A 144,179-nucleotide genomic window follows, 5' to 3' on the forward strand; every position below is an offset into this window, starting at 1 on the left:
ATCCATCTGGACGAACGTTTCTTTAAATAGATTTTAAATAGATTTTAACTATGACGGCTAAAAAAGTATATGGAATTTAATACCCCCTTTGGATAAATTGGGTGATAACACCATTACCTATACAGTGTAATGCGAAATGGCCGGGCAATTATCAATGATCACATTACCCTTTAAAGATGGCGGCCGTACTAGAACAGATATATACTACCCACGCAGCGTAGCCAGACAAATGTTCGTTCCCATTCTATGATTGGGAGACCGAAGACGAGAGACCAGGATTGGCGGGTTTACGAGGGAGTACACAATTGTGAATTGTGATTGGCTGACGAAAAGGAACAGCCTTGATTGACAGGCCTTCTTAAATAGGAGGGGGCCGAGCGATGCTTACAGCCGGACCCTCTACATTGGGAGACGCCGCAGATGGATGTGACGTAAGTTGTCCATGTCCGTGGACTCGTTTTCTTTTAATAAGTTAGTCCTATGCTTAGGTGTTGCTTTATAATTGCAGCACCTTAACAAACGTCCCTACGGGGCACGGCCCCTTCCTCTAATTGTTTTCTCTTTCACTGTTCGTCACAGGCATTCTGCTTAACTTTAAGCTAGAAATGTGGGCTGTGGGCATACTATAAAAATGTGTTGCGTAAACATCCTACACGGCTCATATGATGCCGCCGATACTCCATACCCTTGGATATATACATAACTAACTGGGTAAAGTTTTATCATGCCTTATGCTTCGATACTTGTTAAACATATTTACTCTGACCATGTGGTTCCCGGCGTGGGTGTTGATTCTTTGACAAGCTTGCTCAGACTATTGTGTCCCTGATGTATTGCGGTATGTTTCCACATACATGCTACGTCTTGCATAACCAATGGACTTTAATTAACACTTACTTGCCGTTTACCTGGTTTTGGTCAAGATGGGTGGGGACCCAGGTTTCTGGGTAATGTAGTCCATGTCGCCACCAATCATAACTAGTATGCGAGGCCATAATTTCTTAAAAAATGTTTTTGTTACAATTGGGTGAGGGATATGTAAACTTATCCCGCCTTTTTATATCTATGAATAGATCCTGATACAGGGACACCATCAAGCCACTGAACCGTCAACTACATATAAAAAGCTGACTTTGCTACACCGGGAAGAGACGAAGTGACGCACTGAAAATTGGGCCAAGCCTGGTAGTACATTATTCTTGAGGTATGTGGCCTCGTATACGATTTATTGAGAAACTTTTAGTTAATGGCCTTTGGGTAAAGAAGTCCCCTCTTTAACTATCAAAACTGCCCCATGAGACTGAGAATATGACCAAGGATTATACTAAGCAGGATTTTGTGTGTTTTTTTGTACTTTGATTAGGTTCTGATCCAGGGACCTCTCCCAATTACAAATACTCCCAAAAAAATAGACGGCTTTGTAATATCAAGTGGGCCCGCCTCTACGATACACCTTATAAAAGGTATGTGAACTTATACATGGTAAATGCTCATTGCCTTCATATATAAGGGTTGGCCCTTGTTGACTCTGGGTCTTGCATCCCCATACAGGATGTTCTTCTCACTACCTGAATAAAACGTTTGGGGCCGACTCTTCCTGATTACATTTATATAGCGATACACCCTATAAAAGGTATGTGGACTTATATATGGTAGACGCGTATTGCCTTCACATAGGGGTTGGCCCTCGTTGATTTTGGTTCTTGCATCCCCATACAGGATGTACTTTTTACTACCTGCATAAATTGGTTGGGGCGGACTCTTTGTGATTGCATCCACATGGCGAATCCTTGAACCTTTAATATACAACTGTGAGGCCCAAAAATCGAACATAAGGTTAGTGGGTTTCACTAAAAACGGAATTTGAACTCGGGGCGACATTTAAAATCTCGTCTTTAATAGCAGTTCAATTGCTAAACTGGTACAATATCAAATTGAGACTAATTCCCCATTAGGAAATAGGTGACCTATCCCTTTACCTGGCAACTACTAAAAACGGAATAAAAAGCAATTTCTGTTATTGTCCATTCCCCTTCTTTCCTATGTTTGATTCAATCTTATTTTATTATATGTCCTACTATATCTCCTTCCTTCCTTTCTGCCTCCCCCTCCTCTCAATCTCTTTTTTGCACTTCCCCTGTGTCTTTCTCTCTCTCTTTTTTACTCCCCTATTGGTTAGATTGAGAATACAGGGAGAAAGTAACTATAATGAGGAGAAAAAATCTGGTATAGATGTATAATGATATGTTGATGGAATTAACCATTAAGGATGACAAGATCGATCAAGTTGTGCTCTGCTCTTCATTGTAACTATGGTCTTGTATGTTTTTATCCTGATAGTACACATCTGATACATGTGTCTTTTTATATGTGTGTGACTTATACTATGTATATTTATGTTTGACTTTCAGCCCTGAGGAAGCTCCCTGTACGGGAGAGAAACGCGTTGGCTGATCAACTTTTTCTTATATATGATGAAATCAATGGACTATTGCACTCAATAAACTTTTGTATAAATAAAGAAAAGGACTTTCAAAAAAATACCCTGCTAGTTTTGGACTTCATATTTGTGCGCCCCCACCCAAGCTTAATACATCCTTTATAATGTACTTTATTGCAGATTGGCAACCACTGTTTGTTACATATTGCTGATGGTCACATCAAACCGGCATAATGCAGGTATGTGACCACTAACTTGTTCAGATAGAGAAAGAATTAGGGTTTTGGGAAGCACCTTTTTTTAATAAAAACTCAAACCCTTCTCCCCCTTTTTTGTCACAAACAGTCTGTTCATAAGAAAGACTAACCCAACCCTGATGAGAGTGCGGCAATTGATTTAACCGGCACTCGAAACGTGTCGGCAGACAAAGGAACTCAACTCCTTAGTTAAATATTGCAAATACACCCCCTTATGTCCCTGATATATCAGAGGAATTGATGTATCCTAAATATAAGGTTGCTAGTTGTTTAATTTATCATTTTGTATGACAACTTTGTATTTCATATTGTGTATATATTGATTGTTCTTTGTGACATTTCATTTGTTTGTATTGATGTTTGATTATTATGAGTTTATTTGTAATTGTATGTCAAAACACATTTTCACGTTGTTCATTTTCACTGTGTAAGTACTAATGTGATATTTCGTTCAGTTGACTATGTGTTCTTTTTGTGATCAAAGATATTAATTAAAAAAATAATGAAATAAAAGGCAGAAATTACTGCTGAGATAAACGTATTAGTTTGCGTTCATCTTACTTCATATGAATAAGTGTTGTGAAGTCATTAGAACAACACAACTGCCAATACTGGACTTCGCTTTCTGCTATTTATACTGACCTTTACGAGTAAAACATACCGGTCTGTTTTTTGTTTACCGTCACTAGTTTATTGAATCATTTTTTTCATTTTTTCTAGTGGAACCATATTACTTCAAAAGCGTATCAAACATTTTAAGTGCATGTACAAACAGATATAAAACAATATATTTCAATGCAGCATCATTTCAATATACATTACATACACAGATTTAAAGCACACCCATCACACATTCGTACCCATCCATTCATACCTCACTGCATGAGTGAGGTATGAATGGATGGGTACGAATGTGACGGTAAACAAAAAACAGACCAGTATGTTTTACTCGTAAAGGTCAGTATAAATAGCAGAAAGTGAAGTCCAGTATTGGCAATTGTGTTGTTCTTTTGTTACATTGGGCTTAGCCTTACTGGGTCAGAGCCACGACCCTGTGTTGTTTTTGCTAGTGAAGTCATTAGAGGCATAGGTAATTTTTTTCTTATGTAGTATAACTGGCCCTACCTACCCTCTAATCCTTTGGGCCAAACCCCTCCTTTTTTGACACTATCTTGAACCTGGCATTTCGAATGAATACATTCGGGAGCCACCGATTTTGAATGGATTTCAAACTTCTGCTATTCTTTGACATAAAAAAGTAAAGAGTAGCACCCGTACTCATTTCCTCCAAAGGCACTACCTGTAAAGGCGTGGACCGCTGCCACCAAAATCTCATTGGGTCCTGGAAAGCACCTGCGAGAAGGATGGCGATCTGGAATGAGGGACAGGAAAGTAGGGTGTACCAATTGCAGATTAACTGATGACTCGGCAATCCATAGCGATCATCTCCCAAATCAGAAAGGGATTGTTTAATGGCTAAAATAAATGGCTTAAGAGGGTAGTAGGAGGTTTATAGGCAGCAGAGCAAGCTACTGGAAGTGAAGTTTTTTCTGCCCATAGAGTCAAGTTTCCTTAATTCTCTACCAGGTGACTCCATGAGAAAGGCATTCATTATTTGCTTATAGGAGGAATCTTGCACGGCCAGTCTGTCCAGGAAAGGGTGATAATACATTCTGGCTCACCCAAAGCACATCTATGGAACTTGGCTATCTGCCTGTGGGCCTCTGGACAAGAAAATGGGGTTTACCCATTAGCCCATCACAGTAGTCACAACAGCCTCATTAAATGTAAGTAATGGCTCCATCAGCGAAGAGGATTGTAAAATGTTAAACTTCACCTAAGCAAAGGGCAAAGTCAATTCCAAGGCTTCTGCAGTATTTCATACTACAGAGGCAAATTAAGATATTGCTCTGACAGAGGGCCAGAAGTTTACAAATATTCCTGTGTAGTGAGATGCCTAGGCCCATCGCATTTTATTAGTCCAGATGCGAGCCAGAAGTGGTACCGGGAAGGAGATTATCAGTATTCAAATCAATTTTTTGGGCTGCCATAGTCTTTTTCTATCATGGCGAGAGTATCAAAATCTAAGGAAAACTACTCTTCCATCCTAGAAAATCTGAGCACTAGAAAGGTGCTCTGCCAAATGCACATTGTACAAATTTCCATTAACCATCTCTTACCACACAACATCTGGCTTCGATGGCCGCATCTTTGTCAACACCCAAGGAGGCTCCAAAGAACAGGCATAGCACCTTAATAGGCAGAGTTCATTTTTGGCTTAATCCTGGCGGGAGGCAAAGAGGGCACAGGCACCATTCTAAATAAGCACAGCATAGCCAGCAGAAAGGATTTAAGGTGCGAAGGTAAAAAAACAACTTACAGTTCTTAGCAGTGCTTATTTTGTGAATAAGGGCCTCAGCGCCAAGTTTTGGTCAGACGGCCATAGCGGTATGTACAAATATCCAGGGTGTTGACTAGCAAGACTGTGTAATCTTGGTTCCAACTTATACTTCTAGACACCCTCTGTCCCTTTACCTCACTCCTGCAGTTTCTTTTTTAGGTTTCGCCCTGGCCGTAGCAACTGCGTAGCAGTTGCTCCGCCCAGGGCGAAATCTTAAGTCCTACATATGGGGCTTTGGTCCCGCCTCTGTCTTCCATTGGCTAGCTCCATAAATGAAGGCTAGCCATTGGAAGAGATTGGCTGTCAATCACGCTTTCCCCGTGAAAACGCGATTCGGGGGCGTTTCTGGGTCTTTTTTAAGCCCCGCCCCTTGTTGCCGTGTGTCCCGGGCCGCGCTGTGATTGGCTGCAGGCCCGGGACACCCCCGTGATGTCATTTCCCGGGCCGCGCTGTGATTGGCTGCCGGCCCAGGACACCCCCGTGATGTCATTTCCCGGGCCGCGCTGTGATTGGCTGCCGGCCCGGGACCTGACTTGTTTAAGATTAATTTTCTTGCTGGTAAAACGTGAACATTGAAAATGCAAGTACAAAAAACCTCCGATTTTATCTTTCTTCCTTCCGTTTAGGTGTTCACAGATGTTGCCATATATGCACCTGACTGCACCACCCCTGAAAGTGCCTCACAAGCTTGTCGTGAAATGGAGACAAGCCCCCATGCGCCCCTCTAGTGCTGCCTCTATACAGGTATCCCAAAGTCCACCTCTCGTTACCCCCAGCGGCCCCTCCCACCCGGAAACGATGGCCTTCAGCGAAGAGGTAACGCGGTCTCTATTTTCGCACAGCAGTTTATTCCGGGATTAGCTCTCACGAAACGGAAAGAAATGTCGCTGGCCGGTTACCTGGGGGAGCACGGCTGAGACATACGCGGGAGTCAGTCCTGCTCCGTCGGGTTCTCTGCGTCCGCTGCTCCGGCGGTGCCGCCAGACCCCAGACTGCCAGTGTTTGTTTTAGTGCAGGCGGCTTCCCTCCCACGCGCACCTGCACTACCGGTTTAGTGTCCGTGCCACGCCTAGAACACACACACACGGCACACCTGCTCCGGGACTGCCACGCTTTACGCGCACAGGAAATTAAGCAGGGGCATAGCGGGTGCAGCAGCGCCGGGGTCCAGAGATGGAAGGGACCCCCCTCCGCGCTGTAATCATGGCTGTCTCTTACTACCAGACATGCAGCCGCCGAGCTTCTCAGTTCTGCTCTCAAGCTCGGGATCTGGCGCTTGGTCACCCGAAGGAATCGATGAAAGGCCACCTACCACCGCCGAGCTTGCCTTATAAGGCGGGTGTGGTCCTGTGAAAGGGCAGCAGAGCCGGGCCAGGCAGGACGATATCTAATTTGCAATGCAATAGGTCTCGCATTTACGCGAGTTGGACCTATTGGCATTGTAAAATGACAATGGCTTTTATTTATGTTTCAAAAACTAAAACATAAATAAAAGGCAATGTCATTTTCAATAAAAATAGCTCAAACTCTCGCAAATGCGAGACCTATTGCATTGCAAATGCTGGTCTTTTCTATCTTTCTTTCTTTTGTTACGTGCTTTTTCTTCCTTTGTTTCGCCCTTATCAAATTTTCCTCGCACACTAACTTGCTTTGCAAATGTTAGCATTTATCGGTCTCTAATCAGGTTTGTTTACTTTGCCACCCCACTTACCCCCACCCGGAAGCACTGCCATTGTTTCTTCTTTCTTGCTGTATTATTCATCAGCTCTTGTGTGGTGTGTGTGTGGGCTTCATGTGTGTGTGGGGGGCTCTTGTGTGTGTGTGGGGCTCTTGTGTGGGTGTGTGTGTGCAAATGCAATACGTCTTGCATTTGCGACAGAGTAAGCTATTGGCATTGTAAATGACAATGCCATTTATCTGTTTTCAAAACCAACACATAAATAAAAAGTTTGTCATTTACAATGCCAATAGCTCTAACTTTTCCGAAGGCGAAACCGTTGCATTGTAAATGCTTGTTAACCTTTAGGTCTCCCTTTGTTACTGTTCTTTCAGCTTTCTCTTTCTCCCATTGGTGTTAGTTTTACTCATCAAAACTTCACAGAGCAAGATGGAATAAGTACCGGTCCCCAAAAACGAGAGCCAGTGGGACCCACCTGTAACCAGTGGCTCAGATTAACCCTGGTTCTTATATGACAAGGAAAATTATGACCTTCAGGAACAACAGATTCTGAATGGTCCCAGAAGTAAAGCAGTTTCCTTGAGGAGGAAGAAGAACCCTTCCTGTGGCGCTTTATGAGACCTAGCTGGAGAAGGGGGGCGCTTTGGCATATCTAGAAAGGGTTTACTAAAACCAGCTTGGCCTTCCACCTTAGAATAGCCTTTGGGTACAGGAATCACAGGCCATTGTAGTGTTCCCAGCCCAGATAATACATACAGGTGGCATGTGGGTCTGAAAAGAACATCTTGAACCATCAACAGCATGGTTGAACTCCCGATAGTTTGAGAAGGCACTGACTCAGTTCCTGTTGAAATGCAGAGAATCTTTGGTTTTGTCCGTGATGCATCGTGAGAGAGAGACCTGGCTACGAGTCTGTTAGCACCTAAAATACTCTGGGAGAGCCACATCCAGCAGCCAGCTCATGGCGGAGGTCTCATGGCCCCACCTTGTTTCTCCGGATCAGTCTGAAGCTTTTAAATAATCAATCAATCAATACATTTGTAGAGCCCACTACTCACCCATGAGGGTCTCAAGGCACGGGGGGCGGGGGTGCTGCTACTGCTCGAACAGCCAGGTCTTGAGGAGTCTCCTGAAAGCCAGCAGGTCCTGGATCTGACATAGGCAGATGGGGAGGGTGTTCCAGGTTTTTGCAGTGAGGTGGGAGAATGACCTGCTGCCAGTGGTAGCTCGACGGATGCAGGGGACGGTGGCGAGGGTGAGATCAGCAGGGCGAAGCTGGCGGTTCGGGGTGTAGAAGGTGAGTCGTTCGTTGAGGTACGCTGGGCCGGTGTTGTGGAGAGCTTTGTGAGCGTGGGTGAGGAACTTGAAGGTGATCCTCTTGTTGACGGGGAGCCAGTGTAGGTCTTTCAGGTGGGTTGTGATGTGGCTGTGGCAGGGGATGTCGAGGATGAGACAGTGATAAGCGTGTCGTCGGTGCTGGTTGAGAATTTCAGGGTGTTTCTGTGGACGATGGCGATTCCTCCTCCTGTTCCGTTGGTGGGTTCCCTGCGGGTGGATCTTGTAGCCATCAGGGATGGCTATGGCAATGTCGGGTGCCGAGGAGGGGGTTCATCCAGATCTCCGTCAGGAAGGCGACGTCTGGAGAGGTGGAGTCAAGTAGGTCCCATGGCATGTTTGCGGGAGGAGCGGGTGTTGAGTAGAAGGCATCGGAGGCTGTTGTGACCTACCCCGGTGGGCGTAGTGGTGGTTTGGGGGCTGGTGTAGCGTCAATTACAGCAGGAGAAGGGTCCATGGGTTCGCTTCGGGCGAGGCTTGGAAGCAGGTGTGTGATCCTGCCGGCGTTGAGTGGGTGGAGGCTGCTGGCGCCGTAGCGGCGTTGGGTGTCGTGGCATTCGCGGGGGGCCAGGGGGCCGGTGCTGGGTGTGGTCCGGGCGCGGACGGGCTTGCCTTAGGCGTGCCAGCGGCGCGGCCGCCATTATAAGAAAAGGTGGGAGGGAGGTGCAGCTGGGAGGCGGGAGAACGAATGGGCACGCAGGGGGGAGGGGCTGCGGCGGCAGGAAAAAACTGGCGAGAGTAACAGGAGCAAATGGGCACCAGCGGGGGCTAGGTGAGGGCACAGAAGGCAAAAGGAACACAGAGACCAAAAGGGGGCAACAGGAGACAACAACAATCAACGAATAACAAATAAAAAAAAAAATAATAACTCAGGCAGAGCTGCCTAGAGCCTACGGCGGTGGCAGAGAGCAGGGGCACACAAATGATCATTCAAAAGGTAAAGTATCTGCAGGAAGTTGCAATTGGAACCAAGTGCGTAGATACCTTTGTGGACAAGAAACACCAACACTGGCAGATGTGCTCACAGGACAAGAAAGTGCCTCTGAAGCCTTGGCACTACAAGATTACAGATGTATTTAACTGTTAACTTCACCCCTGACTTGACCAGTGCTGCAAACTGGGGTGCCTTGGTTTGCTTGGTCAGCTTGTGTTAGGGTGCTGAGGAAGTTCTGCAAAGGTTCTACCTAACCCTCTACTGGAGCAAGCAGGGCACTCTCTCCTCTTCAGATTTGGAGGTGTGTACCTGCATAAAGTATTGGGCAGTCAGCACAGCTTCTTGCTGTGGACTGTGCAGATGCATAGCATTGGGTCCGCTACAGATCCCATCCCATTCCCCCACTTTGCGTTAAGCACAAAACATGTTTGACCTGTATAGCCAATGGGGAGTGTATCTTACTTTCCTACTGGAGGAAGATGTGGGTAGTGCAGTACCCATTTTCAAAGCCCAAAGTTAAAAATGAAGTCTTAAAATCATTTACGGTGGGTAATTACTCTATATGCAAGTCAGAGAATTCCTCCAGGATAACCCAGCACAGAGCACATTGTTAAATTAGGTGGCCGTTTCAACAAGACTGCATGTCAGCTGGTGCAACCAGCTAGTGGCATTTAGCACTTAGGCTGAATACAAATTATTTGCCAAACCAACAGTTGATGGACAGAATGCAGAACAATGTCATACATTCACCCCAGTACAGAGATCTGGGCTTAAATCCATCGTTTTTTTGTACTCCACACCACCCCAGTTCAGACATGGCCATATGCAAATCAGCCTTGACCCTGTGCCTCATGGGAACAGTTTAGCCCAAACTGCCAAGCCATGTCTTTCCTGGACCGGAATCAAGCATCCTAGGACCGGTTTATGGCTATCAGCCGTCTTCAGCCAGGATAATTTGACTCTAGTTGTGTGGACAGCATGGGACTCACGTCTGAGCATACCCATCCCACTCGGGTTGACAAATGCAAAGTCAAGCTATCCTTGTTGAAGACGGCTGATAACCAGAAACCGGTCCTAGGATGCTGGATTCCGGTCCAGGAAAGACATGGCTTGGCAGTTCGGGATGGACTGTTCCCATGAGGCACAGGGTCAAAGCTGATTTGCATATGGCCATGTCTGAACTGGGGTGGTGTGTAGTGCAAACAAATTATGGATTTAGGCCCAGATCTCTGTACTGGGGTGAATGTATGACATTGTTCTGCATTCTGTCCATCAACTGTTGTTTTGAATACAAATTATTGGCACACAGGGGACGAAGTCTAGAAAGAAGTAAATAGCTTGAAGGATGAAAGGACTCCATGAGAGAAGCAAGTTTAATGCAGCCCTAACAGCAGAAAGGATAAGGTTGCACTCTCGTGCAAGCGAAGCAAGCTGGTTTGCTAAAATCCCTGAATACATGCGCGATATCAGTCACACAAAACTTAGATTATATGTAGCTTTTAAGAAGCTGTTCGAGGTCATGCCATTATGTAGAAGGGTACCCACAAAACTTAGAATGAGCGCACTAAGTCATAGGTGTGGCACCATGTGCTACAGGTATATATCCTGTATTATAAAACAAGGTATAGAATGTCCATATTGACGCGCCTGACCAGGATCATACTCGCCTCCTCCAAGATCACGGAGTGAGTTTCTTCATCTCATTCGGGCAATCCCATTTTTGACTATGCCCAGCTGACCTAAGTTGACTCACACTCGATAACTCGTGATCACCTTGGTGCTATGACCTCCATTCTTTAGGCACTTCACCTTCAGGCATTCAATTCCCCCGGTGTCTCTTTCTCATTAGATTCATTCACTCTAAATAAATTAATATTTAATTATATCTAAATAATTCGCATTGTTTCTATTCTGCCACTCTGGCAATTTTTACATAACTTTGATTCTTTGACTGATGGTGCTCTACATTGTCAGTTTAAAATTAACTGTTTGGGACCATTTAATGAATTTTAAACCTTGCATTGTCTTTATATTATAGATATTACATGCTCACAAGCTGTCCTGGTGAAGTTCTCAAATTTTTGAGATCGAAACGCCGTCGTACTCTTGTTACAACTAAACTCCTTTATTCTTAAAAATTGTACCAATGAGTTCTGTTTATGTTGTCAATGTAAGTCTTTAATAATTTCTTCACTCACCACATCACGTTCCTTTTCACTTTTTTTGTGAGCACTGGATCTATAATCCTCGTTATGAAAATATTAATATTGTTAATTAAATGAACCGCCTTTCAAATGTTAATTTGTGTACCTTCTTACATTTATGTAGTAAAGTACCTTATGCCAGAGGTTAATTGATGAATAGCTTCCTTAGATAACAGTTCCTTTTTTTAGGACCTACTGGCGGTACATGAACCATTGTCCTTTGCAAATTACAGGTATATATCCTGGCACAACGGTGATCTGGGTCTTAGTAGTACAGGATCAAGGGGCTCTGCAGGGGAGTAAAAAATGTGAATCAGTCAAGCCATATGGGTGTGCCAGTTCATGAGAGCAGTGGTTGTCCAATCTCATCCTAGAGTTGCATTGATTCAAGGTTAGGACCATCTGGATAAAGAATGCTACTCCAAACTGGGTGGGTAAACGTTGTATAGTGAAGGGTGTGTCAAGGCAAAATCATCTCCTACTATGGCTAACACCAGCATAAAATGCTATCCCTGGACATAAGATCTGATAGTAGGTGCCATTTGGACAACACCCTGTATGGAAATTAACTTCAGAGACCCATCTTATAAAATTCTGAACTCTGCTAATTTAGCCAAAAACATGGCTCAATCATTTCCATCACCCCCTCCCAAACACCTTTAATTAGCTCTCAGAATTTCATGGGTATCCAGCGGGGCAGAATACGCCATCACCTGCACCACTGGAGGTCAGTAACAGACCGTTTGGTTTTGCAGCTTGTCCACAGGAGCTACTCCCCATCCACTTACAACAAGCTGAAGAAGGGCCACCACTCCTTGCTCTGTCAGGAAATGTTAGCTCTCTTGGTCAAGGCAACTATAGAGGGTGCTGGCATCAGAAATATGTCATGGTTGCATTTACCACTGCTTTCTTGTGCCCAAGAAGGACAGAGGCCTTCGTCCCACTCTAGACCTGCACCTGGTTAACTTCTTGCTGAACAAAAAGAAATTAAAGATACTCACTCTCGCACAAGTTCAGTCTGCCCTGGACCTAGGAGACTGGATGGTAGTGTTGGGACTTGCAGGACGCATATTTCCACATCCAAGACCTGCCTGCCCACAGACGTTACTGCTGGTTCACAGTAGCGAAGAGCACTTTCTTCGCCATGTTCCCCTTCCACCTTACCAGTGCCCCTTGTGTGTTCACTAAGGTGATGGCAGTGGTCGCAGCTCATCTTCCGAGGTATGGGGTTCCAGTCTTTCGCTACCTCGACAATTGGCTGTAAAAAGCGGGCTCCTCACATGCAGTTGTATCCCACCTCCAGACTATGGCAAGACTTCTGCACTCGCTGGGGTTCACTATAAACATGCCAAAGTCACATCTGACTCCCTCTCAGACACTTCCTTTCTTCAGAAATGTTCTGGGTCTAGTGCAGTTTTTAGGTCGAGCTAGACCGCACAAGCTGTCTCTTCAAGACCTGCTGTAATCAATCTGTGTGCATCAAGTCCATCCCCTTTTTTATATTGTTTATCATTAGTCTATGTCAGTTTCCTTTAAAGATCCTTGCTTGCTCGTAGTCAGTCCTACCGCTTTGTCCCCCCTTTCTCTCTTCTGTTCCTCCCACAGAGCAGGGGCTTTTTACGGTTTCATTCCACTCTGGTCCTTTATATGTTGTCTGGGGGGACTATTTATCTTGGTTTCCATCCTTAACTGTTTGTCTGTGTTCAGCTTCAGTGCCCTAATTGGTTACATTTAAATATAGCATTCTTCCTCCTACTGCCTCTTAATGCCAGTTGTGTTAATGCCGCCTCCTGTTCCCATGCTTGTACTATTATTTGCCTTTTTTTTAGCAATTTTGGATGTCGATTGCAGTTGGGCTTCATTTGGTAAGCTGTTCGGTTGGTGCTGGGCTTCGTTTTAAGGGGATTGGGCTTGTCTTACAAGTTAACTCAGATGGAGTATGCTGGGGGAAGAGCAGCGCGCACTGCTTGCGTACCTGTATGTTCTTTTTTCTTAATGGGGGCATGGTTTAAAGGTGGCACCAAAGTGTGGTGTGTATTTTAGCCTTTTTTTTATTTTATCTTTTTAATTTGGGATGTCGATCAGCCGTTGGGCTTCATTTGGCAAGCTGTTCAGTTGGTGTTGGGCTTCATTTTAAGGGAGATTGGGCTTGTCTTACAAGTTAACTCAGATGGAGTATGCGGGGGGGGGGGAAGAGCAGCTCTGTGCATGCTGCTTGCGTGCCTGTATGTTATTGTTTCTTAATGGGGGTATTGTTTAAAGGTGGCACCAAACTGTGGTGTGCGTGTTACGTCACTACAGATGGAAGTAGTGTCCCTTAAAACGACCGATGGCCAGAGAAACCACAAAGCCTGGGGAAAACTGGAACTTGGACACTTTTGTAAGTTGTTTTGATTTTTGTTTTCCCCCTGCTGACGTGGAGATCATTTTCAATGCTAGTCTTTTCTTCTGAACAGATCTCACACAAAGCGTTTGGAAAAATACATTAAAAGCTACTTGACTACAATATGTCAAAGCCTATCAGGTTTTAAAAGGACAAAGATCATAGCAGAGTAAGAGATTCAAGTGAAAGGTAAATTGCATGAAAGTGTCTGATGTTTCCAAGCCTGTCCCTTTAATCCATAGATGCTTGCTCTGGGATCTGCTGAAATAACCTCGCTCATTGCCTGTTTTACATATGCTGATCAAAGCCAGGATTCTGAGAATGCAGCCAGGAGGGCAGGGTGAGGTTAACATGCACAAACTGCATATCACACGCTCTCAGCTGCTGAGGTTTTAGGTCTGTTAGGCAAAACCGAGGTGGTTTTGTGGATTATATAATTTACTTCAGAAAAAAAACTATAGATTTAATCTGCTGGAGCAGGAGTGCTCTTATGCTATATGGTTGTTGAATTCTGTATCCGGTTTCTATGCCTAATTCTGCAGAGCAGTTTAACTCGCATTAATTAGGGTACAAATGTGTTTTCATGGTGATGGAAGCTACCACTTAAAGGTTTCTCATTTCTCTGCCCTGCTCTTTATATAATAATAAAAACTCTATAATGTCAATACTAAAGGGAGTGCTAACAGACCTTAATGTTAAGCAAATGCAACATCCTACAAGAAGGTTTGGTCAGCCACCCTGAAAGTGCTTTGTTTGGACGTAGCTTGCTTATTGTTTTTTTTAGGTCGCGCATGCGCTGCTTAGGGGGGGGAAAAAAGATCTTTTGGAATGGATTCACTTTTTGCCCTAAAAACTGCATGCGTTGCATTGCTTTCAATGGCAAATCGTGCACATTTGGAGATTCCCTTGCGGGAGCGAGCTTTGACACCATATGTTTGTAATTAACTTGCAAACATATGGTGTCCCTGCTCGCTCCCGCAAGGGAAACGCTCGGCGAGTTTTTTTTTTTTAACTTTGAAATGGAGCGCAGCAACGCTTCACGGACACCGCGCTCGTTTTATGGATATATTTCTTAACTTTAGCACGGAGCACAGCGCCCACTTCAAAAACACCACGCTCAGTGTTGAAGTTAAGAAATACATGGAGAAACGGGGCGCGGAGTCCATGAAGCAGAGCCACACTCAGTTTTAAACTTAAGCATTTGCAATGCAATCGGACCGATTACATTGCAAATGCTCGTTTTACATGCAGACGAGTTTGCCCGTTGTCTTCAACTAGTCCAGGTTAGCAAGCATGCTTTGATGCTGCAGAACTGAAGTCTCACCTAACCCATTCGTGATGCGTCCATCTGTCAGTCGGATTTATTTGAATGGGGCCCAAGGACTTGAAAGCAATCCGTCACAATTCATTAGAAAGACTTCAAGCTTTGATGACATGAACCATGATGAAATATTCTGCTTTGGTGCAGGGCGGTTAAATCGGGCTTTCTTGGGAATTTCTTCCTATTTGAGCTTTAATTAACGAGCACTCATCATAAAGTGTTACAGAATTGATGGCGCAGAGGGTTAAAGGAGCTTCAATCAGCAGAACATAAAAAGAGTATGTTTCCATGCAACTCCATGGCATAGGAGGAGAAATGTAAGTTGTAACCACGGCATGTTCCATAACTTGTAAACCATGTTTCGAATTGCCCACCTCAACTAGTTAGGGAGGGATTGTAAACATCGCCAGACATCAGTGCTCGGAGCCATGGGAAATAAATACTCAGCTGTGATTAAGAACAGAGATACGAGTGCAAGCCTATGCCTCTTCTCCACAAGTGTACTTGAATATCTCGTTTCTGGAATGGCACCTTGGCGTGATTGAAGCGCTTTATAAAAACTCTATGCGAACTTCTCACTAGCCGAATCTATGCACCATACCTAGTAGGGCGAGAGTAAACAACATGCGAAACTTTGGATGTATTCCGAATTCATGGCATGGAATAGGGGGGAAAGATTATACCTGAACATTCATTAGAGGAAGCTCGCAAGAGGGACTTCTAAATCTCTTCAAAAACAGAAGCGGCGTGGCAGCAGAGGGGCTAATAAAGGCCCCACCTAATGTATTGTGTGATCCATAGGCTCTGGCAAGGAAAGCGTGGTCTTTTCTTCCTAAGAAACATGCAGCTCAAAGGCAGTTTATTCTTACTCGTGCCTGCTCATTACTTTTTTTGTGCAAAAATAAAGATTGCGGTTGTACCTGAAGAACAGTTTATACCCACTCACTGGGTCTCAGTGGCAGGGGAACCGCCAAGTCTCCCATTCCCTCCTTATTTAGTAAAAGGAGACACAGGAGCCTTCGTCTGCAGGAGGAACCAAGTTTTATTCGAATAGCCGGGCTATGGAACAGAGTCCCAAGCTTGTTAGAAACAAGACAGAGGCAGCTGCCGCTTCACTCTGCAGCTTACAGGCCTTATATACACATTTCCCACATTAAGAAACCAGTTGGGTGGGGGCGGGGTTTGGCACCCCTGAGTCAAAAATGCAGTTACACCATTCTTTGTTCAGGCAGGACGGGGGCTGCAACAGATGTTCAAGATCTGTTCCCTCACGTACATATCCTGTTTTGCAAGGCCTGTCCGTAATCTTTGTACCAACAGGATATGTGAAAGAAACAAGTTCTGGGACAGTGGCGTGACCAAGTCTTGTGAAACAGTATGGATGTGTACAGGAGTTCAGTCTGAGGGTGGTGAGGCCAAGTCTTGGTTCCCCTTTTTCAAAATTGGCTCAACCACAAGGAGCAGGAAGGACAGGGTGGTCGTGACAGCTAGAATTTAAACAGACATCAGCAGAAATGACCAGGTGGGTCGTGAAGAGGTGTTTGACACGAAATGGCAATGCAAAAACAATGGAGTCTTGACACAAAATGGATGCCGACAAGGAGGACTCTTTTCCTCATACCCCAGTCGAAACATACAACAGCACCACCAAGCATTGCCGTGTTTGAATCACCTACTTGGTTTACCACAAATAGAGACCCCATTATTCCTCTTCACGGGCTGTTCGCTCCTCTCATCCATGTTGTCCACCAAAGACAGAGCACGCAGGTGATTTTTACAAATTGTTTGTGTACTGTACCTTACTATGCTCTTGTATCTGATGTAACTTGTAACTCAACGATTCAAAATGTAAAGCACTCTGATACCCTCTTGGGTCAAGTTCACGCTATATGGGGGTGGGGGGGTGGCAACCCGGGGAGCAACAGTGTCCAGTTGGGCAGGTGACGGTCAGGGGATAAACCAAGGCCAATCTCTTCAATTAGCTGAACAGAGCAGCTCCACCGGACGTCAGACAAAATGCTCGAACTCTGATGTCCGGGTAGGGGTCAAGTGAACTCAGGGGAATGTCAAAAGGACGTCTGGAATTCTCGGACCATGTCTCTTCCCCTGCATTATTCCGAGGTCAGGCACAGTCCTGGCAGGGTTTTGTAAGATTAGCAGGGGCATCACAAATGTCGGCCATGTCTAAAATTGCTGTTACCAGGAAATCTTAAGTGTCTGGGGTAAGTACTGTATGAATTTCATAGTAAAGGCCAAGGCTGTGTTTCTGAAACTTAGTCGCTGGAAAAGGCTGATATTATTCACTCCAGGCTTCCCCTGGGCCAATGAACCTTTCCACTGCAGATGAGCAATGAGCTCTGCCAACTGCTAGTCTGGGAGCAAATCCCACATATAACATGGCCTGGCTGCAATTAATACAGCAGGCACCAGTAACCAGGGTCTAGTTGTGCTCCCAAATATTTTATTGTGCAGCCCAGTGATCCGCCACAGTTACTTTAGAGTGTGGTTGTCAGCTGTACATCACCAAATCATGTGTGTGCCTCTTTAGCACCTTTTAAATTCAACTCGGTTTTGTATTTTTAGTTTGTGTTTTGTCGCTTAGTTCGGTTACGCTTTACTCGTGTATCTGTAAACTCATAGTAGGTGGTGGATGATAGACTATACACCCACTGTACAGCTCTGATAATATCCACAGCATGTATACATCCCTGCCCAGCCATTGTTCTTTCCAGATTCTACTAAAAAGCCTTCAACAGCTATCCTTAAAGGTCTAGTATTCAGTGTTTTATTTTGTAAGTGCCTTATGTATTCATATATTTGAACTTGTATTTAAAGTGGTGAATGGCAAAAACTACACAACTCAAAAGGAAGAGTAAACACCCAGGCCTAGATCTAATGACAACTAGTAATGGGTAGATGCACCTCTTTTTGACTACCAGTCTTGGTTATTCTCGTAAACTAGGACTGAAAGTACAAAGTGCATGCTCATGCACCACTTTCAGGTTTTCAAAACAAATAAAAAGCATGGTCATTTACATTGCCAATCTCAGACTCTCAAATGCAAGACCTAGTGCATTGCAAATGCTTGTTTTCATTCCTCCCAAGTGGCAAGTCCAGGATACTCTGGTTAGGATACCAATGTTTAAACTTCTATGCTGGATTTGTGTGAGAATTCTCTTAAGTTTGTTGGGCCTCATGCTCTCCTGCATCCAGCATGGTCCATGCTCATTAGCATACATGGGCTCTGCAGTGGGACTTGCAGTTCCAGGGGAAGCACCATCAGGAGAACCGCGGACATGGTCCAGATCTCGGAGGGAACTTCAAAATATGTGCAGTGGGGGCTAAGAGATTAGATCAGTAGCAGACCCTTCTCCCTTGGTCTACCAGAGCTAACTGTAGTGCCAAAAGCGTCACTCTTTGGCTGGGGTGGCCATCTGAGAGAGGTGGACCTCAGAGGACTGATTAGTCGGTGTCAAAATACAGGTTCCTAATCTATTGGCGCTTTGGGCAACCCTGCTGGAATGAATAGCCTTTCTTCCTTGAATCATGGTGACGGCTGGTACATGTGTTCACATACAACACCTTCACTAAGTGGTATTGCAACAATCAGGGAGAGTGGGGTCGTGGACCCTCCATCAAGCTCTGGACAGGGCTGGAACACCAGGTTTATCCCTAGTGGATAAACACATGGTGGGCTCCCTGAACCCCAGCGCAAACACACGTAGCCATCAATGCCTAGAAATCACAAACTGTCTACATCCCGAGGTGGCGCAAGGTCTCTTCCAAGAGCGGGGAGCTACTTGGTTAGATATGTCCACCTCTGCCAAGAACATGCAGTGTCAGCAGTTTTGCGAGCGGACGTTTCCAAGGCATCCCTCACTCAGGGACACTTAGTCTAGAGTGGAGCTTCAATCTCTTGTACAGTGCACTTTGCCACCAATACCCCTCCTGCCCAGGGATCAAGTTAAACGAACGCCTGGGTCCAAAGTTATTGTGGCTCTGGATTGAGAGTCTGGCACCAAGCAGTTGAGCATGGGCCCTCCAATCAGGCTGCCTCTTAGGGAGGATCTTCAGTTGCTGCAGCCAAACATGCTTCGCCTTCATGAGTGCTGATTGAGCAGCGAACACTTTTGACCTCCTGCCAAAAGTCTGCAATGTTACCTTGGCAGTCAGGCATCCCTCTACCAAGACTGTATATGCCTCCCCTGCCGTTGGAGCAAGTTCATGGCATAGTGTACAGATAAACCTGCACCCCTTTGCCAGCTTTTCATGTTTATCCTTGGCTTAGCTCAGAAGGGTTCTGCTTTGAGCACGTTAAAAGGTTCTTTCTGCAGCTGCCAGATCAACCATCTCTTCAAATCCCGTATTGTATATAGATTTGTAAAAGATCTTCAGCACATACTCCCAGCATCGCCTTTTATTATGGCCTAGTTATACCTCAACCTGGTCCTCCCCTTTCAGATGTGCGCTCCCTTTGGCCCACTTCAAAACAGTCAACTCAGGCTTTTGACCATCAAAAATGCCTTAGTGGCAATAACCTCTGCTAGGGAGTCCGTGAGCTGCAGAGACTATCTGCACATACTTCACATTTTAACTTCTCCTTAAATTGGTTCTTCGAACTAGAGCATCCATCTTACTGAAGGGAGTCACTCCTCAGCATGTAGCCCAGCCCATCATTCTGCCCATCTTGAACGCTCCACCTCACCCCTCTAAAGGAGACTCCACCAGTTGACCCCAAAGAGTGTTCCACTTTGATCGTACTCCAAGATCCAGGTGGACGATTAACTCTTTGTGGGGTGTGTCGAAGCAAGGAAAGGCAGTGTAGAAGCAGACCATCTAGTGATGGATAGTTCTCTGCATCAAGATCTGCTATGCATTGGACAAAAAGCAACCTAACAAAGGTTTGCACACTCACTACCAGAGACAAAGCTGCAACCACTGTATTAGTTCATGGGGTTCCTTTCTTGGATATCGGTCAGGCAGCAACGTGGGCTTCCTTGCAAACATTTACAAAACACTGACTAGACATTCAGGTCCCACAGGACTATCATTTTGCCTGTTCAGTCCTTCCAAGACTTTAGTCTAATCAGTTTTTAAGCCCCACCTCAAGGGAGGTATTGCTTGTCTATCTATTCTAAGGAAAAGAATCTGCAGCTAGACGTCTATTGGATGCCAAGTTACTTACCTTTGGTAATGCCTCATCTGGTAGAGCATCTATCCAGTGCAGATTTTACAGACCTTCCCAGCCTGCCTGCTCAGTAACTGGATGCATAGTGTTAAGGATTAACCCCTCCAAGGGCCCTAGCTTCATACACCAGTAGTCAGTGTTCCTCGTGGCCCTGCACTTAGTGTGGATAGTCGAAGAAACTGACGTCAGCATGTTGGGGTGGTGCCTATATAGGCACAGAACATCACTTCTGAGGTGGACGACATCACTCAGAGCCAAACTTTGTCACCTACTCGCCCACAGGGGTACTGCTCACCAAGAGTTTCTGGATCCTGTCTGAAGCTTGGGGAGTATTCTAAGGTAAGGAATCTGTGGCTATCTAGAGTCTCTACCAGTTAAGGGGATACCAAAACGTAACGAAGTAGCTCATTAAGGGGAAAACAAAAAAAATCCATGTAGGATATAAATTTTTTTTATTGAGGTATATTTTATTCATAGATTTTAGGACACATTTACGTTGTGGCTATCCCACCAGCACCCTCTTGACAAATAAAAAAAATAATGACATGATGCACATCTGAACAGGAAACAATTTTAATGCTACAGCCGACCATCATATTGCTCAAAGTTCCAGTTCAGTTCTTGTGGCAAGCTAGGCAACCAATGCCACATTTTTAGATTGTCAGAGCATAGTTTTTCCTGGTTATAGAACAACCTGCACATTTCTAAAAGCTTCAAGAATACCCAATGGGCTACGCCTAATTCACTGGATCGGAGCAGGGAGAGCTAAAAGTGGTGCATCTTGTATGCAAGTGTTTAGAAAGAATGGGGTAGAAATGCTGTGAAAAGTCAGTCCAAAAATCTAGCCACTTCCTTTTGGAGTTTATTTTTCATAGTGTTAAGTGCTTTACCACCAATCAAAAGCAGCTGTAGAACTTGCAAGATGGCACCCTGTCCCCAAACACTCCTCACACCCACAAAATCACTCCTTCAAAGGCATATGCTCCCTGGTGACTTACTCCAGTCAGCCCAATTCAATGTTCCTCTTCAAGACAGTCCATGTCACATTAACCAAAATTACATAAACCACCCCCTTCAAGAGAAAAAAAAATATGATGGTGGGCTGCAGAATGTTCATGTGGTTCAGATGAACACTCAATCCATGGTTAGTGAATCCAGGCCTTGCAACTGTTGCCACCAGGTTCTTCCAATTCTGGTCTTTTACTTTGGATGAGCAGTGTAACGCAGGTATTTCTTGCAAGAAGGAAGTTCTTTGGTAAAGACTCCGCAGGGGAATTTCTTGCTAGCATCTTCTTCAGACATGGTTGGAGGTACCATCACTCGATCACCAGACTGAAAGACAGAAAGTAAGACCACATTCAACTTCATTGCAAAATGCCAACTATAAAGACTAGTAACATGCATGTGCGATAATAAGTTGCTAATTCAGTTGCAGTACACTGATGTGTGTTGGTGTACACAGATTACTAAGGTGTTGAGACTAGAACAGGCACTGCCCCAGCCTTGCATCTTAAAAACTAGATTTATTGAAGAGTTAGCACAGACATCCAAGACCAGGGTTGGCATGAAGGAGCACTTTGACGTACTGAAGGACTAGGCTCCTCCACTTCAGTGTTAAAACAGTGGTATAGTGGGAGAGTACTACCTACTTCCAGGACTGAAACCATTTAACTCTGCAGCAGCAAAGGCAGACCGACAAGACCAATTCACTTCCTCACAAGAACTGCACCTTTAAATACTCTCTAGAGCCACCAAAAACGAGTCACTACATTACTTTTAGCAATGTCACAATTCCATGAATCAGTCAGGGGAATCTTGGGTTGAGAAGAACTTAAATCCCACAGCAGTGATTCTTGCACTTTTAGTTTAAGCCTCAATCGTTGCAATCTACAGCATGGGGACCCTCCTCTGGGCACTACACACCTCACTCATTCCTTTGCCGGGGGAGCGGGGCGGGTGTAGCCCAGTGAATCAGTTGGTGACCGTGCTGTTGAATGAGGATTAAATATTAACACCTTAGCAGTAGGGGCTAGGTCTTTGCACCTATATAAAATGTGCCCGCAAGACACTTCAATAGGAGAAGGCGTATCAGTCTTAAGAAAGGGAGAGTGAGACCATCAGTACAACAGTGACTTAACTGCATATATCGTTCCATCCACACGTAGGTTGAATGACAACCATTTACTTTAGAAAGGAGAGGTATTTCTACTAACAGACAAACATCCATGGATAGGTATTTAGAGAGAATGTGTTCCTAGGAGTTTGAAATCTATTGTATTTCCACAAAAATGCATTCTGCTGAACTTTACCTTCTCAAATCTGTGGCTAGAGGCGTGTTTGAGACAGGGGGGCACGAGACAGGAAGGGGGGTGCGCCCACGAGACAGGAAGGGGGTGCGCCCACACGAGACAGGAAAGGGGGGGGGAGGGGTGGACCACACGAGACAGGAAAGGGGGGGGGGGGAGGGGTGGACCCCACGATTTACATCGCAGGAGCTCTGCATTGGAGGTACCCTACTAGCAATAGAAGCTGTAGTGAGGAGAGGCAGCTGTGAAGCATCGCGCTGAATTTTAATATAATCAGTGATGTCTCAGTGCAAATGGGTCGCAAAGTCCAAAAGCTTGAATTCAGCTCCAATGAGCCATGCCAAGGGTCCAGGACCGGACGGGCCCCACTTGGAGGGGGGTAGGGGACAGACCTCACTGCTGGGTCCAGGGTTGGGATGCCTTTATATCACGGAGAATGAGATCAGGAATCCAGCAGACTAGCCTTTTGGGTGACCCTGGAGTTTTGGATTCAAGTGTAAACTTACAGGTACATGTTCTCACCTAGGAAAGAAGCAGCAGGTCAGCACAGCAGGGAAGCAATTACTTTACTGCAGCAGTGAATCTGTCAGGAAGGACTGCTGTCCTGCTACAAGGACAGAGTATTCAGGGGTCCAGAAGTGTACTGAAGTTGTGGTGCCTTCGGTCCATTACTTATAGGCAGTTCTGCCTTTGAAGTGGGGGGAGCTTCTAGAGGTTTCCCTTTGAAGTGCACAGGTGCCCTGCATTCCTGGCCCTGGCTCAAGGCTAACTACAGGTGGTATGCAGCCCTTTGTGTGGAGGCAGGACACAGGCTATTCATGTGTTAATGGGCTGACACTGCTCCTCCCTCCCATCTAAGATCGCTATTGTGGCTGTCTAGGAGGAATACACAAAGCCCAACTGTCACACACACAGTTATGTGACCAAAAGACAGGATGCAGGCACCAAATGGATAAGGTAAGAAAATGCAAACTTTCTAAAACTGTCATTTTTGAACTTGGAAATTAAAATCCTAACTCAGGGTGAACTCTGGTGTGCCATTGTAATTTAAAATCAAACACGAAATGGTAGCCTGGTCCCATTTGGAAGTTACACCTGTAAAATATAGTAAGTTAACTCAAGTGTTACCCTGTGGGAGAGGTAGGTCTTGCAGTAGTGAAAAACAAAATGTAAGCGTTTTCCCTTACAGGATATGCAAAACTTAAAAGGACATGTCCCACTTTCTAAATACATCACATCCTACCCCCTGGGCTGTCCAGGGCCTACCCTAGGGGTGACTTAACATTTATTAAAAGGAAGGTTTGGGCCTGGCAAATCGTTTAACTAGCCAGGTCGAAATGGCAGTTTAAACTACACAGGCTGCATGGCATGTTAAAAGGGCTACTTAAGAGGGAGGCATAATTAGTGCTGCAGGCCCACTAGTAGCATTTAATTTACAGACACTGGGCACAGGTAGTACCACTTTACTAGGGACTTGCAGGTAAATTAAATATGCTAATTGGATGCAAGCCGATCTAACCCGTTTAAAGGAGAGAGCAAGCATGTTAGTAGTGATAAAAGCACAGAGTGCCAAGGTCAACAAAAATGAATCCAGCAAAAATAGGAGGAGTCAAGGCCAAGAGAGATGGGAATGACCCTGCAAAAAGGGCCAAGTCCAACATCCAGTTTTACGGATACAACTATATAGCACACAAATTAGTGTGGAAATCTGGTTTCAGTACATAGTTCTTATTAGTGCATCATAAGTAAAAGTCCTTTATTTGATCCTATTAAAATCCTTGTTTCCATCAGTTAAGAAAGCAAAAATAGAGCACATTATTTTTGTAACTCACTCCTGAATGTGCAGTTTGTCTTCAGGTATTTACATTGTGTTAAAAAAAAAATCTTACAGGCCTTCATTTCACCATTCCTGTACCTCTGCAAGATCGTCATAACTCACTTTACTTTCTGATTGCAAAGTGAGAGGAGTTTATAAACACCAATCCCCATGTTAAAAGACATAAGCAGCTATTTGGCAGAAGACCTAGCCTGACATTTGAATTCTTTGAAGTGCAGCAAATTTAGCAATATAGAATACAACATTTACGGCATCTTTATTGCTTGGACTTCGCAACAAACATTAGCTCCCGAATCACCAATGGGTCGTGACCCACAGTTTGGGAAACACTGCACTAGGGTTTGAAAAGGCTTGCACATGAAAAGCACTAGGACTGAAGTCTCCACACTATGCAGACTATGGGATCAGTAGGCCTAGTAGCAGTGTCTGCCATTAATCTGTTTTTTCCAATCAGAAAATGTTACCCAACCACAACAGCAGTATTGGGTCTACTTTCAAAAGTTGGTAACTAGGTGCTCCTGCACTGATTCTAGTGGAGGGTTGAAGGACAATTAAATCCTTTTTACAAGTAAATGCGACTAACTGGGAGAACGACATACCACTCAAATCAGTCTCAAATATTCAAAGGAATAATGAGTGCAAACGCCAGAGATTACCCACACTTCTAAATCTTACAGGACAGTCCTAAAGGCCTCTCTATCCAGACATAGCACAGAACTCTGTTCTTGTTTTTTTAATATGGTCTAGAGTTTAACATCTCAATGTACCAGATCTATAAAACAGACTATCAAAACCAGTCAAACCAAAAACATATCGCCACCTGTCCACAAGTAATCAACTTTCAACACAGCTTTCTACTCTTTATACTTACCTAGATTGCAGCCCATCCCATTTTTTTACCAATCCAATATGCCAAAATACCCAGGATGAAAATGGACCTTTATAGCTAGGTATGATTTGCTCTTGTACCTTTCTATTTGAATGAATAGCTCATTACACTCCATCCTCATCCTTAGCCTTAGGGCCTCCAACTGAATCACTCAGTCACAAGCCGGACTACCTTCTCTCTACTATACTTCAAGAAAGCAAACATACCTCTTCCTACAGGTCATTAACTCTCCTGAGTAACCATTCCTGCAGTCTGGTCTTTTCCAGGCTATCTACTCATCTAGCTCCCATAAATCACATTCTGAGTAACCTCTCCTTCCACTGTCACAATATCTAATTTACCTTATTTACTCATCTCATTTTTCCACTTCAACTCACTTCAATAGTCCCACCAAACTCCTATTAACTTCATCCACCACTAGAAACTGGAAGACAAATGTCAGTTTCCTCAGGGTGTAAGACTATCTCAGTAACCAAAAATATACATCAGTAACTAATAACCATTGAGTGGACTCCACCCCCCCCCCCCCTCACTTTGAGAGTCACACACTTCTCCGTAACCCAAAGTGCTTTAATGTCCTGTTCGGGATAGTAAGTTTACTATAAATAAATTACAATACCAGCATCAAAAACAAAGCCTCAGTTTTCCACTGTAGAAGAGCCTGAAACCTTTGTGAAGATATCAGGGATTGGTGTTAGAAATTAAATTTTTTGTTTGGCTGAGGTACCCACCTAAGCCAGGCAGGACTCCTCACTCTAGTCAGGAGAAGCTAGTTCATACTAAAGGATAATCTGTGCTCACCCGTTGATATCTTGGTAGAGAGCAGTCAGGCTTACCCCAAAGAGGCAATGTGTAAAGTATTTGTGCAATACACACACACTAACAATGAATACACCACAAAGTCTCCAGAAAGGTTTCTAAAAATAGCTTTCTGTATGATCAGTAAAACAAGACCAAAATGATAAAAATGAAAGTTATACCTTTCAGGATATGTGCATTCAGTCATAAGAGCAAAATACAATGCTCTGGGATCTCCACATATTTCACGGTTCATATGCATTCACGATAGATGGAAGCTAACAATAGAATTCTGAATTGGGGGCCCTCCATGGAGCCAACTGCCCCATATCACGCACAATGCCCCCCAGAGCCAAATGGGCTGGAAGGGGGTCAGTGGACTACTCTGGCCATGCTCCAGTGCAGGGGAGCCGCAAGGGAGGCTAGTTGGCAGAACAGTACCTGTCGGGGGTGTCAAGATACAGGAGCCCGAAATGCCTGGGTCAATCCAGGAGTTTGGAGCGGGGGTAGTTGGCAGGCTGTGTGAGTGAGGCATGCATAGTCTGAAACGTGAAGCACTGAGGCTCCGGTGTTCAACCACCACTGCTATTATCCCAATCAGCAGAGATAGTCTGAACCTTGCACTGTAGTACACAACCCTCTCCACTAGGGCAATGAGGTGGAGCCATAATGAAAGGCGCGGCAGCTGCGGTGAAGAATTAGACTAGCAAGATTTCCGCTGCTGGCTGGCAAAACTGAGCACGGATTCTTCATAGTCAGTAGTTGAAGGTCAGAGCGAAATGATCAAACGTTGTAGGGTCCCTGTCGGCCCGTCAGGGGAATTTAAAGTCTTTTATGGCCCTGGGACTAAACAAGGGCACGCCTGCAAGCCCTTGGAAAACATGAGTAATTCGCACAGCAAAGAGGTAGCAGGCCAGTACACAAGGCAGATCGCAGAGTGGCAGTCCCTCCTGCAGCACACAGCAGCCCAAAACAGCAAAGTGGTTAGCAAAATGGCAGTCCCTCTTTGCAGCACTGCAGTTCTGACAAAGTGCAGATGTAGAGCTAGCAGTGTCTGGTTACAAGTCCCACAAGGGTCTGATTTTAGGGGGTTAGAGCCCCAGTACTTGTACCCAAAAATACCTTTGACGTAGGGGGTGACTTCAAAGGACCCTCTGAAGAACACAAGGATCCCTTTCAAGTCAGTCCTGTTTTGAAGGCTCTGTGGGAGGTTATCAGCACTTTGTGTGTGGGGGCAGGACACTACCTATTCAAGTGGAATGGGCGCTACTCCTACCCCAGGAAGGCCCATCAGAATGCAGATGCAGGAGTGTCCTGTGTTGTGGCTGTATAGAGGGAATACACAAATGTAGCGGTTACCCAACCTAAGCCAGAAATGTATTGAGACAGGCTGTCAGGCACACAGCAGTAAGTGCAGAGAAACATCAATTTTCTGAAAGTGGCATTTCTAAAATATTAAGGTTAAATCCAACTGCACCAACAGGAAGGATTCATCATTACCAACTCAAAGATCTAAAACATGAAAAAGCTACATCTACAATTACCACTTAATAATGTATAAGGGAATTGCCAATGTTAACTTGAGGGGGTAGGTCTTACAGTAGTGAAAAATGAAATACCAGGAAATGCAAAACACAAAAGTACATGTCCTACCTTTTACTTACATAGCACCCTGCCCTCGGGGCTACCTAGGGCCTTCCTTACGGGTGATCTATGTAACAAAAAGGGAAGGTTTAAGGCTTGGCAAGTAGTTTACATTTAAGTACCAGGTCAAAGTGGCAGTACACTACACAGGCATTGCAGTGGCAGGCCGGAGACAGGTTTGAAAGGCTACTTCTGTGGGTGGCACAATCAGTGCTGTGGCCCACTAGTAGCATTTACTTTACAGGGCCTAGGTTTATGGTATACCATATTACAAGGGACTTACAAGTAAATTAAATTGGTCAATCAGGTGTACACCAATTACACATTTAGGGAAGAAGCACATGTAATTCAGAGCACTTTACCACTGCTAATCAGCTCTAGTCATCTAGGCCAACAAAAAGACAGCAAAATGGAGAGGTGAAAAACAAAATGTTTGGGGAAGACCACCAAGGATGCCAGGACTAACCGTGCACAATAGAAAATTAGCTCTCCCTTTGGTACCAAGAGGATAACCTACGCTGGGGACACCCTGAAGGAATTTTATACAAATGTGTAAGGCTATAACCCCCCCCCCACTTAACTATTCTTAAAGATGTTAAACAGTTGGACCAGAAGATATCAAAAAGAACTGGCAGAGTGTAGCTCTGTGCAGCTCTACATGAGAGTTCAAGTTCCTGATGAAGTAAGGGCCCGATAACAAAATTGTAGACCTCTTGTGAACAAAGGAACAATTGATTTTTTTGGCCTGGCTGTGCATATCTTATTCAACCCAACACGGTGATCCATAGTGCTAAAAGCTGCAGACATAACCAAGAAACATCCTACAATCTGGACTCCGTACGGTCTCTAAATTAAATTACAGCACTTTGTGCCTTGACTTGGATAAATGCAACAAGGTGATGGATGAAATGCTTGAATATCCCAGACACTGGAAATCTCTTGGGGCCACATCCCAACCAATCGTTTTCACCCCCACCTTGCCACTTAAATTTGGACTCTGACATATGCTAATCAGCCTTCACCCAGCTCCAATCTGAACAGTCCAGCTCAAACTGCCAGGCCTTCCCCGAGCCAGAAAACAAGCAACCCAGAATCAGTTTCGCCCCAATGATTGGCTCAGCCAGGTAATGGCTGGATTGTAGCTGGATTGTAGCTGCAGTGTGTGCACAGGGCCCAGTCTGGGAATACCCATTGTACTTAGGGTGGCAACTGAATCAACAAGTTGATGGATCTAATGCTTGGAGGGAGGCCTTTAATGGATGAATACTTGAGCCTTGGGAGCTGCTCCAGGAGAGTCCCTGATACCAGCCTCTGCTCGCTTGGAGAGCCCTGGAAAAGTGGAAATTGAATGCCGGTTTGGTAGGAAACAAAAGTAGGAGGCTGGCTTTGTAGTCTTTACAACCACCCTTGTGGCCCTTTGAGACAAAGGATTCTCTGAGCCGAGCTAGAGGTAAGCTCCGCTGGAGCAGTCTTTAACAAGTCTTCTGCAGCAAGTTTTACCACATGAGATGCCTCGAGATGGAGCACCACCATGCCCAGAGGTGCCACAGAAGTGCAGCCTGCTTTTCCTGCTAGTCTTAACAGAAGTTATAATGTACAGGGGAACCAAATACTGAAGGGACTCTGACCAACTTTAAAGGACGGTGGTCCACATGCCCTATATTTGGAAAAATCATGCCAACTAAACCATGTAAAATAAAGTAAATATTGGACCCCTTTAACTGCAGTTGGGTGGGGGCCTTTTTCAAGGCCCCATACATAACTGCACCGTTGAGGAGCTGATGGGAGAAGGAGCCAAAGTGCTAATTAACCCCACCACGATCCTCGTTGTACAGGACGCCTTGGACTGCAAATGGAACTCCAGGCCGGACAATTCACTGTGCCTGTGAGTCGCCAACGTGAGGGCAGGAGCCAGACCCCCAAAGCGCTACTTGGTGTCACCATGATCCCGTTGTGCAGGTCACGCCAGAGCCAGTCTTCACCCAGAGGTCGACCACACCTCTGTTTAGGTTTTGAGGCTCCCCTTTCTCTTAACTTGACATCAAGTAGGTTTTGTCTTTGTTTTTTGCCAGGAACACTTTCCTAGAAATCCAAGGACAGCATATCGGCTGATTTACAGTTGGAAAAATCTCGGTTTTAAATTATTTTTCATGTTATCGTTTAATATCATTTTAAAGTACTTTTGTTTAGTTTATAGTGGATATTTACCCTTAAGCTCTTGTTTACAGTACTTATGGGGTTGAGAAAGGCAGATAAGGTCCTTCTTGGATCTCACTTAAAAAAACATTGAGACATGCAGCTGAAAACTGTACCATCAAGATAATCGGTACTCAAAGGTTGAATTACTCCATCGTAAGACCCAGAAGGGCATTACAGCTGCATCCAAGATAACCCACTTTTTTACAAAATCTAAAAATATACTCCCATGCCCACTCAACTTACTTCCACACCCTAACCATTTAGTCGAATCTCGATTAACCTCGTCCTCCAAAGACTAATGCCCACATAGAAAACAAAACACTTATACAGCTTTCCTTGTAGCAATAGGTTCCGGTGCTAGAGGATCATGTGGACACAGAAAGTGAACTCACAAAGTCCTATACTGTCTCCCTACGATATAGATATAGATACATCCACACAAGTTGCCCGGCAATGAGGACGCACTCCTCCAACAGGTGGGTTCACAAAACCTTTATTCCCGAAAAACCAGCACATCGGCCTGCATTTTCTTAGTCCTTGCCGACGCGTTCCTGAGCCTCTGCGCTCCTTCATGGGAGTTCACTCGCACCCTGTATGTGGCTCCCAGCGTGTTCTCACCATATATCCTTTATAAAACACTTTGTTGTGGGACATCCAGATATGAAAAAATTTCTTTCCACACTTCATCTAACTTTTCACATGACTGCCCACAATCTTCTACATCATTCTTTGACGAAGGACATTTAGTTGTGTGAACAAGCTCATTAGGTCCCAAGTGTGTCTAGTAACCCACTAAAATAAATGGACTGTCTGCATTTATCTGGGACTGCCAGCATCACGAACACAGATTGATCGAGCCATCTCCTCATAAATAAATACTTTGTTTTTAATCTACTGCCCAATACAGACGGTTTTTATTGAGGACTTTGCATGTGTTCCTAATATCTGCACTCTTTCATGGAATACTGCTGGTGCACGTCAAAGTCACTGACACAGCATGGAATAATTTCATGGGCACATTCCATATGACTAATTCAGGAACCTTGGGCCACGTCCTCTGTTCGTAGAGTAGGGTGCCATCTCCTATTGCACGGACACTACATCTTCCACTAATAGCCAGCACTCTGGTGGTTTATTTGGGTAAATATTTCTCTTCACTGCATTGCTAAAAATATTTAAAGTTCACCCCCTGATATTTTGGGGATACATTTTAGGTCCCGTTAGAAATGAGGGTCTCTAGTTGGCAATGGTTTGCACCTTTGTCCAAGTAGGGACCCTTCTTACGAGTCAGGGTTAAGGTGATAAAATTCTAAAATAACCATGCTCACCACTTGGTGGCTTGGCACGAGCAGACCGGTTTATCTCTGAGGCAGTGTGTAATGCATTTGTGAACACCTACAGTCATACAGTGAAAATACTACAATTGGGCACCACCAGTTTAGAAATAAGTAATCTTTATCTAAACCAAACAAGACCAAAACGAAAACCCACAATACCGTAACCAAAATATGACTTAATAGGTAAAAATAGTTCTATTCAAAGCAAAATTGCAGATGTGAGACTTCACACAAAGTACCTTGGATGAGTCACACACACAAACAAAAATTGTCGCAGGGAAGGTGATGCGTTGGTTTCTTATGTCCAGATAAGGTGAGGAGTCGATGCCTTACTGCCCGGCAGGGGCGGTGATGGGTCGGTTCCTTATTGAAGGGGAGATGGGTCGGTTTCTTACTGCGAACCCGGTGATCCTTCCGGAGTGGCACCCAGATGAGATGTGCAAGGATCAGCAATGCGTTGGTTCTCAATGCGGCGGCACTGCATTCTCTCCTGCCGCGGTCCCACAATGTGTTGCCTCTTACAGCTGCACAGCAGGGCCTGCGTCGGAATTAGTGCAGTGATCTCAGACTTCGTAGATCGGTGCACTTGATGCAACAATTTCGAAGCGCAGGCAGGCGTTTCATCAATTTCTTTGGCGATGTGTCAGAATAGAGTGCGGAATGAGTTTACTTTTCCAGCTCTCAGCAGCAAAACAGCCTCTGGAGGTCCAAAGCAGCTGCAGGCACTTCTTAGCAGGTCAGAACTCCCAGCAAGGAAGTTCAGAGGACCTGGTGGTGAAGTCTTTGTGTTCCTGAGACTTCAACACAGGAGGAAAGTTCTATTTCAAGCCCTTGGATATAGTCTTCAAGCAGGGGACACACAGTCCTTGTCCAGAAACAGTCACTGCAGGCCAAACCCAGACAGCAAAGGGATAGTACTCCTCCTCAGTTTCTAATCCTTTGTTCTCTGTGGCAGAGAAGCTCTTTGCCCAGCCAAAACCAGTTCTGTCCTCTCTGGTGCAGCTTCCTGGCAGGATGTGGAGAAAGTCCTTGGCAGATGAGTCCCATTCAGGTTTGAAAGAAATCTCCTCCACCTACTCTGAATGCAGCCCAGGTCTATTCAGCCCAGCCCTGACCCCACCCTGGAAAGGCAGGACACACCCAACTCCTCCCCCATCAATACACAAGCTAGCAGAGGCACACTGGATGGTTAGGCAAGAAAAGACCCACTTTCTAAAAGTGGCATTTTCAAACCCAGAATGTAAAAATCACCCTCACTGAAAGATGGATCTTAACTTGAATTCAGGTATATCAAACTATTTTCCTATCTTGTTCCCATGGGCAGTAATGCTCATAAGATGTTAGGAGCAAACTCCCATTCAAACCTATGGGACAGATAGCCTTACAATAGTGAAAAACAAAATTGGCAGTATTTGGCTATCAGGACATGCCACACACACCTCAAGGCAAGTCCTACCTTTCACACACACTGCACCCTGCCCACAGGGGTACCTTGGGCCTACCTTAGGGGTGACTCACATGTAAGAAAAGGAAAGGTTAAGGCATGGCAAGTGGGTGCACATGCCAGGTCGACATGGCAGTACTAGACTCCACACAGGCACCACAATGGCAGACCTGAGACCTTGTTGCAAGGCTGCTTGTGTAGGTGGCACAATCAGAGCTGCAAGCCTATTTGCAGCATTTGATTTACCGGCCATGGTACTAGGGGCTGAGAAGTAAATCAAATATGACAATCATGGAATCGCCAATCCATAACAGTTTACAAAGGGAGCACTTGCACTTTGCCAAAGCACCTAGACCAGCCAAACAAAATCCATCACACTGTAAAAATACAGGAGGCAAAGGCAAAAATATACAGCGGAAACTCACGCCAATGATGACAGGTCTAACATTCCCCAAAGGGCTTTAAATTAACATTTACAGTTGCTCAGTAGCTAAAAACAGAACAGTCCCCGACCTGAACTTTACTAGTAAGAGCTCTTCCCCTTGATTCTAGCGGGAGATTTTACCACTTATGAACCGCTTGACTGCATAACCAGCAGAACTAAATGGGAAGGCGAGACCTCAGGAAATCCTACTAGCAGCTTTAACTTTGACATTTGGGATTAGAGCCTGTAATGGGAGGTCTACATCCGATAGGGCTTTTACATTTGAAATCCTCAATAAGAAAAGCCAAAAAGATTATTGCATTCTGGATACTTCAAGGCGAGATCTAGATGGGCTAGCAACCATAATGCCTTGGAATGATCATTCTCTGCCAACATTTATGAAGATCAATCTACGCTAAGGAGGGGTCCCCAAACTCTACCCATTCTTACAGAGTTATATCATGTCCAAGTATAGCAAGTAATCTGGTCCTATTGAATAAAATCAATGCTGCTTTACCCTGTTAGAACCATCTAACAGGAACTTCGTGTTGGACATATATAAGAAACTTTTCATCCCTAAAAGATCTGCATACTAGGCCTACAAAGTAAACTTCTAGTAAGAAACAAAATTACTCCATGGTTTGACAGTGTTGTCATTCTGGCCATTAAATCTCATTCAGTCGCTATAGGAAAATCTTGGCCAACTTGTAAGCATATTATAAATATAAGAAAAGGAGCTGGCACAGAACCAATTGGCAGAATCTTAAACCCAGATGGAGCCCGATTGTAAGATCGGTGGTCTGACCGCTGCTGCGAGGCGGTCTAGAGAATGCAGCCAAGCCGGCAGCATCCCAACTGCTGTATTATGACACTACTGCCAGGCTGGCAGGGTGTCGGTTAACAGCAGCATGCTTGGCATCATAAAGCCTGAAGCACATGCTGCTGCAGTGGAGAGTCGCATGCACATTGGGTGCACGGTGTACCATGCATCATGTCATGGCTGGCACAACAGTGCAAGGGGGGGGGGCACACTCCGCAATGGGCAAAGTCACCCTGGAGCTCTGTTTGGGGCCCTTTCCTGCCGACCTTTACATGGCAGGGTCCCCGCCATGAAAAGGTCATCAGAAAGGCAGGTGGTAACCCTGGTGGTCCGGGCATCAAATAATTAGCCTACCACTTTCCCCACTGCAGAGGGATACAAGTTACTGGTGGTTGTGGAGATCTTGTGGCAGTCCCAACGTGGAGGCGGCAGGCAGACCGCCACAGATCGGGGCCTTATATCTCACATATCCAGATAATATTAACTTAAACGCTATGGTGCAAGTAATTCCCACAGTTGATCTAGCTTTCTCCTTTGCTGACCAGGAAGGCACTGGAGTCTCTCCACTAAGGTAAAGCCAGAGGACTAGATGCGATCCCAGAAGAACTTTACAGATCTGAAGTTGATATCTGGGCCCCCTACATTAGTCGCTTACGAGACTAAGTGGAGATGATTTTCCTTCTACCTGGGCTGTGGCCTACGTCATTCCAATCAACAAGAAAGGTGATAAGTCCAGACTAATAGGAAGGATACAAGGAAGTATACTTGACAATTTTCGAAAAATCTTGTTCCAAGCTACTTGATACATTGCAGGAATGGATGACAGACAAAAATCCTCTCTCCATTTCAAGCAGGCTTTTGTCGGATGATCAGTACAGTTGATCAAGTCTTTAGATTTGATCTCATTACTTGGAAATACATCACCCTGCCAAAACGTAATTTGTACGTTTTCTTCAGATTTGAGAGCACCCTATGATTTGGTACCCACAAATATTCTATGGGAAATTTATAACAATGGGAGTCCTCTGCCGTAGACTTTATTGGGCTCCATCAATCTACATATGCCCATGTAAAATGGGGCAGATCATAACTGACCAAATATTAATCCGCAGGGGATTTCGCCAAGATGAAGTCTTGGACCCTACTTTATTTTCTGTACATCAGGCATTTTAATTAACACCTATTGGGATGAACCAATGTCAGTGTTCTAGCATTGGGTCAGGCATTTTTGCCAAGTTGCTATGATGTTCTATTTTATTTGTATTGCCGTTTCACTGTGACAGTGCCACTTTATTCTTCTACTATGTGGACTTTATGAATTGCTTCTTCACGTGGTTATAAATGAATGTTAGTTGGCCATTTCTCTTTTGTGATAAACAAATTCCAAGCCTCAAATTACAGAGATCCGAAAAGTGGACCATTGCCATAACTGGTGTTTAATCGCTCCAACTCACGAGTAGGCTCAGACAATTTATGAGCCCACTATTGTCCAATTTGTGGATAAGATTTTTTTTAACTTTAGTTTCAGCAATTTTCCAAATACATTACATTAAACAGTGTCACAATGATACTATACCCAGCCACTACATAGCCGTTCCACCAATAATTGCCCATACTTAGCAAGTCAACCCCTGAGCAGATGGAGATGCACAGTTCGCTATAGCACACATCACGGCACACAACACTACAAAGTAAATGGCATGTAATTCAGTTGGCTAAAGGGTTCAGGGCCCATATTCTACCCATTCATAGATATGAAACTCACTAATCTGCACAAAGTTCAGCATTTGCGTCCTCAGTGGCCGGCAGTCAGAGATAATCGTGCAGCGGCCCCCCGATATCTTTGGGCTTAGAGGCTAGCGGCAGTAGTTCAGCATACGTGGTGCTTTGCTCTCCACAATAAGTCAAGTCTGCTATCCACTCCTTAAATTCCAGGGCACGGCCCCTACCCCATCTGCAGGCCACCCTATGTTTGGCTAGTAATAGGGAGAGAGCAACAAATTTCCTATAATTTGTAGGCATCTGTGCCGTACACCCTAGCAATGCTAATAACGGATCCCATTCCAAGACTTGACCAATCATTGTGCCCAGTGCTGCTAGGACTTGCTCCCAGTATTCCCGTATAGACGGACACTCCCACGCTAAGTGAAGAAATCCTGCCCCCATTTGCTTACACTGTAGGCACCTCTCATCTGTCATTTTAAATCGCAGTTTCCTTGCCGGCGAGTAATACAATCTATGCAGATATTAATAGTGTATAACTCGCAATCTACAGCTAGATGAAATCTGCGCTGTCTGCACACAACAGCATCTCCCATCCCAACTCTTCACCCCAGTGCAGCCGAGACTTACTCACCATACCTGCCCCATGTGTACGGATGCTGTTGTATAGTCGTGACACAAGAGGTTTCCCATCCGGGGAGCTCAACATTTGGTGTAAGGTGAGAAGGCATGCCGGTTCTTGTGGGAAATCAGGGAGGATAGACTGCATCTCGGGTCTAAGGGCGTAGGCTGTATACCCACCAAGAGTTGGTCCAAAGAACGAAACTCCATCATGAAAGAGATCCTCCCAGGTGGTTACATGGGCGCGCACGCACAGGTTCTGGAATCCTCTCGTGTAAGAGCGATAATTCGGGGTGATAGGACAGTGGGAGAGTAAAGGAGAGGCACATCCAGCAGAGCAGCAATACGATGCCAGACATCCACTGTGCCCGTGACTGTCGTAGGTGGTGTTGCCCGTGTGCTGGCAGGCCCATATGTCATGCCAGTTAATGGTATTGGTACAAAAGGGGGTGGTGGTTAATGGTATTGGAGCAGAAGCCAGTCTTCTACTGCCACCTGTGGCATGTAACGAGGAGGGTGGACCCAGTAATAAGCCTAGTGCGCCCGCGCACTTAAAAAATGGATTTCAAAATCCGGAACATCAAACCCTCCTTGCTCATATGGCCTCGTTAGCGCGACCATCCAAGTCGCGCCTGCTTCCTCTCTCTCCCCCCCTTCCCCCATAAAAGCCTAAGCAATTCAGTGCACAATATTTTAAAGAATAAACACCCCAGATCGTAAGGGACATTAAGAAATAGAGAAACTGAGGTAATACGATCATCTTTATAAAAAGCTCTCCCGGGAAGCGCTAGAGGTAATGCCAATGTCACTCGCTGGATATCATTAAGCCGCGTGATGGCCGTACCGTAATTGGTACGTATGGTTTCGTCTTTATCTTGGGATACCTGTATTCCAAGATACCATAGTTCCGAGCCACACCACTCTATCGGATAGTCCAGTGGGAATTGCTGAACTGCCGGGGTGAGACGGAAGACCGGTGACTTGCCCCAGTTAATGTGAATGCCCGAGAGCCGACCAACTTATAAACTCGCACAAAATGGGGTTAATATTCTGTTACGGCTCTCTAACAGAGGGTAATGTCATCCGCATACAGCAAGACTAGTATTTGCCACAGGCAGCATCAAAATGCCTGGGCCTGATGCAGCTGCCGCAGCCTACAAGTCAAGGGATCTACCGCTAGGGCAAAAAGGAGCGGCGATAACAGACACCCCTGACGAGTGCCCCTAGAGATAGTGAGGGGTTGTGATAGATGACCATTAATCAGCACTTGAGCCGTGGGGCGATGATATAATAACTCAATCCAAGAAAGGTACACCTCGGGGAAGCCCATTCTTCGCATCACTCCAAATAGATAATTCCACACAGAGTCGAATGCTTTAGTTGCATCCAAAAAAACTGCGGCAAGTGGGAAATCCCGCGCTACATTCTGTAGCAGCCTGAACAAAGTCCTTAGGGTATGGGAGGTTACCCTACCAGGCACGAACCCAGATTGGTCAGGTAGTACCAGCTTCGAGTAGAAGGGATAATCTATTAGCCAACACTCCCGCCATTATTTTAGAGTCACAGTTAATCAGTGACAATGGCCTATAGGAGTCGCAAGTGTCTGGTGGTTTGCTCGGTTTCAATAAGGAGGTAACTATCGCCTCTCTCATTGAAGTGGGGAGTATTCCTACCTCAAGGGACTCTTCATAAACTTCCTTCAATACTGGCGACATGTCAATATCGGCCTTGTAGAATTCAGCCGGAGGGCCGTCTGAGCCTGGTGCCTTCCCATTCTGAAGCTGCATAATAGCTTCCTTGATTTAGTCTAATTCGAAGGGAATGCTAAGAAACTTCTGCTGTGTATCCCAAGCCAACCCAGTGCAACATCTTTCGTGCAGTCCTCCAGATCCATGGTGTCCCTTCTCGGAGGTGTATAGCGATGTGTAATGTTGACAAATGTCTCCAGTATTTGTGGCAAATCCCTATGTGTCGCCCCTCCTGGTTCCTGTATTTCAAGCACGTGGATGTTGAACCGAGGACCCCTCGCTAGTGCAGCCAGCACCTTCCCTGGCCCATCACCCTCCCCATATTTGCGCGCTGTCCAATACATCCCCCTGAACTTTACCTCTGTGCGCAGCATCTTCGTATTCAGTTAGGAGTGTACGAAAATCAGTGTACCTGACCCATCCCCCTGCCCATGCTTCTCTCAAATCCCTTCAAATCTTGCTCCAGTTTAAGTATTGTACTCTCAATATCCCTCACCACCCCAAAACTTAGACATGCAGTGTCCTCGTATCGTTACTTTAAACTCCTCCCATATCATCTCTACGCTATCTACAAAGCCTTTGTTTCGGATAAAAAAAAAAAAAAAAAAAAAAAAATCTTCAATCTCCTCACCCAGTTCTGCCCTAAAAACTGTATCCAGCAGTGCCGTGGACTGGAGCCGCCAACTCGGCCTGGGCCTATCATACCCCAGAAGAGACATCAAGACCTTAATGGGACAATGATCAGAGAAGGTGCGGGCCAAATGTGTCACATTCACAATGTTCGGCCCAAGCCCCCTTGTAACCAGACAGTAGTCTATGCGTGCCCAAGTTCCCGTATAGGACGTAAAGTGTGTACCCTCACCTTGTGTGGCATGTAAAGGTCTCCAACTGTCGATCAACCCTCCCTCCAGTATTATGCCCTGCAGAAACTCCTGCGCCCTAGTGTAGTGCTGCAACTCCGCATTGGACCTATCTAGGTGTGGGTTGAGCGCCACATTAAAGTCACCCCCCCACCCCCAAATAATTTGAGTGGACCCAACTGCTAGGATCTTACCCCATAAGTCAGTAAAAAATTCTGGGCAGTCTGAGTTGGGGCCAGAACAGTTAGCAATTGTCACAGTATCTCTACCCAAGCGCCCCCAAAGGATAACATACCTGCCCTGTGAATCCACAACCTCCCCCATCCTTTCAAAGCGTGTGAGTTTATTGCAAAGCATTGCTGTGCCACGGGCATATTAGGAGTAGGAGGCAAACGCCCGACAACTCGCCCAGCGACTAGCAAATGAGTCACCACTCGTGGCACAATGTGGGTTTCCTGTAGGAGTGCTATATGAATCTGTTGCCTATCAAGATAGGCCAGCACCGGTCTCGTCTTTCTCGGATCTCCAAGGCCATGCACATTATATGAGATTGCTCTAAGAAAGTCTTCCCCCACCTGAGCCATCAGTCATGAAAATCAACCCCCTGAGCGACCTTCAGCACATGCAGACACCTCCCGCTATGTACACATAACAAAGCAGAGTTCCCTTCAGTGACTAGTATATTAGTACCATCGTAACAGACTATCTATCCATCCATCCATCCATCCATCCATCCATCCATCCATCCCACTGAAGCATCCCAATCATGCCAGCAAAGCACAACCCGCCCCCCTCCCGTGGCCCCAACTTCTTCTCAGTTAGACCAACTGGGCCCAGATAATCACCCCCAAAACTGAAGGGAAGACTACTGAGAAGTATCAAAGGTAGCAACCGAAGTATCAAAGGTAGCAACCGAAGTATCAAAGGTAGCAACCGAAGTATCAAAGGTAGCAACCGAAGTATCAAAGGTAGCAACCGAAGTATCAAAGGTAGCAACCGAAGTATCAAAGGTAGCAACCGAAGTATCAAAGGTAGCAACCGAAGTATCAAAGGTAGCAACCGAAGTATCAAAGGTAGCAACCGAAGTATCAAAGGTAGCAACCGAAGTATCAAAGGTAGCAACCGAAGTATCAAAGGTAGCAACCGAAGTATCAAAGGTAGCAACCGAAGTATCAAAGGTAGCAACCGAAGTATCAAAGGTAGCAACCGAAGTATCAAAGGTAGCAACCGAAGTGGGGGTATTCCCTGGTGGGAACTGCACCTAGATAGCCCACTGACACCTGGTTAGCCCAAAGTCACGGCGATGAATCGCGGTTTGCAGGGTCTAACCCGAGGGTGACGGCAGTTCATTTAACTCACCCCTTTTACAATTTCTACAACCCAATGTCTACACATCAGCTGTGTAACTTATTTCGATCCCCCATTCCATCAACATTAGGGCTACTAGCCATTGTAGCAGGGCATAAATTGTTTCTATACAGTGCAACAGAACTAAGCCCCAAAAGCCTCATTCCTCTTCCGGAGATTGCAATCCAGGGGAGCCCTCCAGCTCCCGCTGCCGTCATTTCTTCTTTTTGAGGTTTTTCAAGTAATCCTCAACTTGTTGTGGATTAGTGAAAAATGTTTGTGTTCCCTGATGGGTAATGCGAAGGGAAGCAGGGTATAATAAAGCATAGTCTGAGCTTGTCTGAGCTTTTGTTTTACCCCCAAAAATTTACGACATTCCTCTTGGACATATATTGTAAAATCCGGGTACATTGTAAAAGATATCATACGTTAACTGTTTCTCTAGCAATTCTTAAGGCGACATCTGTCGCCTTAATTTAATAGACGGGCAATGATAGGCCGGGGGGGGGGTCTCGACCCCAGCAATCGAAGCGCCATCTCCACAACAAATTAAGACAACAGGTCGGCACCCACCACAGCCTTAAGCAATTTCTCAATATATATACTCCTCCATGCCTGTACTTTCTGGAATTCCCAGGACGCGAATGTTGTTTCTACAACTGCAGGCTATGTCCTTATTCTTTGCCGCTATTATTTTAAGCAGCCTATCCATCTGCGTCGTTGCCTTTTTGAGCTGGGCAGTGGTGTCCTCTACATCGGAGACTCGCTGTTCCACCTCCTTAATACAAGTATCATGCCCCTCTATCGTGCGCACTATGGCATCCATCCGGGTAGAGACCGTGTCAATTTTGTCCGCCGTGGTTGTAAACCCCTGCCTGACTTCTGTGAGAAGTGATTTAAGATCTTCGCTAGATGTTTGTAAGGAATCCTGCTGAGGGTCTTCCGCTCCAGCACCCTCCACTGCAGACTGATGTTGATTAGCTTTTTTTAGTCTCAAACGTAAGTTTCGGCTGGCGAGCATCCAGACGCCCCATCCTAAGTCCGGGCCCACCCGCACACCGGATGGATCCGGAGCCCCTCTCTAGCTGCCGCAAGGTGCACGTCACTTTCGCTACACCAAGCCCCCTGCGGGTGAGGAGGACCGGGTAGTCACTCCCGGCTATCCAGCACTTCCTGCAACCAAGATGGCCATGGCACTGGGCGCCACTCTGCTAATAGGCCCTCACAGCTCCGCTCCGTTGCAGTGATCCAGAGACCCAGGATTAGCCCTCTATGGCACCTCTCGGTCTCGCTCTGGTGCACTATTCACACCTGTAGCAGCAGAAGACTCTTCTTCCTATGACCAATGGCAAGTAGAAGTCGCATCTGGCATCTGCTTCTATCCCAGTGTCCGAGTTTAAAGGAAGCACATGCACCCAGAAACGCAGACAAATCGCACCAACCTGTAGCCTCTAACGCAGTCCATAGCGCTTATCCCCACACACCCAGGGGGGCTGCCCAGCACGCAAGGTCCCAGAGTTCTGCTCTGCATAGGCAGTTCACTGTCAACGCTGCTCACCTCCAGTCCCCCAGTTCCTGACAGTGCATTCTCAGTGTTGGTACCCAGCGCCTGTTGCACCGCTATTCGCCGTGTCCACTCCGCACCTTAGCCAATGCACCTCGGGCGTAGCACAGCGTCCCACAGCAACAGACTTCGCCGCGGGTAGGGGGAAATGGAGGTACCTCCGCAGTCCACTCACCACCACCACCACCACCACCACCACTTAGTCGCCTCAGCAGCCTCCGATCCAGCTCCCAAGGACCTCGTCCGTCTCCCAGAATTAGCCCTCACTGCGCAGGTAGATGGTGCAGGCGGTAGCAGGGGGCATCCCAGGCAGTGCGGAGACCGGTTGTCAGCGAGAGTGTGGGCCACAGTGGATCTTGCCAAAATGCCGCTACTTCCCCGCTTTAGGCGGCCGAGCCACCGCTCTCAGATCGCCTGGGACAGCCACTTATGAGATACAGCTTGGAGACACCCACCAGGAGGGTCTCCTCGCGATGCTCAGCGGTATCTGCTCACCCCGGTACCGGCCTCCTTTGCAGACCTAATCGTTCCCTCGCACTCCGGCGTGGGCTCCTCGTGGCAAGCTGGAGCCTCTCGTGACCAGGCCCCCTGAGCAGCAGCTCCTGAAGCAACGAGCGGATATCTCGCCCGCCGCTACGTCCGCTCACCAGGATCTCCCGCAGCACTGATACTTGCACCGCTGGGATCCCAAAGTCAGTAGGAATCCCCCCCTGCAACTTCTCTACATGCAGGCTAAGAGGAGGATAAAAGCAGGATTATGCTGCCGGTCAACGGGAGCCTCATCACACAACGGCCATTCCGCTTGTGCGCCACCTAGCCCCCCCCTCCCAATTTGTGGATAAGATTTAAAATTGTCCATTCGTTAACTACATATGCACTAGAATTTTTTTTGCATTATAATCTTGCCTGCACATTTATTCTGCATAGCACTCTACATCATTTATATCAGGTTCATTATTGTGATGCGTTTTATTGTAATTTTACAGTCAATTGACCAAAATAAAGTAATGTTTGAATCTCAGCCACTGGAAATCGCTCTGGCTGCTAATCAATCATTTTTTGCCTACCATGCCACCTCAATTGGGACCCAGATATATGCAAATCAGCTTGTACCCATAGTTGATTGTGCTCCGGTTCAGGGAGGACCTGGCTTGGCAGTTCAGTCTTAACTGCTCCCAATGGAGCAGAGTCCAAACAGATTTGAATATAGTAGAGTCCAAACTGAGGTGTCATGGTGTGCAAAACAACATTGGACTGGGATGCGTCCCACAGTAATTACCAGTGTCTGAAATTAATTCAAGCATTCCATCCAACACTTTTTGTACACTTAAGTATGTTGCCCTACGTGGGTCATGTAGGCCCAGAAATGGGTCCCGTGCACACGGTCACAGGAGTTAAGCTATACCCGGCTGATTAGCCCAGAACAATGGTAAAACTAGACCCGAGTTGCTTGTGTTCCGGTTCAGGGAGGAACTGGCTTGGCAGTTTGGACTGTTCCTATTGGAGCAGGGGCAAGACTCATTTGCATATAGCGGTCTGCAGGCAGGTGGCATGGAATGCAAAATAACACTGGGCTGATATGCGGCCCAGAGTAATTATCAGTGGTGGAGATTAATTTAATCATTCCATCCATCACTTTTGGTATTCTTAGTTGTCTGGCTTTTAGCCAAATCAACGAATTTTGTTTAAACAGTTATACAATTTCTAGATCTCCCTAGAGTTGTCAAACCACATAAATTTTCCAGGGCAATGGCCAAGATGTGCAAGTGGACAATAAACCTGAACATCTAGGCTGTGGGTATGCATCACCACAAGACTTCATCTCAGGTCAGTCTCAATGGGCAAAATAAAATGTTAAATTAAGGTTGAACAAATACTTGGTCAACTTCAGAGACGGAGTGATTTTATAAAAAGCTAGAAATATGCAATACCTCTACCACACCTGGCATCAGAAGATTCCTTGGAAACTGCCGCTAAAAAGGCCTATATTTTCTACACCTTCTGCTTGATCACCAGTAAATCATTAGGGTTCATGATGCAAGGTTGGACTCAAGCTCGGTCTCGATTAAAACTGGAGTGTACAAAACTAGGTAACTAGACTCCGATAAACTAGAGTCAAATGAATTTGACGAGACCTTAGCAAGATTATGGTGCTCGATATATTCTTACCTGCCAGTCAACTGGTGTGGCCACACTGTGATTTGATGTCAGCTGGAGGGAATCAATCACTCTAAGGATCTCGTCAAAATTCCTTCCAGTGGTAGCTGGGTACAAGACAGACAACTTCATCTTCTTGTCAGGGCCGATGATGTAAACCTAAGATCACAAAACAATCATAAAGAATGAAGTCGATTATTCCACATTATAGGGTTTTTAAAAAGAATAGCTGTTTGTAAAAAAATGTTTTTTTAAAAGTCTTAACATGAAGGTTATTTCATCTATTAGTAGAAATATCAAGTTTACAAGACATTGAAGCATGTTCCAGTGTGATTTGCTTACCTTTCCACAAAGACCATTTAAACTATCTTGGCACTCAATGCAATTCGCTGCCTCACACCTACTTGTTTCCAGGCAACATAACCACTACTGCATGTGATGACACGATTTAGTATGAAGCAGAATTTTACAAGTGAAGTCCCGAACAGCTGACAACAGCCCTCCCTTGACAAAAAGCATGTAGTCAATGACAAATTATTCTTTTACTTTTATGTAGAGTCCTACCCACCTACTTAACACGTTATCATGAAGAGTTCAATTATATTGAAAAGTCACTTGCCAATCTAAATGCAAAGACAGATTACGGCTTTTTGTATGGTACCACTGCAAGGCCCCCTGCTACGGGGACACTGCCTAGGTCTTCTCTATTAACAAGAGTTATTAGGGAGGCCCATACCCTTTAAGGAACTGAAAATATTGCCTTTCTGTAAGTAATAGACAAGTTACTTACCTACTTACCTTCGGTAATGCCTTATCTGGTAGAGACATTCTAACCAGAGATTCCTTCCCTTAGAATATCCCAAGCATGAGGCTAGATTGGGAATACTGGCGCGCAAGGGTATTGCTTAAGCAAATTAACAGTGCGTGGCGTCGTCCGTGCCTTAAGTGACATCTGCATCACCTATATAGGCACCACCTCTGTGTGCTGACGGCAGTTACTTTTCAAGTCTTACCACAGCAAGAACGCAGAGTGATGAAGTGAATGGACACTGGTGTTTAAAACTACAGCCCTGACCCTAAAAACCTGTCTGCAGTGTGGGGAGGAATAGTGGGTTGGTAAGGAATTTGCAGCTAGATTAGGTCTCTACAAGTTAAGGCATTACCCAAGGTAAGTAACTGGTCCATCTAATAGAGACATCTAGCTGCAGTTACCTTATGTTAGAATAGATACCCAAGCAATACCATCCCCAGAGAAGAGACAAGTTGACAAAGAACTGGACTGCACTCGGGAGTAAGCCTTCTCTAATTGCTATTGGCCCATTTTTGGAGTCAAGTAACCGGATTGAACTGGAATAAAATCTAAACTTACACCTAACCATCTCAAGATTCAAGATTCAAAATTACTTTATTCGGTTAAAAAAGCAAGATAACCATGAAAGTAGCATGACAAATACAGTTTACAAGAGGTGAAGTAAGCTTATTTTAAGAACACAAAAAGAAAAAATCAAAATATAATTCATATATACAATAAAAAACAATCAGTCCGTTTGAATTGATTTACGGCACTTAAAAACCAATTTTAAAAATTCTGCAATTGAAGCAACCATAAAAACAGTTTCCATTTTCTGGCATTCTGTAAACGCTAGGCGGCATCTATATACATTTAGATCCTTGAGGATAGGGATGATAAGATTCTTTCGAGGAAGAGTATAAAATTTACAAAAAAATAATGTGTATATCTGATTGATGGGATACTTCATCGCATGGACAGAGACATAAATCCTTCGACCAACAATTCATCAAGGGGAACGATAGTGTCCTAAAAACAATATTCAGTCTAAAACGGGTCAAAAGGTAACGATCATGGTTAGGCATATACAATGAGAGATATGGCTGCAATTTTTCTCCACATAGAATGTCCTGGTGGGCAGAAACAGTCTTTTTCCTCACCTCTTCCATATATCTCATTTCCTTGAGGTGCGCCATACATAGATTTTTCAAATCCCTTCTAGATATATATTCCATGGATTGAGGGTCCTCAAAGTATTGGGGACAATTTATTTTCCCAAGAAATTCCTTGACGAAGCCTATCCATTTAAAGTTGCTAATATTGTCCAAAACCATGATGTCCTTTAAGATGGCCCGATTGACAGCACATTCCTCTTTTGTCCAGACCCTATGCCAAAGAAGGACTGGCTGAATTTTAATAGTGTCTGTAATATAAGGTATACCCAATTCAACATGGCATATCATCGTTGCAGTACTTTGGGGTACGGACAGAACGTGACATAAGAACTTGTTTTCCATAGTTTGAATCACACTAACATTTGAATACCCCCATAATCCAGCACCATAAGTGGCTACAGATATACAGGTTGCGTTATACACAGTTAAAATCTCCTTTATGGGTTTTTTTCCTATTTTTTTCATAAAGCATTTTAGGGCCATAATAGTTTTAGAGAATAGCAGAGACCTCGCATGAATTGCTGTAGTCCAGGAGCCACCTTCATGGAACAGTATCCCTAGATACGGGAAGGTAGGGGTCCTTTCTAAGGGATTAGTATTTATAAAGATTGGCTTCAAATGCTTGCTTGTTCTGGACCCACAGAACATAGATAAAGTTTTAGAACAATTAATTTTCAAATCTAAACCAAGCATAAAGGTGTTAAAGGCTGTCACCAAAGTTTGTAAAGCCATTGGTGTGCGTGCCATCAGAACGGCATCATCGGCGTACATTAATGCCGGGACAGGCCTACCTCTCACCATAGGCATGTCTCGGCCCTCCTGCACGAGATGCTTCTCCATTCCATTTATGTATAACAAAAATAAAAAGGGGGCTAAAACGCACCCTTGGCGCACACCCCGGCCAATCCCAAATTGTCTGCTACATTCACCACTATTTCCGTATCTTACACTAGCAGTGGCCCCAGAATAAAGCTCTCTCAGAAAACATATAATGGCATTGTCTACCCCCAACTCGGCCATAATTGACCATAGTTTGGTGTGTGACACACAGTCAAAGGCTGATGTTAAATCAACAAAAGTGAGGTATAGACGTTTTTTAACCTTTATATATTTTTGTTGCAAGGTGAAGAGATTCAAACCTTGCTCTATGGTCCCCAGACCCTTTTGGAACCCAAATTGGAAATCACTTAGCACCCCATTATCCTCAGCCCAGCTCTGTAGTTTTGCTAAAATCACTCTCCCCAAAATTTTTATAGAGGAGTCCAATAAGGAAATTGGCCTATAGCAAGTGCAACTAAGCCTGTCCCCTTTCTTAAAAATTGGGACTATTACCGATGTAAACCAGGTAGGAATTGGGCTATTTACCAAGGCGGCATTAAAAAGCTGAACCAGCAGTGGCCCCCATAGTTCAATGTTAGCTTTATAGAGGTCAGCTGGTATGCCGTCTGGCCCTGCTGCCTTGCCCCCCTTAGTCGCCTTCAAACTGGCTATAACTTCTGGAAGGGTTATAGTCAAGGTACTGGTAGTAACTAACCTTGACAACCCCGCATCCTGACCTATGTCAGGAGTTGGTTCCACAGCCTTATAGAGGGAAGAAAAATGATCCACCCACTCATCTTCTGTGATAGCGATTTCTAGGCGTGCTTTTTGTTCATATAAGAGGGGGGTATTAATAACCCTCCAGAAAGCTGTCGGATCATTTGATTTTGAGGCAGCGCATAGATTATCCCAGGCCTCCCTTTTTATCGAGGCCTTCCTATCCTTCAGGGCTAAGTTATAGTCCTTTCTAGCAATTCTAATTGAGATTACGTCCCGTGGTCTTTTATGAATTGCAAGTCTAAGCTTTGTTAAGGCTCGAGTGCAGTTCCTATCGAACCATTTCCTATTGGACTTTAAGAAGTTTTTCCTTACAACCCACAAAGCTTCCTTAATTGTACTAGAGATGGTATTAAAATGGGTTATTATATCACCGTGCTCTGCGTATTCGTCTAAACAAACCAAGAAACTACTCATGCATTTCCTCAATATTTTGTACAGAAAGTCATCCGGGACCAATCTGCTCCATTTAAGGTTATAACCATTTTGAGCACCCAACCTCACATCCTGGACCATTTGGTCCGGACCTTCTCTAGTATCAGCTGCAACAAATAAATTCTCCATTTTTAATACCTGTGGCAGGTGATCACTCAGTGGTAAATCCATGACATTTGCTTTGATCAATCTACTCGCAGAGCTAAGTGTACATAAATTAAAATCAATAGTAGATGAGGCACCCCGCCCCACAAATGTTGGAGCAAATGGCGTTGTATAGTGTGCTAGCTCATTTGAAAACCCAAAATTGAAATTAAAAATCATCTCATTTAATGAGTCGCCTAGTAGGGTGTGTTCAAAATGCGTCAGGTTTACATCTTGTTCCAGCATTAGGCCACAGATACCCTTTTGGCCCTTTTTGCAGAGAGTACAATTAAAATCACCCCCCCATAATAACATAACTTCAGCCCTCTTGCTCTTATCGAGTTCGTGTTGCATTTCTGTAGTTAATGTGTCAAGTACATCCTTAATCATGCTATCAGGACAATTATTATAAAAATTAAGAAGGACCATCTTTGGACCCTTCCTCGTGTAGATAACTATTTTTTGGTAATAGCTGGATCCAGGGGAGAAGGAGATTTTATCGTATACTAGGAGATTAGATATATATACAATCAACCCCCCCTTAGGTCTCCCATGAATACTACCCACCGCCGGGGTGAAGTATGTTTTATAGCCATTAAGATGTATCGGGGTGATAGCCCAAGTTTCTTGGAGGGCTAATATTCCCACGTCGGTAATGGCCTCATCCCAGGTAGGATTAGTGATCTTTTGTTTTAACCCAGCCACGTTCCAAAAAAGCACCTTACAGTAATCTTTTTCAGTAGGTGAAATATCTACACTGTCCCCTAGTCTAGTGACCAGGTCCCCATGTAATGACTGATCCCCCACCTGTATTTCTAAGGTTTCCTCAGACCCTAGACAGCTTATAGGACCCAAGCCCAAAGCGTTCTGTGGCAACAAGTCATCTTCCTTAGTCTCGGGGAGTCAATCCACTCCTTCTAGGCAATCCTACCGGTTGTAACACGGGAAGAATGAAGGGAATTGCGGGATGCCTGTGTACCCTAAATCATAACCTTGAGGACAAGGGTAAGGGGGCCTCCCTTTATATTTCACCGTGTTCCAACCATCTTCATGCCTCCCAGACCACTGTATGTTGTGGTGGTTATTGTCAAAAGCCTGACCACTATTACCACCATGATATCGTTTGTCCCTGGTCCAGCTCCATTTATTGTCCGGTTGTTCACCCTCAGGGTAAAAATAGGATAATGACCTAGCCACAATAGACAAACCGTAATTTCTTGGGGGCCTCGATGTAATGAATTTGGCGGTGCGGGGATTCTCGAATGTTATCACCACGCAATCACCATGTATCCTTTTTTTTATTGTTATTATTATAGCCCACCCAAGGAGCCCTTTCAACCATGAGGATATTGCTTTTAAAGGCTGGTGGCAAGGGGTAGTTATCGTTTAGCCAATGTATTGTTTTATTTATAAGTCCCCCATTATTTTCATATGAATCATTATCAGGTTGTGGGACTCCAGTAAGGACCACCACGTATGGAAATGCTTCCGGTGGTAGATGTATATTTCTACGTGTCTCCCTTTTTCCAGCATTAGTTTTATCCTTGGGAGTTTGCCTGGGTGACGCTACTTTGTTAACTGTGGTTGGATTTTTGGGTATAGGTGTAGATTTTGGAAGTGGATTATTGGTGGGTTTTGGAGGTGGATTGATGGTGGGTTTTGATGGTAAATTGATCGTGGCATCACTTTTAGCAACAGTGGGTGGTCTATTCGTATTTGGCTTTTGTTGTGGAGCTTTATTGTTCACATTAAAGCTAGGGGCACTAATATCTTTATGGATGTTAGTCAATATTCTTTCCAGACTTCGTAGCCTTACCTCAATAGGTTCTAAAAGAGTTTTTAGCATAGCAAAGATATTATTATTAGCCATGCTTAGGCTACTACAGTCCTCTCCCCCTCCCACTTGGTTATCAACTACCCCACTTTGGTCCAAAATTCCCTCCAAACTACTATCCAGTATAGTTTCGTCTGGCAGGCTTATTGTTATACCCGTGCTTACCCGAGGTCCCCCTACGGTGTCATTAATATTACTGGCAGCATCTAAGTTAGTATTCTCATTCGGCAATGTTTGATCCAACTGAATTGGGTCATGGATTTTGATAGTCTGGGGTTTATTACCTTTTCGAGTGGTCGTCTTAGTGGGCTTTTGTTTAGGAATTGCCCCCTCCTTCCTCCCCCTTTCAATTTGGGTACTATCTAATGTATCATTTTCTATTGCCTCAGGGCCATTTTCCAGCAGCAAGGAAAGATTTGGGGTTGCCTCCAGACCTTCCTGTGAGGCTGATAAATCAGAACCCTGCTCCTTGTGTACCATTACTAGTGTTTTTGGAGCGGATACATTTTTGGGTGTACAAACTTGAGCAATATGGCCCAGAGAGGAACGTTTTGCCATGGCTAAGTCTTGGGACACCCTTCTGTCCATCAGTATGATCCCTTCATCGATAAGGGCGTTCGTACGTACTATAAAGTCATCTAGGGTACCGGTTAATTTCTTTGCCCCAGCGGCTGCCCTGCTTCTGGTCTCTGGGTGATTCATAGCGAGTCACACAAATGACCCACTATACAACAGGAAAAAATTATAAACAAAGACCAGTCCCAGTTTCAATACAACAGGTTCTCAGATATTCACACTAATATATGGCACCAACTTATTATTTTTTAGCCAACTTACAGTTTTGCAGTCTCGGTGTCCTTTGGCTATTTACAAACGGGCAGGGTATCTGGCCCAGGCCAGGCTCCTCGGGCCTCTGAGGGCCTAAGAGGGCCCGCCCTTTGCCCGGGCTTAGCCCCGGGCGTCCCGCTCGCGTCCCGCGACGCGGGTCTCCTCCTCCCTTTAACGGGCTGTCGGTGCGCCCTGCTGGCGCGTTCCGCGTCACTCCGTCGCGCCGCCGCGATGCCTGCCGGGAGTTGTGGTTCTCCCGGAGCGGCGGCGCGGTTTGCTGTGCCCGGTGTGACTCTCGGCGGTGGGCGGCTTCCTTCGGTGAGGCTGCTGGCGTGGTGTGACTCGGCGGTGGCGGCAGGTAAGTGAAAGCGGTTCCCCCCGCTTTGCCGGTCTCCTCCTCCCTTTAACGGGCTGTCGGTGCGCCCTGCGCCCTGCTGGCGCGTTCCGCGTCACTCCGTCGCGCCGCCGCGATGCCTGCCGGGAGTTGTGGTTCTCCCGGAGCGGCGGCGCGGTTTGCTGTGCCCGGTGTGACTCTCGGCGGTGGGCGGCTTCCTTCGGTGAGGCTGCTGGCGTGGTGTGACTCTCGGCGGTGGCGGCAGGTAAGTGAAAGCGGTTCCCCCCGCTTTGCCGGTCTCCTCCTCCCTTTAACGGGCTGTCGGTGCGCCCTGCGCCCTGCTGGCGCGTTCCGCGTCACTCCGTCGCGCCGCCGCGATGCCTGCCGGGAGTTGTGGTTCTCCCGGAGCGGCGGCGCGGTTTGCTGTGCCCGGTGTGACTCTCGGCGGTGGGCGGCTTCCTTCGGTGAGGCTGCTGGCGTGGTGTGACTCTCGGCGGTGGCGGCAGGTAAGTGAAAGCGGTTCCCCCCGCTTTGCCGGTCTCCTCCTCCCTTTAACGGGCTGTCGGTGCGCCCTGCGCCCTGCTGGCGCGTTCCGCGTCACTCCGTCGCGCCGCCGCGATGCCTGCCGGGAGTTGTGGTTCTCCCGGAGCGGCGGCGCGGTTTGCTGTGCCCGGTGTGACTCTCGGCGGTGGGCGGCTTCCTTCGGTGAGGCTGCTGGCGTGGTGTGACTCTCGGCGGTGGCGGCAGGTAAGTGAAAGCGGTTCCCCCTTTTTAGTGAAAGCGGTAACCATCTCGTAATGCCTTTAATCTCATCTTTAAAGACTAGGAGTGCTTGGAAACCAGCTCAATTAAGGTAGCAAGTGCTATAAAAACGCCTTGACAAAGACACTCAACAACCTGTGCAATTCACTGCAGTGGACAGATAAACCTATCAACCACGGCTAGACATTATTTCAGAATTTGTAGAGTGCCCAGTTACCCCAAGAGGGCGCAAGGGAAGGGAGAGAAAAGTAGGGGAGAGAAAGCAGTAAGGAAAAAAAAAAAACCAAAAAAAAAAAACACGTGATTATAACAGCCAGGTCTTTAAAACCTTACGGAAAGCAAAAAGGTCTCTTCTCTCAGGAAGGCTGGCAGGGAGTTCCATAAGGTCGGCCCAAGATAGGAAAAAGACCGGCCTCTCATAGGGGCCAATCTGATTTTATGACCCACAAACCGGATCTGTTGAGCAGAACGCAAGGGCAGGATGGATGGTAAAGCTGGACCAGATCCTTCAAGTATTTGGGGGCTGATCCAGTTTTGATTTTAACCAGGACACAAAGCTTTAAATTGAACCCGGTTCGACAGTCAGCCAGTGTAAGTCTTGTAGAACCCCCGAGACAGAGGCAGGTAGGCGATTAAGAAGCCTTGCTGCTGCATTTTACACCAACTGCAGCCTCTGAATGGTCGATGTATCAGCTCCCAGATACAGAGCGTTACTGCAATCTAGTCTTGAAATAATTACAAGAGCCTGGATAACAGTTTTGCGATGGGAAGGGAATCGGCCATAAAAACATCATCCATTTCAGGACTGCAAAGCAGGTAGATGACACCTTGTTTCATAGACACTCCCACAATGAATCCTAGTTTCTTAACACTATTCACAGGCGCTGGCAAGAGCTCCCAATTTGTGGGGGCCAATGCTGAGCCCCCCAAAGCTGATTTCTTCTGCCTAACATCACAACTTCGTTAATTTGAGCAGAATGTTCTGCACCGGAGGGCAAGTTTGCTCAGACCCAAGTTAAGGTCTGAGGATTTGTGATGAAGAGACGGAAAACACAAGCTGTGTTGTGCGCATAGGAGAAGAGACAATCCCGCACTTTCGGCTACCTCAGCTAGAGGGCAGACATCTATATTAAATAACAGCAGACTCAACACTGAGCCCTTAGGGACTCCATAGGGGAAGGCGTGGGAGTTTGATTAGGAGCTGGACATCACGAAAGAGACATGGCAGGTCCGGTCCTTGAGAAAGGAAAAAAAATCATTCAAAGGCCATTCCATCCAGGCAGGCCCAGTGACTCTAGGGCTCTCAGCAAGATATCAAGGAACACCGTTTCGAAAGCGAGGCGGAGATCAAATAGGATGATGGCCGCAGTTTTGCCTTCATATAAACTGTCTCAGCATTTGTCACCCCCAAAGAGTGGATTCAGAGAAACCAGCTCTGTAACCAGATTGAGAGGTATGAAGAAAGGTCTGGGTTTCAACAAAGGAGGCCACCAGCTGTCCATTAAAGTATTTCTCCAGAATTTGAGAAAATGGGGAGCAGAGAGATAGGGTGGATGTTGGATGGAATGGGGCGGGGGTCAGAATTTGCTATCTTTAAGAGAGTGAGGATGATGGGATGTTTCCTTCTTTGGGAACTAGACCCTACTTCAAAGAGGCATTTAGAAGCTCCATGACCATCAATAGTATGGGAGGATCCAGCTGTCCCAGCACATGTGGGGGTAATGGCTCAAGGGGGGGGGGGGGGGGGACACACCAGATTTGATGTTGAGGAAGCAAAGTCCAGAGGGGCCCAGGTTTCCAGTTTGAGGTAAGATCGGACCCTAACTATGAGGTTGGTTGCATCAGGATTCAAGGCATCCTGTGTGTTTACTTAGCAGCAGGGAGTGTATGTTTGATTTGGTCCATAAAGAAAAGAGCAAGTTCTTCACAGACTGTGGGAGAGGGCAGGAGAAGTAGATTTCCCAGTGCCAGATAGATCACTTACTACGTTGAAGAGAGTTTAGATATGGTACAGAGGGAAAAGCTTAGTCATGGCACTAGTTCTCTGGACGTTTAATCTTGGCTTTACCACTGTCCCAAAATGAAAGGCAAATTAACTCAGTTTATCACTGGCCCTCTTTGGAGGAAGTACTCAAGTGAAGTGTAGGAACCGTGCAGCACTCCAGGGCTAGCGGTCCATATTCTGGGGAATCAGAGAGATTGCACATCTGCTTTGCGGCAGCTCTCTTCTCCCTCCACTAAAGTAGAACTACACCCTGTGAGGGTTTACAGACACAAATGACGAGCATGTGAGATTAGCACAGAAGGAAAGGTGCAACTGTAGGAGCCAGGTCTCCCTGCACCATACGCTTCAGAAAGAGAACGTGGCCCAACGGCTAGGGCGGTCGACCTCGGAGCTGGGTTAGAGTCTCGGTAAGGACGCGCAACATTCTGTGATTCTGGGCAAATCACTTAATCTCCCCGTGCCTAACAAATGTGTCCGTCTAACCAAACTGGTGCTTGCGTAAAGTGCTCCGATACCTTCGGGTCTAGTTCGCGCTATATAAAACTACACAAAACAAAAAGAAAATTGGGAGGGGGGCAGGGATTGAAACGGAGAAAAAAAAAGTATTTTTCAAATATTACAACATAAAAAAACCAGGTCTCTTTACATGACAAAGGTATGGCGCTGGAAGCACAACACGGCAGAAAAGAACCACAATGTTGGTTTATTCACTTTGAAATTTGAAGGTCACTTAATTATGTGAAGCAAGGCCAAAAATCACCCCTTCCGCAATTTTCTGAGGGGTTCCAAGGTCTCCATTGAGCAAGGACAAAGCACATCCCTTCAGAAGTATTCTTTGTCAGGGTACAGCTGGAAACAGTATGTATAAGCACGTGAGGTTTACACTTCTCAGAGGGGCACATGTTATTCGGCAGCTATAAAAGTCTTTCTTCCATAGTTTGATGCGGCCTAGACTATGCGATACTTAAACAAGCATTTTCAATGAAATAGGTCTCGCAGTAGGGGTAGTCGTCATTTAAAAAACAAACAAAAAAAAAGCAATTTCTGTAGAGCCGCTACAGTGAAAGCAGACCATGCTACATATTTAAATCAAGTAGTACAGGACAAGTTAAATAAACAAATGTGGCTGCTAAAGTAAAAGCAGACCGCGCTGCAATTGAAATTTTTTTTTTTAATAAATAAATAAATAATATATATATATATATATATATATATATATATATATATATATATATATATATATATATATATATATATATATATATATATATATATACATACATACATACACACCAACAATGTAATAGCGGGCAGCGACATCGTGGGTGGAAAGGGGGTGGGAGACCATTAAAAAAAAAGAAAAAAAAAATGGAGTGCTCACTGACTAGATAAAGCAGAAGAGTCCAGTCATAATGGGAGGTTACAAATGCAGACAAGGCAGTACCATGGAGGGACTAGTAAACCTATTCAGAGATTAAAAGCAAAGATTTTGAAATGAACTGTAACAGAAGCAAATACAAAAGATGGGCAGAGCTTTTATACCGTGTTTGTTATAAACAAGGGAACCCCATACAGTAGAACCTGGGGTAGAACGATAATTTTAAAGAACAATGGTTCGAGGTGGGCCGTAAGAGGTCCTTAGAGGGAAAAAAAGCGAGTATTTAATAAGTCGCTAGGGAGCAATGGTAGTAGGTAAGGATAAGAGTTTTTTTTAATTTTTACTCTTTTCTCTTAACGATATACATAAATATATATACTGTATTGCAGGTGCTCAGGTGAATAATACGGTGCAGAACGTGACATAAGTGATCAAAGTGAACGGACTGTCACACAACAACAAGGATAAAAACACACAACAATTATATACAATAGAACAAGTGAAATTCCTTGGGTAGGTCGACGGCGTTTCGATCTATATTGTTTTAGATCTTCATCAGGACAGTTGAGCCTCCTGAAGCTTCTTTTGGACAGGCAGTCATCCGACCGGCGGACAAAGGAGGGGCGGTGGTCCTGTGGTCCAAAGATATGTACAGGGCCGAAGGAAGAAGCCATGTGTACAACACAAACTGGTATCGACCTATCACACAGGATCCAACGTCTGAAATCACCCATGAAATTTCACGGATGGTGAAAGAGGCAAGAGAGATTGGAATTTTAGGTCCAAAAGAAGCGGAATATTTAGTCAAACGATTCCCTCGAACTCCACACCTGTACTTCCTTCCCAAAGTGCACAAAGATCCCAATATACCACCAGGACGACCGATAGTATCTGGGTGCGACTCAGTGCTGGAGCCCATCTCCAAGTTTGTAGATGTGTTTCTGAAAGAATTTGTCACTGAGGTGAAATCGTATCTACGTGATACAATGGACTTCATAAACAAGACAGAAGGACTTCAATTTGACCCGAGTACACAACTGCTAGCCACAATGGACGTTTCGTCGCTTTACACCCAAATTCCACAGCAAGATGGAGTCGACGTGATCGAAATGTATCTGGAATCCAGACCCCGTCCTCATAGAGTCCCGACCGAATTGATTGTGAAGTTGGCAGCTCTGGCTCTAAAAAAGAACTTTTTTGTATTTGAAGACGAGATGTTTCTACAAATAAAGGGATCGGCGATGGGCTGTCCCTTTGCACCAGAAATGGCCATACTGTTTATGGCCCAGTACGAGGAAAAGTACGTGTTTAACAACAATCCGTACAGAGCCCATATTGGGCAATGGCTGAGGTATATAGACGACGTGTGGTGCATCTGGAATGGTACACCACAATCCCTGGAAGAATTCCATGGCTGGTTAAACAACCGAAGTCCAGATATCAAATTCAGCTTGTCGTATGATTGTAAAACCATGCCATTCTTGGACGTCGAGATTAAATCCACGCCCGAAGGCCTCAAGTCAACTCTGTTCAAGAAAAAAACGGACAAAAACAATTGCCTTCATTACAACAGCTATCATCCTAAAAGTTTGCGAAACAATCTACCCTATGGGCAGTACCTAAGGGTCAGAAGGAACTGTTCTTCTACAGAAGACTTTATGATACATGGTGAGGCCTTGACGACCAAGCTGAAGGAGAGAGGATACCCAGCCAAATTGCTCAAACACTCGATGAAAAGAGCCAGATGGACTCCTCGAGAACAGCTGCTGCAGAAGAGGGACAAACCAAAACTGGACAGGATGGTTTGTGTTTCCACGTTTGGACCACACACCAATCCGGTGCAAAAGATCATACGTAGCAATTGGCACCTCGTCGAGGAAATCATCCCCGAGATCGGCAAACCGCTGTTTGCGTTGAAGAAAAACAGGAGTATTGGTCAACAAATTGCTCCGACTAGAAGCATTACGAAAAAGGAAACACAGAGCACACTCTTCAACATGGGACCAGTGAAAGGACATCATAAGTGCGGTACATGCTCAGTATGTAGCCTCACGATTGAAGGCAGCCACTTCACGGATGGCAAAAAACATTGGCGACACGAAGACTTTACGAATTGCAAGACCAAGTATGCAGTCTACGCCATCACATGCCCCTGCGCCAAGGTCTACATTGGCAAAACCACCCAGGAAGTGCGTCAGCGCATAATTCAACATAGATCGAGGATAAATAACAAAGTACTGACAGCACCACTGGTGTCCCACTTTTTGAAGAAGGCACACTCGGTCAATGACCTGAAATGGACAATTCTTGCAAGCATAAAAAATACCCCAGGAGCGGGTGGCGACCCTGATGTACGGTTGGCACAAAAGGAGGCGTACCTTATCCTGAAGTTCAACACTGCTATGGAGGGAGTAAATGACTTGAATGAATTCAGTAACCTATAATGATCCATCTGTCTGCCACGTGCCCTTGCTGCCACCCGTTACTGATCGTGTGACGATGGAAGACCACATAGTTATGTGGATTAGAAAAAAGAATCTTTAGCTGCTGGCCAATGCGCTAATAGATTCATCCTTGCCCCAAATGAATGCCTCTTCCATCTCTCAAAACTTTTTTGCCACTGATGTGAGATGTTGTGAGAACTACGTCTCCCATGATGCACCGCGCCGGGCGCGGGTACAAATACCATTAGACACGCCCCCTCCAGCTACTAACGGTCTGTTTACTCGGAGTTGGGTGCCTATCTTCTACGTTCTTGAACTGCCACAGAGAAGTAAGTTCACATACAATGTCTTTTGCAATCTTTCATACTAGAAAGAAGGGGATTGTAACGTTTCACTAAAATGCTCGTTCTCTGCCCCAACAGCGCACGAGTTCAGGCGGCAGCCGCCGCTTGTTCGAGCGTCTATGGAGGGACTCATGCCCGCTCTATGAAGGTATGACCCGATATAGTATGAATTTCGTCTACCATATTTACACAATTGATGTGGTTTACTGATAGGAATTCCCCGTTTTTTCAGCTTTTTCTGATCGGAAAATTGTATAACTTACGTGTGCCGGCACCCCTCCCAGTGATTGTTTTGGGCGCATCATTAAGGTATGTTTTGGATGCGGCAGTCCACCCGCTCAATATGAGAGACATTGTCGAGGCATGATTTTAATGTAGATCTATACCTTGTTTTGATTGCAGGGAAGTGATTCAACCCCCCAGCCAATAAGGTACCTTGAATTTTTATATGTGTGAGTCTTAGCGAGAAGCTTTTTGGGATCAGTCTTTCTCTGATACAATGTTTGTAATTATTTTATAGTGACAACGACCCCCCAATCCATGTCCTGATGAGAACCCTTTAAACACACTCGGGTTCGAAACGCGGCGACGTTCTTCCCTGCAAGATACCAATGTCCGAAGGCGCAATAGGAATGTAATTTATGCATGTGTAAATCGCGAATTGGCTTCCATGTAATTCCTATTGTTGTAGCACTTGATGTAGAAATGCACTTGGTATTTTCTTGCAGACGCTAAACAAGTAGGCCAGTGTTTTATACTGCTAGACCACTTGTTTGTTTCATATCTAGGATTGGTGCCTCATAGACTACTTAATTGTAGGCATATCACAGTTGTCCAGGAAATGTTTTTTGTTTTGGATTTCATGGATTGAAAATTCCATTTATTTGTATTATTGTGTTCATCTATGTAATGTAGGTTTAATTTGTTGAATGTCTTGCTGTGTCTTTTGACGCTTCAAAAACCTTTTTTCAAAAAAACTTTATAAAATAAAAAAAGTAATTTCAGACACACGTCTGTTCATCCTGGTAATTCATGGTACTAGGCTTTGTATTAATATCCCAACACAAGCTGTCCGGCCATTTTGTTTGTTTACTTAATTGAGAGTGGTCCAGGCCGGATGGTGACAGGACCCAAGTCTTCCTAGTTCCTTCTTGGAGAGTGGTAGTGCAAGGAATGGTGATTTCACACAGACTATGGAAACTGCCTGGGAAGTTCTAAGTGTGTGATAAAGAGGCTTCAAGTGGTTCAGAACATTGCCGCCCGCATTCTCTTAAAAATCCCAAAGTACCAGTCAACTACCCTGGGCCACGCGGCTTTGCACAGGTTACCTGTGCATATGGTAATCAAATTCAAGACACTGCTTAGCCCATCGCACTATGCATATTAAAGGTCCGTAGCCTTTTTTCATCCCTATATTCCCAGGAATTGTTCCACATATTTTCACAATGCATTCCTCACAATGAACCGTTGCTGCAAAATAGTATAGTGTTCATATAAAACAAGCAATTTCAAAATGTATCTTAATGTTTATACACAGATTTTCTCGAACTCAGACTTTGTGTTTCACAAAAACACCCCAGAACTCAGCTGGTGGTAACAGTCTATGAAGACATCTTTACCATTAAGCCTCAAATGGCTCAATGAATTAAAGCTGTATCCTGATCGGTGCAGCCTTTAGATTTGCTAATTTACCAATGTCACATTTACATTTCTTTCTGGTACCTGGCATACTCAGATTGAATCAACCATAGTTTGATAGGGACAGGGAGGGATCCTGTGCTATCAGACAGAAGCACTTAATTTTCAATATTAACAGTTCAGGATTTTATTTTTTTTAAACACAATTTAGGGGAATGACTAACTGAAGTTTCCCTGGTCTTCCTAGTCTTTGACCTGTCAGACATGATAATGTGTCTCATTCCTACTTCCTAGCTCCCAAGTATGTCGTATTAAAAAGTACGACATTCATTTAGTCTTGATTTTTTTATTAAACAAAATATGAAACATGGCCTCTTATTTAGAGCAACCGGGGGTTGCCTGCAACGCTCTGCCCCCTGTAGGGGGAGGGGCTTAGTCCTTCCCCCAAAATGGACAACGCCCCCCAATTAACACCACAGGGTGTTTATGGCTCATCAGGTGGGCTGGTCGCAAGGGGCGGCCTGACCCTGGATCGCCCGTAAGATAACCCAACATGATGGCATAATGTTTATGCAAATAAAGCTGCAACAACTTTCTCCAACAAAGCATTGTGTGGAGTCTGTTATTATGGGAAATTGTAATGAGCGGTTTGGGGTATGGGCCGATGTTGGCATTAAGGGTTGTGCGATAGACAGCTCGGTAAATGCTTTTGAAAGCAGACAAGTGACAGTCTGCGCATGAACCAGCACCACGAGCAGAGTGCTGCAGCTCCCAGTCAAAGATAATTCTAATGCAATTTTTTTTAAAGCAGTACAAACACTGCTGAACTTAAAGAAGCTGAAGTTTTGGGAGGGGGAGGGGAGAAAATGGGGGCGGAGCCATAGAGTTGGGCAAGCCACCAATTAGGAATTTTTTCTAAAGCTAGGTGATGTCTGATCTATAAAGTCATCTGGAGGAGCCTTAAAGTAAAGACACTTGACATAGATCAACTGGTGGAACATCCAGTATTTAACTCTTTGAAAGCTAAACTAATGCTAAATGATCAAGGGGGAAAGAGCCAAACTGTGCTGCAGCGTTACCTTGGGCAACGCCGCAACCTCAGCCCACTGCATAGGGGCCACGCCGCCACGAGTCACTGGGTGTTGAAGCTGCGATTAACGCCGCGCCAGGAGGCGCATAAAATCACTGCAGAGACCTGCTTCGCGGGACGAGCCGGGCGAAGCCCGGGCCAAGGGCAGGCCCGTTTAAGCCCGGGACGGGCCAGCCCTCTAACATCTACAAAAACGAAAAGGTCAGTGAAACCCTGTCTGCCTGATTTTGTGTGGGACACATCGCCGCAGAGCAGTTGGAAGCTATAACATCATGGCTATATCACCACCCATAGGAGGAAATAGCAGAAGTACTGGGGGGACTCCAATTGGCACTCGACGATTTTTTGATAAGAGTGTCAAGTGCTTTGGCTACAGATATTGAGCGTCAAGTGCTTTGGCTAAAGATAGAGCCGACGGAAAAAAAGACTCTTGATAATCTATTAGACAAGCGATCATCAATGGGAAGTCTGGCAAGGGCAAGATCTCCGGCTGCCCAAGTGACTGACCTCCAGGATACACTGATTCTAGTGAAGGAGGTGATGTAAGCTGCATTTTACAGCTAACAGAGTGCCTCACACCCTCGGATACAGCTGTAAATGCTGAAACAACTGGGCCAACTAGGAGCAACCATCCCAAGATGCACCCATCACCTAATGTAAAGACCAGAGCAGCTAGAAATGCCAAAACAGGGGCGGCACAGACATTTCAGAGCCTATCATCATCAAAAAGGAAACGCACAGAGGGGCGAACACAAGAAACAGGAAGAAAGGCAAAAAAAGCTGAGGATGCGGACCCCATAGCGAATTTGACAGCTAGTTCCTAATTACGGCCGCATAATTTGGAAATGGCAAATGAAGGAGCTAATGATTCTCCAAACAACGTGGGAGAAGCAGCGGGTGAGCCAGACTCTTTTGGAAAAGATTGGAGAGTATTGTTTAAAGGACAATTCACCCGATGCATGATAGACTGGACCGCGAGACTGGTGTGCATGGAACTTTTGCTTGCATTAGCGCAAACAATGGATAAGCAGGCCGGTGACTCACACTCTAGAGTCAAAAGGGGCAGGGCAAAGTATTGAGCGCACTAACATTAATTCTAATGTCTCATTAAACCTTGCCGCTCCCTCAATTGGCAGTCAGACTTCTGCAGTAAATAATCTCGACAGCCAGTGTAACGGGCCCGCGGATTAACCCAGCAGGGGGTTCTCCAACCTGAACAAATAGGAAGGGACGGAACGGGGGGGGGGGGATGAACTTATATGGAGAAACTTATATGGAGCTAAAAAACAAATGTACCTACTGGCTAAACACAAAACGGCCTCTACCAGTCCATATATGTGCAGAGATACTGCTGGTCAGAAGAGTTAATTGGGTGGGCAGGCAGGCAAAGTCAGTAGGGGGGATTGTATTATTATTATTTTTTTAGGGACACAAGATGTGTTGAATAGATCTGTAACTGGGCACAAACAGATCTTAGGTCAAGAATCCAAGCCCTCCCTCTTATGTATTTCTATGCACCAGAGCAGACCTCACAAGGGGGAAATGCTACAGGATGTGAGGTACTGAATCATTACACCCCACGGAATATAAGGTTAGAAAATAGGTTTGATGCCCTGTCCGGTCTGTCGGACTGTGCTTGACTGCAAACCCAGAAAGGCGGCAACGGGGTGGGTATTGTCTCATCAGAATTAATACCCATAGTGGAAACAGCCAGAGGTTCTTATTCAGTCAAAGGATCAGTAAAGCTAAGTGAGTGGAATACCCTTGAACTACTATCCTGGAATGTGGCGGGACTTTCAGCCAAATTTGAAAATAATGAATGGTTGGAATATGTAAACAGATACAATGTAATTTGTGCCCAAGAGACTTGGGAAGTGAACCCAACTAACTTTAATCTGGAGGGCTATACACTGTTCGGTATCCCAGCTGTCAGATCCAGAGCAGGGAGAGCGAGAGGTGGTCTTCTCCTGTGGGTCCATCTGACGGTAGAAGGAATGTGGAAGGATCTCAACTGGAAGTCAGACTGTATGTTGGCAGTACAGCTGAAAACAAGGGATCTCGAATTAATTATTGTAAATGTTTATAATGCAGGGGGGGTGCAGACTGGAAGATCGGCTAGGCACACAGATAGAGAAGATGAAAGATGTCCTAGCCCCACACATTTTAATTGCAGGGGATTTTAACTGCCATCTATGTCCACAGTTGATACCCTTTACAGATAACTGGTCTTCCTGCAACATGGAGGTGGGTGCCCATTTCGACCACACAATAGAGGGGATCAAATTTAATACAATGATGACAAACTTTGATTTGGTACACTCAATGGACCTCATACCTCACAGCAAGTGGGGTTAACCCCCACCTTTAAGGGAAGAGTGTGTTGCTCTACATTGATTTTGTAATTGTGTCTCACTCATTAAAACAAAGAATATTAGAATTCAATATTGTGTAGTGGTTTTAGTGACCATAACCCCCTCACTGTGACAATGGTAATGTCGCGGGCGAATAGAGAAACAAAGAGGAGAGTAGCAGATGTCAGGGAGACGGTCCCTGACCAGGGAAGACGTTTAAAATGGGCAAAACTGGATGGGGAAATCTTTTATAACTCATTAGTGGTAAAGGGTTCAAAGTATTTGGAAGTGTGCTTTAATTTGGAGATTAGCGGGCCTCCGCTGGTTGAGGCTTTTGAGGGTATAGGACGATTAGTAGATAGCCTATTGCATGTGATGGGGAATGGCAAGGCATCAATTAAGCCTAAATGGTTTGACAAAGGATGCTCTTCAGCCCAGAGATGTACTAAAACAAAAACCTAGAGATGGCTTAAAGATCATCCGCTGCAGACTACAATACAAACAAGAAGTTAGGCGTCGAAAAAAAGCTCTCAGAATCAAGACGTGGGAAGATCTACGTGAGATAGCGGAAAAAAGGGATCTTTCTGGGTTATGGTCCTGCTTCCAAGAGGGAACAGCCCTAGTATAGCGTCAACTGTACTGCCCGAGCAATGGGTAGAGCATTTTGGTAGCCTATACAACAGAGGCACCCTGATGGAAGGAGAGCAGGATGCCCCTAGGGAGATTAGCGAAGAGACGATCATTTTTACCCTAAAAGAGATTGAGGGGGGTATTAAGGGCCTTACCCGTAACAAAGCTCCTTGCCCAGATGGGATCCCGCCGGACCTCTTTTTAAGCAAGATAGAATTATGGGGCCCGGTATTGACAAGAGTAATTAATGCTGCTATTGTCTCAGGTCTACCCCGCTCATGGTCGACTGCTATAATAGTCCCAATTTTTAAGAAAGGTTGTAGGGATCACCCTCAATGTTATAGGCCCATTTCCTTGATAGACGTAACAACCAAGGTAATGGGTAGGGCTATCCTGAACCGTCTCATGAGTTGGGAAGAAGAAAACTGTATTTTAACTGAAGTACAGTATGGTTTTCGGGCCGGCAGATCCACAATAGACCAGTGCCTGAATTTATATCTATTGGTCACAAAGTACACAGTGGCCAGTAATGAGAAAATATATTTAGCCTTTATGGATCTGGCTGCGGCATTAGACTGTGTAAATCGTTCAAAGCTGTGGACTATATGGTCGGCCTTGGCACTGATGCCGGTCTCATTCACATCCTGAGAGCCCTCCATCAGAATACTACTGCAAAAGTGAGGTACAACCTGGAGGGAGGTCTGACTGAGTCTTTCAAAGGTACAAGTGGGGTTAGGCAAGTATGTATATTAGCACCCTTTCTTTTTTCGATGCGGTCCTGTTGCCGCGCACGCCAATGGGTCTGCAGCGGCTGATTGATGGGTTCGTAGAGTTCATGAGTAGTTTAGATCTATCCGCAAACATGACGAAATCATGTCATGGAGGTGGGCCCAAAACATAATGGGAAAGATTTTAACTACAGAATAGGTTCTACAAGTCTGGCAAAAGTCCAGACTTTTTTATATTTGGGCATTTTATTTGACAGAAATCTGACTTTTAAACCTTTGAGGGGCACAGAAATAAGCTAGCAGCTAGTTCTGGAGCGATCATGAATTTTAAATCGCCGATTGGGTCGTTGGTCACCCGAACAAATAATGACTATGTACAACTTGGTCTCTGTTGCTAAAGCTGTATATGGGGCATGGCGAATGTAGACAAATTGCAGGAAAATAAACATTTGAGGAGGCTTTTAAAAGTTCCTCAATGTGTATCATCCCTTATAGTACACGAGGAACTAGGCTGTAAGTATTTGGAAGACAGAGCAAGAAATAGGCCCTTGGTGGCCTGGCTAAAATTATGTGTTAACCAGGAAGCAAACTTAACCCAGCAAATAATTCTAGATTGCATGGGCAGGGAGAAAGGTCTGTCCATTCCCTGGTTGAAAAATGTGAAAAGGGGCCTTGAGGGTATTGGTTGTGGAAACCGGTTTTCAAACCCACAAAGTATCATCAAACTGGGTCAAGCAAGAGTGCATGAGAAACTTGTCAAACACAAAGCTATTATACGGGAAGCTCACGCAAATAAAATGCAGACCATTCAGGCATATGCGAGAGTAAGATCCTGTAGTGGGCTAGAGTCCTATCTTGCCCTTGTATATAATCCACATGATAATGAACGCGTTTTAGACTCCACTTATTTCACCATCTACTAATAACCCCGTGGGTTTCACTGATTTAGTGGAGTCAAAGGGTCCCTGTGGCTGCGATCGCTGATCTCCGCAGGATACCCTTCATTTTGTATTACTATGCCCAGGCGCCATTTAATTGATCTTTTAAAAAAGGTTAATTTTAATTCAGCAAGAGATGCCCTTGTTTTTTTAAAAAAGTCTAGAGATCCCCTGACCTTATTTTGTGTAACAAATTTAAGAACCTCAGTTAGTCTAAGTTCCACTATGGGAACATGATAATTGTTATTGTATCGAGAAGTGAGAAAACAAGTCTTTTTTAATTCCCTCCATTTCTATGAATTGATGGACAAAGTGTGTTGTGTTTTAAAGAAATGTTTGTATATTTTTTAAGCTGTACTTTTATGGTGTTATTCAAATGCCGAATAAAGACTATTGAAAAACACCCACTCCCTAGATGTTAATACCCGAGATGCCATTTCATGCCGCTGCACCTGCTGGGAGGATAAACTGTTTATTAACAAAAAATGGTTCGGTCTGGTTCTAAAAAGTTATTTCGTAAGCGCACTAAGTGTCGCATAGACCAAATATTCATAGGGCATGAATATCACACACCTAGAGACACGTGCAAAGTTATCAGGAATAATCACAATAACACAGTCTGTGCATATCTACTTTGCATTTCATCTGAATTCATTCAAATATATTCATATTTTCAAAGATACAAAACGGCTGTTTGCAATGGGTGAAATATATAGTGCTCATGTGACATGTGCTTTAGTGAAAGTTTTTGATGGCCAGACTCATAACCATGTGCCCTGGTGGCTACTAATGTTCCTTTTGGTATGCAGGGCTTTGGTCGGTCTGAGCCTTGTTGCATAGTGGACGTTTCAACCCACGATGGGCTCCCTCCGGTAGTCACTACTGGCCTTTATCAGGCTTATTTGGTTACAGCCTAGTCTGGACCAGAACTTGTTCTGGCTGCGTGTGTCCCTAAGTGGGGTCTGGTGGAAGATTCTGCAAGAACCTTGGCTTTTGATTAGCTGAGGTGTAGGTGGACTGGTGGATTAAGTCAGCAACGGAAGAGCAGGAATCAGTCCTGCTACAACACAGTGGGTGAACTGGCCATCATTGCGATGACGAGGGGAGGGTTGCCAAGATGGGCCAACCAACTACATCAGCCACTTCTCAACTTACACACGTTAACCATTTCCATAAAACTGATTATACCACGCCCCTGTCCCACCCAAACAAGATTTAGGAAGATGGGCAAGGGAATCTCTTACCCACCCCCAACCTGCCCATGTCAACATAATTAGCCACTTAACTAGAGTGCCCAAAGAACAAACCATGGAGACTAAAACAAAGAGTTAGAATGGTGTGCTGCACCATTAGTCTTACACCAGGAGAGCAGAATCTCCAGATGTGATAATACATAAGTGGTCTGCCTTCAAATTAGCCACAGGCCATGGTTTAAACTATTATGCACTAGATTCAAATATTAAACTTCCCCCCCTTGAAACACTTTAAGGCAATACACTTCACAATAGGACGGACTATGTAAACATGTACACAGTTTCTTCAGTACCAAAAATCAAAGCTTCTAAAACCATGATCTCCAAATCACCCCCAAATCACCTCCAGAAAAGGAAGTATACCAAATGTTGTGATGTTGAAATAAAAAAGCCTAGCACAATGAGGAAAACCCAACATTATCCAGAAACTAACTTCAGGCATAGGGAGGGTAGCTGGTAACACCCCACCCACAAAGTGATGATACAGCAGGCAATTTATAGTCTTTAGAGGATCCAAGAGGCTGACCCTTCACTCTAGTCTGGTTAGTTGATGGTCTGAACCAGTCGGCTCACTGGTATCAGAAAAATCCAAAGAAAGGAGTCTTGTGCAGCGGTCTTCAAACCTTTAAGCAGGGTCATACGCAAAACTGCCAAATTGTGCACAGAGATCATTCAAATATGCAGATGAAGTTAGCAATGGAGATTACTCACGCAGCGAGCAGTGACCGGCATGCCTGCATTGTCCTTCTCATCAGGATCCAGCATGCCCAGTTGTACTGCTAGATCTCGCTTTGGGTCAGCAATAATTGGAAAGGGCAGCGTTTCTTTGGGCTCCAGCTCTCCGTTATAAGCATTAATATCCTAAAGGGGAATTATTAAAGTTAATTTGCATCATTTATCACACAGCAGACCTACAAATACATGATCTTTTTCTATGGCGAACTTCTTTACAGCATTTCAACACACTTCAAGGACAGCATCTTCTTGTCAAATTTGTGGAGGGAGTGGGTGCTTTTCCATGATGCTAGGCAATTTGACCAATATCTTGGTCAACTGAAACACTCTTCGAGTAAGAGGCTTGTCACTGGAGCAGCACCATCATGTTTAGTAAGAATAAATATGTATACTGGCTACTAACATTACCCCAATCAAAACCTACACCCTCCTCCCCCACTACCGACATGCAGATTCACAAATTGTTCACAGCTCTACTCAACTGAAGATTGGGAATACATGTAGGGACTCGGGTGAAACTCCAGAACCCCATCGAAAAATATAGTACTAATTTTGGCATCTTACTGTGTTCTAAGAACACACCAACTACATACTCCCCTCTCCATGGAGACATTTCAGAACTAGAATAGTGTACACAACTATAAGCTTCAGCCAAAACTTAATGTTTTTCACTTTCAGAACCTCCCTCTGTTCACACACTGGAAAGCAGCATTGACCTTCAAGAGCAAATCACCTTCTTGGTGAGTGAGAAGCATGCAACTGAATTCTGAATGGACATACAGAGGTTATGTGATATTGATTTGTATAGCGCACCAGTCACCCAAGAGGGTATCCAGGCATTTGGAGAGCTGTGTGGTCCCCAGGGAGCTAATACGAAATGCTAAATCTTCAGCTTCTTGTGTAACTCAAGTGAGGAGTAGGCTCTGGTGTATTGAGGGAGGTTGATCCAGGTCTTGAAGGGGTGGGGCGATGGAGGAGAATGAACAACCTCCAGTTTTACTTCTAGAAATGTGGGGCATGTGTGCAAGTAAGTGAGGTAGAGTATGTGTCTGGTGGGTTGGTGAAAGTGTATGTGGCTGTTCAGGTAATATGGTCCTGTGTTGTGTAATGCTTTGTATGTATGTGTGAAGTATGAATGGGCTACGCTTGTGACTGGGGAGCCAGTAAAGCTTTCATAAGTGTGGCGTGATCTAGTAAAAGTCCTGCAACACTGTTCTGGTTAGTCTGGAGTTTGTGTAGGAGTTGTTGGTACATTCCTGCATAAAGTGGGTTACCATAGTCCAGCCTGCTGTTGAGGTGCTTCTGGTATGGTCCTTCTATTGTCCGGAGGTAACCATTTGAAGATTTCACAGCATGCGTGTAATGTGTAAGCAAGAAGTGCATACTGCGTTGACTTGAACGGTCATGTGGAGCTCGTCCTCTAGGACAATGTCATCTTACTCTTCTTTCACTACAATATAAGTCAATGTGGCAGAAAGAACTGTTAGAGCGTTTCTGAAAAATGCTAAATGTACAAATAGGGTGATTTTTTTTGATAATCTGCGTTTAATGATGCATTGAGTCGTAACCAATGAACTAGGGATTCTTTCATACAGCAAAACGTGGGTAAGAATTAAATTGGAAGGCAAGGATCCCTAGGAAATGCTATACTGACAAGCCTAAAACAGACCTGTGTCCTTTCCCCAACACTTTAGCTTATACACGGCATATTTGGGCAAGACGCTGCAAAACGCAAATTGGGCAGTCCCGAAAATTGCCGCAGAGTTCACTTATTACAGTATGAAGACTACTTGGTAATATTGGACCATACCAAAACTGGACTATAAAAGGGGGATGGATGCTCTTAAAATCTATAATGAAAACAAAGAATTGGTTGCCAATCCAAATAAGACCAAAGTGATGGCCTTGGGACACTACATAAAAAAAAAAGCTTTACTTAGATGGAGACTGCACTCAGACAATTCCCACCACAAGAATGTATAACTAACTTGGGACATGGCTCAGTGACACTGGGAAGGCAACTTCACACCAACAAAGAATGGAGTCCAAAGTTCAATCAACAATCTAGGCCTTATGCAAACTTCACAGGAAACTGTAGTCCTACAACGGTGTCAATCGGGAGGGTCCTACAATGCAAAATACTGGCGATAGCAGGCTATGCACAAACATTCCCTGGTCAAATGGACTGGTTGCTGGAAAAATCCCAGTGTTGGGTGTACAAACGTATCTTCAAGTTACCGAAATATACTCGTAACAGTCTGATCCGGCTGGAGTTTGGTCTTCAGAATGTTTGGGAACACAGGTGAAATATTACCAAGTCCTCAAAGCACCAGCAGGATGCCTAAAGGAAGTGCTTAAACCATTATACGAAGGAACGGCTATTCAGTGGAATAGCTACATGCAAAAAGCATTGGCCTGCTAACAGAAAATTGGTTTATGGAAGGGATGAGCTATGCCACCATTAAGAATGCTGTAACTAAACAAACCTACCAATCTTCTTGGGAACCACACAAATCTAACTACCTGGCCAAGGAGGACAGCCAGGCTTAATCTCATCATAGAAGTCAAACAGCATACAGCCATATTTGAATGAAGCACTGGGAAGGAAGGGCCTAAAAGATATTCAATGGGCCAGGCTGGTGCCCTTGCCAACAAAACAGATAAATTGCGGGTGGAAATATTTCGCACACATAGCCAAGTGTAGACTTTGTAAGCATGGAGAGGAGTCCCTGCTCCACCTGGTCATTTGTTGCCCAGTCCCGATACAATCACGTTGCAAGTTGTTAAAGCCCACACTTTTGTCAAAAGGGGTACAGCCATGCACAGAAGCAGCATTAGCATGGTTTTCTAGTACCTCACAATCAGAGATGGCCGCATTTAGGAAATATATGGTAGAGGGACGTGCCGGGCTGTCCGACTCAAATGGGCATGAGGTCTTGACTGTGGCCTGCACGATTAAAGGGCAAGCAATCAAATGCAATGTTTAAGCAGTTTGGGAGGCGAGGAAGTCCTCAGGAGGATGCAATACTAAAGTGCAGGTTATAAACACATTAGCACTTTAATGGCTACCTTCTTTCACTTACATGCCAAAGGAGAAAAGAGGGGAAACAGGCATACAATATGCATAATAAACAGTTGCCACTATATTTTTTACTGAAGACTAGGACCTGTGTATAACTATTTACTGCAGGTTCTACAAGTGGGGGTAAATAGGATTGTGTTTCTTTTCCTTTTAATTGTTGGTCTTAAATATTAGAAATGGTTTTACAATTGATAACTTTAGGTTATACAATTCAGGTTTTAATGGGAACGATTGAATGTCTTGGAATATTGAAAATGATTTTAAGAAGTCATGCCACAGAAAACTTCATTCATTTTAACGACGATACACTTGAAATGAGTTACCTAGGTCACTAAGAACTGTAAATAATGCAATAAATAGTTAAACATTGTTATGCAATACACGATTGACAAAATGGATGCAGTTTCTAGTGCTCTATTTTGCTGCTGATCATTCCTGCCTCAGAATTAGCGTCACGTTGAAAAGCCATCTTTCCTCTTGTTTTCATGGAGCATCAAGTTAATGATAAATGGACTAGCAACCATTAGTAACCATGGTTAGAAAATATGCACTGTGAATGTAGCTTCAATCATGTACTCAAAGTAGCATTTTCAAGGACTTCCGCTAAAGACTTTGGGTAGTAGTGCTAATTATATGAGCCATTGTTTAAAAAAAAAAAGTTTAATTTGTATTGGATTAGTGCTAAAGACAACGAAAATTAAGTTGTTGATTTGCTAAAGCGACCCCAACCATGATCATACCAGGATTAATTTTCAGAATCCTATTAATAGTGTGATTTATCTATAAAACCTATGGGTTTCTTAAAGAAAATTCCTTCATTATTTTCCTTGGAATGATGCAGTCAGTACTCAGTGCAGCAATTCAAATTTCTGCCTAGATTCGGTCATAGTTTTATTATTTTTGCTACCTCTAATTGAGCTTTCATGTTTTTATTTGTACTGCATTTTGATTTTGTAATAAATACAAGCTTTCCTTTATTTGATCAAGAACTTAGTTCTTAAGAGTTTATTCTCTAGATCAACTGGAGACATATTTGTGGGGGTTCAGGTGATTGAGGGTCAGCTCCTCAAAGTGTTTCAGAATTTTTGGCCCTAGGTGCCTACAACAAAGGAGAAATTCGTTTTGCCAACTTCAGTGATGGATACTTTTGCAGGGGGACAAGCTGGATTACTGTGCTGTCCTGAATTAATTTGAAGTGCAAGTATGAATACAGAGAACCTATATGCACAAGTTTGTGATCGTGGATTTCTGCTTTGTGGTAAACGGTTTTGTTATGAATTACGATTGTGGCTTCAATTGGTAGGCTGTTTACAATTTTTATGTGGCATTATTAGTTATTGGGAACCCATCTGATGTTTTGTTATAGGAGAAAATTAAGCTGGTTATCAGATTTTGTCGAACATCCAAAGATCTCAATATAGTTACATTGTCTGTTCTGTGGTGTGTAGAGCGAGGTACCACTAAAACACGGACAGGAACCTGTATTTTAACCTGTAAGGAATGCATTTCCTTTTTCAGGTTTGAGAAACCAATTTGGCTTAGTGTCCTTGCCCAGAGTGCACAGGTGAAGTACATTAGCTTGTGAGGTAGAATTCTGCTGGTTAGACGCTTGCCTAGCTACAACTTAGGTTGTTTGAGATACTCGTTTCTTCATTTACTCAAAATCTAGTTTATACTGTTGTTGGCATTCTAACTTGTGAAATATTGATTTATTTTCCTTTCTAGTGTAAAACAGACAAGGAATTTATTAATGTCTAATGATCTATTGTAGTTCTGTAGTTTTCCCGTTCACTAAGAAAACGCGAGGTGATTGACTGCTCAGCCAGAGAGCTGGGCTTGGTGTAACATCAAAACTAGCTGTGCTCCGATTGGTTGTCAGTATAGCTGTGCTGTGATAGGTTGACCTTTGACACAGCTGCAAGGTGATTGGCTGTTGCTTGTTAAAGTTTTGTGTTTTGACTTAAGGTTGTTTTAAGCTTATACAAGTGTAAACATGGGTGGAGTATTAAACTTAAAACTGGGAGGATAAGCCTAAAGCAGGTCAGAAGATAAAAGTAAGGAATGCCAGCATTTGAAAAGATGGAAAGGTTGGGTATATGTGTTTGGTTTCTTGAATGCAACAAATATACAGCACATGATTTGAAATTATACTTTCCTATGGAGGATCCCGTTAATTTTGAGAAATTAGACTTCGAGACAGAACATGTGCAATAAGAGTCCAACACCTAAAAACTACACAGCACTCGCATGGTAAGAGAGAAAGGCAGATCTATTAAGAAATTTCTCAGGGGCTGGATAGGCACCAGACTAGACTAGGAAGACAAGGCATGGATATTTGACGGAAAGTGTTACATTTCCAGCTATGTTTAGAAAAAAACAAAAATGTCAAAATAGATAACTCGAAAGATTGAGAATCAAATAATGTTGAAAAATTCTTTAGAGGGTTTCTGATTTCTGTACACATACAGAACTGACCCAGACTACAGTTTGGGTTGGAGACATGGTACAATTCTAGTAGGAGCTTGCACTGCTGCAAAGTTAGAAGTTTGTCACAATGGCAATGCCTAGTACAAATGGGACAGAGCACATCGCAGAGACATTGTGATAGAGCCACCTAAGGAGAGCCACCTAAGGAGATCGGTCATGGCATCCTTAAAATAGAACAGAAAGCGGCTTCAGGCCAATGAAAATTGGAATAGCCTATCCTGACCCTTCGTCAAGATTTCTTCATGAGCGGTGTGTTGGAAAGTCAGATTGGGAGTTTTCCCCCCCCATTTCAGGTGTTGATGAAGGTCTGGACTTTGTAGGTGGTGGTCACGGTTGTTCTCCAAGTTTTAGCTCCATACAGAAGGACTGATTTTACGTTGGTGTTAAGCCTGATCGTGGCTTGAAGCAATAAGTCCTGAGAGCTGTGAATCTTTACCTGAATAAAGGCAGCCTTGCTTTGCAGATTCTTTCCTTGACATGTGTCGCCCTGCAGGTCTATGGTATGCTGAGGTAGGCGATGGCCTCAACCTTTTCCAGTGCATCACCTGAAAGAGTGACTGCAGTTGTGCTGGTTGAGTTAGCCTTCAGGATCTTTGTTTCTCCGCAGTGGATGTTCATGCCAAGTTGTGCTGATGTGGCTGCCACACTGTTGGTCTTCCGTTGAATCTGCAGATGGGTATGGGAGAGTAGGGGGAAGGGCAATATGCAAAGTGCTGGTTGTCGAGCTGCATGGACTGTCTTGCAGGCCATTTCCGTGTAAGATTTCCCGATTATTCTTAAGACTTTAGCTGGCTTGGAATGTGTAAAGAATGCAGGGCAATAAACCACAGAATCAACTGGTTCAGAGAAATAATGTAAAGTCAACAATGCATAACATGCAGTCTCAGAAAAGGCTTCAAATGCCAGTACCCTCAGCTCTGACAATGCATCAAAACACAAGCAACAAAATGCCAAACAATTGCTATTACTGATGAGATGGTACAGTTTGCAGTGACTGCGCCTGGGAGGGGAAGATGATATGTTACTTGGAGCATTCCTGGAGGTAGAACAAGATGGCCCATATGGTGACTGAGAAGTCAAAGGCTCTCCAGTTTCATTTCCGAATAATACAGGGGCTACCTGTTCTGCAGCTTGTTCTATGAATTTCAAACGTACCCCTCTCGAGAAGAGAAGTCCAAGTGTAGGGATCAGCAGCAAAAGTTTCAGAGTATGTAACAGTAGGACCAATGCAGAACAAACAATCACTTTATTCCATGCGATTCAAACCCAGTGAACGTGCTTGGAGGAGGGGGGGGGGGAAGAATCTTGGCAAGATGCTTTGTTTAATTTCTTGTATACTGGATGGTGTTGCAGTAGGAATAAGAGGAGTATTCACTTTTAAAAATTAGAGCAGAGGGCTCTAGAGTTGAGATGTACCCAGTTTCAACAAAAGACTTCACTCCTGATTTAAGACTTCCTGTCAGAGAGAAGAGGTAAGGGATTTATCAGGGAAAGAAATGTGTTGGATTAAAGCGGAAGAACCAGTAAAAACAAAGGCAAAACCAGATGCCCTACTCCGAGAACTAGGCAGTGCAGATTAAAGAGGTTGAGGAGGGAATGAAACCAGCGATTCAGAAAATAAATCAGAGGTCCTTGGCAGTCCATGCAATGTTCCTGTAATAGGAATGAAGAAACCAAGAGGTAAATGGAGAATTGTTCAAGACCTCTGAAAGGTTAGTAAAATGGAGGTTCCTTGCGGTCCTGAAACCAGCAGTAACCCGGTTCCAAATTCCAAAGAGGCAGAAAGTTACACAGTCAACTTGTGCCAAGCACTCTTTTCAATACCATTGCATGAGGAGTCCTAGTTGTTTGCATTTCAATTTTTGAATAAAGTTCTCGTGTGGTGTAGAATCCCACTAGGGATTACAGACAGCACCTCGATTTTCATCCAAATCCTTAAAAAGGAATTAGAAAGTTTTAAATTGCATTGTAATTCAGTCCACAGGCAGTATATAGACAATCTTTTATTAGCATTGAAAACAAGAGGATTGCAAACTTGAGAACATTGCATTGTTGAATCATTTGGCAGAAAATGGGCATTAAGTCTCCCCTACGAAATTGCAGAATTGTGAGAAGCAAGTTATCTATCTTGGGCACCATATTGAAAAATGAGGTACCATTTGAAGACCAGGGCCTTTAATCATTGAAAGCGTTTGTGTGATGCCTGGGGCTACAATAGGATTTTCTATTTGGTTTGTCATGGCTACAATCTGATTTGCTATTTGGTTGGTCATGAAAAAGATGTGCCCTTTCAATACTTGCTCACAAACATGAAGGGCTAATGCGTTCAATTGCTCATCTTTCAGAAGTGTTGGATCCAGTTGCTATAAGTCTTCCAGGATGTCTAAAATCATAGTTTGTCAATAGATAATTTAAGTACGGCTTAACACAACTCCTTCACTTTTCTCTATGTTCCACACTGTTGAAATCCTTTTAACAAGAACAAAAACACAGGACATTACAAATAGCAGGTTGACACAGTATGAGCAGGTAATACTTTATCGTCAAACTGAAAGGTTCGCTGTTCAATGTTCTGAACCCAGCAAAACTGTTTCCAATTTGAGAAATGTGAAGGCAGGGAAAATATTGTTGATAATGAGTTGGCGTATGACAGCTTTGTTCATAACCCTGTCACCTCTATGTAAAGGCCAGATATTAAGGGAGTCTCAGTAGAGGACTCAGATTTGACACAGCTAGTTGATGGTTCTCATTTGAGGCATCCATATGGAGGATTGAGAGCTGCATATGCAGTATGTTCCGTTTCAGAAACATAGAAGGCATCCCCCTTATCAAATGTGACTTCAGACTAAGTAGAGGGATTACTTAGCGAGAGCAAGTCTGAGAATTTGAATGAGACTATCCAGATAGCCAGTAAGATTGGTGTTGTGCACGACTATGGTCATCTCTGGTCACAAAGTATTCATGGTCAAATATAGAAGCCCCTTTTGGTACACCTATGCAGAAACATTCACATATACTCACTCTTTCCCACTTCAATTCGCAGACAAAACTGAACCAGATATCAAAAACACTTATAAATACCAATTTAATAAAAAAGATGAATGATTCACACATCAAAACATTATTAAAGACATGGATAACACATTTCATATGTTCTTTTTAAAAGACAGAAAGGACTTTCTAAAAGAAAATCACATTGGTCATTAAATACATTATTTCGTAAACATATCAACTGATCATGTAAATCAATGCTTTATCAAGACAGTGTTTAGTGCAATATTAATTTAATGACAACCAGGGTGTCGATGCGTTCCGGTGGACTAATATAATGCAACCACCTTCCCAGGGACCAAAACTATTTTTTCCTCTAATCAATCAGACCTGTTTTAACTTCGTCATTTGCAGATTGTCAGGTGCGGCTTGACTGCAGAGTCATCTACGACCTGTTCCTCGAATTACAGGAGAATAACTGGGGTTACAAAGTAAGTTGTGCATAAGGGTTAAAATGCATATGCCACTTGTTCTGCCTTATTCAATGTTCTATACTGGAGAAAAACCTGCTGTTTGAGGCAGCCTGCTTTCAGTAAATCCGGGAGTTAAGCAACTTAGCGGTTTAAAATTTAGTAAATGGCAGTGACCTGCCGTTCGACTGCAACCGGCTCAAGGTTAATCAGGGAGTTAAACAACTTCCCACGTTTATGTGCAGAGCGTTTAAACTCTGGTGGATGCCAGTGATCATTGTAAATTCAATATAGCCCTTCGATTTCTGGTCGGTCTTAGTTCAACTAAGAACGAACTAAGACAGACCTGAAATCGAAGGGCTATATTGAATTTCCAAAGATCACCGCCATCCACCTGAACAGTCTCAATAAAGCATTGATTTACAGGATGTTCAGTTGATATAGGTTTACGAATTAATGCATTATAATGACACATGTGACTGTCTTTTGGAAAGTCCTATCCATTAAAAAAAAAAACAAAAAAAAAAAAACATTTGAAATGTGTATTATCCACGTTTTTAACAATGTTTTGATATATGTGTGAATCAGATTTTTATATTAAATTGGTATTTAAGTGTTTCGATATCCGGTTCAGTTTTGGGTCTGCGAATTGGAGTGGATAAGTGGATATGTGGGGTATATGTAGAAGGTTTCTACATAGGTGTAACAAAAGGGAATTATATATAACATTTTTCATAAGGATGGCATTGATTTTGTCATATTATGTTACAAGCATGCTGACAAAAGGGCGCGGTATAGTGCAATGAAGTAGTACCATCATTCAGGAAAATTATCATAATTTTGCAAATGTCAGAGTTCAAATAATGTAAACTGTTATTTTGAGTTAATTCCAGACTTTTGACTGAATTGAGGGATCTGCAAGAAGATGCTCCCAATAAACACAATCATGATTTTTATGCAAATACAGATCATAATTATATGCTACCTAATTTATTGTTACATGCTATGTGTAAATATTTGCATAATAAGGCTCATGCACAGAGATAGTCTAAACAGACTATTTTAAGAAAGTGTTGGGAAAATAAAGGATTTCAACATCTTGCGAAAGATGTGACCAGTGTTTCATTTGCCACCTAAACATCCAGGTAAAAAAAAAAAACCAGTTACTGTTCTGAACCACATTGGCAAATCAAGCACTCACTTATAAAACTGCAAATAGACTTTGGGATGCTTCTATGAAATAGCTTCAAGTATATCTTGGCAGTAGTCGGTTCTCTAAATAGGTCAAGGCATTTCCCACTATGAGCAAATAGCTGTTCTAGAACCATTCAGGGGGTGCTCAATATGATGAAATTATATTTCATGACAAGTTAAATGGATGACATACATTCTAAATGATACTGATGCTAATGTACTGTACTTTTTCAAAAATGAAAATAAAAATGATTTTGAAAACAGATAGAATACCTGTACAGTAGCCAAAATTGCCATGGAGGAAGCTGAAACCATGATTTGGCCTCCTGACTTCTGTGGAGACCAGCCATGGCACTCACTTCAAGAATGAAGTGCTCCAGATAATTTGTACAGCTTATGATCGAGCAAAGATTTCACTGCAATTTGACCAAAATACTCTGGTGTGGTGGAAAGGACGGATGGTACTCCAGAACAATCTGACAAAATTCTACGCCAACAGGTTTGAAATGGCTTAATGCACTTACAGTGTGTTGATTAATATGATAAATACTCACAGTAAGAGGCTTATCACCCCATGAAATCATAATTGGAGTAGGAGACCTGTGCATGTACCTTCAGCAGCATTAGTTTCAATAACTGATATTTTTATGGATTATTGCAAAGGTCAAGCTGATATGGTAAAATCCATCTCTTGCCGGGTGGATGAAGTCACAGAAGATTACAGTCATAACTTGTCACAGTTTGATTTCAGGGAATTGGACTCCTCCGCAAACATGTCCGCACAGAAGGCTTAGACAAGCGGTAGAGTGGCAATCATAAATTTATTCTGATCACCAATAGTGCAGTCAAGTGTGTGGGAGTACCGCAATAGTTCCACACTGGTCACACATAGCAGTTGGAATGGTGGAAGAAGCAGATCAAGGTGCACAAACTGCTGAACAAGGTGACAGTTAAAGTGACCGTCCAGGCCAAGTTCACACCGCGCATCCAAGGGGGGTGAATAAACTTTTTTTTTTTTTTTAACTAGTAAGGTTGAATAGTTAAAAATGTAGAGAAAAATCTAAAGTGACGGTTTCAAGTGAGTGAGTTCCGATGAAGAGTTGGAAACTAAAGACGCAGCAGCTATGAAAGGAGAAAGAATACTTGGCAGCCTTTAACTTGGGTAACTCCAATAAGTAGCTAGTAAGCTACTGGTAGTTGTCCTGCATTCAGCTCTCCTGTGTTCAGCCCAGCCTACCAAATTAGAAACCTTTACTTGGATAAATATATATTTTGTTTGGGATTTGTTCGATTACGGTCCACGAAAGATCTTCTCACTTATGAGCTTTTTCCCCAAAAAAACTGCCATTTTGGTGGTAAGGCGAAAGGTATTTGTTCAAAAAAGAACAATGGTGGGTGTTCCGTTTGAGGACTCATGAGAAAGACCTGAACAGTGAGATTCCTTGTAATCAGCTCTAATGTATACAAAATCTAACACAGGAATCCCTTGGCAATTAAAGATAAACCAAAAAGTTACCAGACTCATAAGGAGTATACAGTACTATAATCACGCCCGTAACAAATACTATACGAAGAGGAGGTTTATGCCCTTGGAAACAGTTCTTTTCCTCCCCCCCTTTTTTTTAGATAAACTATCATTTTTTAAACCCGAGTGTACACTCGAATTGTAAATATACATGGTTTTTGCTTTTCAATCCTTATCCTCCGACAGGGAAATTTTTCTTAGTTAATATTTTTCCTGCCTCTAGCGTTTTACTGCTGGGATTTATGCTTTCCTTTTTTCCCCCATTCATTTTCCATTTTTTCCCCATAATTTGGCCCCAGTGTTTTTTTTAAAATGCACGTCTGCGATTACTCCATCCGGGCATCTCTAGCGAAACAATTGGTTTCTCTTTTTTAGTTTAATAATTCCTTTGAATTCAACCTCCATTTAGCTGCCTTTTGAAACTCCTCCATAATAAGCCTCAAAACAAACAAATATATGCTTGCTGTTTCAACCGATTCAGTGTAAATCGTTCCAACAGGAAGTGGATCAAAATGTACCCTGTTTTGGGGCCATTTACCAGTGGCCATCTTTAAAATTTCAAGGTCTATTGTTTCCAGCCACACCTGTTTCCTATCAAGCATGCCTCCTTGCACTTTAAAACACTGGGCTCTGGCAACCCTCAGTTAGGTTCCGACGAGCCACGAAATGGTACTTCCTTTGGTGACCGCGCACCATCCAGCATGCAAGTAGGACAATGGCATGTCCTTAAAAAGGCCATAGACACCACGCTGGTTTGTTTAAAAATGACCCTGGCGTTAAAACCTTATTTTTTCTTCTGTTTTCAACTCCTTGGACGCTCATGACGAGCTCAGCTCGTCATGGAAATGCCATTCATTTCAATGGAAATTACATGGCAAAGATGGAATAGGCCTTAGCATCCAAGTGGTTAAAATACCCACAGTGTCTATTTGAAGGCACCCTACACCGCTCGTGTGAGCTCATGGAGTAATAACAATTAAATTCTAAAGTATGTATTCTTATGGCACGTCCTTTTAAGAGCATGAATACCATTTTTTTTATAAAAAGACACCATGAGATCACAGTTTAAAAAGGACAAGTGCACAGACTTCTCCCCTTCTTTTCCAAGCTAGTCATGGGAGCATGAATGAGAGTGCTCAGTTGCTGTGAACATCTACCTGTAACCTTTTGGGGCAAAATAGGAGTGTACAAATACTTCCTTTATGTGTGAAGGTACTGTAACATAAGACGTATCTTGCTAGGAGATACATATGTATGAAAGAATGTTGAATAAATGTGATACTGGGCATTAGAGATCACAATGAGTAGAGGATACTTACCAAATTGTACCATTACCTACAACAGTGTAGCACAAGAGAAATATCACAAAAAAGCTTAAAACTTCCCACGTGATGTGAATAGATAAAGATACATGATGAAAGCCATGATTTATCCTAAATATTTTTTTGTTCAGGTTCTTAAGATATACAAGTGGTATATTTTTCAACTCCCATAACAGGGAACAAAGGACAGCGTTTGTGACTATCAGGCATATGTATATTTAGTCTATCACCCATTGAGGTGTAACAGGGATCGTTTTTTTGGTCCTGAGGAAGAAAGCCAAGGGGATGGCTTCTGAAACAGGTCAACCTTGTAGGAGGTGACTCATAGTACACCACCTACACCTCCCCACTTTTACTATTCTCACTCAGGGAAGACAATAAAGTATTTTCGTTCCACTAACCAGAGAATTTTTAACCATCTCACATTTTTTCACAATCCCACGCACTACACATACTCACCAATCACTGAATAAAGTGCTCCTGCGTAAGTCGTAGCACTCCCGTCCCGTAGAGGGGCGGCGGGAAGACCCCAATGATGAAACCGGATTCAGTGCCATGCTTCAGTCCGTGAGGGGTATTTTACAATTTTTTGAAACATTGCCCATCGCACAAATTGAGAAAAGGATCTCTGATCCTTTTGCACCATTTTTCACGTATGACTAAACACTTCAAATAATAGCAGCACACACATGGGTGCATATATATTCACATAATACATAGTTGCACACTTAGCCTCCGATGAGTTTTTCCTGTAACTATCACTGCCATGGTTGTATACAACTGCAGTTGCCTAGGGATGGTTTCTGTACAATTTTATTTTCTCTGCCTTGGAACTGATTAATTGCAGGGGGTCCTGATTTACATAACTGCTGGTAACATTGCTTGATGCACAGAGGTGATTGTTGCTATCTTGCATGGGGTGGTCACTAATGTAATCTTGCCTGGTAAGCTCATGAGTTCAACACAAATAATGTTGGTAGCTCAGGATGTCTTTCATTCAACATAACTAGCTCTTACTGCAGAAAAGGTTGGAGACAACTGCTCTAAAAAGTAGGACTAGCAAGTGGCGCAGAGCAAGGCAGGAAACTTAAGTCTCCTTTTACCACTTGGACAAGGACTTAGTCAGAAGCCTGGTTGGCAAGAAGAATGCTCATTTAACTATAAACAATGGTAGTTTGGATATATATATATATATATATATATATATATATATATATATATATAGTTACTTTAACATCTGACCTGTGTGGGGAAAAAAACTATGTACTCTAGAGTGTGAATCTTTGATGTTCTAAGATTTGTGAGGGGGGGGGGGGGAACCAGAGCCCTTAGCGTTGGGAGTCTACAGAAGCATGGACCTTAGAACCATAGGGCGATCAATCAGGTGTGTTAGAGAAAACTGAAAATAAAACAGCAGGCCAGAGATATTAGGATCTAAGTAAGCCAGAAGGCAGAGCACTTCAAGAGGTGGAACAGCTTACACCATAATGAGGAACAGGTCACAAACAAAACAAAGCTACAAAAAGCACTCATTGCATATCACCATATTACACTGGGCAATTTAAGACCAAGCCATTTGTAAAAGCATGCACCCACGTGAATGCAAACACTCCCTTGCCCTCCTCTATTCCAATTGTCCTCCTTCATACCAGGTTGGAGCTGATTGCAAAGAGGCTGCATGGGGAACCACATATCTGGAGTCAATCACTATAGACTTTAATGTGAAGCAAGCTCCCCTTCACCACTGCCACAATGGTCAAGAACACCAACTCAATTAAACGAATGAGAATCAGCAACAGTAACACATTGGCCAGCACTTAATCAATAAGGACTTAAGACAGTTTCAAAGGCCTTCAAACAGAATTATGTATCAATGAAGTCCTACTTTAATGACAAGAACTTTCCCTTGAAGCTATTTGCAGTTTAACGGTTGGGTAGGCACATACCAGCTCAGCGCAGCACTGAGAATTCCAAGAATGGCATACAGGCTACAAATATGACAGTCAAGTAAGAGTTTAAGGAGACATGTGACTGACCAGTGAACTAGATACCATCCAGGATATCTTGTCAGAAAGGATTTTTGCACAGGAAAATGTAAATCCAAAGACCATAGAACGGTTACGTATTTATAGCTACCCCACAATGAAGCAGTATCAATTATTCAAAGTAAGAGTTACAAGAAACCCTGGGTTTGCTGCTGGTAGCAGGGCTGGTAAGGAAGCTGAGAAACAAAGCTGAGTGAGCAAGATAAGGTTCGGAGTGACAGTTGGTAATCGGTTAACACAGTAAACAGTTGCGCCGCTATGAGGCTTAGGGAGGGGCTAATTTCCATTCATTTAGGGATCCCAGCTCATGATACCAAGACATGGCTCCAGCTGCATGCCTTTTCCTCCTTTCTTCTTTTGATCATAAAAGGGGTGGTATTATGCATAGTACCCTGGGGTGCAACAGGCCTGTGCACCCCTTTAGTACTACCAGGTCTGCCAACTTTCAGAAAAACGTCACTGTGCAAGCGGAGTTGCTATCTTAAAGGGATTGAGATCTGTAAGAGGGGTGGGGCGGGTTCAAAGCCCATTACTTTTATGAGGCACGAGGTGAGAGGCTGAGGCTTTATAAAAAGAACTGACCGCGCCCCTCCCAATTCGCAAAACAGGCAGAAAAAGCGAACAAAAAAAACTTAGAGGCTGTTGCTAGTGTCTGGTAGAGTTTGCAAAACCATCCATGATCATCATCAGTGCCCAGTCACAAAACAAGCTGGACACCCACGCTTCACTCAAGCCATTTGCAATAGAAATGTTTAATAAAAAAAAAAAAAAAACTATCTAAGCGTCCACAAGTTCCTTCAACCGTGGATCGTTGAGATTTACAAAGAGGGCAAGGCTGCACGTCTGAATCTCAGCCTGGCTAATTAGGTCCTTCATCCTTCAATAAATGGAGTGTGATTAAAACGGGCAATAAAAGAAACTTTAGTTGACATGCATACTTATTACACACGTCCACTCACAACACACCAAACATAACGATTTGGAGAGTTTAAAGTAGCATACATCTAGATTCTGATCTGAAACTATCAGAGCTCAGGTGGGAAGGAGAACCTCCTCCAGAGGTGAACTGTTGGGCATGGCAAAACTTGCATGCATTATTTTGTGCATCGTTTACACCACTGGCTTCAACAGGAAGCTGTATTAGGGCGATTCCTATTAGCATTATTTGATTAAATAACTTCGTACCAAACATCTTGCAGCAGTATTTAGAGTGGCCTTGAGAAGGAGAGTTTGGAGATCCCTTTGAACCACTAGTTGTTTTTATTCCTAGAAGCAATCAGAGCTCAGTTTACCTTGCTCCAGCCAAAGTGATCTTCAACAGTGTCGATGGAGAGGGCGATCATTTTTACACCACGTTTCTCAAATTCAGGTGCCATCTGCACGGCTCGTCCTAGTTCGGTGGTGCATACAGGAGTATAGTCCCTGGGATGTGAGAAGAGGATGCCCCATCTGGAAAAAGCATAAGTACACAAACGTTAAGAGCAGTAACTGATTCCTGAAATCATGAGACCCACAGCCCCCAAAATATTTTTGCAGGACACGAAGCACTTTAGCTTGCCATATAAGCGGCTTTATCTGGCAGCCCAGAAATAAAAAACTAGCAGCCCGAGTTCCAAAGCAGGTTGTGGTAAACAAGAAAAGTGTTTATTCGGGTGGAAGATGTCGAGTCACTTATTTATGCCTATCCAACATCATTGCCATCAAGAGATTATGGGCTGGAAAGCCAGCATGCTGCCTTTTCAACAAGCCAATCCCCACAATTACGTTCATGCTGGTAGAAGTCCGGAAAGGCAAAGGGATAAACCAGGCTCCAAGCACCAGTAATTAAAAAGTACCCATAATCCTAAAGGGAAAATTTACAACAATCTGAAGACACCAAGTTAAAATAACTACAAAGACTCAACAGCAACCATTAACATGCAGTTCAGTTACCAGGGTTACAATTGCTACCCCACTCCTCGTGTTTCCAGACGACTGATTGCTCATAAAGCAGGAATCTGTCTCAAGTGTTGGGGCAATTTTGTGATGGATCCATATGGACCTTTTTTTCCAAGTCCAAGGATTCACTCGCCCCTCCATCCACATCATTGGGGTAATTGGTGGATGGAAAGCACCCCTGTGCAGGGTGATGAGATTTCCTTCTCCCTCCATGCCCACTCCCTCAGTCTAGTCGTGTGTTACCAAAGATCTGCAGATCCATACCACTATATTCACAGAAAAAGTAAGCCACAGGTCCATCCATCAGATCTTTCTGCTGCAAGTGAGCAGACTGGTCTGAAAAAAAGCACAGATCAGGGAATTACACCCATCACTCTTTAGAACTAGAACTAGAGCTAATCGCCTCGATGAGGAATGCCTTGCTAAATAACGATCCCTGTGTAACACCCGTTTGCACATGGTTAGCCACAATGTTCAATTCATGGTCAGGCAGCGAGATCCTATTCAAACCTAGCCAACAAACCTTGGACTCGATATAAACCTTTCTGAAATGATGCTGTCTGCATGAGTGCATACTGCCTAGTAAGCTGCCTGAGCGAAATGTGGGTTATTGCTGAGTACACAATCAGATAAACCCAACTCGCACTGTTGCAGATCTGATCAAGGCAAGTGCTGTCAAAACCACAAATGAGATTAAAGCAGCCACAGAGGAATGTGGGTCCGTATTCAAATGTTTCTGGCAAACCATAGTATGGGTGTGATCAGCAGACAGTTGCGCATACCTCCGTCTGCCCAGGTCAAGTAGAGAACAGACTTTAGTCGGCAGGAAGCACTACAAATACAATATATAGCATTAGCAGCAAAGCAACCTAAGCAAAGGAAAGTGAGATCGCGTCACTGCATGCGTCATCGCACATACAGAGGATGCAGCCAAAGTGTCCTCTCCCCCATGGTTAAACTTTCTTCTGAAACTTACAAATAGTGTTACACATCATATACAGCCAAGGAAGCACAAACTGGGCATGACGGAAAATGTATAAAAGTGGAAGGTCGGTGTCAAGACAATCTCGGTACTGCTTGAGAAATTATAGATCGCTATGTCTAACTGCACACACAGATTTGAGCAAACTGAAAAAAATCGATTGCTTTTTAAATCATGTACAGGAAAACTGCAGAACAGTATTTTTGCCAATATTTGACTAATTTCTTTGGTCAGATAACTAGAAACGTTTGTTTATTGGGTAGATCTTGCTAGCAACACTGTTAAATTATTCGATTTTTTAATCCATGCTCCTTGACAACTGCCTGTAAAACAAATATTTTCCCGCAACTTTTATTTGAAAATAATGCTCCACAATACCGGATTTTATCCTTTTTCTTGGCTTTATGAACAACCTTAGCACCCGTGCCCATCCAAATTGAAGTGGGCAGGGGAGGGGCTAAGGAAGAAGCCATGCAATTTTTAACCATCGTTTACTCTATTCCTCCGGCCCTATTCGAAGTTCACACACTGCTGCCTGGGGAATGATTCCAATATGCTAGATTATGAGCACCATTAAAAAAACTCGTGTTGCCTTGCCACATACTTCAGTTGCTCTACCACGCCACTTAAGATGTCCAGGACATCTAGACCTGGAAGAAAAATCCACCCACAGCAGGACGAGCAGCTGCTCAGAATACAACTTTGGCAAATAAGGTAAGAGTAAATATGGTCCTGTGTTCTAAACTATGGCCGTTAGCTGCATGAGACACTGATCGGACAGGCAATTTGCCCACTCCCATAGCATCAGCAAGAAATCTTGCCATTAGAACCAACAACCTACCTATTAAGTCTCAGATCACTTATGTGGTAGCCACGTGCTTCGCAACGTTGACACCTCACCTAAAAATAATTCGTTTTCTCCCACACACAGAAAACAGTCCATGCATCAACATCCAAGATGGATTACAGCTATTTGTTATATGTTGCCCTTTCAGACTACATGGCCCAAAGGGTGCCAGTTGGCAAAAAGCGACAGTCAGCCTCATTCCAAGTCAGTAGTGCATAGATGCGCTATTTTAACACGGTAGGAAATTTCACTGGTTTCTGATAAATGTATGATCTTCAAATCCCTCCATTTTGCTTTTAAATCACTCCGCAAGAAGGGTCGTTTGCTAGTTATCTAAAGAATCTCAGACTTTAGACCTTGTCGAGGTTTGCGATCTTCTGTAGCGTACACGATTGCGGTATCCTCTTACTGTAGAGCACACTAACAAGCCAGGACTTTTCTTTCCCCGACAGCTAAATTTTGCAATATCTTCACAGGAACGGTTCTATGATTTTTGGGGCCCCTGGGCAGGAAGGAAGTGTGCTAGGTGCCTCTAATTTGCACACAGCCACCACACAAGCACCACTTTTACAGCTTCTAAAGGGCGAATGTGTGAGGTTTGCTTCAGGCTAAGAGGATTACAGCTGCTGGGCACTAAACTGCAGGGCAATGGGGGTCCCACGGTGCATCGATGGGCAGCAAGGATTTCCTATTGCAGAAAAGGAGTCTCCTGCAACAGAGACCATAGGAGGCGAGCCACTCTAGCTAATACCCCAGGTCTCCCCTCGCTACAGTATATCAACGAGGCCCATTGGAAAGGTGGGGGTTCCTTCCTGTGGACACTTATTCAATACGACACATTGCTCTCAGGGGAGCATGGGGCACAAGATCAGTATGCCGTGGCATGCTGGTTCTTTTGGGGCACCAATTTGGTCAGATGAGTGCAGGGGCCCTGGGCAGCTGTCCACAACGACCATCCCTAGCGCTCGCCATTTACCAACCTACAACCCATTTGTTGCAGTACAGCCCTCAGCTCCATTTTCTCAGCACCAAGACGCCTGATGGTCAGACAGCAACAGCACATATATAATGAATCTAACACAACTAAATTAATTCGATGTGTTCTCATCACCTCAAGGTAAAGTGGAGGGTGGCACCTAGCCCATATATATCGGATGAAAGATTACTCACAGACGACTGAGGTCAACTAGTTTTTCCAAAAACAGAGTAATGAGACATCTGCCACACCAATTTATTACAGCGAAATGGACAATGAATCAGTTAGTATAGAATCGCTTCTTGAGACTAACAAGGTTATGACTGAATTAGTCGACGAGCAGCTGACATTAAACTTCATGCGACGCACTTACATTGCCCTTCATTTAGACATTTTTTGGAACACTGTTTAGGAAACAGAAATATCCCGGACATCGGACATGCCACCAGCAGCTCAGCTCTTCACTCAGTTGATTCAGTTCTAGTTATTCCTGTAGGCTTTTCAAAGGATTAGCTCGCGAGCTACTGGTAGCTCTCCTGTGTGTAGCACAGCCTAACAAATCAGAAGCGTGTGCTAATTAATATATTTATACCAAAATTGAAAGTGTGCACAAGATGAAACTGTGCGGATTTTGATAACCAGTTTGAACAAAAATGGTTGAATATCAAAATATATTTGAGCAGCATAATTGACAGGCCGGGATGATTAATTGATCATAAGTAGCTCTTATTGCAGAAAGGATTGGAGACCTCTGTTCTTGAGGTTTCCAGACTGATGCAGTTGGTGGACACAAGTAAACTGCATTTACACGTGTTAAAGGTAAATTTCTACGTTTTGTTTTTTATTTTAAAAAAAAGTAACCAATTTAAGTATTTGGTGGTAATTTATCAATTTTAAAGTTTCAGGGACTGGGGGGGGGGGGGGGGGGGGGGGGGGGAGTCATCTACTAAAAGTAGCTTGAGCCTGCCTGTGCCCTCCTTCCAGAAGACAAATGCCACAGCACACATGGAATAGACTGAACAGAGCAGTTCGGTTCAGGAACAGCCCTCTGAGGGGCCCAGCCACTATTGATGCAGTAGGTAATGGGCCTACTGTAATGACAGTTGCAGTAAAGGGGGCCATTGTTCTTGCAAGTTGGAGCCATCCCTGTGCTCAGTGCACTACAGCTCATTCAGTAGCATTTAAACTAATTACACCAAGTATGGTTGGTTTAATAATTCATCTTGTTTTGCAGCCCACTTCAGTAACTCCTCCACCTGCGCACTTCCACGTATGGCCAATACATGAAGAGGTTTTGCCACCTTGTTTGTGCATCAGGTTTCTTGGGACTTGTCTTAAAGTTAAGCTTTTTTGCGCTATTTTAGGTGCCATTCTCACAGCTGTGGACACCTTTTGCCGAGAGAGGTCTCTGAATTTTGTTGACCTGTGCAAAGTTATCTACAGGGCAAATTTGTCAATTAGGTAAAAAGACATTAAAAAAAAATATACAGATATTTTGCAGTAAATCAGTTTAAAAGTTATTGCAAAATAGTATTAAATCGCTTAATGTTTAAACATGTAACTGCCTTCAGTTTTCATAGAACCGGACCTTTGGGTCGGGAGACAGAAACATCATAAAACAGGCCCAAATGCAAAAGATGGGGTTTAGCCAGAACAGCTTTGTATTACGTGGCTTGCAATTTTTGCTCTTCCACTACCTTTCCATCGCCACGAACTGAAAGCGGTCAAGCTACATATGCAATCGAAATAGTATGGTCTTCCAAGTCCTAGGTAAAGAAGTTGCAGGATGATGACCCACGCTCGGAGACTCCGGATCAGTTGGCAGATGTACACCGGTCAGAGGAACCTCAGGGTTTCCCCACAGTAGAACCCCTGTGGTTTACTATGTGAAGAGCAGACAATCTATAAATGACATTGAAAAATGGGAAATGACTACCACGAGAAAGGATGTGCAAGTGCTGCAAAGCAGCAATTTAACCCATTTCGTCAGTACACAAGCTGACGTGAGAGGAGAAATTGTGTTCCCTCATGTAGCGAACCATGGTAACCAGCTGCCAAAATGGGAGGGACGTAAAGAAATAAAATGCAGTTTGCTGAACAGCAGGAAAATGCAAAGGGGAGGGATTGAAAAGTGGGGTTAAAAATCGGTTAGAAACAGATAGGAGAAAAAGATAAGGACTCCGCAACAGATATTCTGTAATGGAAGCAGCACGTCTTAACAGGTCAATTAGACTAGAGATCAACTTTAAGGGAACGCAGATAGCTTCCCCTGTGCAGGGGTCGAAGTGGACAATCTGGGGATTCACAAGCTCTATCAGTGATCAAAACAGTTCACGCACTTTGTATTTGAAGAAAAACAACGTTCCTAACTGTTGAGTTGCCACAAGTTGGGGGGGGGGGATGCGTTAATTGAGACAAGGGAGAGGCAGCAAAAGCAAGCGATCAGGAGATTACTAAAAACATAACTTGTTAAAGTACTAGACATTTAAACAATCTTTTGCATATTTTGCGACAGCCCATTTACACAGTATGCTACTCTTCTTAAAGTGTACATTATACATTTTTAAACTAATGACACCCTTCTTTCACAGGTTTGGACCACTTAACGCAATAAATACATCACTATTTCCCCCAGTAAGTCCAACAAAAAAAAGTTACAGAATATTTTGTTATGTTTTTTAGGTAGATGTTGGACCAGTCTACCCACGCTCGCTGACCAGGCCCACAGTTCACTCACTTATTATGCACTTTGACCACTGATCCTTAAACTTGTGATAGAATAGTGTCTGCCCCCTCCCTTAAAACCATGAATTACAGTGCCCATTTATTTCTTTATAGGTCTTATTCCGTTCACAGCAGTTCAGGAAGTTTTTTTAATGAATTTCCTGTTATATGCAGGATGGAAGGAAAGCGTGAGAAGTAGAGAAGGGCATTGGAGGGAAGGACCCAGTCTTGTGTGACCGGTGTGGTATAGCAAAACTAACAAATACATGAATTCCCATAATCGTGAATAAGTACTAAATTGTAACCAAGGGTGAAGACTATGTCCCTGGTGGAATGCTTTTGGTGCGGAGGCACAAAATGGAAATGTTTGCTTTGTTGGACCAGCTCTTTAGAAGTATTTCTGAACTTAGGCAGCAAGCTGTGTGTACTCCAAGAAACCAACAACTTTGCGTGCCCAGCCAGAAGAAACTTGCTCCAATAGTCCGGGGATCCAAGCTCATACTGAACATGAGGGGAGAACATGTTTAAAAAAAAAAAAAAAAAAAAAAAAAAAAACACAAACACAGACTAGAGGTTCATGTGTTTATTTTAATTAACTAAAATTGCAGTAACGCTTGTGAGGACTGTAGGAAGCGGGATCTGTATATAATATACCAAAGTGAGGTATAGTTTGCACAGAGTCCAGGGAAACCAAAATGTAGGCAGAGGTGAAGTAGATAGCACCTCACTATTCGTGGTAGTGTGGTCAAACAGTAAGGCTTTATTAGAGGATAGTGTTAAGCATTTGTTGTACACACTCAGTTAGCAAATGAATTCACACTCAAAGACTGAACTTCAGACCAATTGTTTTGTATAAAAAAAATGTTTTAGTAATTTTTTTTTCCTAGAAGCAAGCCTGGCACAGGTAAGCAATAGATACCTTACAGTAGTATTGCAGTTGTAACAGTTTGGATTGCAATTGTACAGTAGTGTTACTGATAATGCAATGCTTGTCAGAATTTAGTACATATACTTTGTATAGTATTTTTAGTAAAATGACCAGTAGATTACTTTGCAGATTACTTTTCTTACACAGTGTAGTATACTTTGATACTGCACTGGGACATTTCCCGTAAACAGGTGAGTAAAAGGGTTTGTTATTTATTACAATTTTAAAAGGATTTCTAACTCCACAAAGAAAAAAACAGTCAATGTTATCCTATGGAAGAAAATAGTGTTATCGGTTAACAGGTAAGTACTTTGTTGTGCAAGTTGGAATTCTTAGGGCTATACTCAGGGGTCCTCCAGGGTTGATGCATTCTTGTTACACCCTCAGCAGCTACTAGGGCGGTCGGGTGTGGATCACTGAGACCCATTGTTATCCAATGGGGGATAGGGGGCCTTTCGGTTGGTGGCTGCTGATGAGCAGGCCACTGGGTTGTGGGAGCAAAGCTCCTAGACTTAAACTCGGGGCAAATGGGGGTTTAGGCCGGCACAAAATATGCACCCTCAGCGGGACTGGGGCGGCCAGGAGCAGAGTGCTGTTTTGGCGTTGGGTGCCCTATAGCTTTCAATGGAGAGTCTCTGGTTTATCAAACACTGCAGGCTCGGGGACGAAGGTCTTCTGGTTGGGACCACCACTTGGAGGCAAGTTGGGATGTTGGGGGTTGGATAGGCACAGTCTGTTGGGCCATCCAAGGCCGCCGTGGAGATTCAGGTGCCTTTTTGGGTCGGATCTTCTTACCTGCTCCTGGTCGCTTTTTTTTGGGGGGGGGGGGGGGGGGGGGGGTTCCTTCCAGTTTGAGGGTGCAGACCTCGGCTGGAGGCTTGAGACAGATCAGGGATCACCGGATCTCAGGTCAGGGTCACCAGGGAGACGTCCTCTTGGTGTTGGGCCACTTGAACTTGGGCTGTGGGTGCAGAGTGGTGCACACCCACAGATCCTTGTGGAGCTGTAGTCTGTTGATGAACAAATCAGGTGTTCATGGGAGATTCTTTGAGATGGAAGGCAGGTACTCCGGGTTTCTCAAGGTTGCTGGCTGCAGGCCACACTGGGATTTCGCTGGAGCAGGTTTGAGGTGGGACAGGCCGGTAGGACTGGGGCCAAGTCAGTGGGTGCCCTCTCAGCTTCGGCACGGCTTTTTGATCCTTTTCTTCTTCTGGTTTCTTGTTTGAGGAAGCAAAGTTCAGGGGTGCCCCTAAATACTAGATTTAGGGGAATTATAGGTAGGTAAAAAGGTTGGGACCCCCTATTATGCCACCCTCCAGTGGGAGGGGGAATAAGTCTTTCCCTGGTTGGCTGGGTCCCCCATCTGCAAATGGCAGGGACAGTTGTGCTTCACCTCCCCCACCTGAGGGTTGGAGATGGCAGAGGAGAACACCTCTTCCTCACTTGTTTTTCCTGCCCAAAGTGGGGGCAGAACAAGTGGGGCCTGCCCATCCTGGGGGACGAGGCTTAGCACCTCGTCCCAGGATGTGTGTTATTTCAGCACCCCCCCCCCCCCCCCCCCCCAGAGAGCAGCAGGCTGGTGGTGGCAGGTCGTTTTTCAGGGGGCATCTCCAAGATGCCCCCTGTGTGAATTTTTCATTAAATCCCACACTGCCAGCGTGGGTTTAATGTGCGAAGAAGTTGGATACCAAACTTCTCAGTTTCAGTGTAGCCATTATGGTGCTGTAGGAGTTCGTAATGACAAACTCCCAGCACCATATACTCTTAATGGCAGCACTGCACTCTCAAAGTCCAAGAATGGACTTAAAAACTGTAGGGGTACAGGGCTCAGGCACCTGTACCATCACCACGGGTATAGTGCACCCAGCTAGAGGGGTGACTGGTCTATGAGAGGGCAGTGGCTTGTAGGCATAGCACACAGGGGGGTGTGCCTTCACTTTATTCTGCACCAAGACATGCAGCCTGCAAAAGCAGTGCGAGAGTGTAAAGGTACATGGCCTCTAAGGGTGGCACAATAAGTTTTGCAGCCATTAGAGGTCTTGCCTGGTCACAGTGCCCTTGGGTACCATTTACCAGGGGCTGACCTGTGGCCAGAGATGCCAATTGGGTAGGAGTACAGTTTTGGGGAGGGAACACAGGCCCTGGGAACCTGATTGGCAGGGACCCAGGGCACATCAAGTCAAAGTGCATCAGTAGTCTGGCAAAAAGTGAGTGGGTTACTGCAACAGAAACAGAGCTTCTCACAAGGACAGACCTTGGGAGATCGATCGGTAGAAGATGGTTTGCAGTGTAAAGCAGTAATACGTTTGAAGTAAAGCTCAGCCAGCGGCTTTAATATGGGCTTAGAAAGGTAAAACCAAGCAGGTGGAGTCAAGGTTGGCAGTTTGTGATAGTCCAAAGTTGATAATCAGTAGGCCAAAGTCATCCAATATGAGATTCATGACGGTGGCTGTACAGGCTAACCACTGAACCTATAAGATACTGATTTACATTGATTGCATGGGAATGTGACCCATTTGGACATTCTGAAAAATCAGACATGGACGTGAAGGATTAACGCTAGACATCCTTTACGTAGACTTGTCTGCGAACGTTCTTTAGGATTAAAACTGGAGCCTCACTGTAAACACCTTTTAGTCACCTAAAGAGCCCCCCCCAAGCATAGCCCCTTACATATTTTCACATGTCCCCCATCAAGACACCGGTGCATGCCCTGGGTTAGTGGAGGCTACCGTGGTAAATTTGTACAATGTGCTGCTCTTATTTGCAGTACCTGTTAAGAGTGCAAAGCCACAAAAGAATCAGAGTCCAAACTTGCACGACTGTCAGCTGCCATAAAGGACAAGTAGGATGTGCTGGGACAGATATAGCAGATGGATATCAGTAACGCTAATGGCTGCACCAGGTCTGAATAAGCCATACTGAAGTGGTACAATGCCTTGACAAAAATATGTTGCTGCTTTTTACTACCCTAAAGGCCTCGCAGCCTCTTTAACCCACTTCTTTTATTCTTGCCAATGTATTTGTGTTTACAGAAAGGAAGCAGGAATACAGGTTTGCGAAATGTACCCTCTAAAGCACGATTAATAAAACAAGCTAGAACAGACAACTGGACAGTGGGCTGGGAGGAAGCACAAGCAGTGCAGCAATGTACCCACTTGAGGTTGGAGGGGGGAGGGTGGAGGGGGGTGTGTGAGGGAGTTGACAGTCATAAGGCAGATGAGGAGACCAGAATGGATGGGGAAAAGGTGAGGGTAAGTGAAGCAACATTAATGAAGGACCCGGGAAGAAGCATGCAACGAAGGGTCAATAGAGAAGCAAGTGGACTGTACACATTTTGCATGCTTAAAGGAAGGATCAGTGAAGCTGTACACTGCTCTCAGAGTAACAATCAAACAAAAAAAAATCTGCTGTGGAACCTTAGGGACAGAACTGCCTCCAGTTTCAACATGACTGCATTAATGGAATCAAAGTACTTCCACCAATGTGCATCGCGGCAAGATGTGCTCCTATGGACACTAATTATATTTGAGAAGGCAGAAAGGGGACACTTTGACCAGCCTTCTCCAGGTACCCCTTCAAATCAAGAGATGACAAGCTGCTAATAGCTAGGAACTTATACACTGTAGGCAGCATCGCTGGATTTTCAGCATGCACAACTGCCAGACAGGGGGCTGCCAAGCTCAGGCACTGCCAGCTACAAAGTAGGGGGAAGGAGGGGGGGGGGGGTTCAGGGATAGGAAGGTTACTGGCTCCATCACTAAAATGCACAGAAGCATGAGGACAGCTTTGCCACCAGCACCCGAAGTGTCACAATTGCAAACATTTGCTACAATGCCGTTGAAGCAGTGTCCATGCCTTGGTAGCCACCTACTCACTACAGAGAAGTAATGGGAGGGCCTAAAGGGAGAGAGAGGAAGAAAATGCAGGATTCATGTCAAACAAAAAGTCTGTGTGTGTATATATATATATATATATATATATATATATATATATATATATATATATATATATATATATATATATATATACATACTAGCTAAATTAAGGGAAGTAAGAGACTCCGGTATGTACGTAAAATAAGGAGAACGTAGTTTTCCTTATAAAGCCCTCACCCACCGACCTAGTCAGTGGCATGCTTCATCATCGGGCCCACCACAGTGGCACCGAATGTGCCCCGGGTGTGCTTCAACGCCAGGTGACTGTGGAGCTGGTATGTTGCTGAGTGTGCAGTGAGTAGGGTGAGAAAGGTGAAGTTTAAAAGCTATACAGAAGGTCCCAGCACCCGAGGGTAATTTATTTTAATGAACTGGGCCTCTGTTAGCAAATAAAAGGCAGGTAGACGTAAAATGGAGTGCTAATTATGACCTCCAGCGTCTAGTGTGGTCTACATGTTTCAGCCAGTGCCTTGTGGATTTTAAACTGGCTTTCCTCAGGACCGTTTTTATGTGAAAAACGTGCAGTTTAAATAATAAAAAGAATAATAAATGTAAGTGATTGTGTGGTCTTTTGGCTAAGTGAAACGCACGCTAAGGCGTTATAGCTGTTAGAGGGGGATTCCCTCAAGCTTGACTACAAATAACACAAAGGACAAAGACAAGACGTACATGGGAGTCATATTAGTTTCGTATTTGGTTTATCACAACATGCTGGCTTATAAGGTGGTGTTGCGACCTATAATCGGCTATTGTGGGTCCATGCCATTGGAACACCAGGCCCCGCCCAACTGCACTCAGCACTGACAACACCATTCTTAACACATGGGGCATGCCTAAGATCACTGGCCACCAACCCTGCAACAATTGCAGCGTGTGCCATCTGACATCACCTTCAAAAACACTGAACTTGGAACCAGGAAAAACCTGGACACAAAAACAGTTCATGAACTGCAACTCTGCTAACTTGGTGTACTTAATGACCTGCCGATGTGGCCTAAGATACATTGGCATGACCACCCGGAAAGTCCGGACAAGAATGACAGAGCACAGGAGTACCATACGGTGTGGTAAAAATAGATAGATAGATAGATAGATAGATAGATAGATAGATAGATAGATAGATAGATAGATAGATAGATAGATAGATAGATAGATAGATAGATAGATAGATAGATAGATAGATAGATAGATAGATAGATAGATAGATAGATAGATAGATAGATAGATAGATAGATAGATAGATAGATAGATAGATAGATAGATAGATAGATAGATAGATAGATAGATAGATAGATAGATAGATAGATAGATAGATAGATAGATAGATAGATAGATAGATAGATAGATAGATAGATAGATAGATAGATAGATAGATAGATAGATAGATAGATAGATAGATAGATAGATAGATAGATAGATAGATAGATAGATAGATAGATAGATAGATAGATAGATAGATAGATAGATAGATAGATAGATAGATAGATAGATAGATAGATAGATAGATAGATAGATAGATAGATAGATAGATAGATAGATAGATAGATAGATAGATAGATAGATAGATAGATAGATAGATAGATAGATAGATAGATAGATAGATAGATAGATAGATAGATAGATAGATAGATAGATAGATAGATAGATAGATAGATAGATAGATAGATAGATAGATAGATAGATAGATAGATAGATAGATAGATAGATAGATAGATAGATAGATAGATAGATAGATAGATAGATAGATAGATAGATAGATAGATAGATAGATAGATAGATAGATAGATAGATAGATAGATAACCCAGGGGATACGGTCTAGCTTATCTAGTCCTCTAGTCCTCTCTCTCTCGTTGATTTAAGCAAACAAAAAGTCTGTCCAAGGTTTGAGTTGTATTGCTCATCCAAACTTGCAGTTAGGTTTTGGCCAGTATATTTCACATCCATCACTACTTCACTCCTCCCCTGAAAAAAAATGCATTTAATTTATAGGATTAGAAGAGGGCGGACACATTTTTGATGGGTTGTGCAGATTAGTCAAAAAGAGTAAAGTTGCGTGTGATTCATGAACCAAAAATAAACACTTTACGGAAAATGAGGTGGGACCACAGCTACAGAATCTCCATCGCCAATGTACAATTACAAGGCAGTCTGGCCGGGAAGTGGCATCAACTGTCACAAAGACACTCAGTTAAGTAATACTAAAGTTTTGCCAGGAAGTCACGGTCTTTTCCATAGACTAAGTTTTTTGCTGACTCATTGCTGCACATCAAAAACCTTCTGCGGTTGCACAATTGACCAAGTGAGGAGAGTAGAAATCCACATAACTCAACTTTCTAATTATCTTTTAAAAGCCTCTTCCTCATACGGCCAGAGCAACATAAACCGCCTGAGGAGCTGCACAAAAGGAATCCCAATTTCTGCTGAAGCTCTGATTATGCACACAGACTTTAGTCTTGCATGAACGGACTACGGGTCTCAGAATCTGAAGTTCAAAGGTTAAAGCCTATAATCGCTCAAAAAGAAGCTGGGGGATAAGAGAAATATGGATATTGCTGCAATCCAAACTCCATTTTTGGAACAGGCCAGTCATTGGTTTATTTCATATAAGGAACAAACCTTCCATTCTGGACTTTCCTACAACTTTATCCATTCTGAAAGTTGCTGTGTTGCCGTCATTCACTATGGAAGCACGATATGTAGAAAAACAAGTGCCCAGGACTGCAGTAGTCAGTACCATGTGATAAATCATTTGCCAAGTAATGCAGGGGTGTGCAAAACTTGGAGTGGGAAATTTGACTGCCATCTTGCTCCTTGTCAACAAGACACTCAAGTCATTGCCTTTTCAAAATTAATTATTTATCATCTATATATTAATCCAGTTTATTCCATGGGAACCAGCTGACTGACTAAAACCAGTAACAGCAACAAGGTGATTGGGGGAATGCTAGAATTAATCTCAGCCACTGGCAATCACTCAGGCCCACGTCCGATCCATCCTTTTTCTTCCACCAGGTCACCTCAGTTTGGACCTAGCCATATGCAAATCAGTCTTCACCCTGCTCTAATGGAAATAGTCCAGCCTAAACCTCCAAGCCAGGTCTTCCCTGAACTGGAATACACGCAACCTAGGAACAGCGTCCCCAATAAGGGCTCATACCCAGGTATAGCTAGATTGCATCAGCACAGTGCTCACGGGACCCACATCTGGCGAAACCAGTCTCAGGTTGCTTTTATTCTGGTTCAGGGAGGACCCGGCTTGGCAGTTCGAATTGAAATGTTCTCATTGGTGCAGTGTCAAAACAGATTTGCATATGGCCGAGCCAAAACTGAGGTGGCATGGTAGGAGAAAAACAAGGATTCAGATGCTGACCAAGTGATTGTCAGATTAATTCAAGCTTTACACCCAGCACCTTATTGCAGTTGATGCCCAAAGTGTGGCAGGTATGCCCAGACGTAGAGTCTGTGCCCAATGTGCCACTGGAATCAACCTATACCTAGTTGAATAGCCCCAATCAGGGCAAAACCAGTCCTAGGTTGCTTGTATTCCGGTTTAGGGAGGACCTGGCCCCTTCTGCTGGACTGTTCCCATTGGAGCAGAGTCTAGACTGATTTGCATATAGCAGAGTACAAATGGAGGTGACATGGTGGGTGAAATACGATTAATTGAGATCCAGCTCGAGCCACTCACTGCCAGTGGCGATTAATTCAAGCATTCCATTCATCACCTTGTTTTTACACTTGAATAGTAACAGTGCCATGACAACATGGAGTGAAGCCGCAACCATAGAGGGAAATGCAAACAATATAAAAGATGTAATCTCAAAGTTCTTCATTGTCCTTAAAATAAATCAGCAAGCACAGCATGACCAACAATAGTGCATGGATTTTATCATCTCAGAGCACTAATTGTACAGGACATGCTGCCATCCTGCGAGGCGTGCTTATCTCTGAAAAGGTCTGTGTACATAAAACACAGCTGTGGAGACAAAAATTGACCATTTTACACGCAGTATTTGGCCTGCAGCTGATAAAGGTGTGCCAACAAAGGTGTGGGCATAGAAGAACGAAATGCACCCACCCCGTTCAAATCCATGGACATTACAATGGGTGCAACAGGAATATTACACACGTCATTTCATTACGAAATTTCCAGTTTTCCGATTAGTCAGTGGCATCTGTATAGCAAAGACTCTGAAGGCTAGGACTATGAAACTTCAAAGTCTACACCAATCCGGCTTTCAAATAAGCATAGAAAAACATGAAGTGGAGACTTTCTGAAAGACTTTGGTTTGAATCCCGTTCTGAACAACGGAGAGAGACCCTAATAACTGTTTTAAGCCATTCAAGAACATGAGGAATCCGGTCACTGGCCTCCAACATCACCCAATCGGCTATTTGGGTCTAGAATAGTTGAAAATAAAAGCAGACCTCAGACGCATTCATATGTTGGGGCGAACTTTACCCTTTAAGTCAGGGATTAGCATTGCTGAGTGTCATCAAAATCCATTAGCAGTGATTGGTTCATGTTTTAAAGCTGTGCTCTTTCCCACAATCGGTCATCGAATGTAGAGGTATTTTATCCAGTCGCAGGGCAACGCACTTGCAGTAAATGGAAACAGTGCAAATGGTTGATATTAGGCCTGCAAAGTACATTACAAATGTATAAGCCATTGCAGCGAATAGCTGCCGCTAAAGAAAATAACCCTTCAGTAGCAACTGAATGGCCCAAGTGGACCACTCCATTTCATAGACATTTGCATCAGAAGCAGCACAAGCCCCTATACCAAAGTTCCATAAGCTTGCAAATTAATCTGGGGAGTGCCTCATGGTTCATCGCTCAGCTCCACTCTTCAACGTGTACATGACCCCTCTGGCCAAAGTCATCTGTGCACCCATCAACATTCTCTCCTGTGCCACACAAGTCATACTCTCCCTTTCAGACAAGACCCCAAAGCAAGAAACAAGTTCACCATCTACATGACTGAAGTAGCCAACTGGATGAAAGCCAATTGGCTAAAGCTCAACACGGACAAGAGACGCTAGTAGTGCTCTTTGCCAAGAAAACCTCACCCGGGGACTCCAACTGGTGACAGGATGAACTTGGACCCACTTCCAGAACCCACGCAAGCAAACTTGAAATAATCAGACAGCAAACTGGACATGACCGCACAAGTCAACACCATCACTGCGCCCTGCTTCTATTTCCTGAAGTCAGTACGATCTTCAAAGGGCTCCCAATCAACAATAAAACAAAAAAAAGTCATGCTCACCCTAGTCGCCATTAAATTTGATTAAGGGAACACCCTTACACTGGTATCAGCAAACAACTCACTGGAAAACTACAAGCCATCCAGAACTTGCCAGCCAGACTCATCCTCATCCCACAACACATAACTCACAATACAACAAAACACATCTTGGGGAACTCCATTGGCAATTCCTCTGCATTTGCCTCAAGGCTAGCAACTGCAAAACAGAGAAGGCTTACCACATGTAGTGGTAGAGGGATAGCGGGTCACATGCAGCTTAACAGAGTATTGTCAAATCTATGACACTACAGGCTTAATTCAGAGGACAGTATGAAATGAAACCCTCAAAATAACTTCACGACTCACTGAACACAATGTAAATGCTTTACTTCCTCTACACCTACTCCCTCCGCCTCTTCCCAACCCACCACTCCTCACCCGGCTGGCATCAGTACAGCCATTGGTCACACCACAGACCATACTTTTTGGCTCCTGGGAAAAAAGTTTGGAAGCACCTAAGGTGGAGACCCTTCAATACGAGAGCAAGGCAGAGTTGTCAATTGCAACATCAGTTTAAGTGCCTACTAACATTTTGGTAGGAGTGTGCACAATTCAACTGATCTATATTATTTCTACTTACAAGGACTTGATGTATTTGATATTGGCAACAAACTATGACTGGGCTACAGTCAACGCAAAACTGTGAAGAATAAATCAGTCATTCACAGTCTCATTTAGAGCGATGAAAAGTCAATTACCAACCCCCCAATTTGTTCTTAACACCAAACTGGTTTCACCACCAAGTCTTGGAAATTTCAGTATCATCTCACACATAACATGGTCTGAATGGCACCTCCGATTATAACCAGGGTTTTTTAGATTTTATAATATACATTCACTTTTAGACAGACTAGTGCTGGCCATTGAGAAACTTGAATAATTTCTCAATTACGATACAGCTCCACGTGTAAATTTCTTTAAGTTGTGGTTAGTAATCACACGTAATTGGGATGTTTTCATTAAATAATCACAGAGCTTTCAAGACTCAAGTGTGATGGAGCTTGTATACCGTTGACATCACATTAAGCGGCATCACAACATTTGACACTGATCACATCAGAGGAAGATATACCACTGAAATCTGACAAAAAGGGAAATGTATTAACACACCACCAAAGTCTCAGAATTAAAAAGAAATAAATGTTTTAAAAAAAACATAAGAGCCGAGAAGGCATACATAAAGGTGTGTTTGAATGAAATAGGGATCGTATTATTGTCAAAAGGAGGGACACTGGTCGTCTTGTTCTGAACTGTCCCTCCCCTTTAACAGGGGAAGCTGCGAGAGCGCTCACTGAGGACTTACAGCAGATTCTTACGCTAGCAGGTGCTGCTCTGCACACACCACAAGTCCAAGTAAAGTCTTGTGTAGAGTTCTGGCTCTACTACATTTCACCGAGCACGAGTTTCAACCTCGCCTCTAAATGCGCGAGTTTCTTGATCGTTACTACTGCCTTAAAACGTCTCTGAGTTTAGCACAAAGTGATACTCTCACAGTTGCGAGTTAAACGTATGCCACAAGTTCAACAGTGCGCCAAGTCACGGGCAAAGCAAGTAATCTGATTGAAGGACACGGAAGTAAGTCTCCCAACAAAACTGAGCCTTCTTATAGGCTGCGCGAGTTCCTCCCACACGCACCTGCAATGTAGTTGTTCCTAAATGTTTCCCTACTTACGACTCTCCGAGAAAAGTATGAAACTTGATCTTGCCGATGGTGGTGTCCGCCTCGAAGTTGGGGAACACTTCACCGAGTAGGATACCAGGCATCTTGGCAGGAGAGGCGGGGGATGGCAGGCCGTGAGATGGCACTTTCGGCTCCTGGTTGCCCTACTGCAGTGATGATAGAAGGTTCGCCTCGTTGGCCGGGCTCCTTCTTATAATGAGGAAATGAGGGCGGCGAATGGGAGGCGCTACGTCACCGAAGAGAAATAGCTAGAGCGCTAACTTGTTTCGCCTATGTACAAATATTGTACGCCACGCCACTGAGGAAAGGAAGAGGCAGCAAGATACCTGTTTACAATAGAAAACATGGCATATTTCTCATCAAAGCGCAATATATAAAAGCGCCGGTCGAAATGTAAAATGTATCGAAGCTGTGCTCTCTGGTGCGTGAGTTCGTTCGGGCCCTGAGGGGGATTCGAGGCATGTTTTTTTTATAAAGAAGAAAATTGTAGGTTACGTTTTTTGCTGGGCTTGCCCTTGCACTTTAGTACATGTAAATTCCATAGTACGAATAGAGATTTAATTGATTTTTTTTAAACGTTTTTTATTGCAGAACCAAATGCACAGTACATGAATCAGTATGGGATCTGTTTGTGCAGATCCGTCGCACTCTTATCCCTGCACACATGCATTTTACACGGCCATTCAGCCCACATCCCGAAGGCTGGGCGGCGTCATCAGTTTTCATGGTGCATCTTTACATTGTCTAATATTTATGGTCACTATATGAGGCATATCACTGTCTGCTTTTTTAAGTTTCTTCCCCAGCTCCCCTCTACCACTTAGCCATAGTTGGCCAGTTTTGTCTATTTAGAACCGATAAACTTCCCTACCCCCAACCCCCCCCCCCAAGTGTCATCGCCTACGCCTAGCGCTGTAAAAACAAACACGTCGATGTGGTGGTGGACAGAAGCTTCTCACTGTTTATGGGGTGTGTGTGTCTGGCGAGGGTATCGGCACCATGGCAGACCCAGTTCGGACCTCGGGTTCCTCGCACTCCCTCTCCTCCTCTTCCTCCATTGAGCTATCACGTAGTGCCTGCACCAACATCTCCCAAGCCATCGCTGCTTCCTGGGCTCGCTCATTCGGTCCGCGACGGGCCAGTTGTTACCTGATCGTGCTCTCGCCCGACGCCCATTTTACAAATTCGTTCAGCCATCTCCGGTGCGTCGGCCCCGTTTTTTACTTCCATCCCTTGGTTAGTTCCCTCTTAGCTAAGAGTAGGCCCATGTCAATGAATTTGCTCAATATTTTATTTTTGGGCGTATGTGGGAACCAGTGTAATATACTGACCGCTTTATCATATTGCAGGTCCCTATCCGTCACTTCATTTAACGTGTTGCCTATCTCCCTCCAATAATCCCGTAGGTGAGGGCAGTCCCTCAACATATGCATTAGATCCGCTCCTATCTTATTGCATCTGGGGCACGCCGCGTCCTCCACTCCAAAATATTTCGCGATCTTACTCAGGGTGAGGTAAGCCCTGTGGTGAACATAGAAGTGAATCAGTTGGAAACGCGCATTTCTTGTGCTCTTTCTAGCCCTCCGCACCAGTTGGGACCACGTGGTGTCAGGGATTTCCGTCTGTAGGTCGGTTTCCCACTCGGCCTTCAGAGTCGCCAGAGGCTGCAGGGTTTCACTCAGCAATCTCGAGTAGAGGCACGTCACTGCCTTGAAGGTACCCCCGACATCATGGTATACTGGCACACCAGCGTTGTTGGTGGTTCGGTCAGCCCTTCCCCCAGTGTGCCTGAACAGCTCTCACCACCGCCGCATGTAGCAAATAATCTCCCCCCGGGAGATCGTAGCGCTTCTGCAGAGTCTGATACGGGGTTAACACACCGTCTTCGTATAAATCCCCTACCATCTGCAATCCTGCTTCCTCCCATATCTGTAGTCTCGACCAGTCTCCGCCGTGCGGGAGTGCCGTCACCATGCCCAGTGGGAGTTCGGGCGCATACGGGTGCCGGATTCCCGCTCGTTTTTGCGAGCGATTCCAGCATAACCGGAATGTCCGTTCTTCCTGGGACAGATCTCTGAGTACTAACTTTTGCTGCAGGGCAATGTAAGCCAGCACATGACGAGGGGTACCGTTGTCCCTCTCCTGTTCTGGCCCGCGGTAAATTCTCGTAATTTCCTGCGTAAGGGACTGCAGTTGGGCGGCCAGATAATAGAGCTCGAAATCTGGGACTGCTAGGCCTCCCTCGTCCTTAGGTCGGATCAGCATAGCTAACGCAATTCTGCGCCTGCCCTTTCCCCATAGGAAGGATATAATCGTCGACCTCAACTTCCGAAAGATCGCCCCAGGCACCCAAATGGGAAGAGTCCTGAAGTAGTATAGTAATCTCGGCAACGCCACCATTTTCAGAAGAGATATACGACCCGCCACCGACAGAGGCAGGGTAGCCCAAAAGGACATACTGCCCTGCAAAGCGCGGATACAGCGTCCTATATTACCGTTCAGCATATTCGCAGCCTTGTGGTATATATGCACTCCCAGATAGGTCAGACAGCCAGGTTCCCATCTAAGTAGTGGACGAGTTGGGGGCTGCTCTTCCTGCTTCCGCAGGGGGAAAAGACAGGTTTTAGACCAATTAACTCTCAGGCCCGACAAGTCGCCGAAGCGCGCTAGCAGTCTCTCTGCACCTTCCACAGCTCCCTCAGCATCCTCCAAAAACAGGAGAATGTCACCTGCATAGAGTGAGATAAAGTGCTGGGCCCCTCTGAATTCCAGTCCGTTAAAATAGTCACCCCGCCTGGCCATTACTGCAAGAGGTTCCACCGCCAGCGCAAATAGCAGGGGAGATAGTGCACATCCCTGTCTGGTACCCCGCCTCACCTCGTATTGGCGCGACACCAGAGTCCCGACCCTCACTCTAGCCCTAGCCCTCGCCGATGAGTACAAAACTTTTGTCCAACCTATGTACCCCTCACCTAGGCCAAAACTCTGCATCACTCTATAGAGGTACTCCCATTCCAAACTATCAAAGGCCTTCTCTATATCAACAGCCAACACGAGGGGAGCCCTTGCACCCGGAGGCGGATCGCCCATCAGTCTGAGCAGTCGTCGGATGTTGTGCGTTGTGTTACGGGTGGGTATGAATCCGGATTGGTCCTTATGAACCAGTTCTTGCATGTGGATCAGTAACCGGGAAGCCAGCACCGTGCTCAGTATCTTGTAATCTGTCGTTAACATGGATAATGGTCGATAAGATGCCGGGTCAGTACTCTCCCTTCGTGGTTTTAGCAGAGGGATCATTATGGCCTCACACATAGATTGGGGGAGTCGGCCCCTATCCTTGGCTTCATTGTACATTATTAGTAGCTTTGGGGCCAATTGTTCCAGGTATCGACCGTAGAATTCAATAGGCAGTCCGTCTAAGCCAGGGGTTTTGTTACGTGCCATCCGTTTCACCGCTCCCCTTATTTCCGCCAACTCTATTTGGCCACCTAGGGCGTCCGCTTGTTCCTTGTCCAGCCGTGGTAACTGCAGCTCGCCTAAAAAGGCCTCTATCGCCTCACCCTGGTCCCCCAACGCACTCTGATATAATACCTCGTAATACGATCTGAAGCTGTCCAAGATCTCCGGCTGCGTTCTGCAGATGCGGTCCCCTTCCCCCTGTAAGGCCAAGATCGGGTGACTGTTCCTGGCGGGGTTCGCTAACCAAGCCAGGAGTGTTCCAGTTTTATCCCCCTCAGCATGTGACTTCGTGAGGTACGTCCTATAGTCAAAGCTGCGAAGGCGTTCCACCTCCACTGTCACAGCCTCCCGCGCCCCGCAGACTCTCTCCTGAAGCTCGGGCCGGTTAGGGTGCGCTAGTTCGGCCTCCCTCAGCTTGCGCTCGGCTTTTTCTAAGTCGTCCAGTAAAGTCCTGCGTATCCCCGCATGCTTCCCTATACAGTGCCCTCTTACTACAGTATTGAAGGCGTCCCACTCCACTGCTCTGGTAGAAGCGGAACTCTCATTTTAAGCAAAGTACTGTGAGATCCTTTCCGCTAACGCCTCCCGGAATGGAGGATCATCCAGCGTGTCCGGCCGTAGCCGCCACGTCGGAGTCTGCGACGGTTCAGTCATCCAATTTAAAGTCAGGAGTATAGGATTATGATCAGATATTGTGCGCGCTAGGTACTCAGTCCGGGCCACCGTAGGAAGCACCGATTGGGAGCTCAGGAAGGTGTCAAGGCGGACATGGAGGTCGTGTAGGCTAGAGTAGTACGAGTAATCTCGCTCCGCTGGGTGTTGCGTGCGCCAAGCGTCTACCAGTTCCCATTTTCCCTGCCATTCCGATCTGCATCTCGCCAGCCTGTGTATTGGGGATGTGTGCAGTGGTGGATGCGATCTATCCAGTGCAGTATCTGCTATAGAATTGAAGTCCCCCCCCATTAAAACAGGACCTGTGAGGTAGCTAGCCAGTTCCCCAGAGAGCTTCGCGAAGTACGTTGCCTGATCTACGTTAGGTGCATAGATACTACTGAGTACGATGTGCCGGCCCCTGAGTTTGCCCTCAAACGCCACAAATCTCCCTTCGGGGTCTACTATGTGCCTGGTTACTTGAAAAGGAGTACCCGCTCTTATCCAGATTAACACTCCCCTAGCAAAGGCGGAATATGTGGTGTTGAATAGGTGTCCCCTCCATCTACGCTGTAGCGCAATTCCCTCTTTCTTTGTCAGGTGGGTTTCCTGTAGAAACGCTATATGTACCCCTCGTCGAACCAGATAAGCATGAATCTTGTACCTCCTTGCCATAGTGTGCAGTCCTCTCACATTCCAAGACACACATTTTATCAATCCTGCATTAGCCATTGTCCCATAGTGTTCGGTTTAGTCCAGTGGTGCACTGTGTCCAGGCATTAGGCATGACATTGTTCCCTCCCCCCTCAAAACTTTCCCTTCCTCCCCTCCCTTCTCCGTGCCTCGAGTCCCCCCAACTTCTCTAGGCCCCCCCCCCAGAACAGGACCTAACTTCGTTAGAGTTACTCCCATCCAAACCATATGCGAGCAAACGTGCTCTGAAATATTCCTACTCCGCAGTCTGCACTGCAGAGGCCTTATGGGCCCTTAGGAGCGTGAACTAGGCTCAAGAACTTCAACCACAGTCCCCGTTTACCCCGCCCCGCAATACTCAGTTTGACTCACGATAATCCAGCCTAACATCTGCCCGCTCCAGTGTCCAAGGTGGCAGCCCCGATAGCCGCCACCCCAGCGGGAGTGCCATGTTCCGCTCTCTGCTCTCGATTATTTCCTCTAACGTCTGTGGCGTGACCTCCGGCCCCTTTGTGCTGCCAAGTTCCGAGAGCTCAGTCTCTGAGCCCGTACCCTGTTCTTCCGAGCCCGAGGCTCTTCCCGACTGGGCAAGCGCCAAGCCCGAGACGTCCATTACTGCCTGCAGCGCCGCCCTCCGCTCGCTCTCCGTCGGGGATTCCGTTGGCTTCCTAGTCCTATGTCTGCGCCCTCGGATCCTCTGCGATTTTCTCACCGGTTGCCCCCGCCGTTCCTCCTCTGCTCTGAACCGTGCCCCGTCCGTGCCCGCCTTGTAGGTGTCCAACCAGGCCCATGCCTCCGCCACTGTAGCGAAGAACAGTGACTTCTCGCCCACTACTATTCGGAGTCTGGCCGGGAAGAGTAGGGAGTACTGTATGCCTTCAGTTCGCAGTTCTTTTTTGATGGAGAGGAAAGAGGCACGCAACTTTTGAGTCTCGAACGTATAATCCGGGAATAGCGTGACTTTGCTATTGTCCACCTGAAAAGGTCCTGCTTCCCTGGCCCGCTGCAGTAGCCAGTCTCTATCCTTATAATGTAGCAGTTTGATGACCACTGGGCGAGGTGGTAGTCCCGGTTTAGGGGGTTTGGCCGGCACTCGGTGCGCCCTCTCCAGGGTGAAAAAGGGCGATAGGCCCTCCGGGGCCACCACAGTCCTCAGCCAGTCACTCAGGTAACCCACCATGTCTGAGCCCTCTTTTTTCTCCGGAAGGCCCACCAGGCGCACGTTGTTCCGCCGACTGCGGTTTTCGGCATCCTCCGCCCGCCTCTCCAGGGTTTGTATGCGGTCCAGCGCCTCCGTGAGCCGTCCCTCCATGGACTTGTGAGCCGGCACCATGTCCTTCAAGGCAACCTCCGTAGATTTGACCCTGTCCGCCAGCTTCCCGTGATCTGCCCGGAGGAGCCCCAACCCCGTCGATACCTGCACAATGTCTTGGTGGAGGGCGTCTTTCGTGGCTGCAATTGCCTCCAGCATGCGGTCTTGCATCTGTTGTAGATCCGTTGGGGTCTGCGAGCCGTCTTCGGGCGTCTCCGTGGCGGGGTTTCCATCCCCCTTCGCACCCCTGGGCTTCCCCATCTTGTTCCTATGTGGTTGATCCGGATCCCCAGTGAGGCTCGCAGGCGTTAGGTATTCCCCTAACTGGGCAAACTAGAGGGCAGTTGGCCGGCCGGTACTAGTCCGAGTCTGATCCAGGGGCGCTCCATCTCTTCAGGCCTGCACACGTTCCCGCTCCTCAGCACTTATGGGGCCTGGTCGGGCTGGTTCTCCCCAATAGCACTGATGGTCCCCGTATACCTCACTGGTGGCCCCACACCGGTTCCTTCTGCTGACACAGTCCAGGCAAGCCCCCCGGGCCGGCGTCGGAGCTCGTGGGTGGCGGTGCGCTGTTTACCCAGTGGGTATTCCGCTTCCAGGAGCTCTCCTCTTTCGCAATGCAATCCCGGTCCCACGGGAAGATAACAGACGTTGGTGTGGAGGGGGCCCGAGGTCCGTAGAGGTCGAGGGAGTTACACGGTAGGTCAGGCCCGCAATGTTCAGCTTGTGCCTGAGACCGGTCGGCGGGCGAGTCCCGTCTTGTGCGGCAACTCCCTCCGGGCGCCAAATGCACCCCAAGTCGTCGTTTTAGTCTATCCCCAAGCTGCCTTCAGCGCGCGTAGGAGGGTGGTAGGTTCGCCGTTTCGGGGGTCTCTCCGGACCCTGGGAGCAATCACGATGACTAAAGGTCAGCGGGCAGTCAGGCAACCAGGTGGGGTCCCGGACGCAGCACAAGCTCTATTGGCGCCGCAGCGGTCACTGCGGGGGGTACAGCCGGGCCCGTCGGAGTCTCATCCGCCGGCAGGGCCCGGATCCGTCGCAGGCCCAAAGCCGGGGAGTCACGTGGGCGGACGTCCCAGCAGGCAGGCTCGCAGCCAGGGCAGGCCGCCACCCTCTAGACAGCCGGATCCTCCTTGTCGCCGGCAGGGCGAGCTTCGCCAGATGTAGGGCGCAGCGCGCCGGTCCTCCAATGGGGGCGAAGTGGGGGCGGCCGCCCCTTGGAGGCAGCTTCCCTCTTAGGCCCGGGAGCCGGGGAGTCCCGTGGATGTTCCCCCTGGAGAGGGGCCGGGGCAGACTCACCCAACGCAGGGAGCCAATTCCGTGGTCCTCGGGGCAGGATGCGCACTCGCCGAGTCGGGCCCTCCGCAGTCAGGGGAAGGCTCTGCCGTAGCGCCGCTATTGTAACCTCAGGTAGCGGGCACAGTCGGGCGGTCCCTCAGGGTATTGGAGCAGTCGCCATCTTGCCCGTATTAGGATCCTCGCCACGTCGACGAACTCCCTCTGTTTCTCAGCGGCCACCGGGGCAAAGCTTGCCACAGAGCGGGCACTGGGGTCTTTGGTAGGGGTTCCCCCCGAGTTTCAGGGGGTATCCCCACGCCTGAGGCAGATTATTTCCAGGATTAGCAGGCGGGGGTCAGGAGCCGCTTTAGGCAGCGACCATCTCCGTTGGCTGCTAGCCACGCCCCCCAATAGAGATTTAATTGATGGCTAAATCGTTGGATGTTTACTACGTGTCGTAGGAATTGTTTTGATTTTTACGTACACAAACTTGCATGCATACATTACTGGGACCAGTTAAAATTTCTTCCATTTCAAGTCAAAGGATCAATTCAGAGTTCTAGAATTTTCTTTAAATCTCTGTCTCTATCTCTTTCTCTCTCTTAGCTGTTACTAAATCTTACTATGATGTAAAAGAATGCCTGAAGAATCACAAATGTGGGATTTTGAAAGGCATACATGCCTACACTCCCGATTCAGTCAGGAGACTACCGATTTCAAGGCTAGTCTCCCGCCTCCGATTCCTGCATGAGAAACCCATAACAGCTGCACTGTGCCCATTCCAGGAACCGTTCCATACTTGGGTATCTGTATTACTATACACAGCCAACCGTCGTTGTGTTTCGTGGTGGTTGTTGGCCGCAGTTTTATTACTCATTACATACGTCATATTTGTACAACTCCCCTGGACACCTTCTCGGGCCGGGGTCATAAATCATTATCATACATTATCACGATTGGGTATTGCTCAGTGTCATTTGGACATCATAAATCATGGGTCATAAATCATCGGGCATCATAAATCATTCTGCCGCAATCAGCCATTATTTTGTTGACATACATCACTGTGCCTGATCATCATAAATCAGTAGCCATAAATCATGGTCATAAATCATCGGGATGTCATTCCTCATTCTGTCACAAATCTGTCATCATTTTGTTGTCATAAATCATTCCGCAAGGGCATAAAATCATTCTGTCACAAATCTGTCATCATTTTGTTGTCATAAATCATTCCACATGCGCATCATAAATCATCAGCCATAAATCATCGGCTGGCCATGTCACTGGTTTCTTTTGCTAATTTGCATCTCCTAGTGTCATAAATCACCCAGACAGTTCGTAGATTGTTCTTTGTTGTTTTCCAGGCCCATTTGCATGTGGTTTGGTAGCCTATCCCCAGAGCCAGGCCCCAACTCACTGCCTTGCTAGTCTCTTCATGTAGTAAAGAACAACAGGAGTATAACCCATAAACCGGATTGAGATCTGGGTAAGTATAAGTTTTTAAACAACAATGTCTCAACCGGATTCAATGAAAAAGACAGATACACAGGTATGTACATGACATTACAAGGTATCAAAGAAAGGAGAGACTCCCGATATTTTTTCAAAAGTGCTCATGGCATCATATATTAAAAAATTCACAGTTCATACAGGACAGTTATAACAGCACTGTGGGCATGAAATGCGAATGCAACCCAAGGGGACTTTGTACACATAGTGCTCGTGAAGCAAAGAGTGACGGCGCAAGTGACAAGTGGAAACACAGCGAGGGACGCAATGTGACAAAGTTAAGAAAAATATTATATACAAAAACAATGGTTCCTCTTCAATGATTTGAATGCATATAACTGTTTGTGAACCAAAGTTGAGGGTGCGCCGTGAGTTGCGCTGTATGATCGGTCGACGGCGTTTCGATCCTCTCAAGTTAGGATCATCATCAGGACCGGGTTGCCATTTTTAAAGGTGCTGTATAAGAGAGGAAAGTGATGGCCAGGGAGGGGCAAGGAGGAGGTGTGGCGAGGCAGATGAAGCGAAGGCCATTCCGTGATGGAGGTGGTGAAGCGGTGACGCGAAAGCCATGGTGGGGGGCTAGAGGGAGCTGGGGGAGGAGGAAGAAGGCGTGGGTATAGGTGGGGAGAAGGCCGGCTAGGCAGGTGTCCAGGTGGGCCTGATGGAGGGGGTGGATGGAATGAAGGATATGCAATGGGGGAAAAAGATAATCTGAGATAGCAGGGGGGTGTCAGCCAAGGAGGAAAGAAGGGATGGGCAAGCAGGAGGAGGCAATGGAAGAGCAAATATGAACTGTGGCGGTGGGAGGCGGTGTCAACATAGGGAGGAGGTACAAGGTCAGATGCGCGTGAGAGTTAGTGAAGTAGCTCGGCAGTGAGTGGGGTGGCAAGGGGGGTGAATGGCGATGACAAGGGTGCAAGTAGCAAGTGTGAGCGGAGCGCAGGAGGGCGGCCAGGGATAGAAGTAGCAGAGCCGACGAGAAGTTGTAGAGGCGGCAGAGGATGCTAGCTAGGCCTGTGGCCGTTGCCAGTGTACAAGAGGCCAGATGATTACCAGGGAAAGAAGTTGCGAAGACGCTAGTTTCATACGTGGGCCAATCGAAGTGGTGGTGGGCCTAAGGGGGGTGGTGAAGGGGAGACCCATCTGTGAGGGAGCAGCGCGAGGTACTTACAAGATAAGGAAGGAGGAAGGGAGACAGAATAACACGGATGAGGAGGTCAGGTGCTGTACAAGGAGGCGGCTGTAGACGGCATTCGGCAGCCCTGTGGAGTAGGAAGTTTGCTAGTCTCTCCTGTGCCCTGCCGTCTGGCGGGGACTGGGCTGCGAGTGCCGTCTCTGTTTGCTACCCTGGTTTTTGTCAGGTGTACTCACCCAGCCGTGAGGCATCCCAGAGTGAGTGGCCCTCCTTCTACACACCGCCCTGTCGGTGTGTTTCCATAACCAAACCAATACACCTCTTGTTCTTGGCACCGCTCCCCCAGCTCCCTGATGTTAAGGTGAACTGCCCAGGGGGAGCATTAGCTTATATCTCCCTCCCCCTTTCTCTCTTCCCTTTGTTTTTGGGAAGGGGGAGGAGAGGGCAACGGGCGCTTTTCGACGTACAGCATTTCCCGGCGGCACAAACCAGAGCCAACCAGATCCGTTTATTGTGGGCTCTGGTGGCCGTTATGGCACCAGCCCCCGAGGCCCCCTTCGGGGGCGGCCTCTGCTAATTCGGATTACCGAATCATGATCTGCTGGGAACAAGGCAAAAGGGAAATGTCGATGCCTGTCACGCACGGCTACATCTACCCTTCCAAGAATTACCTCTGACACAATACGTTAATGATTTGTAATTAATTCTTGTAAAGGCAGTGTTTGAAATGGAAAAATAAAAGTGCAGGTACTCTGTACCAGAGTACCTGCTTGTTTCTGAGAAGTGCCGGTACTCTACAATTAAAAGTATTGCATTTCTCTTGAGAAGTGCCGGTACTCTCCACCTCAAAATAAAAAAGTGCCGGTACTCCATACCAGACAGTACCCGCCCATTTAAAGCACTGTGTAAAGGAGATTAGAGCATGTGACAGGCCTCAAAATTGTATTTTTGGCAATTTTACATAGCGCATACACCATACATGCCAGAATAGAACCGATTTAGGCAGGAGACGCCCAATTCTTGAAGCCAAAAATGGCTTTATTTTGCCTGTCTTCTGCCTGAAATTGCCTCTGCTTCCATAGAAGTCAAACGGGAAATACATTCTCCTGGTTCTTTTTTAAGAATCTCCCACTTTCCTCTTCTAAAATGTTGGCATGTATTCATACACAGCCCTGCCAAGTATCACGCATCAGGTGTTAGACTCACACATTTTAGTGCTGGTGGCTGCATCACAACACAAAAATGCATTAGTCACGCATATTAAACCTGCTGGAAGGGAGGGGTGTATACTAAGGTACATGTACAGCATTCCTATACAGATTGCGATTTGGATTGCTCTGTGCTGCAGGCTGCGTGCACAGCCACAATGTCATCTTAAGCTGGGCCTGCAGAGGTGAACGTTGCTGGGCTACAAAGTGTAAAGAAACAGATTTGGCAACATTTGCCTGTCAATAAATAAACAAATTGGGCCTGCCTCTCAGGGCAACGTGGATACTTTGCTGCCTCAGCCTGCCCTGGCAATCACCTCTGGCTGGCATATGTGAGTTCCGTTCAGCAGTGGAGCACTGGACTGTGGGCAGTGTGCGAGTGTGTTGTGGCGGTCAGCTAAGGGCCACCCTAATACGAGTCAGAAAGAATCAGCTACTATGCACTGTTGCTAATGGTGAATACCAACTCAGTTATATTTAAAAGAAACTTTTAAACAGTGTACTGCCATACGTTATTTTGTTTACACATTCAAAATCATGAAATCATTCAAACTTCAAAGCTTGTACTTCAGCTTTTAATTGTCATATACTCATCAATTAAACGCAAAAGTGAAAATAAAAATAGCAATTAGATGATCATATTTATTCAACAACACATAATCCTCAATCCAGATTTCAATTATTGGTCTGACTTTCATCCTTTTCAGTATGCCCAATGCATTTCGGGCTGGACGGGTCCTTCCTCAGGGGCCTTGTATCTATAAAATATATGTAAAACAATTTCAATCATTTCCTCAACAAAATATAAATATACATTGTTTTAACATATCAAAAGATGCTATCATTGGATTAATGCAGATATATACAAAGGTGTACATTTTTCAATTGGACCTTTCCCTGTGACAGCATGCTTGAAGAACTCAAAATAAAAATCAGTGTTCAAACAAAATAAAATAAATATAAAAATAACTTAAATGCCAACTCAAAACACCTCGGCGAAACCCTGGTTCTCCTCCACCATACTTACAACCAATTTAAACTGATTACTTACGGAGAAAGCAATGTTCCTCTCATCTCTATACAATTACAAAAGACCAACTTGTGGCGTTATTCACATGTAATATATATTACTGTTTTAAAGTGTCAGGAAGTGCGAGCCAAAGCCGACACTTACCTTCTCAAAAAGTTCAGTGCAGAAGGAACGCCATATCAAGCTGAAAACTATTGAAAAGTAACACTCTGCAAACAAATACAGCGCTAGTTAAAATCCACCTCACGGGTTAAAACGACCCACTCACTGAAATCTATTCATTAGTACTCTTACACAGGCTCTCCACTTCGCCATTCCATGGTCTAACTCCTCATCTCAACTGGTAGTGTTTAAAACCACACTTCTCCCGGAAGTGCAACCCACAAGGAACTGCAAAAACTAAGGACTGACTATCCCCGCAATATCGGCCGCCATCTTTAAATGTCTTTTCTACTCATGAAGACTACTACTGTGAACCTAAACCAGCACGGGTGCCTACTAAAAAATCCCTCGCCCATAGTCTAAAACCAAAACACACTCAGCAAAACTGCTCCCATGAAGCGCTACACTACTCAAGATAAAATGAAAGTGCTCAAAATTAAAAAATCGATTAAAACAAATGAAATGAGAAAATAAAAAAAAGAAATACTGTCACTTACACACTTATTTCAAAACATGTCACAACGTAATTGTCACAATACCACTGGGGTCAGAATCAGACATTTCCCAATTATCTTTATAAAAAAACATGAATAATCAATTTTTTGGATCTTGGGTCTTCAATCTTTTAATCCAATATATTTTCCTTTGGAGAAGGGATCTGGTGAGATCCCTTCCCGGAAATATTGCTACTTTTTCTAGAACAGAAAATTGCAGTTGTGCAATGCTGTGTCGTGCCTGTGACCAGTGTACAGCTAAGCAACTGTTTTTATTCAGATTCCTAATAGTACTATTATGTTCAGAAATGCAAATTTTTAACTTGCGCTCAGTTTTGCCTACGTATAGCTTGCCACAGGGACATTTAATGTAATAAATTAAATTAGAGGAGTTACAATCAGAGTTGTGAAACAATCTTATAGACTTTCCTGTTAGAACAGAAAATCGCAGTTGTGCGATGCTGTGTCGTGCCTGTGACCAGTGTACAGCTAAGCAACTGTTTTTATTCGGATTCCTAATAGTACTATTATGTTCAGAAATGCACATTTTTAACTTGCGCTCAGTTTTGCCTACGTATAGTTTGCCATGGGGACATTTAATGTAATAAATTAAATTAGAGGAGTTACAATCAGAGTTGTGAAACAATCTTATAGACTTTCCTGTTAGTGGATGATGTAATGTAGCTCCACTGGTTGCATTATTACAATGTACACAATTTGTGAATTTTTTCATTCCTGTGTTATCTTGCTTCTTTTTCCTGGGTGGAGCAATCAACATTTCTTTTAAATTCCTTGACCGTGTAAAAGCGAACACAGGTTTTTGTCTGTAGATATCCTGAAAATCCGTCTCATGTTGTAGCAGTTCCCAATGACGGTTTATAATAGATTTGATCTTTTGGGAACTTGTGGAAAATTTGGAAACAAAAACTTGTCTCTCTTAGATTTTTAGATCTCGCCTTGGCAACGCATGCGCTGCATGCGCTGTCTCAACGAGACCTAAAGTAATCTGTATGTTAAGTTAAATTTAATGTTATTTGTCTTTTTGCTTGCTATTGGCTCAGTTGTGTTAGTGTTGTTGGTATCTCCTTTCCTGTTGGCGATTTCCTAACTTCCTTGTAGTCCCGATACAGCGGCACCTAACTACAGTGTTATTTCACTCTGCTTGCACTTCTTTAAGTGCCATCTGTTTCAGTGCCATCTGTTTTTCAACTGTAGTCTTCCTTTGTAATTGGAGACTTTCGAGCACGCTGGCTATTTATTGCCCGGTAGGAGCAGCAACAAAGTCTTGGCGCACAGCTGCCTTTCAATTTCCAGCTTCCCTGCCTTCAGCTTTGCTCACATGTAGCGTGCTCCTTCTAGTGCCCCTGGGGCACAAACAGGGACCGACTACAGTGCTCCAGTATCAATACGCGTTATACGGTCCCCCCGGGGCACAAGTAGGCATCCACTCCTCCTTGCCTTTGTTATTGGGAAACCCGTTTGTGTTTGTGGCAGCATACTTTTATATGGTTAATGCGATTATCTGCTTACTTTCAAGATGCACACCCGCACATGTCTCCCAGGGATCAGCTGTGATTAGGTGGAGCTCGCAGCCTCGCGTAGTTCAGGCTTTTCTCCAAGCGCACATCTCTCACCGTGCTCTATAGTTGTCAAAGAAATGTGTTGGTGATACCAATATTTATTTAACTTATAATTTGAAAGACTGAAGTCCAACCATGACTCAAGTGAGCAAATTTTGGAGGCTGTGATAAGGGGAAATCAATGATAAAATCTTATATGAATCAAACGTTGTTATTGCCGCCACCAAATGGATACAGGGTAAGTAGCTGTGTTTTTCCAAGCTGGAAGTAAAGTGTCTTGCATCTGTCCGCTCTTGTCTCTGTTTCCAGCTCCTCTTCACCTCCACCCTGAAGTCTCCCACCTCCCCCCATGTTCCCTTAAGTATACTTTATTCTCACGGTTATTGTGGATGTTTCTGCTTTTTCAGGATGTTTAATTTTTTGGAAGTGAAACGCTGATCTAGACGCGCGTCTTCTTCATTAGTCTACAGTTGAGCGCCCCCGTGTTTGGTGTGGGAAATGTCGTTGTTTGCTTACACCCGTGCTTGAAATGGAAAGTGCAGGTAGTTAGTGTCACAGAGTGCCTGCTTGCCCCTCAGAAGATCCCGTCCTCTCACGTCACTTCCCCTACTAATAATCAATTGGAAGCGTCTCCCAGAATCGCAGAGACTCGCATTATATATACTGTGCTCATGATTGCCGATTGCAGTGCTATGCGCTTTTCAAAATAGTAAATTATCAGCACGTTACGCAGTTATGCAAGATGAACACCACAGCTGCTCCACTCTGGCGCGCACCTGACGATTCAACCTGGTCTTCAGCGCTTAGAAGCAGTGCCATGCTGCCACGGGTGCTATACAAACCTTAACAGAAAACATCATACCAGAACAATGCCAAGATGGCATGGTTGTGCCTTTGCAGCACTGGTGGCGATGTCCGGGCGGCTGCAGCGGGGGTCTGAATAAAATGCCAGTGGTTGCCATGGGGAAGAAAGTGCAGGCGCTCGCAGTGTTTGCAGCCTCACAAGCCGGGTGCGGGCCCATTAAGAGAAGAGCAGCTCCTTGTGATCAATACCGGTACCAGCTCTCACTAAAAGAGAGCCGTAGACACAGAACAGTGAGTATTAAATCTCTGCAGCAGCACTGCCTGAGCAGCAGTAAACCACCCCCTTGCTCTTTCTGGCTCGAGCAGACTCCCAATGTAACTAAACTATGAACATTTTTCCGCATGGTTCTTTTACTAAGTGTTTTGCTTTGTAAATGTAGTGAAAATGACACAGTTTGTTGTGTATAATTTAAAAATAGTGCACAATGCCTGCAACTATAAATGCATGTGATACCTTGCACCATACATTCTTACACCAGATTTGTAAAAGTACCCCACCCTGTACCAGTGATTCTCCAGTTCAAGTGATGCACAGAACTGTCCTGGATTGAGAGCGAGACTTTTACAAGAAGAAGGGTGTTTGTTGTATTCTATAAAAGTTATGCGATCATACGTGAGGGAACATTTGAGAAACTCAATTTCTACTCACAATTGACTATTATTTACTTGCCCCTCCCCCCCCATTATGCAGTTATTTTGCATAGGAATGAACAAGACCTTACTTGTGTGCTCAAACAGTGATGCTGTTAATCAAAGCTGCACTGGAAAATAACCACCAATAGAAATCTAATAAATACTTGCTGAAATAATTTGGTTACGTACTGAAGAGATTTAGTCGTTTGTAGCAAGCACCTTAACTTTTATTTTCAAGAGGCTGTGCCTTTCTCAATATCTTATTTTTCATAAAAATACAATTAACACAGAATGGCCTCACTTCTGAATACATTTTACAAGGCAGCAGAACGAGTCACACATTTATGAAGCGGCGTTTGTTAAACTTTGTTTGCCAAACCAAAGCCCACTGTACGGTACATCATAAAACTGTTAAAAAAAAAAACTGCACCCGCAGCTCAGTCTCCTTTCACGTGTGTCACTTTATGACTTCACGATACAAATCGGAATGCGAGAAAACCAAAAAGGAATTCTCCTCATAAATCATATTTTCCACTCTGGACTTCATAATGTAGTTAACTGCCCATTTACAGTCCTGACTGTGCTTATCCTAAAACAAAACCTCCTGTCTCCTGTAGTCCTCCGGGCAAGATGGAAACCATTTCAGGACCCTCGAGGCAAGTCCTTAATAATCATAGGGGTCAAATTGCACAACACTGCAATGAACCTTGATTCGATGTTTGTGTTACTTCTCACTCGAGCAGATGACTTTGCACCTAAGGGGTCCTCTAGTTGCCCTGAAAACAAGCATTAAAAAGGTAATAGGGCTTGCCTTTCATTAGGTTAAAGCCATTTGCTTTGTTATACAATACCATTAGCAAAGCAAATGGCTTTAACTTAATTAAAGGCGAGACCTATTGCATTTTCAATTCTTGTTGTTTCAACAAATCTCTTTGGTCAAATTTTAAGATGCACTCTTCTTCAATTTCCAAATTCTCTTGGGGATATCCCCTTTATAGCTATTTCAGTTTCTGAACTTTTAGATGATTCTCAAATGTATATGGTTCTGAGCATATCCTTTTAATTCGCAGAAATTGAGAGTATGGTAAATTTTTCTTGAGGTAAGAAGACTTTGTCCGTTCTGAAATTAGATTGTTGTAGCAAGGCCCATTCTACAGCTTCCATTCCAGCTGTGTGTGGAATAGACGTATACACAGATTTGACATCTATTGTACACGAGATGGTTTCTCTTTCCAGTTTCACAGAGTCCAATTTCAATAAAAAGTCCTTAGTTTCCTTAATAAGCTAAGGCCTTGCTACAACAATCTAATGTCAGAGCGGACAAAGTCTTCTTACTTGAAATTAAAAATGTTTGTCTTTTCCACAGCTATTTCGAATGGGACAATAAATTCTATTCACAACAGACTGGTGCCTCTATGGGTTTTGTAGGGGCACGCGCCTACGCCAACACCTTCATGGCCAAATATGAGGCAGACTTCATCCTGAATGACAGTGAATGGAAAGATCATTTATTGCTCTACTGCAGGTACATCGACGACATTTTTATTTTGTGTTCAAACACTAGAGAAAAAACAGTACAAAAAATTGAGCAACTTAATAGCTAAAATGCTCAAATTCAGTTCACACATACCATCAGCACTGAAAAGATATCATTTTTGGATGTAGCAATCACATCGGAGGGACTGGAAATTCACACAGAAGTCTTCAGGAAGGCGACAGATGTTAATAATGCACTATTGTATCAGAGCTTTCACCCTCAAAACCTGAAGAAAAGTTTAGCATACTCTCAATTTCTGCGAATTAAAAGGATATGCCCAGAGCCACGTACATTTGAGAATCATCTAAAAGTTCAGAAACTGAAATATATAGAAAGGGGATATCCCCAAGAGATTTTAGAAATTGCAGAAGAGCGCATATTAAAATATGACCGAAGAGATTTGTTGAAACAAAAATCTAAGGCTAACACAGAGAGACAAGTTTTTGTTTCGAAATTTTCCACAAGTTCCCAAAAGATCAAGTCTATCATAAACCATCGATGGAAACTGCTACAACATGAGACAGATTTTCAGGATATCTACAGACAAAAATCTTTGTTTGCTTTTATGCTGTCAAGGAATTTAAAAGAAATGTTGATGGCTCCACCCAGGAAAAAGAAGCAAGATTACACAGGGATAAAAAAATGCACAAATTGTGTGCATTGTAATTATGCAATCAGTGGAGCTACATTACATTATCCACTTACAGGAAAGTCTATTAGATTGTTTCACAACTCTGATTGTAACTCCTCTAATTTAATTTATTACATTAAATGTCCCCTGGCAAGCTATACGTAGACAAAACTGAGCGTAAGTAAAGAATTTGCATTTCTGTACATGAGAGTACTACCAGGAATCAGAATAAAAACAGTTGCTTAGCTGTACAATGGTCACTGGCACGACACAGCATCGCCCAACTGCAATTTTCTGTTCTAGAAAAAGTATCAATATTTCCGGGAAGGGATCTCACCAGATCCCTTCTCCAAAGGAAAATATATTGGATTAAAAGATTAGAAACCCAAGATCCGAAAAAATTGATTATTCATATTTTTTATAAAGATAATGGGACGTTTCTGAATCTGACCCCAGTGGTATTGTGACAATTACGTTGTGACATGTTTTGAAATAAGTGTGCAAGTGACAGTATTTCTTTTGTTTGTTTTCCCATTTCACTTGTTTTAATTGATTTCCTAATTTTGAGCACTTTCATTTCATTTTGAGTAGTGTAGCGCTTCATGGGAGCAGCTTTTCTGAGCGCGTTTTGGTTTTAGAGCACCTGAGTGTTGTTTAGAGTATGTGCGAGGGATTTTTGAGTGGGCACCCGTGCTGGTTTAGGTTCACAGTAGTAGTCTTCATGAGTAGAGAAAATACATTTAAAGATGGCGTCCGATATTGCGGGGATAGTCCGTCCTTAGGTTTTGCAGTTCCTTGTGGGTTACACTTCCCGGGAGAAGTGTGGTTATAAACACTACCGGTTGAGACGAGGAGTTAGGCCGTGGAATGGCGAAGTGGAGAGCCTGTGTAAGAGTACTAATGAATAGATTTCAGTGCGATTAAGGTAAGAGAACATCGGGTGGTCCAAATATTGGCTTGTTTTAAACCTTGAGCCGGATTTTAGTTGGCGCTGTATTTTTTTGCAGAGTGTTACCTTTCAACAGTTGTCCCCTTAATACGGCGTTCCTTCCGCACTGAAGTTTTTGGCAAGGTAGGTGTCGGCTTTGGCTCGCACTTCCTGACAGTTTAAAACAGTAATGTATGTCACATGTGAATAGAGGCACAATTTGGTCTTTTGTAATTGTATAGAGATGCGAGGAACATTGCTTTCTCCGTAAGTAATCAGTTTAAATTGGTTGTAAGTATGGTGGAGGAGCACCAGGGTATCGCCGAGGTGTTTTGAGTTGGCATTCAAGTTATTTTTATATTTATTTTATTTTGTTTGAGCCCTAATCTTGATTTTGAGTTCTTCAAGCATGCTGTCACAGGGAAAGGTCCAATTGAATAACGTACACCTTTGTATATATCTGCATTAATCCGATGATTGCATCTTTTGATAAGTTAATACAATGTATATTTATATTTTGTTGAGGAAATGATTGAAATTGCTTTACATATATTTTATAGATACAAGGCCCCTGATGAAGGGCCCGTCCAGCCCGAAATGCATTGGGCATAATGAAAAGTATGAACGATCAGACCAATTCCTGAAATCTGGATTGATGATTATGTGTTGTTGAATAAATATGATCATCTGATTGGTATTTTTATTTTCACTTTTGTGTTTAATTGGTGAGTATACCATGGTTAAAAGCTGAAGTACAAGCTTTGAAGTTTGAATGATTTCATAATTTTGAATGTGTAAACAGAATAACGTATGGCAGTACACTGTATAAAAGTTTATTTTAAATATAACTGAGTTGGTATTCACCATTAGCAACAGTGCATAGTGGCCGAGTCTTTCTGACTCGTATTAGGGTGGTCGATTTAGGCATGGTGTAGACAAAACTTGTCACCACTTTAGCACGCTTAGTTAAAAAGAAAAAAGTGTTAAAATTGTTAAAAATTGCATGTTCTTTGGAATAAAACAAGAAAAAATAGCAGTGCTTCTCCAGTACATTGATTCACTTGTCAGCTAAGGGCACCAAAAATCATGGATCGCAATTATCCAGTCATGCAGAGGTGGAAATTAGATAGCTATCTAGAAGCCCAAGGTTCTGACAATTAAAGGAGATAATGAACCTAGATGGGACACCTTCGATGGGCGATGGCCAATCAAGCGTAATTACACGTCAAGAAATAAAGCATCAAGAGCTGAGATCAAGATCATGCAACAACCAAATGACAACAAATGAAACTATTTTACCTGTTCCAAACAGATTAGCAAGCATAAACTCACTACCCATATGGGCAGTGCTGGGTGGGGTTGGTGGGGGGTGGGGCTGGGGGGCAGGGGGGTTGTTGTGGCTTGGCCCGCCTCTTGTCAGCACTTCAACAGTTTCAAATAGAGATTCTTTTTGGAGCCCTTACATGGCAGGTCGTCAGAAGATGTGTACTTGATCAGGTGAGTGCTGTAGTTGTCAACTCTGGTTCTACGGATAACACTTCAAAAAGTTAGTACAATCAGTGCAGATGTCTGTGTTTACGTAAACAGAGAGAAACAGAATTGGATCTTCCTTGTCACAGTGGCTGATACTGATTTGTGTATTTATAGTCCCAGACTGCCACTGAAAGCAGTGTACGTATGCAAGTATTTTTTAAATTGTATTGCACGCACTACAAGACAGGCTGCCACAAAATACCCAGAGATTTAGTGTTAAATATGAAACAATTATTTCATAATACATATAATATACAATGGCAACTGTGCATAAAATTACATTTGTGGAAAATGACCACTTTTACGTTAGGAAACCTCAATTTGTCAATGCAGTCACTGCAGTGGCATATGTGTCTGTCTGTTGGTGCGTGTGTGTGTGTGTCTGTTGGCAAGTGATTGAGTGTGTGTGTGTGTGTGGGTGTGCAATCCGAGAGAAACAAAATTGTATCCTATTTGGTGCAGTGGAATGAATTGTGTATTTATAGTGCTAATAAGGTCCCAGCCTGCAATCAAAAGCACTACAAATATGCAAGTCGTTATTTTAAAATAGAGACTGTAAGTTAGTAACTTCTTATTTCAGGGGTTTTACAGCAGTTTCATGATCTTTTCAGAATTTCTTATTGCTCAAAGTGGTTTACATATAAAAAAATGATCTCTTTTCACGTAATTCATTGCTTGTTTTTCCTCGCTAGAAAGTGTCACTAAGTGTCACACATTTGGAAGCTGAATGTCACTCATAAGTATATCGAAACCATGGAACTTTCACACATAAGCAATCTAAAAACTTGGCAGCTATACAAAAGTCTGTAGTTGTTTATGCTATGTTATTACGCTGCCGAAAAGGAAATGCCAATAGACCTGATTCAGGCAGGTTGCCTTTGATTTCAATATGTCAATTCTCCCAACTATTGTTTTTTTAAATCTACCCCTTGCTGGCTCTAAAATGTTGGCATGTATGGGTATATTATGCAGCAAAGAAAGGAAAATAAAGCCTTTTGCCTTCGGAGCAGCATAATTTAGTCTCCACCCTTTATACATTATGAATATAGACAATATACTCATATACAACATGTATATTCTATGTCTTATTTAATTTCATTAACATGTGTGTTACTTTGAAACAAATCAATAGAGTATGTGGGAAGTTGGCCTGGCATATGCTGTCCACTTTTCTAGTGGGCACCTTGCACCAGTCCAAATGACCCTTATTGATGATAGCTTTAAGACAACCTTTATTGAAAGCTATCCCAGTGGTAGCTAAGGAGAGCAGCCTTTAGGCTAAGTCATGAAGGAGTGTAAAGCAGCTTGGTTTACCTGATTATAACCTCTTGAATGTCTAAATTAAAGGAGAACCACACAAGGTATATATATAAAATATATGTATTTATTACTAAACACTCTCTAGTAATCAGTTCATTTCAGTTAGTCTCTATTCGATAATTTCAATCATAAAAGACACGGTACAGAGATAAAAGTGTCATAAAAACTGATGAAAGCAAAAAAAGAAAATGAATATGAAAACATACACCATTTAGTTAACAAATAGAATATCAATTATAAAATAAAGAGTTGTATTTCCTTGTCATGCCCTAAAATCAACAATTCATTACAAAATTTAATAACATCTTTATCAAAATGTCCCAACGGTTACCTGACAATTGGTGTCCTAGCCATAAAATTGTAAAATTTAATAATTTAAGAGAAATTCCATAAAAAACATTTTTCTAGAATTCTAAACTGAAGGCAGTCCGCTTGGCCGAATACACATAATTAAGTAGCAGGTGGGATTACTAAAGCAGCCTCCAATTTTATTCTTCGCCGTGCCCAGGTCCAGCTAAGGAATTTTGCCGTGGCAATAACTATATCTTCGCGGGTGTTTGTTATCAAAATGCGCAATGCTGTCTTACATAGCCTGGTGCCAAGTTTAGAGCACACCGGCTGAAGCCACCTGTGATGCGGACCCTTATATGCTGGGCACATCAACAGTACATGGGCTATTGACTCTACCAAGGTTGGGCATGTAGGGCAGTTGGTATCTAAAGTGGTATTCCACTTTGCCGTAAAGAATCTTAACGGGAGGGTGCCCACTCTAAATTGGCGATATAATTTCCTATCACCAGGTCTCGTGATAAAGTTCCAGTAGGCTTCCGCTCTCATTACGAGCTTATGCTCCATAAAAATACCAGTTAGAGAGCTGCTACTCACCCTTGACATGGCCTTCCTACTGATCATGTCCCAGTATAGTGCTTTATACTCCTATTTATTAGGAAAAGGATTCCCTATAGGGTCTTCTCACAGGTGGCTCAGCCCCATTTCAGACAAAGTGCCCTTAATCTTTTGCAACCAGTTTATCTTTGAAGACAAATCAGCTTTTCTAATGTGCATTACTGCGTTAGCATAGGATGTTAGCTCTGGAGTCATCCAAAGCCTCCTCCAGTAGACTAAGGGTCCAAATCTCACAGCCTCATCAAATGAAATATATCCTAGATCTAACAGCAGAGGCTTAATAGGGGTTGATTGGGGCAGGGTGGTTACAGATCTCAGGAACTTGTTTTGTGCAAGGACTAATGGGGATAAGTTTTCTAATCCTCAGAGCTCCGCTCCATAGATTATAGATGCTCTGATTTTCCCATTATAAATCGTTAGTGCCGGCCCCACCGGTTTAGTGTATGAAAGTCGATATTCTTTTAGTAGGGATCCTGCTAACTGATTGTGCCTTAAAACTAACAGATCTATCTGGGAATTCCAGTTCATCCTCCTATCCATAGTTACTCCCAGGTATGTAAAGGTAACTGTTTGTTCCAACGGTATACTATTCATTACTACTCCGCCTTTAACAGATTTATGTTTGTGCAACACCATGAACTTGGTCTTATCGACATTGACTACAAGTTTGTGGTCGTTGCAGAAATCAGTAAATCTGTCAAGGGCTTGTTGCAGACCAGATTGAGTTTTAGACAGAATTAGAGTGTCATCTTCGAACATTAAAAGAGAAACCCTTGATCCGGCAAGAGTTGGAGCATCAGTTGGAAAATTGGTGTAGTATAAGATAACCTTATTTATAAACAGGGAGAAAAGGGTAGGTGCAAGGACACACCCTTGCCGCACTCCTCTATTAACTGGGAAGCGATCTGTTAGTTCGCCTCTTAAGCCCCACCTTACCTGGGCATACTTTGCCTCATGTAACTTGATAATAAAACTTAGGAGCTCTGTTGGCATCCCAGCCTCCTTTAAAGAATCCCATAGCTTATGGCGGGCACTAAATCAAATACTGATTTTAAATCAACAAATGCTGCATATAGAGTTCCCCCTGCTAGGATCTTTTTTTTTTTTTTTTTTTTTGATAAAGATGGTACATAGATGGACAAATTTCAACAATTATTACATACATGATAAGAATTTGATAAATATTTGATATATTTACATACATTTTTAATTACATCTTGTTAGCGGGAACGAGAAAAATAAATAGATAAATAGGGTTAGAAATCAGTTTCAATTAATTGGAGACGAACAAATTTTTTTATCCATTTCTATCTATTCTCCAATTAGTTACAGGAGCCCATAGGTGAATACCCTCCTTACGCTGCCTCATGCCTTTATATTCATAGAGGCAGTATTCTAAGTTATGAATTCCTAGAAATCTCGAGAGCCACATCTGAAAGGATGGGGGGTTCGTATCTTTCCACGCCCCAGAAATTAAAATTCTAAGTACAGCAACAGATAAAAACATTAGATCTATTTCAGCCTCGCTTAAACACAACTTAGAGTCTGTACCCAATAAAATTAAGGTAGGGGATAGGTCGATGGACTGACCTAGCAGCCCCTCCATAAATGTCATTATTTCTTTTTTAACATTTTCCAACTGTTTGCAGGAAGAAAACATATGTATAATGTCAGCCTGACTTTCATTACATCTGGGACAGTTATCATTCTCGCTTAGACCCCAGGCGAATATCTTCGCGGGTGTATGGTAAAGATTAAAAATAGTCTTGTAGTGTTGTGCGCGAAGGTTTGATGCCCGGAATATTTTTTTATTCAATACAATAGCAAGATCCAGATCGACATCTGAATCTCCTAATTTTGTCGCCCAGTTAGACTCAACCTTCTCAATATCATCCGGGATTTGGTCCAATAAGCAATTATATAAAATCTTAATCTTCCTACAACCTCTATTTAATAACTCAATAAGTGGAAAATCCGCTGTATGTAAAATCTGTGGCCTGACTGCCTTAATTGCCCTGGTAACTTGACCATAAACCAGCCATTGACTGTCTGGAATACCAAATCTTTCCTGGAGCATTTTGAACCCCAGAATTTCACCTTCTTCCATTAAATCTCCCAAAGATCTAAGCCCCAGCCTTTTCCACATCAGCAAATTATTATCATTTTTTAGTTGAGGAAAGAGAGATGAGTTATACAGTTGCAGAAAGGAATTGATTTTCGGGATATTAAACATTTTCATAATTGCTTTCCAAACCTTCCATGCGCCAATCAGTGTTTTCAATCTTGTTTTTTTATAGAAGCTTCGTTCCAATTCACACTGAAATACATTTATAGTCTTTTCACCCAATAACATCCTATATATATGGGGCGGACATTGTTGATCTACAAACCCAGGTGTTATATCAGGTACAGATGTAGATTGAAATAGAGTAGTCATTTGGGTTAGCAAGCAGGCCCAATGATATAACTTTAGATTCGGCAAGCCCATCCCACCCCTTTCTCTGGGCAGTGCCATTAAGTTTGTAGATCGCCTTACCCTGCCATATTGCCATACAAATCTGATAAACATAGATTCAAGATGTTTCATAATCCTGTCCTCTATTGCTAAAGGGATGGCCCGAAATAAGTAGAGTACTCTAGGGAATATAGACATTTTAACTGCATTTACCCTTCCTATTAATGAGAGGTGTAACACATCTATTCTTTTTAATTCCTTCTCAATATCCTTAATAAGTGGCAGATAATTCTCACTTACAATTTTCTCAACATTGGCATTAATTTTAACCCCTAAATATAAGGCAGAGTCGACGAATCTATAGTCAGTTTTGGCGATATTTTTAGAGCAAATAACCTGCGTTTTTGTTTCATTTAGAAGATAGCCTGACTCTTCCCCCAAACAATTTAGCCTGATAGGATCATTGTGCTCCAATAAATTATCATAAACCTAAAAACTTGGTCAATGGTGCTAACATGCGGCCGAAACCCGCTTGGTAGGTAGATAACACGTCCTGATTGTTAACCTATTCGTTGACTCTACCTAACACCAGTCTAGCCACGATTTTTTGCAGGGTATCAATTAGGCTTATAGGCCTATAGTTGCTTCGACTGGCCTGATCCCCTTTTTTGTATATTGGGATAATTTCAGCCCCACGCTGTGTATCGGGTATTGGGGCACCTCTAGCCAATGTATTTACGATGATGTAGATATATTTGATCCAGTTCTTCCTATCTAGTTTGTATATATCGGCCAGGATACAATCCGGTCCAGGAGCCCTTCCTGATGGGACACCATCCAGAACTCTTTCTATTTCCCCTATATGAAATGTTAAAACAACCTCAGAAGTAAACTCAGGATATTCAGTTAGAGTACTTGGCGGTGTGGCAAATTGTGCTGGATAATGCGTGACCCAGGGTCCGGCTTTCACATTATTAACTGGTACCTGCCCTGTTTCTCCGCTACTCCAATTTGACTAATTGCCAGAATTTTGTCCAATTCTTACCATTGCTAGCATTAGTTAATTATTTCCATCTGCTCTTGTCCAAGTTCTTCTTAGCTCTGAATTAGGCTTTTCTTTATAATTTACCCTTGCACTTTTGACCTCTTGTGGGACTCCCATCTAGATTGCTTGGGAGAGGTGTCTAAATGCAGTCCCACATGCATCATCACACCATTTGGCTGATTTGTTTATTATATTCCTAGGTGCTCTCCTATTTTTAGTAAATAAGGTCTTCAATTTTGCAAAAAGGTCCTTGTGTACCTTCATGAGACCTAAAAAGGACTCATCATTGGTATCTATAGAGGAAAGTAATACTAATGTTTCTTCAATGGTTACATTAATCTGGCGAAGGGTACTTTCATCTTCTGACACCACTGCCCATTTCTGCCGTTGCCGGTCTTGTGACATGATTACATCTCCTGTAGATGTTTCTATGTGAGCCCTCGGGGAATCCTGTCCCTTCCTTATCAAGGTTAGTAATAAGGGGTCATGGTCACTCTCCAGTCATTGCTGGACCAGCATGTCCACAAGTCTTGGCCAGTGCTCCAAGCTAATAAGAAAGTAGTCTATTCTGTTACTTCTTAACCCATTGTTGAAAGTGTTGCTACCTTCCATATCTGAAGGAGATCTACCATTAACTGCCCTGAGCCCTCTCCCCTGAGATACACTTTTGAACTGTAACGCTGCCTCTGTCCATCTATTAATGGGCGGCAGCGACAGAGATGGTATCCTCCAGTTCGAGTCTTCCTCCATACTAAGACTATTGTCATCAGGACTCAGGGGCTCAAATGTGCAGTTTAGATCGGCTGCAATAACCAGTACATTTAGGCAGGCCCGGACTGGCCGTTGCGGGCACCGGGCAATTCCCCGGTCGGCCGCAAGGGTGGGGGCCGTTTTTGGGCCGCTGGGGGGCGTTTTTGTGACAGGGCCGTTTTTGCAGCAAAGCTGCAAAATCGGCCCTGTAACAAATTCGGCGGAAAAGCGGCCCTGGTAAAGAGCTTGATGGCATCCCCCCCCTCCCCCAAGGGGAGGAGGGGGGGCCGGCCGAGCACTTTGCCAGGGCCGGTTTTGGTTCCCAGTCCGGCCCTGCATTTAGGCCAACCAAGTCGTCTAGGAGGAAGATGGTTGGTGATACCTTCCCACCCGCAATCCCTCTTGCATACACATTGAGTAATATAAAATCTAACTCACCCCCTGAGCTAACCTTAATGGCAAGGATGTCTGGGCTATCTATTGGTAGCTCTTCTATTTGAAACGATGTCTGTTGCCTAACCCATTTTATCAATCCCCCACTAGGTCTCCCCTTGCTATTTGCAATCGCCGCCTTACCAAAAGCCAGATAACCTGGAGGATAAATCATGTTCACAGACCATGTCTCCTGAAAGGCAATAAAGTCATGCCCCTCAATATAGTTCGACCAGTCGGATGACATAGTTCTAAAGGATAAGCCAGCAATAGTCCATGATAACAGGGAGATTAAGGGGGGGAGTGAACCCTCGTGGTTGACAGGGGTAATAAAGTTTCCATACTCACCTGATGCGAGGCCTGCGGTTGATCCAACCCTACCATGTGTGCCGGGGAAGAAGCTAATCGGCAATCCATATTTTCTGCCAATGTAGGGCTAGGCGACTGTAGTCAATCACATAGATCTAGATCGGATAATGGGGCAAATCTGTTAGATAGTGGGACCTATGTTCGACTATATTCTAAGCTAAGGGGTGCAGTTTCTATGGCATTATGTTCATATAATGTGTCGTATCCTCCATTTTGATTTATCGTTGGGGCTTTTGCACTTGTGGGCCTCTGCTGGCCACCTCCCCTCTTCCTTTTTACTGCAGGATCGTGGACAGCTTGGTTGGTTTTGTTTTTAGTTTTATGCCCAGACCTAGCTGCAGTTCGTTGGGGCTCACTGGTGACAGCCTCATTTATGGCTACAAGAGATTTTACAATTTCCACCTGTGGCTCAGTTGAAATAGATATAGATATAGGGTCACTCGCCTTCTTAATGTTCGTTGCCGTAGTAATATTTGCAGTAAGATGCTCTGGGGTGCGAGCTGTGGCCCTAGTGCCCAGGGAGGATCTTTTGGACGATAGCAGTTCAAGGGATAGGTGACGCTCCGTAATCGCTATCTCTTTTTCCAAGACAGAGGTCGTTCTCAGTATGAATTGATCCAGAGTCCCTGCCACACCGCTTCCTTGGGACGCGCCCATCTTCTTCCCTTCTCGCTTGCTCATCACCAAAGCTTTGATCAGAATCCAGAGGGTACACTATATTCGTGACAGTTTATGCAGTACAAGGGGTAAAATTGACAAGACTGACCTTATGATGTAATCGAGTTTAGAGGGGGGGCCCGGCCTCCTCCGGGCTCTGACAGGTTCAGACGGGCTTGCCCTAGGCCCCGGCTTTGTCCAGGTGCTCCCTGCGCGCTCCCGCGCTGCTGGAGCCCTGGGTCAGCTTTAGCGTCGGCGGGCGTGGTGTGGTGACACGGCTGCTGCAGCGGTAGCCCCTGGTGCCTGTGGTCCTGTGGAGGGCAGAGGCAAAGATTCACGTCAGCTTTAGCGCCGGCAGGCGTGGTGCAGTGACGCGGCTCCTGCAGCAGTAGCCCCTGGTGCCTGTGGTCCTGTGGAGGGCAGAGAGGCAAAGATTCACGGACTCCCGCGCTGCGGGAGCCCTGGGTCAGCTTTAGCACCGGCGGGTGCGGTGCATTGACACAGCTCCTGCCGCGGTAGCCCCTGGTGCCTGTGGTCCTGTGGAGGGCAGAGAGGCAAAGATTCACGGACTCCTGCCCGCGGGTGCGGTGATGCAGCTCCTGCCACGGTAGCCCATGGTGCCTGTGGTCCTGTGGAGGGCAGAGAGGCAAAGATTCACGGACTCCCGCGGTGTGGGAGCCCTGGGTTAGCTTTAGCACCAGCGGGCGTGGTGCGGTGCCGTGGCTCCTGGAGCGGTGCCGTGGCTCCTGCCGCGGTAGTCCCTGGTGCCTGTGGTACTGTGGAGGGCAGAGAGGCAAAGGTTCATGGACTCCCGCGCTGCGGGAGCCCTGGGTCAGCTTAGTAATAAGGGGTCATGGTCACTCTCCAGTCTTTGCTGGACCAGCATAGCCACAAGTCTTGGCCAGTGCTCCAAGCTAATAAGAAAGTAGTCTATTCTGCTACTTCTTAACCCATTGTTGAAAGTGTTGGTACCTTCCATATCTGAAGGAGATCTACCAATAACTGCCCTGAGCCCCCTCCCCAGAGATACACTTTTGAACTGTAACGCTGCCTCTGTCCATTTATTAATGGGCGGAGGTGACAGAGATGGTATCCCCCAGTTCGAGTCTTCCTCCATACTAAGACTATGGTCATCAGGACCCAGGGGCTCAAATGTGCAGTTTAGATCGCCTGCAATAACCAGTACATTTAGGCCAACTAAGTCGTCTAGGAGGGAGATGGTTGGTAATACTTTCCCACCCGCAATCCCTCTTGCATACACATTGAGTAATGTAAAATCTAACTCACCCCCTGAGCTAACCTTAATGGCAAGGATGTCTGGACTATCTATTGGTAGCTCTTCTATTTGAAAGGATGTCTGTTGCCTAATCCATGTTATCAATCCCCCACTAGGTCTCCCCTTGCTATTTGCAATCTCCGCCTTACCAAAAGCCAGATAACCTGGACGATAAATCATGTTCACAGACCATGTCTCCTGAAAGGCAATAAAGTCATGCCCCTCAATATAGTTCGACCAGTCGGATGACATAGTTTTAGAGGATAAGCCAGCAATATTCCATGATAACGGGGAGATTAAGGGGGGGAGTGAACCCTCGTGGTTGACAGGGGTTAATAAAGTTTCCATACTCACCTGATGCGAGGCCTCCGGTTGATACAACCCTACTATGTGTGCCGGGTAAGAAGCTAATCGGCTATCCATATTTTCTGCCAATGTAGGGCTAGGTGACTGTAGTCAACCACATAGATCTAGATCGGATAATGGGGCAAATCTGTTAGACAGTGGGACCTATGTTCCTCTATATTCTAAGCTAAGGGGTGCCCATGGTTGTCTTGCCATCCTTGGGCAGATCTGCTCGGTGAAGGGTTGGGGCCCGGGTTTGTAAAAGAACCCTAGAGGAAGAACAGAAATTTTGGCCGAATATCTCCCATGATTCCTGCCCAAATTATCCAACAAAATTCTAGTTGTATATTCGTTATTAAAATTTACGACTTCACAGTCACCATTCCCTTCCTTCCTAGAGGGGCCGATCCACGATGAGCGTTTAGCCATAATCATGTGGTTGATAATACCACCCTCCCAAATCCCCACATCCTTCAATTGAGTATTAAACCAGTGCAGGGCTTTAAATAATAATTGTTCAGTAGATTCAGTCTGTCATTCCCACAAGACTGGAACATTCCTCAAAATAACCACTGGAGGAGCTGCTGCAGGGGGAAGGTGTAGATGCATATTGTCAATTACTGATGCAGAGTGTTCCAGACCTTCACGGCCAAGTGGTCCTTGTGGTAGACTTACTTCTCTTACTGGTGCACGGCTTTTGCAATTGTTCTCCTTTAGCTAGGTATTTGTTGCAGACGCTGCTACCACACTTCCATCCCCTGGAGTGCTCAAGAGGGATTGGGCAAATTCGCTTGACATATTCCCAATTTCAATCTGATTTCCGTTCGGTGGTACTGAACTTTTGTGTGGGGCATGGGCTACATGAATAGAAGCAATAGCTTACTGGATATATACGCAGCAGTGGGCTTAGGCTGAACGAGAAGGCCCTCTGCGACAGAAAAATCAGACTTAGCCTGTGATTCAAAGTTATTTAAATGCTCCTCAATCCGGGTCAATCTATAGGTAATAGGAGTTAGTAATGTGGACAGTAGATTTTCAAGCCTTCACCACATTTTCTCGTTGGCTTTGGGGCATGTGCCACCTATAGAATCAAAGTTAAAGTCTGGGCAGATGGAAGGAGCAGTTTCTATGGCATTATGTTCATATAATGTGTTGCATCCTCCATTTTGGTTTATCCTTGGGGCTTTTGCAGTTGTGGGCCTCTGCTGGCCACCTCCCCTCTTCCTTTTTACTGCAATATCGGGGACAGCTTGGTTGGTTTTGTTTTTAGTTTTATGCTCAGACCTAGCTGTAGTTCGTTGGGGCTCACTGGTGGCAGCCTCATTTATGGCTACAAGAGATTTTACAATTTCCACCTGTGGCTCAGTTGAAATAGATATAGGGCCACTCGCCTCGTTAATGTTCATTGCCGTAGTAATATTTGCAGTAAGATGCTCTGGGGTGCGAGCTGTGGCCCTAGTGCCCAGGGAGGATCTTGAGGACGATAGCAGTTCAAGGGATAGGCGACACTCCGTAATCGCTATCTCTTTTTCCAAAACAGAGGTCGTTCGCATTATGAATTGATCCAGAGTCCCTGCCACACCGCTTCCTTGGGGCGCGCCCATCTTCTTCCCTTCTCACTTGCTCATTATCAAAGCTTTGATCAGAATCCAGAGGGTACACTATATGCACGACAGTTTATGCAGTACAAGGTGTAAAATTGACAAGACTGACCTTATGATGTAATCGAGTTTAGAGGGGGGCCCGGCCTCCTCCGGGTCTGACAGGCTCAGATGGGCCTGCACTAGGCCCGGGCTTTGTCCAGGCGCCCCCTGCGTGCTCCCGCGCTGCTGGAGCCCTGGGTCAGCTTTAGCGTTGGCGGGCGTGGTGCGGTGACACGGCTCCTGCAGCTGTAGCCCCTGTTGCCTGTGGTCCTGTGGAGGGCAGAGAGGCAAAGATTCACGGACTCCTGCACTGCGGGAGCCCTGGGACAGCTTTAGCGCCAGCGGGCGCGGTGCGGTGATGCGGCTCCTGCCGTGGTAGCCCCTGGTGCCTGTGGTCCTGTGTAGGGCAGAGAGGCAAAGATTCACGGACTCCTGCGGTGTGGGAGCCCTGGGTTAGCTTTAGCGCCGGCGGGCGAGGTGCAGTGCCATGGCTCCTGCCGCGGTAGCCCCTGGTGTCTGTGGTACTGTGGAGGGCAGAGAGGCAAAGGTTCATGGACTCCCGCGCTGCGGGAGCCCTGGGTCAGCTTTAGCGCTGGCAGGCACGGTGCGGTGACGCAGCTCCTGCCGCGGTAGCCCCTGGTGCCTGTGGTCTTGTGGAGGGCAGAGAGGCAAAGATTCACGGACTCCCGCGCTGCGGGAGCCCTGGGTCAGCTTTAGTGCCGGCGAACGCGGTGCGGTGACACGGCTCCTGCCGCTGTAGCCCCTGGTGCCTGAGGTCCTGTGGAGGGCATAGAGGCAAAGATTTATGGACTCTATATGAGATTACAAAGCAAAGTACACAATTTCAATGCCCTAGAACTTCAGTAAATGGCACAATATACGTTGAGCCCTAGGGGCGTACCAAGCCATATATTAAGAAAGTGGTATATGAACAACGACTTGACTAGACACAAGGCCTAGAGCCTGTAGCCAAGTTACTCAGAGGAGAACACCGAGCCTGCAACAGACCACACAGCAGGAAGCACCCGCAAGCACAGCTGGCTCATGACACCTCACCCACCCACACATGGCACCCCAATGCCATGTGTCAGCACGCCAAAGAAGGTGGCCCAACAGGTGTTGGTGGGGGCTGAACCCATGTAATGCGAAATAGGACACATACGTAGGTGTCTATCACCCTTCAGGGTCCACCCACACCCCACTAAGGAGACCCACACTGCCATAGAGACACATGCAGATGCACATGCACAGTACAGCCCAGGGACGCTCATATAGCAGTCACACACCCATGGTAGCTCTGCGAATGACCGCCTTGGCCACTCCCCTTACAAATTGAGTGGGTGATGACAAAGCTACATATCCAAGATCCAACCCTCTGCCTGCGGTGACATGTCTGCATCCGATGCACACAGCACAATGTAATGTCGTAGGGCCCAGGGCCCTCATGCATACAACTAGACCACAGGGACACACGCATGTATCACTGGCTACGAGCACATGCGCTCGGCCCCTTTATTGGCAGGGCCACATGTACAATGACGCCTGTGCTTGATGTGTGTGGGGTGAGTGTAAGCCATTTTGCACAGAATGTCTGGTGCTACCAACCACTTGAACATTGGACACCAGTGTAACGGAAATAGGAAACACATGCATAACAGAGTCAACTGCTGAGCAACATGGAGTGAGCCAGAAAAAGTCCAGAGGACAGCCAACATGCAAACAGAAGTGTCCGTGAGTTGCAGTGCACTGGGGTTGGGACTCTAGAGATAAGCGCGCTGATGTGAAGAAACATTCTCGGATGGTGTCCCTTCGATATATTCCTGATGCAGATGCAGTGGGGTGTGTTAGACCTGCATCATCTTCTCCATCAACGTCTCAGGGCCCCCACACTGTTTGAGGTGACATAGCTGCGCAACCCCTGTACAGCACAAAACACAATCAGCTACGGACAATGGCCTGCAGTGCACTGAGTCAATGGCACCTGGAGTGCTGAGCGGGGTATCAGGCCGATGAAGGTATCCATGACAGGTCTGAGCAACTCCGTAGGTCTGTCAGGACCACTGTTTCGACTCTGGCAGATGGTGGTTGGAGGTGGTCCTTGTGGTGGCGTGTGCCTCCTGCGGTGATGCGACGTCAGTGCCGGTCTGGACTCGCTTTGGTGTGTGAGCCCTGGTGGGACGCATTTGGGCCTGGAGTCTTCGTAAAGTGCAAGGCCACAGAGAAATGGCGTTGATGACCCCAAGGCCAACACTTAAGGGGCCATTCAATATCTCAGAAGAAGGGGCCCCGGCCCGGACCAGCACAGAGTTAGTGGCCCTGGATGTACTGCAGCGGCACAGGCACCCAGTCACGGGACGGTGACTTATGGTGCAGTCAGATGGGCCATGCGACCTGAGTGGGTCCTCATCAATGTCCAAGGTGTATGTTGCGGAGGGTTGCGGGGGACAGTGAAAGGTGTCCTCTAGGACATGATGTGGAAGGTTTGGTTTTATCCGGAAGCAGCAAATAGTGGGGTGGAAAGCGCTAGCCTCGTTTTCACCTCCAATTCGGTATCAGGTACATGAGGATGAAAACTAGCCCCTACTCCATAGACTCAGACCCCCCAATGTACGACCAGTGAGTGTCCATGAATGTCGGGGAATAGACTTAGTAGCACCGGTGCTGAGAGGGGATGCAGTATGCGATGATGCCTGTACACTGATATGAACTTCGCCATCGCTAAATCAAGACTCATTGACCTACTGGACCGCAGTGCAAGCCGGAGGCAGCGGTCAGAACGGGCCAGTCACCGAGTGTCACCGGCGTAGGTTGGTGGCCCCACCGGCCTGTGCAGTTCAGGTTCAGTGGCACCACATGTTCGGTCACCTCCGTGACTGTGACCTGGCTATCGTCCGGACTGAGCCGCATCTTCCTCTTACTCCTCTTCGTGCGACCACTGGTGTGGACTCGCGACTAGGTGCTGGATGTGTGATCTACTGGTCCGCAGGGTAGTCCTGGTCCCTCATCCAAGTCCCTCATCCACGTGTCTCCGGCTGGCATTGAACAGGGTTAGTGGCAACACGTGTCGCAAGATGCCCATATGGAACTATGCCTCACAGATCGGGGGGGTCTGGTGCTTTGGCCGCTGGCCTGGATTTGGGGGTCACTGCCATTCAGGGCCCAGGACACAGTTTGACATATGGGATCTACTGGGCCAAAGAGGACACTGGTGTAGTATGTGAATAAGGAAGGAGTAATTTGGGCAGCGGCAGGGGGCCAGCGATGGCCTGAGAGGCTGGCAGGGTCGCAGGCCTCTGGCTTGGAGCTTACACAGGCACGTGGTGGGTCCTCCTTGACACACGCTGGTGCTGGCAGGTGATCAGTGTGGCCTGGTTGTGCAGGGGCGGGCCTGACGGTTTTGTGGTCCAGCGGGCCGGGGTACGGAAGGCACACATGATCGCAGGCAACTCCACTCACGAGGACGGCATTGGCCTTGTGGCGGGTGGGAGGCGACGCCCTGGCAGAGACGTTGGGCTTTCCGGAAGAGGACCACGCCCAGGGCTACGTGTTTCATTCACACCCCTACGCTGGCCTGGCATACTCCGTGCCTTCCACACTCTGCTCACGCTTACATGCAACATTTCCGCAAAGACCACCACTGGCTCAGGTGACATGGTTGCGTCTTCTGTCCACTACACTCCATACACCAGAGGTGTATGTCGCCGTGGATATGGGTGTGTTCTGCATACAGTGGTCTGTCCAGCACATCTCTGCCCCTCTTGGCATTGTGTACTTTCCCAATCATGTTTCTACTGCATCCTTTACACATGCCTGGTTGCCACCTCTCCCCACATTCGGCTATTGTGTGGCTGAGGTGCCTTGCTGTTGATGGCTCATGTTCATGGCTTGCCCATGTTACCATTGTAAGTTGTTCTGTCGTGTCTGATGGGTGGGCCTGTTGTTGTGCATGTTGGTTGTGATTTTGTGACATGTGCATTGCCAGAATTGTGGATTTCCTGGTTGTGGAGTTGAGGTGAGTGGGGTATTAATTTGGAACTTGCCAAGTGGCTGTGCATTTCCCTTGGTGCCATCCTGGGAACGCTGGTTGCTGATGGACTTTCGAAGGATGAAGGAATCATGCACACTGGCTGTGTATTTGGAGGCAACATTGGTGGAGGTCCCACGGTGTTCCGATGTTGCCTGCACATTGATGTGTGACGTTTGCTTCCTGTTGTGGTGATTTTGTGCTGTGTCACCAGGGGGCACAGGTAGGACATGTGTGCTGTGGATTGCCCCCAACACATCCCTGCATCCGCTATGGTGAATGGTCCATGCTTGGTCTCCAGCGGATCGTGCACATTGTGTTGGATGTATGGGGACTGGGGTGCAGGGTGATGGTGATGTCCAGGACAGGTGTGGGGGATTTGGATGTAGCTGGCTGTGAAACTCCTCTGGTGGGTGTTGGTTGGGATGTTCCAGGGGCCAACAGGTGCAGCACAGCCAGGAACTTGGTGTGGGGAGGGATGTTGGTTGTCCGCTGTGTTGGTGCTGTAGGCCTGTTAGGCGATGATGGTCAGGATGCGTAGGATGGTTATCCCTTTCAGTCTGTAGTGGACAGTGATATTGTCAGATGTTGGGTCTGTGAGGCGGGTGCGTTTCCTGGGGGGCCGTTGTCTTTGTCTGCGCTGCCTCTGTGGTGGTTCCAGGTGGGGGTTGGGGTCCTGGGGTGGTGGCGGTGGGTGTTGTGGCCCTCTTGGGTGTCTGGGCTGCATAATGAGTGGCTCCATGGCATCTGTTGCCCTTCCGATGATGCCCTGAGCTGGGCTCCCTTTTGTGGTGCAGGCTGCCGTCCGACTTTACACCAGGTCAGAGCAGGTGTTAATTTTCCGCCTAATTGCGTGTTTTATGTGCTTATCGCCGATCTGGCTGGATGTTGTGAATGTTGAGGTGTTGTCGCGGCTTTTTGCACGGGAACGCCTACTCTGCATCTCAGTAGCGACAGTTGCGGGGGTCCTCCGTGGCAATGTTTTTTGATGCTGCTATTGCGGTTAAACTGGTGCTGTGGGCTGTTAACACCAGCTTGTGAATGGGGAGGTAAATTTATCACGACTTTGGCTGTAATAAAGTGCCATTGATTCGACGATAGCTCCTTGTGAATATGCCCCTTGGTCCTTTTCTATCTCGGAATGGATGGCACTGTGCTAATCCTATGCTTAAAGACTTTGATAGAAAAGCAGACATTTGAGGTGAGCAGATCTAGAGTGTTGCTGGTGTTGAGAGTGCTCTATACAAGAGCTGCTTTCCACCTAAACTTGAGAACTACCCAGAGTTCTCTGCTTCATTTTTGCATAATTGATTCGTCACTTTATGCCTGAAAGAGTATTTTTATACTTCGTTCTTTTATATGGGTGTGTGTGTGTATATATATATATATATATATATATATATATATATATATATATATATATTTATATATAGGAAATCCGCAACATTCTATTTGGAATAACTTTGGCACCGGTCGATGAATCTTCGCGAAATTCTCCAAGAAGATGGGGTGCTCCGGTCAGCTCCTATCCTGAAAGTTTCAGGGTGATTCGTCAAGCAGGAGCAGAGAAAAAAGGGGGGTCCCAAAACGTTTTTTCCCCATGCAATTTTCCGTAGGGACCTTTAGACACGGCTACAGCCCGAACTGCTGAACAGAATTACACCAAATTTGGCAAAAAGGTAAGAGTTTGGTTCACAGATCACTCTTTTTGTTAAATGGTTTAAATCCGTGCAGTAATTCCTGAGAAAATCAAAAGTAAAATCATAGATATATCTATGGGCGCGTAGGGTACGCATACCAAGACACCGGTATGGTTAAGAAAATCAACAAGTTCATTACCTGCAGCACTCCCTACGTGGTGTACTGTCTTGTCTGCCCCTGTGGGCTGCGCTACGTGGGAAGCACAGTGCACCCACTCAAAATACGGATATTAGAACACATGAGGGCAATAGACAAGGTGGACCAAGCATATCCGGTCGCAAGACACTTTGCGGAAAAGCATAAAAGTGATCGTAATTTGTTGCTTTGTTTCGGACTTGATTTGGTTCCTGAAAATATCAGAGGGGGGGACCGTTCAAAGAAACTAAAGAGATTGGAATCGAGGTATATTATTGACCTCCATACCAAAACCCCGTGGGGTATGAACAGCGGTGAAGATCTTATGGTTCATACTGGTCCATGAATAATGAATTGATGACACTGACATAGGAGTGGTGGCAGTGACAAATCTCTCAGTGTTTTTGAATGTGCGGAAATGTGCATTTATATGCATTTGTGTATATATATGTTTATAAGTAACATTGTTTTATGATGGATTAGAACAAAATAATGTCAGCATTTGGGAGTAACGATCAATTTGAATTCATGAATCCTTTTTGTCGTATGAAAAGATGTTTCTTAGTGGGCCCTACAAACACTAATATGAATTGATAAAAAAGAAAAAAATGAATAAAGAAAAAAATGGAATAAGGATAAAGTATAGAATGTTTATATAAAAAAAATTATATGCTAAGTGTTGATTCATTTGCACACAGACCTGAATTACATCTAAGGAAGGATAATAGCCGATACACAGCTTAATTCTGTTAGAAAACCAAGTGATTAAATATATAAGAATGAGAATTATGAGCATGTCATGGTGATAAAATGTTGACATCTCGGATATATGATTTTGTTTGGGAAAGGGAGTGATTATATTGTATGCAGAATGGTTAACATACATAAAATCGATTGGTGTTTATAATTTCATATACCACTCCAAGATGGCGCTGGTGAATGCCAGTAAGCTTTAGTCCTTCCTTTATTGCGGGGATAATGTTTTAAATTCATGCCGCTGTCTAGTGGCTACTGACATCGAAAAAGGCAGTGTGCCGAAACGCGAACGCGTCTGTCTGTTGTTAAAAGAATAAACAACCTTTGGATATTACCCCCGTGAGTGCGGATAATTCTTTGGCAAGTGGAAAGAGTTTGGAGCAGAATATATATATATATATATATATATATATATATATATATATATATATTTAGTAAATCTGCAACATTCTATTTGGAATAACGTTGGCACCGGTCGATGAATCTTCGCGAAATTCTCCAAGAAGATGGGGTGCTCCGGTCAGCTCCTATCCTGAAAGTTTCAGGGTGATTCGTCAAGCAGGAGCAGAGAAAAAAGGGGGGTCCCAAAACGTTTTTTCCCCATGCAATTTTCCATAGGGACCTTTAGACATGGCTACAGCCCGAACTGCTGAACAGATTTACACCAAATTTGGCAAAAAGGTAAGAGTTTGGTTCACAGATCACTCTTTTTGTTAAATGGTGTAAATCCGTGCAGTAATTCTTGAGAAAATCTAAAGTAAAATCATAGAAATATCTATGGGTGCGTAGGGTACGCATACCCTTACGAGCACGAGCTGCATGCTACTTGGCTGTCAACTGTCTGTCAACACTCCAAACCAGGAAGTGTTGGCAGCCATATTGTGTCTCGGTAGAACCAACTGGTAACAAATAGGGCCGGCTCTAATCAGTAGGGCTGAGCCAAAAACCCTTATAACAGAAAAGAAATGCCAATACTGATCGTTGATTTCAACGAAATAAATTGACAGATATAAAGACCACAGTTCAATGTTTCTGTGTGCTCCTAAATAGCAGTTTATTTTGAAAGAGAATTTTTGTCTGAACACTCTTTTGAATTAATACTAATGTTCATATGACAACACAATGTATAAAGAGGAATAATCAAGGAAAGGACACTAGTGTAGAATAAAAAGACTCATTCAAATCATCACTCATAATTTTCACACATCTCACAATCATACCTGTCACATTCAAAGAACAACAGTCATACAGTGCATTCAACAGTCACTGGTGAAAGATTTGTGTAAACCAGTGGGATGAGTGTTTGGTCCGCTGTGTTACTATTAGTTTTTCTTATTATTTACATCTATACACTTTGGTACACAGGTTTATAAAGTTCAAATGTCAGTTAATACAATTTAAACAAAAGTCTAAGTGCACAAGTTTCATTGACACCCAGACATGAACAGCAGACCGAAGGGCCTACGCGTTTCGAATCCCACGAATTAACAGGATTCTCATCAGGGCCAACAAGCACTGTGGGGAAAAGAAAAAACAATTGTCTAGTTTCTAATATCAAAAAACAGGAATCAAGTCGAGTACTACAACACCAGAGTATCCAGACAGCTTACCAGATAGTCCTTTAGAAAAGATCGTTTTTTAGTTCGCAGAATAGAATTAGTCACCTACGCAAGTGAAAAGAAAAATGAAAATCAGAATGTAATATGAAGCCCTTTAAAGTGAGGGCAATGATGCAAGGGACAATGTAATGGTTTACCTCAGCATTGTGACTGGAATCTAATTCATGGGGTCAAATTCAAAAAGTAAAAAGATTTTCTCAAAGCAGCGAGCCTGTGAAAAGCAAAACATGGATGCTATGAAAACACTGTCTGATGATGAAAATTGGTGTAAAATTGGAAATGCAATTGAAAATACAAGCTGGGAGGCTGCGCTCTCTTACCGAGATTAGTCCGTTCGTGAAAAATTGCGATATTGTCCGAGGCCGCTGTAATCTTTTTCCTGAGTGGGAGTAAAGGAACTTCATTAGGAAATGTCCGGGCCCGCGAGTTACATTGAAAGGTTGTTGGGACAAGGCTGGGGCTGAGGGCATAATTACGGGTGTGCCAGAACTACCCGAAATGCTTACCGAATTCGAAGGGGCCTCCAGCGATAAAAATCAATCTTTTGTAGTTGGAAAAGCATGAGAGTGAATCTTCCGTGATGGCGCTACGCATGCGCTCACGTGAGCGGTGATGGGAAATGTAGTCTTCATCCCAAGCAGGACAGGAAGTGACACGTGTGCTCACTTCCGGTGACGCGTGTGCGATGTAAATCCATGTTGATCAAAGTTCATTGCAAGGAACAGGCGGAAGTAACTAAGAGAGCGCCAAGCATTCGCTGGCATAGATACTGATGGAAATAAAAGTCTTCTTATGATTCAGAACTGAAAATACCACACAGACTCGGGCAAGAGCGCGAGTCTGGTGGAAAACGAATTTAATATAAAATTTAATAGAGGGAATGATTTATTAGTCACAATGGATGTGACTTCATTGTACACTCAAATTCCCCAGGATGAAGCAGTGGCAGTGGCAGTGCTTTCCCACTTCCTGGATTTACGAGCTTGACCAGTCCAGGTGCCCACCCAATTTCTAGTAGATCTGGCGACATTTTCATTAAAGAAGAACTATTTTTGTTTTGGAAAGGATTTTTTCTTCCAAATCAAAGGGGTGGCAATGGGCTGTCCCTTCGCCCCGGAATTGTCCGTCTTGTTTATGTCCCTATATGAGGATACCTTCATCCATAACAACAACCCATTTAAACAACACATTGGAACGTGGTTACGTTTCATTGATGATGTGTTTTTAATTTGGACCGGGGTAGAAGAAAATGTGTTACTCTTCCACAAATGGCTGAATGCGAGGACAGCTGACATTCAAATCAGTATCTCACACTCGGCAACAAAAATATCTTTTCTGGATGTTGAAGTGTTCCCTGCTGAAGGTGGACTAGCAACCAGACTCTTCACGAAAGAAACAGACAGAAACAAAGCGTTGTTGTTTTCAAGTAACCACCCCCGCAGCTTGAAGGAAAATTTGCCATACGGCCAATTTTTACGTATTCGTCGGAATTGTTCATTTAGTGATGATTACAATACGCATGCTGAAAAATTACAGATCAAATTATGCGAGTGAGGATACCCCAAAAAATTGGTTCGAAATGCCAAGAAACGAGCAAGATGGACCCCCAGAGAATGTCTTCTGGAACGCAGAAGTAAACCCAAAATGAAACTCCAAGTTTGCATTACCACTTATTGTCCAAATGCTAATAAATTAAAAAAGGTTATCGGACAAAACTGGCACCTCATTAAAAATTTGGATGAAAGCTTACATCAACTTCCACTCATTGCGTTCAAGAAAGAAAGCAATATTGCCAATCACGTAGTGAGAGCATCAGTACCAAGGGAGACTCAACCTACCTTGAGACAAATGATGGGTTTAAATCCCATTGTTGGACACTACAAATGTGGGACTTACGTAAGCTGTGAATCTACCATAGAAGGCTCGCTTTTCCAACATAGAGGAATCTCATGGAAACATGATACTTTCAGTAATTTTAAAACAAAAAACATCGTCAACGGAATATTGTGTCCATGTGGACTTTTGTATATTGGTAAAACCAACCAGGAGGTACGACAAAGGATCTGCCAACATAAATCTAGAATTAAAAACAAAGTAGAAACGGCACCCCTAGTTAACCACTGGACAAGATTGAAACACCAAATTGGAGATCTTAGATGGACGGTCATCTCAAAAGTGGAAAACGACCCTCGTGGAGGTGATCTTGATCAAAAATTATCCAAAAGAGAGGCTCATTTGATTGTTAAGTTTGATACGGCTGTATCAGGTCTCAATGAACTCTCTGAGATCTATAAATTATAGACGCCCATTTCACTGACCCATTGGCACCTACGCACCATAATTCACCTAATGATGGCCACCCGAGTTTTTATGGAT

At 44.7% G+C, this 144,179-nt stretch overlaps 1 protein-coding gene across 1 annotated transcript; it reads right to left on the reverse strand.

Annotated features, from left to right (window-relative positions):
• Positions 1 to 20,698: 20,698 nt before the first annotated feature.
• PRDX6 (peroxiredoxin 6) lies at positions 20,699 to 101,934 on the reverse strand. Its single transcript, XM_078642335.1, has 5 exons — positions 101,722 to 101,934; positions 83,699 to 83,855; positions 67,267 to 67,416; positions 43,871 to 44,017; positions 20,699 to 21,473 (listed from the first exon to the last, which is right to left on the reverse strand). The coding sequence occupies exons 1-5, from the start codon at positions 101,811 to 101,813 to the stop codon at positions 21,342 to 21,344; spliced, it is 678 nt and encodes a 225-aa protein (XP_078498461.1). The 5' UTR covers positions 101,814 to 101,934; the 3' UTR covers positions 20,699 to 21,341.
• Between the last annotated feature and the right edge of the window lie 42,245 nt (positions 101,935 to 144,179).

The sequence above is a fragment of the Lissotriton helveticus genome, chromosome 1_1, assembly GCF_964261635.1.
Source record: "Lissotriton helveticus chromosome 1_1, aLisHel1.1, whole genome shotgun sequence".
NCBI classification, from domain to species: domain Eukaryota; kingdom Metazoa; phylum Chordata; class Amphibia; order Caudata; family Salamandridae; genus Lissotriton; species Lissotriton helveticus.

What these genes read in the sequence shown, in the direction of transcription:
- PRDX6 (XM_078642335.1), bottom strand. Translation starts at nt 101,813, where the DNA reads ATGCCTGGTATCCTACTCGGTGAAGTGTTCCCCAACTTCGAGGCGGAC. An exon ending in CATACTTTTCTCGGAGAGTC is followed by an intron (nt 83,856 to 101,721) that starts GTAAGTAGGGAA and finishes TGCTTTTTCCAG; the next exon opens with ATGGGGCATCCTCTTCTCAC. An exon ending in TGCCGGTCACTGCTCGCTGC is followed by an intron (nt 44,018 to 67,266) that starts GTGAGTAATCTC and finishes TTGTGATCTTAG; the next exon opens with GTTTACATCATCGGCCCTGA.